General features: G+C 41.4%; 7 protein-coding genes across 9 annotated transcripts; 4 read left to right on the forward strand and 3 right to left on the reverse strand.

Annotated features, from left to right (window-relative positions):
• The first annotated feature begins 3,838 nt into the window (after nucleotides 1-3,838).
• LOC124131723 (A disintegrin and metalloproteinase with thrombospondin motifs 17-like) lies at nucleotides 3,839-11,505 on the forward strand. The gene is made up of 8 exons (XM_046495191.2): nucleotides 3,839-3,888; nucleotides 4,348-4,382; nucleotides 4,778-4,883; nucleotides 5,118-5,282; nucleotides 6,385-6,514; nucleotides 6,898-7,023; nucleotides 8,818-8,869; nucleotides 10,383-11,505. Exons 1-8 carry the CDS (start codon nucleotides 3,857-3,859, stop codon nucleotides 10,559-10,561), a joined length of 825 nt encoding a protein of 274 aa, XP_046351147.2. The 5' UTR covers nucleotides 3,839-3,856; the 3' UTR covers nucleotides 10,562-11,505.
• An 11,289-nt stretch (nucleotides 11,506-22,794) lies between these two features.
• Nucleotides 22,795-40,706, forward strand: LOC124131724 (A disintegrin and metalloproteinase with thrombospondin motifs 20-like). Its single transcript, XM_046495192.2, has 15 exons — nucleotides 22,795-22,963; nucleotides 23,463-23,674; nucleotides 24,151-24,228; nucleotides 24,884-25,121; nucleotides 25,474-25,543; nucleotides 26,035-26,113; nucleotides 26,668-26,751; nucleotides 28,332-28,468; nucleotides 28,844-28,878; nucleotides 29,201-29,306; nucleotides 29,562-29,720; nucleotides 35,074-35,203; nucleotides 35,588-35,713; nucleotides 37,943-37,994; nucleotides 39,400-40,706. The coding sequence occupies exons 1-15, from the start codon at nucleotides 22,876-22,878 to the stop codon at nucleotides 39,576-39,578; spliced, it is 1,773 nt and encodes a 590-aa protein (XP_046351148.2). The 5' UTR covers nucleotides 22,795-22,875; the 3' UTR covers nucleotides 39,579-40,706.
• Nucleotides 40,707-44,209: 3,503 nt separating this feature from the next.
• Nucleotides 44,210-83,225, reverse strand: LOC124131725 (pneumococcal serine-rich repeat protein-like). The gene is made up of 15 exons (XM_046495193.2): nucleotides 83,133-83,225; nucleotides 76,124-76,332; nucleotides 75,724-75,801; nucleotides 74,569-74,737; nucleotides 74,002-74,098; nucleotides 72,289-72,367; nucleotides 70,767-70,844; nucleotides 68,930-69,087; nucleotides 68,071-68,108; nucleotides 66,857-66,971; nucleotides 66,022-66,180; nucleotides 55,037-55,175; nucleotides 49,420-49,545; nucleotides 48,458-48,509; nucleotides 44,210-44,772 (listed from the first exon to the last, which is right to left on the reverse strand). The coding sequence occupies exons 1-15, from the start codon at nucleotides 83,212-83,214 to the stop codon at nucleotides 44,327-44,329; spliced, it is 2,025 nt and encodes a 674-aa protein (XP_046351149.1). The 5' UTR covers nucleotides 83,215-83,225; the 3' UTR covers nucleotides 44,210-44,326.
• A 6,024-nt stretch (nucleotides 83,226-89,249) lies between these two features.
• Nucleotides 89,250-90,549, forward strand: LOC124131747 (ice-structuring glycoprotein-like). The gene is made up of 2 exons (XM_048403927.1): nucleotides 89,250-89,631; nucleotides 89,687-90,549. The coding sequence occupies exons 1-2, from the start codon at nucleotides 89,250-89,252 to the stop codon at nucleotides 90,547-90,549; spliced, it is 1,245 nt and encodes a 414-aa protein (XP_048259884.1).
• A 4,811-nt stretch (nucleotides 90,550-95,360) lies between these two features.
• Nucleotides 95,361-104,687, reverse strand: LOC125372330 (metalloprotease mig-17-like). The gene is made up of 7 exons (XM_048381897.1): nucleotides 104,657-104,687; nucleotides 103,135-103,249; nucleotides 102,734-102,892; nucleotides 100,894-101,032; nucleotides 96,763-96,882; nucleotides 96,408-96,459; nucleotides 95,361-95,914 (listed from the first exon to the last, which is right to left on the reverse strand). The coding sequence occupies exons 1-7, from the start codon at nucleotides 104,661-104,663 to the stop codon at nucleotides 95,643-95,645; spliced, it is 864 nt and encodes a 287-aa protein (XP_048237854.1). The 5' UTR covers nucleotides 104,664-104,687; the 3' UTR covers nucleotides 95,361-95,642.
• A 364-nt stretch (nucleotides 104,688-105,051) lies between these two features.
• LOC125384485 lies at nucleotides 105,052-113,897 on the reverse strand. Its single transcript, XM_048403933.1, has 8 exons — nucleotides 113,797-113,897; nucleotides 112,674-112,882; nucleotides 112,144-112,221; nucleotides 111,521-111,704; nucleotides 111,143-111,239; nucleotides 109,632-109,710; nucleotides 107,983-108,060; nucleotides 105,052-105,219 (listed from the first exon to the last, which is right to left on the reverse strand). The coding sequence occupies exons 1-8, from the start codon at nucleotides 113,885-113,887 to the stop codon at nucleotides 105,052-105,054; spliced, it is 984 nt and encodes a 327-aa protein (XP_048259890.1). The 5' UTR covers nucleotides 113,888-113,897.
• A 5,372-nt stretch (nucleotides 113,898-119,269) lies between these two features.
• On the forward strand, nucleotides 119,270-126,034 carry LOC124131675 (E3 ubiquitin-protein ligase TRIM56-like). Of its 3 annotated transcripts, none has more exons than XM_046495117.2 (4): nucleotides 119,270-119,368; nucleotides 120,606-120,790; nucleotides 122,447-122,827; nucleotides 125,009-126,034. In XM_046495117.2, the coding sequence occupies exons 2-4, from the start codon at nucleotides 120,622-120,624 to the stop codon at nucleotides 125,560-125,562; spliced, it is 1,104 nt and encodes a 367-aa protein (XP_046351073.2). In that variant the 5' UTR covers nucleotides 119,270-119,368; nucleotides 120,606-120,621; the 3' UTR covers nucleotides 125,563-126,034. The 3 variants fall into 3 exon arrangements, with proteins under 3 accessions (XP_046351073.2, XP_046351076.2, XP_046351075.2); XM_046495120.2 differs by having other exon boundaries at nucleotides 120,606-120,745; XM_046495119.2 differs by having other exon boundaries at nucleotides 119,291-119,329.
• The last annotated feature ends 18,145 nt before the right edge of the window (nucleotides 126,035-144,179 follow it).

Consider the following 144,179-nt stretch of genomic DNA (forward strand, 5'->3'; position numbering starts at 1 on the left):
CACTTATATCTCTATCACTATCTGGATAAAGTACATCAACATTGCAACAGTAAGCAAGGGAACACTTATATCTCTATCACTATCTGGATAAAGTACATCAACATTGCAACAGTAAGCAAGGGAACACTTATATCTCTATCACTATCTGGATAAAGTACATCAACATTGCAACAGTAAGCAAGGGAACACTTATATCTCTATCACTATCTGGATAAAGTACATCAACATTGCAACAGTAAGCAAGGGAACACTTATATCTCTATCACTGTCTGGATAAAGTACATCAACATTGCAACAGTAAGCAAGGGAACACTTATATCTCTATCACCTTTTGGGTGGGGAAAGTGGGGTAAACTAGTGGTTACAGCGTTCGCTCGTCGCGCCGAAGACCGGGGTTGGACTCCCCACATGAGTGAAATGTGTAAAGTCCATAACTGGTGTTCCCCGCCGTGATATTGCTAGAATATTACTGAAAACAGCGTAAACCCATTGTTGGGGTAATTCATTGTACGAACGAGGAACATAAACATTACCACAGTAAACAAGGGAACCCTTCTCTCTCTATCACTGTCTGGATAAAGTACATGAACATTGCCATAGTAAGCAAGGGAACCACCTGTCTCTGTCAGTGTCTGGATAAAGTACATGAACATTGCCATAGTAAGCAAGGGAACCACCTGTCTCTGTTACTGTCTGGATAAAGTACATGAACATTGCCATAGTAAGCAAGGGAACCACCTGTCTCTGTCACTGTCTGGATAAAGTACCTGAACATTGCCATAGTAAGCAAGGGAACCACCTGTCTCTGTCACTGTCTGGATAAAGTACCTGAACATTGCCATAGTAAGCAAGGGGACCACCAGTCTCTGTCATTGTTTGGATTATCATGTACATGTATGTATGATCATACACGTGTTCTAAGTTGCTATGTATGTTTCTATCATGTACGTTTTCTACATTTTCTGACTTCAGCATACACGTGTATGTATGCTATACGTTTTCCACAGTTACTGTGTTTATCATATACGTGTTCCACAGTTACTGTGATTACACATAAAGTGTTCCACAGTTACTGTGTTTATCATATACGTGTTCCACAGTTACTGTGTTTATCATATACGTGTTCCACAGTTACTGTGTGTATCATATACGTGTTGCACAGTTACTGTGTTTATCATGTACGTGTTCCACAGTTACTGTGTTTATTATATACTTGTTCCACAGTCACTGTGTTTATCTTGTACGTGTTGCACAGTTACTGTGTTTATCATATACGTGATCCACAGTTACTGTGTTTATCATATACGTGTTCCACAGTTACTGTGTTTATCATATACGTGTTCCACAGTCACTGTGTTTATCATATACGTGTTCCACAGTTACTGTGTTTATCATATACGTGTTCCACAGTCACTGTGTTTATCATATACGTGTTCCACAGTTACTGTGTTTATCATGTACGTGTACCACAGTTACTGTGTTTATCATGTACGTGTTCCACAGTTACTGTGTTTATCATGTACGTCTTCCAACGTTACTGTGTTTATCAAGTACGTGTTCCACAGTTATCGTGTTTATCATATACGTGTTCCACAATTACTGGGTTTATCATATACGTGTTCCACAGTTACTGTGTTTATCATGTACGTGTTCCACAGTTATCGTGTTTATCATGTACGTCTTCCAACGTTACTGTGTTTATCATATACGTGTTCCACAGTTACTGTGTTTATCATGTACGTGTACCACAGTTACTGTGTTTATCATGTACGTGTTCCACAGTCACTGTGTTTATCATGTACGTGTTCCACAGTTACTGTGTTTATCATATACGTGTTCCACAGTTATCGTGTTTATCATATACGTGTTCCACAGTTACTGGGTTTATCATATACGTGTTCCACAGTTACTGGGTTTATCATATACGTGTTCCACAGTTACTGGGTTTATCATATACGTGTTCCACAGTTATCGTGTTTATCATATACGTGTTCCACAGTTACTGTGTTTATCATATACGTGTTCCACAGTTACTGTGTTTATCATATACGTGTTCCACAGTTACTGTGTTTATCATATACGTGTTCCACAGTTACTGGGTTTATCAAGTACGTGTTCGACCGTTACCGTGTTTAACATGTACGTGTTCCACAGTTACTGTGTTTATGGTGTACTTGTTCTGCAATTACTGTCCGATATAGAGTACCAATAATCCTGCCACCAGGTAAGATCAGCTCCAATTTTGGCTTTGGCATATATCAAGAGCAGTGTGAAGAAATGAACCGTACTTCCTTTTTGATCACAAACACGTTGTACACATACTGTATGGTTCATAAACACGTTATACATGCATTGTATGTATTAGTGGTGTAACGATACATCGAACTATCAATTGATTGCGATTGCTTGTCTCACGATAGTACACTATCGATTGCAACTTGAAACAATCGATAGTTTCGATTGTTAATTTGTTTGGAACATTTACTTTCTTAAAAAAACAATTAAAGAGTTTAACAGTTTGTATAGTCAAATACTAGTCATTCAATCACATTCATTCACATTGGTGCTAAAACACTGAAGTAACCTAAGACTTAACCACTTACATGGAGTTAAAGATTTTTTTCATGTTTTTGAAATGTCAATTTGAACTTGTTTTCTTTTCATTTCTTGTTTTCTTTACAAATAGTATCAGAAAGTTATAATTATTTTGATGGTGTCAGTCAAAATGCTGAAATATATGCTGCTAAAGCCTGCTATAATTGCAAGTGAAAACTATCGCAATAGTAGGGCCGCTATCGCAATAGTATCGCAATAGTTCTTTTAACTATCGCAATAGTATCGCAATAGCCAAAAATGCCTCAAGGTTACCTCTAGTACGTATCATAAATTCGTTCTACATATACTGTATGTATCATAAACACTTTCTACATATACTCTATGATATCTATATATATATATATATATATATATATATATATATATATATATATATATATATATATATATATATATGTTTTACAGATATTGCATGTGACATTAAGACGATCTAAAAGTAACTTATCATTCATAAATATGTTCTTCGATACTGTATGTGTCATAAACATGTTACAAGAACATCATAAAACGATCTACATAGTATCGGTGGAATCGATATTTATCATGTATACTTTATGTTTAAGCACAAACATGCTCTACTATCCTTTACTTTATTCACCATACAGGCATTAGTGTTATGCACACTTTGTGTATTCCCTGAATAACAACTATCATTATTGTGATCACACAGCGTGTTTATCTGAAGCTGAGGCAATGGCAGAAACAATGGCAATGCTACTACTTCCACAGTAAACTACGGTTATAACGAACACGCTTATAACGAACTGACGGATATAACGAACTTACCTTTTGGTCCCGACTACTTGCTGTAGTCATGCTGTATATGTACTTATAACGAACTAGGGTTATAACGAACTAAATTTAGTAGTCCCTTTGAGTTCGTTATAACCGTAGTTTACTGTACTACTACTACTACCACTACTACCACTACTACCACTACTACTACTACCACTACTACTACCACTACTACTACTACTACTACTACTACTACTACTACTACTACTACTACTACTACACAACTACTACTACTACTAATACTACTTCGACTACTACTACCACTTGGGGGAGGTTTTATTGTGATAACACTTCTACAACGAAGAAGGTTAGTTAACAATTTGTTCTTTCGTGTCTCAAGTCCGCCGCTGGGTCTCCTTGGACCGAGACCACAAAGAACGGAAGCGTTGTACCCGCTCAATCGGCTCTCGTAAAGCATGTACAATTCCTTTCTGATAACGCCCCTATGTCAGCCGACGCCTATATGATCTTCACAAGGTAAGCTTCATGTAAATGCGTTGTATATGTGTGTTATGCATGTAAAGGACGTGGTGGATGTGACTTCTAGTCCATGTGGCTTTTATCAATGATACGCCATTGGTGAACATGTATCCATCTGAGGGTATCAGCCCAGATCGGTCTTTGGGCGTACTTCCTTAATATTATGTTTCCCTTGAATATTAAGGTCACGTGATAAGCAAACTTGTGTTTAGTATTGAGAGGCCAAGGATAATAAACTGCCGGCTAATCTGGGATTCCTACGCGCGATCTTGGACTCAGGGGCGCCACTCCACAGAAGATTCCCCTGGGACACCCATGCCCCCGAGACAGGAAATGCAACTGAAGTTTGTCGAAGAAACTTTCCACAACTAAAATTTCATGTTGCAGAAGACAATGACGTAAGTTTGTGTAATATTCAAATGTTCCTCATCATTGATTTTACATTTCTTGTTACAGGTATGACTTGACATTTCCTGGAATTTCCGTCATAGGTGAGTCAGTTGGATTCAGGAGCTTGGATTTAGTGAATATTTCTTCTTTTTCTATTTCTTCTTCTCTGTGTTCTTCTCCTTCTCTGTCTTCTTCGTCTTTTTCTTCTGCTGTGATGATAATATATTGAGGAACCGCAAGTGGTGAGACCAGAGTATTGTATTCCGATCTGAACTGTATCCTGAACTGTAACTGATGCTGCATGTGATAGAATCTAAATACTGTGTTCCAGGTGTCTCCTGTGATGAGACTATAATTGTAATACTTATTGGTATCTTATAGATATCGAAAACCCTGGGGATACTCAACGTATCGCGTCAGATGTATTCTAAAAATTATATTCTCCTTGTACAACACAGTGCTAGACGGTGTTTTATGTTTGTTGTTTCTGCTCTAGGTGTTGCCACCCTTGATACTCTGTGCACAAACATCCCTGTGAGCATTACCCAAAACATCCTTGGTGGTTCTGTTGGGGCACTTGCTGCTCATGAACTTGGACACATGTGAGTGTTTCTACCCTAAAAGGAATATCCCCCTACTGTGTGGGAAGTGTTCTTAGAGGGCGAGTAATATGACCTTAATTATTCGTTCGGGAATAAAAAAATACTGTCGGCCTAGCATTGGTATTCAACAGTAAAATATAATCTAACGTCTTACACTTTTATATACATATATCACTTCGACAATTCCTAACAATGGCATATATTTTGACTCTTTTTTGGTTCTTGCTGTTTCAGCTTGGGTTTACGACATGACTCCGACATTGGCTGCAACGACACCGACCGCTTTGTAATGTCAGCTACTAGTGTATTACGACTCCCCTCTCCTCTCGCTCCGTCTAATCTCTGGACCTTCTCGTCATGTTCTGTGGAGACTTTAAAGACTACTCTATCTACTGCTCAGTAAGTAAACTCTTGTCGATTATTGACGAATTTGAAGGCGGGACGTTTTATCCTTGCTCGGTATGATGTAGAGAGGGGGTTTGGGGGTGGGGGATTGAGGGTGGAGAGAGGGGGTTTATGAGGATGGTTAATTCTAGAGGGAAATGATATATGTAAAATGAGAGAACTGAGGAGTTGAGGTGTGGTCAGTGACTTTGATACTTCAAGGTGTTTTAACAAGATCACACATGGTTTCGGAGGGGTGTTTAGCATGCTGCATATAAGCTTTTGAGATAAGGCATAGCAAGTAGGCCATATCCTTCCTCTATGGATATTGTCATGCCTGATAGGTACTGAACAGTATCACTTAAATACAGCCATGTCTGATATATGCATTCATATCACCCATGGGATAACCAATTGCAAAGCATTCATATGTCTTTAAAATGGCGTAAATGCTATCTATTAATTACTCTTTGTTCTGGTATGATAGCACAAAAATGCGAGAAATTCCCCACAGGGTGGGGATAATACGTGCGAAAAGGGGATCGTTTCCTGTCCCATCAGTGGCACCCGTCACAAACACATAAAAAGTCAAGTCAATTATTCAACTGGAAAAACACACGGGAACACATGGTCAAAATAAGAAATTGCATCAGACATAATTTCTGTCACTGATGGGTGAAATTTGGAAATGTACACTTGTCAAGCATAAACAAATGAAAGCTTTACTGGGGCTTTGCATGTTGTAACCTTGATAAAACACCTTTATGGAAGAGGCGTTCTTTGATGGCGTTCTTCGACATCTTCGGAGAAGAGCATGCCTCGTTGACTTTTGGAAAGTTGAAGTCATCTCATTTTGCATACAGTCATGGGAAGAGAGATTTATATGTCACTTTGAATCTTTATGCATAGATCTAAATAGGAAACAAGTCTCACTGGTCTAATGTATATCTAGTCTAGGTTGGTAATTTGTTGAAGAGAATTGGCTATTTGGTCAATATTAAACAACATCAGATCACCGATATACATTGAAGCTAAAGTTTCATATTCACTTGTTTTGACATTGTTTTAACAAATGTAAATGTAACAGTAAATGTGTTTCATTCTGTTTTCCCTCCAGAAGCGCTTGTGCTCTCAACACCTCCATATCCGGTTCTATTCTTTCAACGGACGGACGACGCGCAGGTCAAACGAGTAATAGCGATCAGCAGTGTGTAGCACTACGGGGACCTCAGTCGAGGTTTTGCAGGGTAGGTAAACAGCAAACAGGTGTCACAGCAAACATCGATCACTTTATTATCACAATTGAACAAATGGTGTGAAAATAAACGTCATGAACTATTTCCCAAAGAAGGTAAATGATTTATCACCTTAACTTTTACACCTTGAATATTTTGGTATTTCTTTTGGTTGTAACGAATGGGTGGAATAAAACACCATGGATAACAGATATGGTATATGGATTATTGATGTTTTTAGACTATTCAAGTCACTTCCTAAATAATAAACTAAGTTGTTTCGGCCTTCAGCTCTTGAAACTGGTATAATGCATTTGTGTACATAAACGGTCCGTTTTTACGTTTTGGTTTACATAACCATTCCTTGATGGTTGGTTTGTTCTCTACAATTCCAGGCTGTCTCACCTTACGAAAATGGAAACAATTTTGACTCGATGTGCCGGGTTCAGTACTGTTTTGGAGGTGGAAACCTGTGCTATGGGATGAGTCCCTTAGAACATACATCATGTGGCGATAAGAAGGTGAAACTGTTATCGTATTTAATCAACTATTCAGCTCGATATCAAGGGATTGAAATCGAGATGTGTCCTGTCATGCAATGAAAGTTAACTACAAGCTTATAAATCTGGAACTAAACTTATACGATTCTTGCAATCGCCAAGTGTTTGATGGTGTTTACATTCATATTGATGTTGATAATAGAATATTAAAATTGTGAAAGGAGGATTGCACTAATACATACTTTTGCGGTATATATATCTTACGAAATATGTTTGAACTGAATTAAATACAAATCAAGTATAAAAAACATAAATTTGTTCCGATGGACAAACAATTGACGCACAATGTCTTCAGTCAAATAAATGTTTCCCTAAATTGACGAGCATTCTGCAGTTGACGAAGTAGACCCAATTTATAGATAACAACTTCTTCAATACTGTAAAGGCGATGTTTCGGTATAGATCCTTATACTGTTGTCAAGCAAGACTGAATTAGGACTTACTTACTTACGCTTGGAGATTTAACGTGCGCTTTCCGACTGCAAGCGTATGTCGTACACGGGCCCGGTCAGGCCATTTAATGTGTTTCCGAAAGGGGAAAAGTGAGTATATAGTAATTTTGAAATTTTGAGATTTAGAATGAATGCCAAGAGTGGGTGGAGGACGAACTAAGGGAGCTGTCTGTGTTGGGTAGTTGTTAGATTAGGTAGGTTTGGTTGTAATATTTTATTTGGGGTTTAAATGCGACTAATTAGTCCTGTTTTAATCAGGTTTTAGCCTTAGGCTTTGCATTTTTCTAATTTATTTTGTGGATTTAGGATTGATTCTAGTTTAAGTGCGGTTTTACGATTTAGGGTGGTCTGTAGTGTTGGGAATTAGGAACGTTGTACAGAATATATATAGTAGGTAGCGGATTAACAGTTGAGGATTAACAGTAACAACAATACATACATGAATGGGATAACATGAGTAGGTAATGACAACAGAAGGATAATACTGTCACAACGTGGGTAGAGTGGGGATCTCATAGGTAGCCCGTGTATCTGTTGGTAGTACTCGTCCCCCCCCCCCCCCCCCCCCCCCCCCCAGGTGAAGTAGGTAGAGGAGATACAGGCGGTAGTGAGGGCGATGATAGATTCTGTGGATAGGCTAGTTTCAAGAGGAGTTTCAGTGATGCGACGGCGGAGAATTTGCAATGTGTCATCTATGGTTACGTTGGTGAAGAGGTCAACTACGTCGTAACTGATGATGTGATCTGGGTTGGAGATGTTTTCCATTTTGAAACAGAAGCCCGTGGAGTCAGAGATGAAGGAGTCAGCTGATTTTCCAAAGGGGTCAAGGGTTCTGGTGAGGTGAGGTGAGGCTGTGTTGTAGAAGACAGTGTCTCGCGAAACACATGTAGACGGGCATTAGGAGGGTTCATGTGGATTTTGATGGTGGCTCTGGCATAGGGTAGTTGGGGGTGATTGACGGAGAGTTGGTGGTGAAGTACCTTACTAATTTCAAAGTTGTCTTTTAGTTGTTTGAGGAGGGGTTTATGTTGGAGAAGGAGTTTGGCGGATTGGTACTTCTTGAACTTTACAGTATTAAAGACGTTGTGTCTACTTTGTCATCCGCCAACTCCAAAGTAATGCCTGTAAAACAATTCTGCAGTTAGTATGCAGAGAGTGACTTCTGACATTCTTTCTTGAAGCCCACTGGTAACGGCAATCTGTTTTACCGCAGCTATTATCTGCTCTGCATTTTTCTGATGCGACCTAACGTTAGGGTTGACGTGACACGTTGACTGTTTAAACTTTAAACGTTCTTTTGCAGTGGTGTGAACGTGGGGTGTGTGTCTCCAATGCTGCAGCTCCAGCAAAATCAGGTAATAACTCGATTATGTCTGAGACAAGATACATTTAGTGCACTGTGATAAACATCCATGATAGGAAGATGTCACTTTCCTTGTGTACTGGACTGCATCATGTATGCACTGGAAATTACACCTATAAATAAACTTTAAAATAAAAGCTATCATTTGTCACATATGTCTAACTCAGCTAATATGACCTTACACCTGAATGATTTTTATATGATCTGCGGAAAGCTGAGAAAATGCGGCCATCTGTTTTAACAATAGCTATATTCTGTTCACTTTACAAAATCGGTACAACATATAGTTTATTTATCTAAAGAATGAAAATTGCTTATGTCTTTATTGCTTTCACTGAAGCTTAGCTATCTTATTATCGTACGAACACATTTGTGACCATAGCAAATGGACTAAAATGTCCGCAACACAATATCATAACGAGAGTTAAAGATGTACGTGAATAATTTGTTTGGATATCGATAATTAGTTAATTACTTTAAAACGTTTTTTAACTTATACGTTCTTTTATACTGAATCTAGTTTGGGGGAATCCAAGTCTAGTTATAGCTCCATTGAAATGATATGGTAGTCAATTGAGCCGCTTCCACGCATACAATAGTAGTGTTGAACTGAAAATGAGCTTTTTCTACATTTATTAAACAGATGCATATTGCCAAAATAATCTAAATATTCTTATGTTGGTGGGCGTCCCCTATCCTTACGCGTACTCTGATTAGCTTTTCGCCGTTTCGATGCATGGCGGCCATCGAACGGGTTGTGAGTCTTCTTGTTGGTGAAGGAAAGATGATAGTAGCGACGAATATGAAATAAGTCCCACAGAAACGTCCCGAATATGTCTGTCGTCTCTACTCCCATACGCCTGGCAATGTTATATCACCTTTTGTCGTCTTTAAGGTCGATAACGGCTATTTCCTCCTCTATGGTTTCACCTAGACTGCAAAGACAGGTACTTAGTTTGGAACTGCCCGCAGTTATGCGGAAACGCAGCTCCTTCTATATGCAATGTTGAAAGGACGCCATTTATTGACAATGGAAATCTTATCGCCAGAATGTAAAAATAATGATGATCAATTTTCACCATTCCTAAATCATAAGAGGTCACTGTCTTGGCTGTCACTACACCAGGGTGCTGGTGAGATTTAGATATTATCTTTTGGCACCTTGATTTGTTATTGCATGTAAACGAGACCCAAATCAGCATTAAAACAAGCTATGTCCCTCATGAAGACCCGGGTCAGAATTGGTCTTCAGAAACACATGCTTGTCCTTAGAGTCAACTAGCGAGATCGGGTGGTCAGGCTCGCTGATTTGCTAGATACATGCCATCGCGTGGATCTATGCTCATGATGTCAAACACTGGATTGTCTGCTCAGGCACCATTATTTTAAGACTGCGTGTATCCAGCTGGAATAAAGCAGAATGCGGCGTTAAACAACAAACAAGCCATTATAACCATGTGCATGTTCTCCTATGCTGTATTTTGCCCACACGTTTGTTTCCACAGCCAAGTGTCCTCAAGGGGATCGTCCGGGGTATGGTTGTCAAGCGTCGAAATGCGCGACCTACGCAGCATTCCAGCTGCTGTTGTGTTGTGCCACGTGCGCTGAACAGATTCCTCAGAAAACGACCACAGTGAGATTCGTCGTTTTCCAAACCTTACCCGGCGTCCAATTATTCGGATAGACAAACCAATGAACCGGATGACATATTTCAGTCTACTTGTCGACTGTATTTAGATATTTATCAAGGATGTTTTGAAATTCTGCAATGATGTGTGACACATTTACATATCAACACATTTAACTGTATTTGCAATAATATTAGGTGTTATTATATTCGTATTGTTCTCAGTGACGTAGATAATGCCATGATTCTAACTTTCCCATAATTGTAAAACTATTCTTAATACAGGCTCATCTGTAAATGTCAGATGCAAATGTTTCTGTGACGTACACAGCCACTGTGTTAAAGGATTAATCAAATGTTATCCCTGTTGTGATGAGTCCTTCGTCGGTACAAAATGATGCCAGTGTTACCGTGGTCAGTGTTGAATTTCTTAATCTTCGAATTCATGAGTGGGATTTGTTTGCTTGTTACTTGTCGCCACATTGAGCAATAAAACAGCTATATGATGGTGGTCTGTGAATAGCCGAGTCTGGACCCGAGAATCCAGCGATTGATATTGTGAGCAACAATTCACACCGTTGTGGTACGATGACACACAATCATGAAGTCACCAAACCTAAATAGTCGATCGATTTAGTCATATCTTACAACCAGCATAGGTTGCTGGGGACAAATTCTAACCCGGAATCCCAACGACTGTAACTTAACGTCACTTTGGAAAGTGAGGTCGGCTGTAATTTTCCAGAATACCTTAGGAGAAAATGTTGTCTGTATTTCATGAAAACTGGAAATTCTGACTTGATGTGTGACACATTTATATATCAACACATTTAATATAATATTATTGGTTCAATAGTCTTTTCCTATGTTCGAAGTCAGTGTTTTGGATAGCACGACACACGTACAAGAAGTGATTTTGTCCAAGCTCAATGATTATGACAAAGACATATACTTCAGAATCATTATTGTACATATAAACTCAATATACACGAACGGAAAAAGGAAACTGTATTTCATATGAAGTGCAAAGAAAATAAATTTATTCTGAAATTACAAAATGCATTTTTCAATATTCTTCAAGACATTCATGTTAATGCACGGCGCACAATTTGGAAGTTTGCGTTTTTGATGGGAGCCAGATACTAACATATATGCTTTTTTTCATGTGAACAACACACAATGATTGTTTAGCTATCAGGTGCTCATGAAAAAAACAAACACTTTCGTTTAACCATAAATAATGCTTACGCAATACCACAGCTTGAAGAAAATTCACGTCTACGCGTTGTGGGTACAGCCGAAACGAAGTTGCCAGACATTTGAATGTTCATCGAAACTCAACACTACCTTGGAGACTTCCTTGCCTAGCATGGTGCAGCATCATTTGAGGTTCTGACGATAAGACTGGGACAGTATACTGTTCACATAAGAGTCCAGGATTCATCTGGACAGCTCTCTGGGTCGACATGCATCCAGGAGAACCATTCAGCGACGCTTTCGTAACTCAACGTCGTCAGTTTGGGGGTGGAAGTGTAATGGGGAGGCATCACAACAACACAACTAAACACATCGTTGTTGATAGCAATTTAAATGGCATACAATATCATGTTCTTCCATTTGTGCAAATGCAGGGTATAAAGTTGCAGCAGGATTATGCCCACCCACATGTTGCACGTGTTGTAATAGACTTTTGGAGCGAATTTAACACAACTGTACTGCCATGGCCGGCTGTTTCTCCAGACCCTTCCCACACAGAACATGTCTGGGATGAGAAAGGCCGACGTCTACGACAGGACCAGGACCAGTCCGCAACGCTATCTCAGTTTAGGGTAATCTTTGGTTGACATTTGGAACAACATCCCACAGGCTGTTTTCAATCAGCTGTCGCGCCTTTATCAACGCAAATGCTAGTAATGTACGCAGCTGCTGTTTTAAAGGATTGACATACTTAGCACCTGTTTGCAATCATTTTATGTTTCTTGTGTCGGTACAAAATGATCCGCATGTTACCGTGGTCAGTGGACTTCTAAAGCGTAATGAGTGACGTGGATATAACTCCGCTTTGAATAGATTTGTGTGTTTAAATGATCGTTCAAACGATATTGCTAAAATTCTTCATACGATTCTAAAAAGCCCGAATAGGTTTCAATAACAAAGACAGTTACTGCAGTTGCATGTATTTCGATCAGTTTGAAAGTCAGTGAGTGAGCGAGTGAGTGAAGAGAAAAGCAAATGGTTCAGTGTAGAGCTAGGGTTTACCTGTGTAGCATTAGGTTTTAAATGTTCAATTTAGCAATTTTAAATCTTTAGGAAACCAAGCTCAACAATAAAAAACATGAGGAAATACCACGTTCAGTTATTGATTAAACTTAGAATGGATACGGTGATGTGTTTATATACTTTCTTACCAAATGAAACATGAGTATGTTTGAACAGTAGACTTGGTTATCAATATTTTTTTACACATGTTTATTTACAGACCTGTTGTAGATTATGTAGTAGTCCCATATGAACAGATTCCTTACTGTAAAGACTTTCAGGTTCCAATATTATGAGTAAACACAACATTATGCCTTGCGGTAAGATCTCCGGTCACAGTGCTTTTGAATGGACCATTAGAATTGAGGCTGATATATCGAGCTTCGAGGAAGATCAGACCAGAACAGAAAGGCGGTGTGACACTTCTAAAGTGCCTGGTAACTTTTTTAGTGACTGGGATACTTGTGACAAAGCACAACAATGTTTAGCCCCTTTAGACCGTGCTTTGAATGTAAATGACGTTAATCTGACCTACGCTGCTATTGCGACTTTAGTTGATAGTGAGATGAGTGATAAACTGCTGAGTAAAGCTGGATACATCCGACCATATGCATAGAAGAGCAAGCACAATAGTAAAAATCGTACTGGAACGATAACCTGCAGTGTATGTTTTCAGTTGTGTGCAAGAAAAGAAAGCCTGGTTGAAATGTAAAGGGAATAAATATGAAAAGAGCAAACTTAAACAAGACTTCTGTGAACAATGAAGATAATTCGACAGAGGTTTGAAGAAATCCATGAGAGAATATAAACAGAAGAAGAAGGATAGATTATCAAGTTATTAACTGACGGAAACAAAAACATTTGGAGAGAATTGGGGAAAACAGGAACTGGTAATGTGAGAAAGAGTTTTATGCCAATGGAAATTGTTGATACGGATGGAACGATTCGTGCTGATACAGACACTGTCCTGAGAAAGTTTGAAGATGACCATAGATCGTTATATAATCCCAAGCAGGATAATAGTGATTTTGATGAGGCACATTTAGCCTTTAATCGAAGATTGTGGATGAGGTGGGTTTTATACATGTTCTTAACACCTTTACGAGAGACGAGGTGGAGCATGTCATATGCAGAGCCAAAGTTGGTAAGGCAACTCCTGTACAGAGTTATCTCCCATAGCCTCGAGACGGGAAGTGTGTCGGAATTTAATGAAAGATTTAACCAATCCCTCAGGAAGGTCAGGACAGTGACCCAGTGATCTGCAGGCCCCTTACCAAACACTCCATCCCCTCCATGATATATGCTGACGTCATAAATCAGAGGCTATGCAAATACCTCGAAGCCCAGGGTATTCGTGCTGACGAACAGAGCGGATTCAGAACAGGAAGAAATTGTCTCGACCATGTTCTAACTTTATAGTTGTGTGATCCAGATTGACGACATGCACGTTACCATTCTGCTCTATGCTGATTAAAACGTTTTGCTGAGTAAATGTTGTACATTTCAGGGTGAGAAGCGTGCGTCAACATACAAAGAGGACTTTCCACTGTGACCACATGGTAATCGCCGACGCTGATAGCTACCGTTACCTAGGGCGATGGTTACATGTAATCTGTGATCTACGTTATGCTGCGAGGGAATTGGTTAATTTTGCTTCCCGAACACTGCGTTTTCCCAGCTATAATCATATTCTTTTGGTGATATGCACTTTAACGTGTTTGCAAGACTGTATGACAGTGTTGTGCGACCCGTTTTATCATATCTAATTCTCTCAACAATGATTAACAATAACATCTGAATGTCTCAGATGTTTACAAATCTGAGATGTTTACTGTTTCTTGTGAAACCAAGGAGCACAAATCATGTATGCTGCATGTATAATACATACACCGCGAACTGCGGCGTCCGAGACGACAGGGGCACCTATGCCGCCACGTTTCACACATTGCTAAGACTGTTCATTTGTTCAGGTAAACGAATAATCAGTTGCAAACATCGCTGTAACAGAATCCACAGTGCGTAAGAGGCAAACCAGTAATGAAATATATTATGGGTACCTTACCATCGGATATATTGGGGACTGAAACCTTTAACTAATTTGAAAATTAATCATTGCATTACTGGTCTTTTATGTGAATCGCTCTTTGGTGTAAATCATTTTGTTATAGTTATATTCTTCATTAAAGAATCCTGCATTTTCCTAGTGAGGCACACGTTAACACTTACTGCCTACTTAATTACCCCCTTCCGTCTATTTCTTCATCCCCCTGCCGTCTGTTTAATTATCCTCTACCGTCTATTTCTGTATCCCCCTACTACGTACTTAATTATGCTCTACCGTATATTTCTGTATCCCTCTACTACCTACTTAATTATCCTTTACCGTCTACTTCTGTATCCTCTACTGCATACTTAATTATCCTTTAATGTCTACGTCTGTATCCTCTACAGTTTACTTCTGTATCCCTCTACTGCCTACTTAATTATCCTCTACCGTCTACTTTTGTATCTCTCTAACATCCACTTAATTATCCTCTACCATCTACTTCTGTTTCCCGCTACCGTCTACTTCTATATCCGTCTACTGTCCATGTCTGTATCCCTCTACCGTCTAATTATGCATCCCACTACTGCCTAATTCTGTATCTCACTACCGCCTTCTTCTATATCCCTCTAGCACTTCTCAATTATCGCACTACCGCCCTCTACCGTGATATTGCTGGAATATTGCTTAAAGCGGCGTTAAACCACACTCACTCACTCACAGTCCGGAGTGAGGTACCTAATCGCCAGCACACAAAGTCAGCGATCTATCCCACTCAGCCACCGAGACTTCCACAAAAATTGAAAGCCCAACAACTGGCAGTCTAGATCACGTACTTTGAGTACCCCTCTGACAAGCGTAAATTGGCACGGCTCCCATGGCCGAAAGCTATGAACACATGATGCCATTTGGAAATTGGTCAAATGTAACAAATGTCATATTTGGGATAACTCTTTTTTAGTAAAATACAGATTCTCGTCCTTGTGTGGGATGAGTCCCGTCCCGAACCAACACTGCCAGAGTGAGGCACGTTATCGCCAGCACACACAGACAGCGATCTAACCCACTCAGCAACCGAGGCTTCCACAAAAGTCCAACGTACTTTGAGTACCCCTCTAACAAGTGTAAATTGGCACGGCTCCCACGGCCGATGTGAGGTAAGGTGAAATGGGGTTTAACGTCGCGTCCAAGATTATTGCACTCACACAATGCATGCACGTGTATCTGTGTGTGTGGCTGTATGTACTAATCCGGACTGATGCCGATTTAAAGTGCTAGCTCACTGAGATACCATAACGCATTCAGACACAGCATACTGACTCCGAGCCGACCTGTCCTAGTTTTAGCCCCTTAATGCCGACCGCCAGACCGGGTAACTACAAGTACCATCTTTTTAACGTCTTTTGGTATGACGCGGCCGGGGGTCAAATCCCAGGCCTTCCGCTCTCCGGGCGGACGCTCTACCACTGGCATGTGGATTCGAATCCAGGAAGGGACTCAACCCCAAAAAGTACGAAAATATATACTTTACTAAGAAAGTGTTTTCCCAAATATAACATTTGATACAGAAGAAGACGGTAGAGGATAATTGAGTAGGCAGTAGAGGGACACAGAAGTTGACGGTACAGGGATACAGAATTAGACGGTAGAGGGATGCAGACATAGACGGAGCCGTGCCAATTTACACTTGTTAGAGGGGTGCTCAAAGTACGTGATCTGGACTACCACTTGTCAGACTTTCATTTTTGTGGAAGCCTCGGTGGCTGGGTGGGTTAGATCGCTGACTTTGAGTGCTGGCGATTAAGTGCCTCACTCTGGCAGTGTGGGTTCGAATCCCGGAAGGGACTCAACCCCAAAAAGTACAAGAGTCTGTACTTTACTAAGAAAGTGTTATTCCAACTATGACATTTGTTACATTTGACCATTTGCTTAATGGCATTGTGTGTTCACATTTCTGTATCCCTCTTACATCTACATGTACTTAATAATCCTCTACCATCTACTTTTATATCCCTCTACCGTCTACTTCTTTATCCCTCTACCGTCTATGTCTGTATCCCTCTACCGTCTAATTCTGTATCCCACTACCGTCTAATTCTGTTTCCCTCTACAGTCTACTTTTGTATCCCCCTACTGCCTACTTGATTATCATCTATCGCCTATTTCTGTACCCCTCTGTATCCCATTACTGCCTACTTCCGTATCCCACTACTGCCTTCTTCAATATCCCTCCAGCGACTTCTTAATTATCGCACTACCGCCCTCTTCTGTACACGGGGAGGTCAGGTAGTATAGTGGTTAAATCATTCGCTCGTCACGCCGAAAACCCGGTTCGATTCCCGACATGGGTACAATGTGTGAAGCCAATTTCTGATGTCCCCCGCCCTGATATGGCTGGAATATTGCTAAAAGCGGCATAAAACCTTACTCACTCACTAATTATCCTACTACCGCCCTCTTCTGTATCCGTCTATCGAATACTTATTTGTCGGCCTTCTGCCTACTTATACATCTCCTACTTCAGTACCGTAATATAACCATATTGTGCATTTCACTTGGTGGCAGGAGATATACTCTGATCGGTATGATGTATTCCACTTGGAGGTAGTAGATACACCCTGATCGGTGTGATGTATTTTACTTGGGGATAGCAGAAAAATTCTTGTCAATAGCTAAAATTATTTACCCAAAATGTTTAATCAACGATTAAATAATCATGTGAAAATCACTGTAAACAGTGTTGCTTTTTCATTTATACCTTGTTTTACATCTTACATCACGTGCATGTTTGACTACTATGCGATTATCTCCCTTACCTACTAAATTTGATAAACAATGTCGTTTCACAGTAACCGAGCGCAGGAGCCTATTTAGGATGGAACTAGGTCAAGCCATTTTTCGCTTGTAATGGACCGGGACGTAGGCACCGCCTCCCTCTCATTAAGGCAGTAAACGTACTGACAAATGTCACGCATTTCTGGGTTCAAATAAAACTCAAACTGTGAACTATCAATATATTGGAAATTTGAGAACGAGAATAAGTTGACTAAATACGATATGATGTTAACAATTTGTAAAAATACAAATGCATGTACATTATATTCAGGTACCCATGATTCCCATAGACTTTTCAGAAAGCTGTTACAAATAGACCACTGTCGCCAAGCATCAGCTGAGCATCATTGTTTAAGCACTAGTTATGGAAACGTAGATTGTCTCTCTATGTGTCAGTGCTAGCTGTCGTGTCTGGTATACATTATATTTATAGCCCAGAGTAATATCTTACGAAGTCAAAGCTATGAATATATTATTCAATAAAAACCAACATTCGTTGTACAGCTAAGCTGAGATAAAGCTAGTAAGATTTTGATATGATCCACGCAAACCTGAGAAAATGCGGCCATCTCTTTCCTTAATTACATGTCCACTTGGATGTCTTTTCATTAATCTCAAACAAAGTATGAAAATTACTTCATTGTCTTTACTAGAACATTAGCTGTCTTGATCTGTTACAAACAAATTTGTAAATATTGAATGGAATTTAATGTCGGCAACACCATATCATGTAATGGGAGTTTAACAGGTACGTGAATGTGGAATATGGACTAACGATCTACATTTGTCCACATTGGTTTAAACAAACATGTATTGCCATAGTTACTTTAAATAATGCTATAATCCGCTTTTACGTTTGTTTCCACAGCCATGTGTCCTGAAGGCGATAACCCGCCATCAGAACTGCTGTTGTCTTGATTCCTCAGAAAACGACCACAGTAATCTTCATCGTTTTCCAAACCTGGACAGATCCTATTTGGGTAGACAAGCCAGATAATAGGCCTAGGTTGACATACACCTTACCTCGACAAAAGTACCATGTAAGTAGCAACAATGATTTTATAAATGGGTTACCTTCACACTGACTGTAAATCGTTTACATTGTATAATTAAAGTAAAATTCTTGAATTGTCTCAAGATATCAATGCTGTAATAAATGTAGGTGTTTATTTATTTTGTCTTTCTCGGCATTATGTAGTTTCGATTTCCAACATTTATAAATAGATTCTTCAATTACGTTATAGATTACGTTTAAATCGTTATAGATCTTTTGATAAATCAAAGCAACTATCATAATAGATACACATAAGCCCTAAACAATGCATGGCTTCGCAATATTTTTTTTTCTTTTCTTGTTAATACATAATTCAGATGAACTGTTTGTATTCTACATTTGAAATCAACACTAGGTATAAGACTTTCATAGACTGGCTATTAAAACGATCTTAAACCGAGTGACATCAAGCTACGTTTTAAATTTTATTGAATAAGCTTGTATTACAAATCTGAATTATTGCTAAACACGAAACGAAAACACAATATTTAAGATTAAAGTTAATTAGTTCATCTGAATATGTATGTTTTTTAAATAGGGAGATATGTCGGTTACTTGAAAATATTACCTCAAAATGGATATTTAAGTGAATTGAATTGCGGTCAAGATTATGGCATCGCACGCGTGTGTGGCTGCTAGTACTAGTCTGGGATAATGCCGATGTTATAGTGCTAGCCTACTGAGATACAATGCCGGAGTTTAACACGAATACCCCACTCAGACACAGTTTTCCGAGCCGATTCGTCCTTCTATAAACCCCTTTATGCTGAGCGCGAGGCAGGTTATCAACAAGAACCGTGTTAAAACGTCTTTTGGTATGCCGGGGATCGAACCCGATCCGGGGGAAGCTCTACCACTAGATCACGAAGGCGGTGTCTTGTTTGTCATTTGTGTGACCATTTCTATTTAAGGTGTGTGTACATCCCACTGTTAGATTTCACTCTGCTGGTTTTCATTGCCTTTATATGTGATGTCATCCGTTGAGGAACACAAGCCAGAGGGATAAAGTGAGGTCTTACATTTGTTTGGCTTCCTGATCCACCGACCTTAACAATAAAAAAAAATCAGAGAATATGACATTAGAATGGTGATTTTTTTAACCACAGACGATAAAAAGATCTTTGGACAATAACAATGGAAACTATTCCTCTCAGAGATTTTATCGTTCGTTTGATTGTTAATTGAAAGTATCTTGTGTTAGCAATATTATCTCTGGCGCTTCATCAAGGCTCAAATAATACTTTTACATGTTTAAAAAAGTATTATTTGACTTTCAAAACGTAAAACAACAAAATTCCCATAATACACAACACAACAGTTGGTGGGTATCTTAGACATCCATCTTTGTAAAATAGATAACTTGCTTTTGGGGGCACATACATTACAATATTTCAAACATGGTAGGGGTCGATCAATAGATCAACGTATTACACAGATTATACAATATGCAATAACAGGTAAAGATTATTTGACAAGATAATGCATTACTCTCTGTTATGACTGCAAATGCTCATTAAAATCAAGGGTTTCATCTTCAGAATAAGTGCTAGTTGATATTATCTCACTCACCCCAAGCCTTTTAGTGTGTTGGAAGCTCTTACCAACGATAATGATTTCGGCCATCGAGTCAAGACAGAATTAGCCGCCAGCAAAGCGTGATAGCAATTAAGGCAATGGCTTACGTTGGTTAGCTGTAAATACAATCAGAACTACATGCATGGACATATATGTTCATGGTCAGCCTTTACATTTCTAAAAAACCAACATAACATAACAGTGACCTTTCCAGCTGAATAACACATATGTTCCGTGTACTGGTACAAAAGTAACATATTCACCTCATCTAACTCCGCTGATGATGTTGTTAACTCTGATGTTGTTGGGAATTTCAAAAACAACGTTGCCACTGTAAGCACTGGTTAAGTTTCTTGTTTTGTAGTAAATTAACAGGATTCACATACACAACAACAGAAAAGTCTTTTACTTTTACTTTATTAAAAACTCCTCATACAGGACAATTATATGACTGTGTTTTGCAATACAATGAGCCATGACAGATTAATTATAACCATTGTCATGAAAAGCATACATTTAGATTTTAACCAGATTTATTTTGAGAGTATTGGAATGACACGCCACGCGCTGTCGGCGAGATGGTCCCATACAACTCCTAAACAGAGCCATATATTAATCAATTATTTTTCACGAATAAATAAAGCCCCAGAAATAATCGATTGTAGGATACCGACCATATCATGAACTTGTGTTTATGAATCACTTTCAACTAGTAATGATACCACTTGTTGGCGAAAAGGTGAACGTATCCTGTCCCACTGGTGGCACCCGTCACAAACACATGCAGAGGCAAGTCAAATGTTCACCTTAAAAACACACTGGAACGTTTTGTACAAGTCAACATAGGGACTTGCATAGGACATAATTTGTGTCACTGATGCGTAAAATTTGGAGATGTCCTCCACATGCCTGCCATAACACTGTTTGAAAGCTTTATTGAGGCTGTTAATGCTGTAACCTTGATCAAACAACTTCTGAGCAAGAGGCGCATGACGCTCTTGAAATCTTGGTAGAAATGTCATTTTCGATTTACCTCAAAAGTTGTTAAATATAGACACCAAAGGTTGGAGCCACTGGAAAATTGCTTGACAAAAAAAGGAAAGTTCAATCTTGGAATGTTGCAATTGAAGACTCATTCAACGGATTGGCGACAATATATGCCAAGGTTTTACTGCACACATTGTCAGCATTCGTCAGAGTGAAAAAAAGAAACATGGAGATGACAACGTTGCTGAAGATGATGGTCATGTTGATCAGAATGGTCACCATTACATTAATTTATAGAAAACATGTTATACAGCTAGTAGCTGCTCTTTACAACGGCTGCAGAGATAAACTAACTTAACAATAAACAGTTACTGCTTTAAATAAACAAAACAGGATTAATCACATGCTTAGGTTACCTCAATCTGATTAATCCCGGAAACAAGTTCTCCCTACAGCTGAGGACATCCATTACAGGTCGACAGAACGACCTTTTGTGAGTTTTGTCCTTATGACTTCTGTGAATAAGATTTTAAAACTCTTACATATCACTGTCCATTGCATGTACTGGGCATACAGACTGCCACATGCACGCAATCGGCAGTAGCACATGTACAGATTGGGTGTAACATATACATGCGGGGCATGTATAGATGCCTTTGGATTCAGAGATGTAACTTCCATTTTTTATTGTTTATTTATTTATTTTGGATACATGAATAGAAAATATCTTGTAGAAGAATGTTGTAGAAGGAATGTATTTGTATTTAGAAGTTATATAAATTAAACAGTTTATATTTCTATAATCATATGTACAGTGATATATGGTCGAAGATCAATATCTTCAGTAAAATTTGTATTTCAATATAAAAAAGTTTTAAAGTCATATCCATTCTCATAGACGTATTAGAAGTAACAATTGCATATAATAACTCTAAACTGAGGGCAAAGGAAAGCTAATGTAAAGCATCTTCAAATTGGTGTCCGCGTTAACAGTATCCTGAGTCATCTAAATATCTATCATGTCTAAGGCCTTTCAAATCACTGCACCCCCGGCATATATATCGTCGCCGGCGATAACATGTGACGATTGGTGAGATTATGTGCCGATATATATGTGCCCGGCGACAATATATGCCGTAACAGCAGGTATACTTTCGTTTGCTCGAAAGTTTAATTTAACCTATCAACGTTTTACGTAGATATCGATTATACAATATGCTGTATCAGTTAAAGATAGTTTGAAATGCTCTTTAAAATCAAGTGCTTCATCTTCAGACTTAGTGATAGTTGATATTATCTCACACCCCAAGGCCTTTACTGTGTTGGAAGCTGGTAAAACGATTATCAGCTCGGCCATTGAGTCAAGTCACAGCCGCAAGCAAAGCGTGAAAGCAAGAATTAAAGGTAATGGCGCCGGAAGCCATGTGCATGTGTAACGTTGGTTGGCTGTAAATACAATGACAACATGGACTGCCAGGTCTGCATTCACATTTATAAGAGGGCAACACAATATATCAGAATCAGTCACCGCTCAACTATATCCCTTTCCAGCAGATTAATACGTATGTTCCTTGTGCTGATACGAAAACAACATATTCACCTCATCTTATTCCGCTGATGATGTTGTTAACTCTGATGTTGTTGGGAATATTAACGTCGGCTGATTCACTCGCCTTCATGGACGAATCGCACTACGGTGTTTCTGGTAGGTGGTCTTATATTTCTCCTCAGCATGTTTAGCATATATATTACAATCTGATTGAAAATCTCAAGATAAAAAAGTAAATGGGATTGGGAAATCATTAACTGATATGTGTTATAGACTTGGTCTCTATAATTGTAAATGACTGGAACAGTGCCCATTTTTATAATATGGGTGCCATCTAAATTGATTATTGCATTATATCAATTAATGCTACAAGTTTTATCTACGTGTTTGCATATTGGTAATAGGTCGGAATCGCACCATTTCCCACTTGTATTGAAATACACATGTATAACAGAAAACACCCAGAAACATATACAATGTCCCATACGATAAATAGATAAGTCATGTGGACAAAAACATGAGTTTAAAGGAATTTTTTTACAGAAGAGATCACAGGCAAATTAGAAAAAACCGAAAACATGATTGTATAAAACGTTCACAATCTAATAGATATGTTCTGTTATACATTGATATCAGATTCAACGTTATTTCACAGATGTGGTGGACCCAGTGTTAATCCATTCTGCCCATATACGTCGTGAAAGATCCGCCACGCACATGCCTGATATTCTCCACTTCCGGTTTGAACTCTCTGATACAGAAGTTTCACTAAATTTGACACGGAGTGAACGAGACATAGAGAGTTACCCTGTCTATCTGACCGACGAACGTGGATCAACACTTCAAACCGATTTGCCGCTACATGATGTAAGCAGTGCTGTTTTCGATTCAAACCGTCATCTGAACACAATATAAAATCGTACGTGATCAATAGAAAATCTCCCCCGAGTGTCTTTTCATATTGAATATATCTACACGAGTCGATAAAAGTTTAAAAGACTCGTGGTTGAGATTCTATTTATCATCCAACATCATTCTTCCAACTTTTTCAGTTTAATAATCTAATCAACAATCAGCAGTGCCTCAAGTGTAAAAACACACACACATACACTCACTCGCTCGCTCACTCACTCACTCACTCACTCACTCACTCACTCACTCACTCACTCACTCACTCACTCACTCACTCACTCACTCACTCACTCACTCACACACACACACACATACAGACACGTATGTGGACAGAGCAAATTGCAAATATCAATATTCAGAAATAAACTGATGATTTCATAAAATAAGTATGCATTCATAACATAATGACAAAATGTTGTTGGTTTTGACAGAACACTGCTGTTTATCGTAACTCCCTACAAGGATCAGCCGCCATCATTACGCGAAAGGAGGCGGATGTTTATCAACTGGTAAGAAAGGGCTGCTACGTGATCAAGAATGGGCCCAGAATTACTGAAGATCATGCGGTTTCAATGTGCGACCTGGGTTTAAATGTGTCACCCACGAGGGTCAATTTGTAACTCATGTTTTCAACCACCTCATGTGCCCAAGACTTGTTTTTTTACTCTGTACCGTACTGGGGCATTTGTGACTGCAGAGTAAAACAAACACCTTTAACGGAATACACAACAACCTATCTTAAACATTTCGACTTGGATTGAGGAAATGTAGACGCACGGGTGGCCTATTTGTCTAACGCTTCGCAAGTCACTGTACAGAGTTGCGTTCCTTATATATGTCAGGATCTGCTGTACGTGTATTCGAATATCTATATATCGCTGATTAAATATTTGGTTTGTCAGCATCATACGAGTACTCATTGGTTAAAATCAGAGCTGTAAACGTCTAGGAAGTGCTTCTATTTGTTCTTTCCTCACCCATTAAGATGACACGCCTTGATATAACTAGAATACTATTTCAATCTCGCGTTAATCCAGCAACCATCAATCGTTGATAAATTTATTGGATTGATAGAGACTTCGGCGGTTTAGTCTGTATTTAGACAAAGATATGTTAAATGATATATGTATAACATATTGTCATGTTGACTTTATGCTTCTTGAGGCTGGGACAATCCATCACAACAACCAGACGTACAAGATCTGGCCAAAGAAACATCACGTTTACAAGCGCCAGGCATCCGAAAGCAGAAACCAGCACATGGTGGCCCAGATTGTGTCCTTTGATCTGACAAATGACACAGTGGACCTTCAGCTTGAAACTCCTTTCAGTGTTGGAGGCAATCCGGCAAATGTAGAAGGCACTCCGTCAAGCGTACAAGACAGTCCTTCAAATGTACAAGGTATGTCATCGAACGTTTAGGCATTGCGTCAAATATACAAGACATTCCTTCGAATGTATGCCATCGAACGTTCAAGGCATTCCGTTAAATAGACAATGTACTAGGCATTCCATTAAACATTCAAAACATTGCGTCAAACGAATAAGGTTTTACGTCAAACTCCGACAACGGTCAAGTTTATTATACGACAAGTTAATTCATTGTCACTCATGTACAGGCAATTAAACCGTCCCAACTACCCCATACTTGCGGGAATGCTGGTGATTGGCGAAATCAATATAATCCCACATTCACCTAGGTATTCTTTATCAGGAGATAATAAATACATGTGAATGTTTACATTATGTTACAGGCATTTCAAACGAGCATGTTCAATATACCGTGGAGCTGGCTATCTTCCCGGATTTCACTGACTATACTATGTAAGTCCTACATTCGTGTTCAAAGACGTCTAACACTTAGCTACATACAGGAGGTGGGGTGCACTGGGATTTAACGTCGCGTTCAAGATCATTATACTTATAAAGCGACGTGCATGTGTTTGTGTGTGCATGTGCGTGTGCTTGTGCATGTGCGTGCGTGTGAGTGTGACAGCTGGTTCATGTACCTGTCCATAGTTTTATGGTGATAGCCCGCTGATATAGCGTGCTGCTGTTTAATATGAATATCCCACTCAGACACAGTATACTGACTCCGGGTCGACCAGTCCTTGTGTAATCCCTATATACAAGGCAGGGAAATAACAAGTACAATCTTTTGACGTATTGGTGGATGACGTTGCCGGGGATTGAACGTAAACATTGTCACTGTGCGACTAATGTACAAATTCCATACATACAGTATAAGATAATCTATGTTATGCAGACATGATAGTTTTGTTTCCAAATATCGTAACATGTGTCCATTATTGCAGCTTCCTTGCTTCCGCCGAGGGCAACACGACCGCCACCATCTCCAACATGAGATTGTACTATGCCTTCGTGCAGGAAATGGTAAAACAGTATTGTTACAATATCATGCTACAACACATCATTGTGTCACAATGTACTTAATGAAAAGTCCTGTTTGTCTCCATTATGTCCATGTATCAGCATTTGAAAGTCTCATTAAATATCCAGTTCAGTATTTTGAATACATAAAGACATTAAATATAGTGCTACATTTTAATAGCAAGTTTTATGAAAATCTAGGTTAGACATGTGGAGGACATTTCCAAATTTCAAATAAGCGACAAAAATGATGACCGATTCAATTCCCTATTTTGACTTGTGCCAATTGTTACGGTGTTTTTCAGGTGACTTGCCTTTGTATGTGTTTGTGACGGGTGCCAAAGGTTGGACAACATACGCTCACTCTTTTTGCGAACACCTGCTATCATCACTATTCAAAACTGATTCATATACCCATGCTCATGATGTAGTCGGAATTATACAATCGGCTCTGTTTTTGGCTTAGGTATATGGAAAGGGTTTTGTAGCGTCTTTTTATTCACACTTTTTCTCTAGGTTTCTAACTTAAATTACTTAAACATGGCTTGATATTACAGATGCAGATTCGATATGATACAGTGAACGCACAGGACCCTTCAATCTCCATCACTGTCTGGATAAAGTACATCAACATTGCCACGGTAAGCAAGGGAACCCATCTTTCACTGTAACTGTCTGCATAAAGGACATCAGCATTGCCACAAAAAGCAATGGGACCACCTGTCTCTATCACTGTCTGGATAAAGTACATGAACATTGCCATAGTAAGCAAGGGAACCACATGTCTCTGTCACTGTCTGGATAAAGTACATCACCATTGCCACAGTAAGCAAGGCAACCCTTCTGTCGCTATCACTGTCTGGATAAAGTACATCAACATTGCCACAGTAAGCAAGGGAATTATTCTATCGCTATCACTGTCTGGATAAAGTACAACAACACCATTGCCACAGTAAGCAAGGGAACCGATCTTTCTCGGTCGCTGTCTGCATAAAGTACATCAACATTGTCTCTGTAAGCAAGGGCATCCTACTATCTCTGTCACTATCTGGATTATCATGTATGTATGATCATACTTCCTTAAATCATTACTATTTGATAGCGATTCATAAACATAAGTTCATGATATAGCCGGAATCGGAAATCGACCCTGCTTTATGCATAGAGTTCTACTTAACATGGAAAGGATTTTGCGCTTTATTTTCTACAGTTGATGTATGTTTGATCATAAACCCATTCGAAGTTACTTTGTCATGTACTTTTTCTATGTTTACTGACTTTAGCACAAACGTGTATATGTATGATATACGTTTCTTCAGTTACTGAGTTTATCATGCACGTGTTCCGAAGTTATTGTGTTTATCGTGCACGTGTTCCGAAGTTATTGTGTTTATCGTGTACGTGTTCCGAAGTTATTGTGTTTATCGTGTACGTGTTCCGAAGTTATTGTGTTTATCGTGTACGTGTTCCGAAGTTATTGTGTTTATCATGCACGTGTTCCGAAGTTATTGTGTTTATCGTGCACGTGTTCCGAAGTTATTGTGTTTATCGTGTACGTGTTCCGAAGTTATTGTGTTTATCGTGTACGTGTTCCGAAGTTATTGTGTTTATCGTGTACGTGTTCTGCAATTACTGTCCGCTTTACAGGACCAATAATATTGCCACCAGGTAAGATAAGCTTCTTTTTTCACTGTGGCATATATGAAAAGCAATGTTAAGAAATAAACTTCTGTATTTATTATGTACAGGTTGTACATATGCTGTATGTGTCATGAAAATGTTCTACTTATACTGTATGTGTCATAAACACATTCTACATGTAGAGTGTATCTACATATCTGTTCGAAACATTTTATGTGTGTCAAACATGTTCAATGTATGTAAAAACGTTCTACAGATAACGTGGCATCGGTAGTTTCGGTATATATCATATACTAGTATACGTTATGTTTGAAGCACATACATGCTCTACAATTACGGCTAATTCATTTACTTTATTTGTCATACAGGTGTAAGTGTTATCCACACTTTGTGTATGCCCTGAATAACAGCGTGTTTATCTAAAGCTGAGACAATGACAGAAACAGTGTTACTACTACTACTACTACTACTACTACTACTACTACTACTACTACTACTACTGTCTGGGTAAGTTTATATTGTGATAGCACTTCTACAACGCAGAAGGGTAACTAACAATTTATTTTTTTTGTTTCTCAAGTCCGCCGCTGGATCTCCTTGGACCGAGACCACAAAGAACGGAACCGTTGTACCCGCTGTACCGGCTCTCCTTGATCATGTACAATTCCTCTCTGCTAACGCCCCTATGTCAGCCGACGCCTATATGATCTTCACAAGGTAAGCTACATGCGTTGTATATGTGTGTAATACATGTAAAAGACGTGGTGACCATTAGTCCATGCAGCTTTAAGCAATGGTACGCCATTGATGAACATGTATCCATCTGAGGGTATCAGCCCAGATCGGTCTTTGGGCGTACTTCCTTAATATTATGTTTCCCTTCAATATTTAGGTCACGTGATAGGCGATCATCAGAACCTTGTGTTTAGTGTTGAGAGACCTAGGATAATAAACTGCCGGCTAATCTGGGATTCCTACGCGCGATCTTGGATTTAGTTTTCCACAACTAAAATTTAATATTGCAGAAGGAAATGACGTGATTGTGTATGATCAAATGTTCCTCGTCATTGATATAACATTTCTTATTTGCAGGTATGACTTGACATTAAGGGGATCTCCCGTAATAGGTGAGTCAATTGGATTCAGGAGCTTGGCTTTGGTATTGTGCATATTTTATTTTATTTTATTTTATCTTTTCCAGTATTGTATTCCGATGTGAATTGTTACCATGAACTGTAACTGATGAAGATATGAACTAAATACTGTGTTCTAGGTATCTCCTGTGATGAAATTATAATTTATTACTTATGGGTAATACATGTTAGGAGTTATCAATATCGCAAACCAAGTGGGGATACCCAACGTGTCGCGTCAGGTGTATTCTATTCTCGGTGTTAAATGTACACCACAGTGCCAGACAGTGTTTTATGTTTGTTGTGTCTGTTCTAGGTGTGGCCGCTGTTGATGCTCTGTGCACAGACATCTCTGTAAGCATTACCCAAAACATACCTGGTGGTACTGTCGGGAGTGTTGCAGCTCATGAACTTGGACACATGTAAGTGTTTTTACTCTTATAGGAATGTTCCTCTACTGTTTGGGAAGTTTTCTTAGCAGGGAGGGCGAGTAATATGACCTTTATTATTCTTTCGGGGATGAATAGATACCGTGGGCCTGTATTCAATGAATTCAACTGTATTCAATGGTACAATATAATCTGACGCCCAACACTAAGTCTTATATATATTTGTGTCAGCATTACAATTCCTAGCAATGGAATATAAGTTGACCTGATTGGTTCTTCCTGTTTTAGCTTGGGTTTACAACATGACTCCGACATTGGATGCAACGATACCGACCGCTTTGTAATGGCTGCTTCATTAAGTATCGCCTCTCCACAAGCTCCATCTAATCCCTGGACCTTCTCGTCATGTTCTGTGGAGACTTTAAAGACTACTCTATCTACTCCTCAGTAAGTAAACTCTCATCGGTTATTGACGAATTTGAAGGCAGAACGTTTTAACCTTGCTTAATATGACATAGAGAAGGGGTTTGGTGTGGGGGATTGGGGGTTGAGAGAGGGGGTTTATGAGGATGGATAATTCTAATGGGCAATGATGTGTGTAAAGGAGAGGATTGAGGAGATGAGGTGTGGCCAGTGACCTTGATACTTCAAAGTGTTTTTACAAGATCACACATGGACCCGGAAGGGTGTTTAGCATGCTGCATATAAGCTTTTGTGTCTGATACATCTATTCATATACAGTGCTATATCACGTGATGACATTCTTTGTAAATTTCAGAAACAAGTTCGTTTATGTAAAAGAATGAATAAGACTGGGCTTAAGATAAGACGCAACCTTGACGAACATCACTGGAAGTAGTAAAACAAGGAGTTATCCCCTATTCAGTTTTTAACATGCTTTGACTGAGGAATGCATAGTTTTAGGAAATGTTGACAGTTTTCCACGACATCCTTTTGTGATCAATAGGTACAGGAGGTTTTTTTTCTATCAACGTAATCAAAAGCTTTCCGGAAAATCAACAATAAGAACGACCTCTAGGTTTAGATAAATATTTGGAGCAAAATGACGTTAGAACAAAGATATTGCCAACTGTAGAATACTCAGAGCAAAACCCTGCTTGAGCTTCAGATATCATATCATTTACTTCAAGCCCAATTCTATGTCGTTTTTCAACAATAAATGGAAATAGTTTTCACATGACATTCAAAACAGATATACCTCTGTAATTGTTTAGTTGACTGACATTTCCTGATTTGTATATAGACGTTATCATTCAAATATTCCATTCATCTGGGGAAAATACCTGTATCAAGGATTTTATTGAATAAAAGCAACAAATATGGAATTAGGAAATCTCCTGATATTTTGTGAAATTCTCCTGGGACTCCATCAACGCCTGACGCTTTACCATTTTAAGGCTTTTTAATGCTTCCCTCAATTCTTGTTCTGTGATCTCACCAGATAACATTTCTTCCGTGAAAGGAAGTTCAGTACATTCATCACAGAAATGAGTATTTAAATATCAGATATTGATAGATCAAATTCTGTTTTGCCCATCATACACATCGGATACAATAAATTATGAAAATAGGAAAGCCATACATTAGGAGTTATAGAACTGTCTGCTGATTTTTTGCGTAACGACTTCTTAAGTATTTTCCAAAACGTTTTACAATATCGATAATGCGCTGCTAACTTAATTTCTTCACTCAATTTTTTGTCATACGATTTTTCTAACGTTCAAAAATCTTTCTAAATTCTGATTTTGCAGTTACATATTTGTGCAAGTTCAAATCACACTTATGATTTCTGAAGTTGTTGAGACATAAATACTTTCTAGATTTCATATTCTTACACTCACTGTCAAACCAGGCTGGCTGAGATACACGACATTTTCTGGACCAAGAAACAAACAGCACCAGCACTTGTAGCACAACATATCACAATGTCAGTGAGCTTAGTAAGTGCTATCCTTCAAAATGACTGCAAACTCACTAAACATTTCTCCGTATATCGTATTACCGAGAAGGAGGTGGTAGGAAACAACTTGCTCAGGACTTAACTTGTTGTTTATCATATACTGAACAACAAAAGTTCCTGTGACATTGAATAATATTTAATGCAAAGTTATGTTTTTTACCAAATCTGAAACAATTTCGGTATGCAACAGATAAAAGACTCCTGTAAGTGTTCAAATGGTTTTTAATTTACAGAAAATGCGTTATTTCATAAAAAAACCCATGAAAATGTCAATTTACAAATCAATAGTGTGTGTGTCCACCTCTGGTTGCGATGCAAGCAACATATCCTCGTCTCATGGAATGGACCAGGCGTCGCACAAAGTCCTGTAGGATATCTGTCCATATCTGCTGGAGCATGATTCGAAGTTCCTGGAGTGTCTGTGGAACACGTGGTTGACGTCGAAGGCGCCGAACCATCTCTTTCCACATGCGCTCGATTGGTGAGATATCAGGGGAGTGAGCCGGCCAGGGGATGACATTCACGTTGTTTTGTTGAAGAGAATCCTGAACATGTCGAGCAATATGAGGCCGGCGTTGTCATGTTGAAAAGGTAATGCCTGGGCCATGACGACACAAAAACAGTTAAAGAACAGGGCCGATGTTCTCGTCGCGGTAGCGCTGTCCATTGAGATTTCCCTCTACCACCATCAAACGGGTTCTCTGTCTTGCTGTAATCCCACCCGATACCATAACGCTGCCGCCCCCGAAGCGATCTTCTTCCATGACACAATGATTGACGTAACGTTCACCTCGACGTCGGTACACTCGAATCCGTCCATCGCTGTGGCTGAGGTGAAAACGCAACTCGTCAGTGAATAGAACTGCATGGCCTGTCCAGCGTAGACGCTGTCTGCACCACTGTAGACGTGCTTGACGGTGGTTTCCTGCCAATCCCTGCACATCTGAGGCGATGACGTACGGTTTGTGAAGATATTCGTCGAAGGCCAGGGATGCTTCTTGCAGTCACTGTTACTGGCTGGAATCGATTTCGCATGTGTGTTGTTCGAATCCAGTTGTCGTGTCGACTATTGGTTACGCGTAGCCTGCCACTCTGAGGATGGTCTCTGACTGCATTCGTCTGTTGCCAACGTTACCATAAACACCAAATGGTGTTTCTGTGGACGTTAAATTGTCTTGCAACATCACGTTGACTTGATTCAACTTCAAGCATACCAATGGCTCGCAGACGCTCATTTTCGGACAGGCGTGGCATGTTGAATAATACGTAATTTTATTGTTTTTCAGCACGATTGTTGTCAGCACGATGTTAAACGATGCACATGAAATCCCGTTAATGCACATGATTTTATACCCATTCTTTGGTAGTGAAATGCATGGGGCTTGCATAAACGTCAACTTTTGCATGGAATGCATGCTTTTCTGTAGCAGTTGCGTTTTTGTGACTTGATTCCATACATGTACTACAATATTGAAAACCAAACTTTACTTGTTTGAAAAATACACTAAAATATTGGTGTCACAGGAACTTTTGTTGTTTAGTATACATATCGCATCATCAGTCATATTTTCCAAGAGACAAATAATACCAACAGTTTTACAAACATTCAGCTTTTGATCTCAAGCCGTGTCTAAGTACAGATTCCAGTTGTGATGTCCACATCGTCGGCTTGACCATTCCTGGCTGAAGCACTGGGTTCAGTTTGATAGTCTCTGTTATGAGACTTAGCAGTACTGTCAAGCACTCTATCTGTTGATGCTGCAACTGTCACATTATTAACAGTACCTGATGTATCGATAAAATTTGTAGTAATTTTGGTACACTTGTCAGAAGGACAATGTACCAACAAAACTGTGACCTAGGAATGTAAGGCAAGCGTTTTTCTTATCATGGTGATGTTTACCAGTATTACTCTGATTATGACTGCAACCATGGCCACACCCCTAATCTCCCTCAGCCTGGGTATCACTCGAGCTCGCTGCTGAAGCTAGTTCTGCGATAAATTGTCTGCGTCACACCCAGTGACGTCTTTGTCCATCTTTAAAGAGACCCTCCTGTTTCTTATCCAACACAAACACAGATACCTCGACCACAAGCTTATCATAACTCAGATAGGCAGTTTTACCATCGTCTCTGGCCTGCTTCATAAAGGAAAACAATTCAGATCGTACATTTCGAACTCTCCGTGTAAAATCAACAGGTACTCTAAAGAAATTCTTTAGTTTTAACTCTTTTTTTGCAACACCGAAAACCTCAGAATTATCCCTGTAAAAAGAAAATATCACTATTATGGGCCTGTTTGTTGACTTTGGGTGTAATCTGTGTACCCTTTCAATGTTGATAGAATCAGGAAAGTCAAGATGGAGTGTTGAGGCCATAAAATCGCTAACTGCCTTCTCACTCTCCACCCAAATCTTATCTTTCTTGACGAGTATTCCGTCAAAAATCAAACTATTTCGACGTGTTTGAGCCTCTATATTATCTGTCTTGGTCTCCAAATCAAACACCTTCTTCTTGAGAAAGTCATTTTCTTTTTCCAAATGGCTTAACCTTTTATGATAGACCTGTATGACATCGGCTATTTCCTGATTGAGTTTAGCAATTTGTGACTGTATTGTGGTCAGTGTAATAGCTAAAATCATTAAGGGTAATGGATGCACTGTCAGAATTAGATGGGGTAATTACTTTGACCAGAGACGTTGCGAGAAGATAGTCTAGTCTGTACACCTTCAGGTTGTTTCGGGGGGCCGGGGTTCGACTCGACATCTCCTTCGACAAGTAAAAGGGTAATGGACAGAAGCAACAATCCCAGCCGCGTACCCCCTGGAAGCTTTATACCGGGGTATTCTGACGTCCTATTCTGGCTCTCCAGATACTGATATCTATCCCCATACCTGCTATTTGCGATCACCATATACTTGGACAACATATGCACCTTCGTTTGTTTGGAAGACTTTTCTTCTTTTCCCACAAATTCAGATTTGTTTAGGGGGCAGTGAAACAATCGCCATGCCCAGATCACATGATCTATCGCTAAGCATTCATATGTATTTATAATGGCGTAAATGTTATTTATCTATTAATTACTTTTTGTTCTGGTATGATAGCAGATTAATGCGAGAAAGCCCTTTCCATATTCACAAGTAATATGTGATTAAAGCAGAGTCCATTGTACGATTCCGACAATATCATGATCATGAGTGTTATGAATCACATGGTGAAAAGGGTGCCAAAAGGGGATCGTATCCTATCCCATCAGTGGCACCCGTCACAAACACATACAACGAAAAGTCAATTGTTCAACTGGAAAAACACATGGGAACACATTGTCAAAATAGGACATTGCATCAGACAAAATTTTGGTCACTGACGGGTGTAATTTGGAAATGTACACTTGTCAAGCATAAAAAGGTGAAAGCTTTATTGAGGCTTTGCGTGTTGTAACCTCAATCAAACACCTTTATGGAAGAAGCGTTCTATGATGGCGTTCTTCGACATCTTCGGGGAAAGAGCATACCTCTTTGACTTTTGGAAAGTTGAAGTCATCCCATTTGGCATACAGTCATGGGAAGAGAGATTTAGTTGTCACTTTGAATCGTTAAGCATAAATCTAAATAGGAAACAGGTTTCACTGGTCTACTGTATATCTAGTTTAGGTGGGTCGATAATTGGCTATTTGGTCTATATTGAACAACATCAGACCATCGATATACCTTGAAGCTAAAGTTTCATATTCACTTGTTGTGACATTGTTTTAACAAATGTAATTTCAGCGTGCCCATAACACAGTAAATGTGTATCATTCTGTTTTCCCTCCAGAAGCGCTTGTGCTCTCAACACCTCAATATCCGGTTCTATTCTTTCAACGGACGGACGACGTGCAGGTCAAACGATTAATAGCGATCAGCAGTGCGTAGCAGAACGGGGACCTCAGTCGTGGTTTTGCAGGGTAGGGAAACAGCAAACAGGTGTCACAGCAAACATTGATCACTTTATTATCACAATTCGACTTTTTCAAATGGTGTGAAAATAAAACGTCATGAACTATTTCCCAAAAAGGATAAACGATTTATCACCTTAACTTTTACACCTTGAATATTTTGGTATTTCTTTTAGTTGTAACGAATGGATGGAATAAAACACCATGGATAACAGATATAGTATATGGATTATTGATGTTTTTAGACTATTTTAGATACTTCCTAAATAATAAACTTCGGATGTCATTTCTTGATACTGATAGAATGCATTTGTGTACATAAACGCTCCTGTTTTTCACGTTTTGGTTTACATAACCATTCCTTGAAAGTTGGTTTGTTCTCTACAATTCCAGGCTGTCTCACCTTACGAAAATGGAAACAATTTTGAGTTGATGTGTCGGGTTCAGTACTGTTTTGGAGCAGGAAACCTGTGCTACGGGAGGTTTCCCTCAGAACATACATCATGTGGCGATAAGAAGGTGAACACTGTTATCGTATTTAATCAACTATTCAGCTCGATATCAAGGGATTGAATTTGAGATCTTGTGTCCTGTCATGCAATGGAAGTTAACTAAAAGCTTATAAATCTGGAACTATTATAATTATACGATTCTTGCAATCGCCAAGGGTTTGATGGTGTTTACATTGGCATTCATATTGATGTTGTTAAGAGAATATTAAAATTTAGAAAGGAGGATTGCACTACATACGTTTGCGGTATATATATCTTACGAAATATGTTCGAACTAAATAAAATTCAAATCAAGTGTAATCAACATAAATGTGTTCCAGTGGACAAACAAATGACACATGTCTTCAGTCAAATCACTGTTTCTCTAAGTTTACGATCATTCTGCAGTTGACAAAGCAGACACAATTTATGGATAACTGTAAAGGCGACGTTTCGGTATAGTGTTGTGAAGCAGGAGTGAATTAGGAACATTGTACAAAATATATATAGGAGGCAATGGGATAACATGAATAGGTAATGGCAACAGAAGGATAATACCGTCACAACATATTGGATAGAGTACACATACATGTATGTGGAAGCCAATAAGACATAAAGCCAATTAAACTGGATAATTTTTCATATGGTGTGGTAATTATTGCTTAATGAGTTCATAGTAGGCGGATTGGATGAAATGGCCTTGATCTCTGTTGATTGATGGCTTGTGGACTGCTTCTGTTAGTTTTCTTTTAGTGAAGGAGCGGAGGTTGTTGGAGAGGATTCGACGTTTTCCAAGTTAATGTTGTGATTGGGACAAATGCTGATATGGTCCGAGCTGGCTGATTGACTGTCTTATTTAATGGTCGAGGATTTGTGCTCTTTGATTCTGGTGTTGTTGGGGCGGGATGTTTCACCTGCATAGGACTGTCCTCAGTTGCAGTCAATTTTATAAACTACACTTTTAGGCTGTTGAGGTTGGGTTGAGTTTCTGCCGTTTGCTCTTAGTAGGGTATTGAGGGAAGGTGTTTGCTCTCTGGGGAGGCGGCTGGTGGTGTGGGGGGCTCTTCCTATGAATGGGAGGGCGATGCGGAAAGGCGCTGATTCGCGTTCAGGTTTCGCAGACCAGGGTGTGGGATGGAGTACAGAGGAGATGACTTTGTCGACGAGATTGGATGGATAATTGTTAAGGTGGATGAAGACTTGAAGGAGGTGTTCGATCTCAGGTTTGGGGTCAGTAGAAGAAAGGTTGATGGCTCGTTTCGTGAGGGTAGAGATGATGCCAGTCTTAGTTCTAAGGGAATGGTTGGAGTTGAAGTGGATGTACTGGTCCGTGTGGGTGTGCTTCCGGTAGATACTGGTTTGAATTTTGTTTGTAGGGGTCCTGGAGACAAGGACATCCAGGAAGGGTAGATGGTTGTTCTTTTCTATTTTGATGGTGAACCTTACACGGGGATGTTGTTGGTTTCGATGTTGTAGTAACAAGTTTGGTCTCGGTCTTGTTTTAGGATGACAAAGGTGTCGTCAACTTTTCTGTACCAGCAAAGAGGTTGGATGGGTGATGTGGTGAGGGCTTGCTGTTCGAAGTAGGTCATGTAGATTTAAGTTAGGATAGAAGTGAGTGAGTTGGGTGTAACGCCGCTTTTAACAGTATTCAAGTTATATAAGTGTCATCTGAATGTGGGAGGAAAGCCCGAAGTGATGCAGGTCTCAGACGTTTACCACTTCGGTGAAACCGACGAGCACGGGTATGGTGCTGGCAAACCAAGAAACATAATCGGAGTTAACCGGGATATGAACCCACAATCATAGGTTTCGCAAGGGACGCAACTCTGCACAGCGAATCGCAGCGCCTTAGACGACTGGGCCATCCGTGCCCCCAGTTAGGATAGGAGAGAGTTGGGATCACATCGGTAGGCCTTGTATCTGTTAGTACTAGTGTCTCGCGAACAAACAAGGAGACGGGCTTTAGGGGGGTTCCTGTGGATTTTGATGGTAGCTCTGGCATAGGGTGGATGGTGGTCATTGATGGAGAGTTGGTGGTGAAGTACTTAACTAATTTCAAAGTTGTCTTTCAGTTGTTTGAGGAGGGTTTTATGTTGGCGAAGGAGTTTGGCAGGTTGGTCCTTCTTGAACTTTACAGTATTAAAGAAGTTGTGTCTACTTTGTCATCCGCTCTGCTCTGCATTTTGCTGATGCAACCTAACGTTATGGTTGACGTGACACGTCGACTGTTTAAACTTAAAACGTTCTCTTGCAGTGGTGTGAACGTGGGGTGTGTGTCTCCAATGCTGCAGCTCCAGCAAAATCAGGTAATAACTCGATTATGTCTGAGACAAGATACATTTAGTGCACTGTGATAAACATCCATGATATGAAGAAGTCACTTTCCTTGTGTACTGGATTGCATCATGTATGCACTGGAAATTACACCTATAAATAAACTTTAAAATAAAAGCTATCATATGTGCCACATGTCTAAACGCAGCTAATCTGACATACACCTGCGTGATTTTTATATGATCTGCGGAAATCTGAGAAAATGCGGCCATCTATTTCATCAATAGCTATATTATGTTCACTTTCCAAAATCAGTACAACATATAGTTTATTTATCTAAAGAATGAAAATTGTTTATGTCTTTATTGCCTTCACTGAAGCTTAGCTATCTTGTTATCGTACGAACAAATTTGTAACAATAGCAAATGGACTAAAATGTCCGCAACACAATATCATAACAGGAGTTTAATATGTACGTGAAAAATTTGTTTGGATATCGGTGATTAGTTAATTACTTTCATGCGTTTTTTTAACTTATACATTCTTATTAAACTGAATCTCGTTTGGGGAATCCAAGTCTAGTAAAGGCTCTATTGAAATGATATCGCAGTCAAGTAGCCGCTTCCACGTTTATAATATATAGTAGGGTCGAACTGACAATGAGCTTTTTCCACATTTATTAAACAGATCCATATTGCCAAAATACTCTAAATATTCTTATGTTGGTGGGAGTATCCCTATCCTTACGCGTATTCTGATCGGCTTGCGCCGTTTCGATACAATTTGGCCATCGAACGGGGTGTGAGTCTTCCTGTTGGTGAAGGAAAGATGATAGTAGCGACGAATATGAAATAAGCCCTACAGAAACGTTCCGAATTGATCTGTCGTCTCTACTCCCATACGTCTGACATTGTAATATCACCTTTTGTCGTCTTTAAGGTCGATAACGGTCATTTCTTCCTCTATGGTTTCACCTAGACTGCAAAGACAGGTACTTAGTTTGGAACTACACGCAGTTATGTGGAAACGCAGCTCTTTCAATTTGAAATGTTGAAAGGACGCCATTTATTGACAATGGAAATGAGAATGTAACATATATTGATGATCAATTTTCACCATGCCTAAATCATAAGAGGTCACTACCATGGGTGTCACTACATCAGGATGCTGGTGAGATTAAGATATTATCTTTTGGCACCTTGACTTATTATTACATGTAAACGAGACCCAAGTCTAGCGGGATCGGGTGGTCAGGCGGTCTCGTGGGTCTATGCTCATGATGTCAAACACTGGATTGTCTGCCCAGGCACGATTAGTTTAAGACCGCTTGTATCTAGCTAGAATATTGCAAAATGCGGCGTTAAAAAACAAACAAGCCATTATAACTATGTGCATGTTTTCCTCTGCTGTATTTTGCCTACACGTTTGTTTCCACAGCCAAGTGTCCTCAAGGGGATCGTCCGGGGTATGGTTGTCAAGCGTCTAAATGCGCGACCTACGCAGCATTCCAGCTGCTGTTGTGTTGTGCCACGTGCGCTGCACAGATTCCTCAGAAAACGACCACAGTGAGATTCGTCGTCTTCCAAACCTTGCCAGGGGTCCAATTATTTGGTTAGGCAAACCAATTAATCGGATGACATACTTCAGTCAATCTGTAGACTGTATTTAGATAGTAATCAAGGAAGTTTTGAAATTCTGCCATGATGTGTGACACATTTAACTGTATTTGCAATATTATTAGGTGTTATTATATTGGTATTGCTCTCAGTGGTGTAGATAAAGTCATGAATTTAACTTCCTCATATTTGTGCAACTATTCTTCTGTGTCGTGTAATACAGGCTCCTCATACTTCATATAATTTGTAAATGTCAGATGCAAATGTTTCTGTGACGTACACAAGCACTGTGTTAAAGGATATATCATATGTTATCCCTGTTGTGATGAGTCTTTTATCGGTACAGAATGATGCCAGTGTTACCTTCGAATTCATGACTGAGTGGGACTTGTTTGTTTCTTACTTGTCGCCACGCTCGGCAATAAAACAGCTGTTTGGTGGTGGTATGTGAATAGACAAATATGGATCCGACAATCCAGCGATTGATATTGTGAGCAACAATTCACACCGTTGTGGTACGATGACACACAATCATGAAGTCACCAAACCTAAATAGTCGATCGATTAAGTCATACCTTACAACCAGCATGGGTTGCTGGGGACAAATTCTAACCAAGAAACCAAACGAGGGTAACTTAACGTCACTTTGGAAAGTGAGGTCGGTTGTAATTTTAAAGAACAACTTAACTGATTTATTTATTTCTGTTATTTTGACAGATCAGTTGAGAGTATTGATATAATTCCAAAATCTCTTGATGTGTGACACATTTATATATCAACATATTATTTAATATAATATTATGGGTTCAATCGTCTTTTCGTATGTTTGAAGGTCAGTGTTTTGGATAGTTAGACACAAGTACAAGAAGTGATTTTGTCCAAGCTCAATGATTATGAATAAAGACATATACTTCAGAATCATTATTGTATATACAAATTCAATATGTACTAACGGAAAAAGGAAACTGTGTTTCATATGAAGTTCAATGGAAATAAATTCATTCTGAAATTACATAATGCATTTTGTAATATTCTTCAAGACATCCCGACTTTAAGTTCGTGATAGACAATTTGCACATGCATGTTAATGCACGGCGCACAATTAGGAAGTTTGCGTGTTTGATGGGAGCCAGATACTAACATACGTGTTTTTTTCCATGTGAACAACACACAATGATTGTTTAGCCATCAGGTGCTCATGAAAAGAACAAACACTTTCGTTTAACCGTAAATAACGTTTACGCAATGCCGCGGCTTGACAAAAATTCACGTCTACGCGTTGTGGGTACACTGCAAACAGGATTAGCCGAAACGAAGTTGCCAGACATTTGAATGTTCATCGAAACTCAACACCACCTTGGAGACTTCCACGTCACCGTCAGACACGCCTAGCTTGATGCAGACATCATTGGAGGTTCTGAAGACAAGACTGGGACAGTGTGATGTTCACAGAATTGTCCAGGTTTCATCTGGACAGCTCTCAGGGTCAACATGCGTCCAGGAGAACCTTTTAGCGACGTTTCGTAACTCAACGTCGTCAATTTTGGGGTGGAAGTGTAATGGCATGGGGAGGCATCACAACAACACAACTTAACTCTTCGTTGTTAATAACAATTTGAATGGCGTACGCTACCGGGACAACTTCATTCCAGATCATGTTCTTCCGTTTGTGCAAATGCTGGGTTTAAAATCAAGTTGCAGCAGGATAATGCCCACCCACATATTGCACGTGTTGTAATTGATTATTTACTTATTTATTTATTTAATTTTTTATTTTTTTTTTGGGGGGGGGACATAACAGAACTGTACTGCCATTGCCTTCTATTTCTCCAGACCCTTCCCACAAAGAACATGTCTTGGATGAAATTGACCGACGTCTACGACAGGAACAGAACCAGGCGGTAACGCTAGTTCAGTTTGGGAAATGCTTTGGTTGACATTTGGAACAGCATCCCACAGGTTGTTTTCAATCAACTGGTGTCTCCAATGCGCCGCCGCTGTCGAGCCTGTATCAACGCAGATACGATATTGACATTGTTAGATTGGTTCTTACACCACACCTCTTTAGGTGGTTGTTATTTTCAATAACATCACATTTACACCACTTTATATTAGTCGCAGTTACTTCCTCCCGTGAGTATATGTAGAAATGGCAAAATACATTTCTTCGTAAATGACACACAAGTTACACAGCTACACGCATTGACAACTATGGCAATGAAAGGCCGAGTGTTTCCAGTCAAGAGGCATATGTATGGCAATTGACTTTAATTTATTCCAAACTCTGTCATGTAATCACACATCTCTACAATAACTGTTAGATTGCCATTCTAGAAGTTGGGGAATTAGTAGAAAAACGTACAACTTAATGGATAATAACTTATGAATTATTGCCTGTAGCGACGTTTCGATGTAGAGTCTTACACTTCTTTTCTTATTATTACAATACTGCTTGCCAATTCTACACAGATGAATGAATAGGGATCTACAGTGTGAATCCAAGATGCAAATATTTACATGATCAATGTTCCTATCATGTACGCAGCTGCTATTTTAAAGGATTAACATACTTAGCTCCTGTTTGTGATGTTTCTTTTGTCGGTACAAATTGATCCTCGTGTTACCGTGGTCAGTGTTGGACCACTGAACCGTAATGAGTGACGTGGATTTAACTCCGCTTTGAACAGTTTGGCAGTTTAAATGATCGTTCAAAATATATTGCTATGCTTAAATCCTTCATACGATTATAAAAAAAGTCCGAATATGTTTCAATAGCAAGGACAGTTACTGCAGTTGCATTTCGAACAGTTTGATAGTCAGTGAGTTAGCGAGTGAGATGAACAAACTGTTCAGTGCAGAGCTAGGGGTTACTGTAAAGCGTTAGCTTTCAAATGTTAAATTTAATATTTTTAAATCTTAAGATAACCCAGCTCAACAATGAAAACGCATTTTGTTTATCTCCATTGTACCATGTTAAAACTAAACTAAATGCAAACGCTGAGGCGTAAGTGAAGACAATGCTTGAATCAATTAGAATGGAACATATTCCCAACTCATGGTTGAATTTGGTTCATTGCTGCTTTGAACGGGATCGTTATTGATACATCGGATAGTCACAGCGTGTCATCTTGAGGAAGGCAGCAACAAGTGATAAAGATCTGAGACGTTTACCTTTCTTGTGAAACCATTCTGCATGTATAATACATGCACAGCGAATTGCGGCGAGACAACAGGGGCACCCACGCCGCCAGATTTAGCGTTTGATTGTTAACACATTGCTAAGCGTGTTCATCTGTTCAGGTGAAGAGGATAATTAGTTGCAAGTATCGCCGAAACAGAATCCAGAGTGCGTAAAAGGCAGACCTGTGGTGAAAAATATATGAACGGATCGCTCAATAAATGATGTAAACATTGGTTGTCCTTGGAGTACCTTAACATTGCATATATTGGGGATTGAAACCTTTAACTAATTTGAAAACTAATCATTCCATTGTTAGTCCTTTATGTGTATGACTGTTTTGTGTAAATCATTTTGTTTTAGTTATATTCTACATGTTTGAATCCTGCATTTTGCATAGTGAGGCACGCGTTTAAAATTTACTGCCTACCTCATTATACCCTTCCGTCTATTTCTTTATCCATCTAACGTCTATTTAATTATCCTCTGTCGTCTACATCCGTATCCCGCTACCTTCTACTTCTGTTTCCCTCTGCCGTCTACTTCTGTATCCCTCTGCCGTCTACTTCAGTTTCCCTCTGCCGTCTACTTCTGTATCCCTCTGCCGTCTACTTCTGTATCCCTCTGCCGTCTACTTCTGTATCCCGCTACCGTCTCCTTCTGTATCCCTCTGCCGTCTACTTCCGATAACTCTGTATCCCTCTACCGTCTACTTCTGTACCCCTATACCGTCTACTTCTGTATCCCGCTATCTTCTACTTCTGTATCTCGCTATCTTCTACTTCTGTATCCCGCTATCTTCTACTTCTGTTTCCCTCTATCATTTACTTCTGTATCCCGCTATCTTCTACTTCTGTTTCCCTCTATCATTTACTTCTGTATCCCGCTATCTTCTACTTCTGTTTCCCTCTATCATTTACTTCTGTATCCCTATACCGTCTACCCGTGTATCCTCTACTTCAGCACCGTTATATAACCGTATATTAAAAGTCCGAAAGACTTCAACCAATCATATTCCATTACCCGCTCCTATCCCTTTTACAATTTTGCATGAATAATGTTAGTGGTGAAATATCAGCTATGCACTTTGACAGTCGTAACACCCTGTGTATTCCTCGTTAGGTCTCCAGCATATGCTTGTCCGATCCGTGGTCAGGGTCGATGATGGTATGTAACTGAATGTTTTTGAGTTTGGCGTTGAACAAGAAAACAAAAGACAAAAAGGTCGGAAACCATATAGTCCAAAGAATATATTAGTATTTTCTAGCTTCAGCAAGATTTACCATGAAAGTATGATATACCTGCAAACCCCAAGCGCGACGGTGATGTTAGCCGTTGCTGTTACTGCCGTACGTGGTGTTAATACTCTTGTTTATGTGCACACGCATCCAGTCTGTATTTATAAATAAACAAAGTGTCTGGCCGCCTAATCACTTGATTAATGATACACATATGCAGTTCCAGATATGTCTTTATTTATAATTTTTTAAAAATCAAGTCTCAAAATCATTAAGCCTATCGGTTCAATATGTCGGAGTGCCCAAAAATATAGATCAGCAATACTTCAAACCTAGCATGAAAGAATGAACAAATTTCGAACGGAAAGTACTGTCCCCGCCGCGACAGTGGTGCCAGTTGTTGTCGCTGCTGTTGTAGATGTTGCTGTAGAAGTCGTAATAACAGTTGTTGCAGTTGCTGTCGCAGTGGTTGTTGTCGCAGTGGCAGTTGTCACAGTGGTTGTTGTCGCAGTGGTAGATGTCGCAGTGGTTGTTGTCGCAGTGGTAGCTGTCGCAGTGGTTGTTGTCGCAGTGGCAGTTGTCACAGTGGTTGTTGTCGCAGTGGTAGATGTCGCAGTGGTTGTTGTCGCAGTGGTAGCTGTCGCAGTGGTTGTTGTCGCAGTGGTAGCTGTCGCAGTGGTTGGCACGACTCCGCATGTTTGACAGCACCTCACTGGTTCCGTTACACAAAGGGCTGGAGTGCAGGCGACACCTGGATCATCACCCTGAGGGCAATTGACTGGAAAGCGTGACATGAAGATAAGATTATTTGTTTTGTTTGAAAAACTAGAACGTGATAGAGGGGAGTATTGTTAGATCTAAAAGTTAATTCATAAATATAACGAGTTCTCCATTTAAGATGGCGGCGCCCAGCGAGTAATCGCATTCGATGTCGCCAGGGTATCAGATAACTGATAAGTAATGTTCTATGCGATAGCTTATGTGAGGTAAGGGAAGTACATGTAGGTTCCTGGGGAAATTGCCGCCTCCGTGGTCTTGTGGTAGAGCGTCCGCCCGGAGAGCGGAAGGTCCGGGGTTCGATCCCCGGCCGCGTCATACCAAAAGACGTTAAAAGATGGTACTTGTTGTTACCCTGTCTGGCGCTCGACATTAAGGGGCTAAAACAAGGACAGGTCGGCTCGGAGTCAGTATACTGTGTCTGAGTTGGGTATTCATGTTAAACCCCGCCATGGTATCTCAGTGAGCTAGCACTATAAATCGGCATCAGTCCGGACTAGTACAAGCAGCCACACACACACACGTGCATGCACGTCGCTTTATAAGTGCAATAATCTTGGACGCGACGTTAAACCCAATTTCACCTCACCTCACCTCCTGGGGAAATGACGGTTTGAGGTCAGTCTGGTTGAGAGTGCTACAGTAACTGTGTGCGTATGTCTTGTTATCACATATGTAACTGAATAAACAACCTTGGCTCAAGATATCACCGTTGTGTATCACATTCATAAAAGCCTCTATGCATTTAGTCAGGAAACACATCGCCCCAACCCCAACCCCCAAACCCAAACCCAAACCCCACCCCCCAAACCCAAACCCAAACCCCAACCCCACCCCCCAAACCCAAACCCCAAACCCAACCATATCATGGGCAGTTGTGTGTTGATGTAGACTAATTACTCTAGATAGAAATAGGCTACCTCGCTCGTGATGATTCTGTCAGAGTTACATGGGCTACACACATCAAACACTCTATTTCAATTTGGGTTTGGTTTTGTGTGGATAAGCCAGGATGCTGGGAATAATCACATTTTTATCAGAGTGTTTAAAATATGACTGAGATTCTACATGAAACACTTCTCATAAATGTTCCAACAACATTTTATACAATGTACTTCCGCAAATGGAATAATATCCCTGCATTGCTATTTCTTTACATTTCAGAACGTGTTTCACAATAGTCAGATGTGGTAATTTTAGACTTATGACAGATACACTGAAGAACATACCACTGAAGATTATGTCCTCACTGTTAGACTTAATGACAAAATGTACACAGGAGATGAAATTCATGTTTTACTTGTACAGTAAACTACGGTTATAACGAACTCAAAGGGACTACTAATTTTAGTTCGGTATAACCGTAGTTCGTTATAAGCATATATACAGCATAGCTACAGCATATAGTCGGGACTAAAAAGTTAGTTCGTTATATCCGTTAGTTCGTTATAAGCGTGTTCGTTATAACCGTAGTTTACTGTATCTACAAAGGTAAAGGACGTACAGATGACCCTGGAAACTTTCGGCCCATAAGTCTTATAAGTTGCCTCGGAAAATTGTTTACGTCAGTTATTAATAAAAGATTAGACGATTATGTTGAAAGTAATAACATTCTATCAGAATCACAATCGGGTTTTAGACTAAGCTACTCCACAAATAATCATATTTTTACCCTGTATGCAATTATTGATTTACTAAAAAATAGAAAGAAAAACTGTATTGTGGTTTCGTTGATTTCAAAAAAGCCTTTGACAATGTTTGGCGTATAGGTTTATGGAAAAACATATTAGCACAAGGTAGTGATGGAAAACTTATTCGTATTATTGTTAATATGTACGATGGTATGAAATCACGTGTGTGTTCAAACGGTGTATATTCAGAACAATTCACTTGTCTTATTGGTGTCCGTCAAGGAGAAAATCTGTCCCCAATATTGTTTTCATTGTTTCTAAATGATCTGGAACCGTTGTTATATTCTCAAAACTACCCTAGTGTTTCTATTCAACCTCAGTCACTCGATGGTCTGTTGGATCTCTCCGTTGTTTTGTTCGCATTACTATATGCAGATGCAGTTTTATTAGCTTTTAATCATTAAAATTTACAAAATATGTTTGATATTTTTTCACTTTACTGCAAAAATGGAGATTGCATCTCAATACTAGTAAAACAAAAAATATAGTTTTGGGTGGTACAAAAAGTGACAAGAGTAGACATATATTGTTAAATGGCTCACCAATCGAATATATCACTGATTATAAATATCTTGGAATTCACTTTACAAATAAAAACTTTTTCAAAACTACTATAAAATCAAATTGTGAATCTGCCACTAAGGATATGTACTTTGTATTACGTAAAATTAAAACATTTAATCTATCCATAAAAAGTCAATTATATTTCTTCGATGCAATGGGAAAACCAATTCTATTTCTTGGTTGCAAAATGTTTTTGGGCTTAAGTCTGATCTGGCAAAGAACAAAAGCTACCAAGAATACAATATCACATTATATAATGAAGTTTGTACAAACAATAGGCGTCATAAATGGATAAAATGTTTGGTAAGTATTTTCAATGTAACTGGCTTCAGTTTCTATTGGCTAAGCCAACAAGCAGTTCCTCCTCATGTCCTTAAATCTATCATGTCGTTAAGATTATCTGACATAGCAACTTAAACGTGGAATGCAGAGATTACACATTCTTCTAAAAGTAACACATATCGCATATGTAAAACTGAACACGTCCATGAAAAGTATTTATTAGTTATCCCTTGGCTGCAAAATTCATTCTGTTTAGAACCTCATACCACATTTATCTACTGAACTAGGTAGGTGGCCCAAAATCCCTGTCAATGAACGAACGTGTAAACTCTGCGACATGAGCGATGTTGGTGATGAATTCCATTATATGTTTGTTTGTCCTTTCTTTTAAACACCAACGGAAGATATATGTTCCAATTTCATATGCTTAAACCCCTAATATGTTAAAATTTAAAGACCTTTTCAAATCTAAAAAAATAAATGTTATTAAGAAACTCTGTACATTCTGTAACGTCATTATGAAAACTGTAAAATCTTCCATGTAAACCACCCCGCCATCTTGTGTATTTACTGTTTGCAAATTTGTACCTCAAATGCCGAGGATCCCGGCCTGAACGTAAATATAGTTCTGTTTTGTTCTGATGCATATACTTCCAGTAAAAACGTGTGTTAGTAAATATATCTAAAATGACACATGCAATAAACACATTTAATATTAGAATGAACCCTAAAGATACACAAACAATACATGATTTATGTTACGTTAGACCCATTTAATGTGCAAAACTAAGAAATAAGTAGAATTCCACTTAATATGCTTACAATATTACTACAAAAGATATAGTGTCTGTGCTATATGTATGTATATGTCTGTGTATGTATTTGTATACCTCATTCAAAGAAAATTACTAATTACACCCTAAGAACTTTCTCCTGGTATCTATTATTATATTAATTGCAGCGCTTGGAAATGTGACGTGTATATGTCTGTATATCGGGCCAGTGGCCTCTATAGTGAAATAATCGTCTTGTCTTATCTTGCCTATTGACCTCAAGTGTTGAGGTATGATTGACATAACATGGACAAACCACTTTATTTTGTTACACTTTTGGGAACTTTGTTTGCCTTGTTCAAGGGAAAGGACTTACCTGCTCTGGCAGGGGCTGCGTTGTCTGTCACACACTGGCCTTGTACACACCACTGCAGATACACGACAGACATGGTCATGCATAGCACAACGAACACAGTATCCATTATTGTTTTCATGTGTATTGTTGAAATTGATAATTAAAGAGATTTTCACTATATTCGCTCAGGGGATAGACATTATAGAGTTTTAGATTTCGGGATGCATTTGAGTATTTGATGTCTGGCAATTTCATTTTGGAACCGACGGCGAAATATCATACAAATATTATCAATAATTATCTGAATCTCTCCATCATACGCTGCATATAGCTGAACCTGGTCCAGTCAAAACAGCTCAGTCCAGTCCGTTGTATATATCTCAGCCTTCAGCAACCCATTCTTGCCATATAAGGCGACTATATATGCTCGTCGTAAGAGGCGACTAACGGGATCGGGTGGTCAGGCGCGCTGACTTGGTTGATGCATGTCACAGTATTCCATTTGCGTGGATCGATGCTCATGATGTCAATCTCTGGATTTTCCGGTCCAGATTCGATTATTTACAGACCGCGGTCATAAAGCTTGGATATTGCTGAGTGCGGCGTTAAACAACAAACAAACGAACAAACAATCAGATTGTATTACCCACTACATTCATTTTGCAAAATTTCGTTTCATTAAGTAAATGCGTTCAAGAAGAATTCAATGTGTGGTCCAGTGTTGTAATTCCAGATTCCAACTGATATGATCCACGCTTTGCTGGCACTATGTGTAGGTTTCACGCAAGTGTCACATTGCGTCACCCCGGTGTTTCCTCCATAATTGAGCCGACACGCTATGGTGTCTTTCTAACTTGAAATCAAAGCAGTGGCAAGAATATGTTATGTATAACGCGGAACTTGCTACTAACCATGTCCCATCGTGCTGTGGTAGTGACTGTACCTGGTGATGTTAATTAGATCTTATGTGAAATTATACATACCCTCTGGTTACCACAACTGGTTCTATCAAGGGGCACCATGAACTGGCATATGCCACCAGGAGCAGTATTCGCACCACAAGCAATCCTTTGACAAATGGCATCTATTCCTAGAAAGGCAGCTGTTAACTGAAATGACAAAATAAAACCGCTTGATGGTTGTTACTATTGTGATTGCCTATATATCAGGAAATGAACGTAACGCCACAACAAGCAACATTATAACAGATGACCACGTCCCTTGCCATACGTGACGGGTACGGTTCAGTCCGCCCAAAATATATATTCCCTGAAAACCAAAGGCACCGAATAACATCTGGTATACACACGCTGCTTTATAACATGCCCAAGAAACTATAGCGAGTAAAGAGTTTGTACAGAGACATGGAGCATGAGAATAGAACTTTTCTCCGACCCACTAGGCACACAACAGATCAGCCATGTTGGAGTGTATACCCATGGCCCAAATGGCATCGGGGTACAGAGGTGAGATATCAACGCATTGTGATATGTATAGTGCTGTACTGTATAGCGAGTCTTGAGTACAGCTGTTCTTGACACGCAATGTTGTTATCTAGTGACATAGAGCTTAACCAGGAACCGAGAACTACAAGCCAACCCAAAATCAATTATTTTAATCTGTAAATAATAATAATAATAATAATAATAATAATAATAATAATAATAATAATAATAATGATAAATATAGCTGCGGGCAGCGATGTCGGGCTCTATGATATCGAGAATTACTGAGTCATATGGTTTCAGCCTACTCGAATCCGCTTTATAATACAGTGCATAAGAGTATTGTATAATGTAATTAATAATTTGATATTTCACTGACTTCTTCTTTGATAGGCATTTAGAAGTTGGAGTACTAAGTGAGGATAAGAATTTATGGATGAACAACTTCTTTATTACAATTAAGAGTGACGTTTCGGTTTAGGTTCTATCACAGTTATCAAGCAAGTGATATACAGAGTGTGGTTTTGCTGCTATAGAGTGTTGTTGACAAGTATCTATACAAGTAGGAGGCAATGTTTATGCAGTAGAGTAGATATTGTTATACTGGAGTAGAGAAGCCTGTTATGTACACAACAGGGTAGTGATGACAATCGTCGGTGAAGTCAGTGACAGAAACAAAGGATGAAGCCAGTAATATAAACAACGGGATTATGGCTGATTGGGGCCTTTGATGAGTTGATGGAACGCCGGGGGGTATGAAAATCAAAATCAAATATGGCCGCAACTAATAACTATCCAATCAAATATATCAATGTTTGATATGTTGTGTACGGAGACAAATCTCAGAAAGTTTGGTAGCATTTCATGTGGTGGATTCAGAGTCGTATGCTTTTGAAGACCTGTGTACCTAAAAGACACTGTGAAAACCCTGAATCCAAAATGGCTGCCAAACCACGTGGCCAATGGCCAAAGTTAAAGAACAAAAGATGTCAAGCACCTAAAGCAGCAGGCACATGTAGAGTGTGAAAGTAATCGGAGTAGCGGTTTCAGAGCAGCGGGACAAAATACATCTCATGCCATTAGTGAGTTAGTGAGTAATCCCCAATTGGTTTGGTTGTACCGATGCCGTCTAAAGTAAGGAAACGCTTGTGAGACATCGCCTCTACGACATTGACGTGTCCCAGAACGTCCCGGGATGTCCTGAACCCATTCTACACGCCGTCCATGTTTGAATCTGCATATGGTTTGCATGTACCAACGCCTTCAAAAGTAAGGAAACGCTTGCGAGACATTGCCTCTACGACAGTGATGTGTCCCAGAACGTCCCGGGATGTTCTACACCAATTTCTGACGCCGTCCATGTTCGAAGACACTGTGAAAACCCTGAATCCAAAATGGCTGCCAAACCACGTGGCCAGTGGCCAAAGTTAAAGAACAAAAGATGTCAAGCATCTAAAGCAGCAGGCACACGTAGAGTGTGAATGTAATCGGAGTAACGGTTTCAGAGCAGCGGGACAAAATACATCTCACGCCACTAGTAAGTGAGTGAGTATGGTTTTACGCCGCTTTTAGCAATATTCCAGCAATATCACGGCGGTGAACCTGAAATTGGTTTCACACATTGTACCCATGTCAGGAATTGACAGGTTTTCGGCGTGACGAGCGAACGCTTTAACCACAAGGCTACCCGGCCGCCCCTCATAATACCAATAAATCATTTAGTTCCAGTCATTTGAATCCACTGTATAATGCAGTGCACATGAGTATGTTATAGTGTAATTTATTACTTCATATGTCATCAGTCCGTTTTGACAAAATTGGCGGGAGCCAGAGCATTCTTGGGTGTTCTGAACCCATTCCAGTCCTTGTTCATATTCGAATCCTCAAATGGATTCTTTGTACCAATGCCGTCAAATATAGACGCCGCTACGTAATTGACGTGTACAAGGGTGTCCCAGGGCATAGAGCCCTAATAATAAATCGAACGATTACAATAGGACAATATGAACACAATAATAATCTAGACGATCCCAATCTATATACACACACGAAATTTGGTCAAAATCGGACCAGTAGTTTCAGAGTTACAAGTGTTCAAAGGTCTGCTATTCAGAGGTCTGCTGTACGGCAGCTTGGGGCCGGGTGGCAGGCCGGGTGGCAGGCCGGGTGGCAGGGGATCAAATAGTCCGGGAGCCTAGCTCCCTTGTCCATTGAGCTACAGTCAAACGAATTAGTGTTCTGACTTCGCCAGGACCCCGGGTTTCTGTCGCATTGCTTAGATAAAGTGCTGAATCTGTTTCCGGCCTCGTCCAAGTTCGAATCCCCAATTGGTTTGGTTGTACCGACGCCGTCAAAAGTAAGGAAACGCTTGCAAGACATCGCCTCTATGATTCCACTCTACATACACACACAAAATTTGGTCAAAATCGGACCAGTAGTTTCCGAGTTACAAGTGTTTAAAGGTCTGCTATTCAGAGGTCTGTTGTACGGCAGGGTGACAGGCAGGGTGACAGGCAAATAGTCCGGGAGCGTAGCTCCCTTGTCCATTGAGCTACAGTCAAACGGATTAGTGTTCTGACTTCGCCAGGACCCCGGGTTTCTGTCGCATTGCTTAGATAAGGTGCTGAACCTGTTTCCGACCTCGTCCATGTTCGAATCCCCAATTGGTTTGGTTGTACCGATGCCGTCTAAAGTAAGGAAACGCTTGCAAGACATAGCCTCTACGACATTGACGTGCCCCAGAACGTCCCGGGATGTTCTACACCCATTTCAGACGCCGTCCATGTTCGAATCCGCATATGGTTTGCTTGTACCAATGCCGTCACATGCAAGGAACCGCTTGCGAGACATCACCACAGGTGTCCAAGTGAGTTTTGAACTCACGTTTGACTTTGACCATGTTCGAATCCTCAAATGGTTTGCTTGTAACAACGCCGTCAAATGTAAGGAACTGCTTGTGAGACATCACCACAACGAAATTGACATGTGCCTGGATGTCCCATAGTGTTTTAACCAATTTCCTACATCGACCATGTTCGAATCCTCAAATGGTTTGCTTGTACCAACGCCGTCAAAAGACAGACACCGCTTGAAGAACATTGCCGCTACGAAATTGGCGTGTGCTGGAGTGTCAGAGGGCTACTTAACTCATTTCCGACCTCGACCTTGTTTGAATCCTTATATGGTTTGCTTGTACCATCGCGTCTAATTTAAGCAGCGCTTGCGGGACATCGCCGCTACGAAATTGATGGCTCTGGGGTATACCCTTTATCTTCTAAACCCATTTCTGACTTCGACCATGTTTAAATCCTAAACTGGTTTGCTTGTACCAACTCCGTCAAATGTAGGCAGCGGTTGCGGACATTGCCGCTATGACATTCGCATGTGCCGGGTGTCAAAGGCTGTTCTAAATCTATCTACGACCTCGAATCCTCATGTTCGAATCCACAAGAGGTTTGCTTGTACCAACTCAGTCAAAAGATAGTCACCATTTGCAGGACGTCACCGTTCCAAAATTGAGCGTGCCAGAGTGAATCAGAGTGTTCTAAATCCATTTCAGACCTAGACCATGTTCGAATCCTCAAATGGTTTGTTTGTACCAACGTCGTAAAACATAGTAACTGCAGGCAGGTTGGACATGGACGCAAGAAATTGGCCTGTTCTGGGGGTGTCGGGGGGCACGGGTGGCCCAGCCGTCAAAAGTAAGCATTTGGCAATTGGGAAATAAATTAGCAAGTCAGGGAGCCTGACCACCCAATCCTGATAATCGCCTATCAAGACAAGCATGGGCTGCTGAAGACCAATTCTAACCCTCATCTTCAAGAGTAGTCTACAGTCAAAGGGAAATAATCCTACCTAGATTTTACGAGGCTTCATTCTTAGTATTTTTGAAATAAATAATCACATATTACCACCAAGCAGTGTTACTTTTAGCATGCAACCAAGAACACAAAATGAAGTACATATGTGAAACTAACTTCATGCAAACTTTCAATAGTTTCTTTAAAGAACCTTACAAGATATGATCTTTAAAGTAAAATTTCGGTGATGAAAATCAAAATCAAATTTGGCCGCAACTATCAAAGATGGCCAATGACAGCTATTAAAATAGTGATTTGTTGTGTATGGAGACAATTCTCAGAACGTTTGGAAGCATTTCATTAAGCGGATTCAGAGATCCATGCTTTTGAAGACATGTACCCCCAAAACACTGGTAAAACCTTGAATTCAATATGGCTGCCAAACCACGTGACCAATGGCCAAAGTCAAAGAACAAAAAATGGCAGGCACCTAAAGCAGCAGACACATTCCAATTTTGAAGGTAATCGGACAAGCGGTTTGGGTGCAATAGGCCAACATAAATGTTAAAAAAAATCTTGTTTTTTGGTTATCTGCCCTTGGTCTTTGGGCCTACGGCATTGGGATTTTTGTGGTATCTGCTTTAGGACATTGGAAATCTTGGTGCCAATTTTGAAGAAATTCTGAGCTGTAGTTCTTGAGTTATGATTGGAACAAAAAACGCCGGAATAATAATAATAATAAAGAATAATAATAATAATAATAATAATAATAATAATAATAATAAATCGAACGATTACAATAGGTCTCTTGCCTTTCAGGCATAGAGCCCTAATTATAATAATAATAATAATTGTTCTCGGTGCCTTAGGTTTGGTACCTCCCAATCTGTTAACTGACATAGGGAGAGTATCCGGGTTTGCTGCGAGGAATACAGCCCTTCTGATAATCTGGGTACTGCAGAAGGCTGCAGTGTTGGGGAGTCTTCACATTCTCCGAAACGTTCTGAGTGGGTTTGACTGAGCAGCGCTTCCCTGGAGAAGTCCCATTCGCTGTCTGGGCTGCGTGTAGAGGGGGACAAGGGCACTGAGCTGATGATGAGCCTAACCAGCCTGACTGTGCCAGGATCACCCAAACACTCTGTGCTGCATTTTTTTCATTTTAATCTGTACATAATGTTGTTTTATCATATATGTTAAAATGGAGTTTAACGTCACGTGTGTGTGTGTGTGTGGCTGCTTGTACTAGTCCGGATTTATAGTGTTAGCCCAGTGAGATACCATGCCGCAGTTTCACATGAGCACCCCACTCAGACACAGTATAACTTCAGGTATGTTATACCAGATTTGCTTCATACCCGACAGAAACGCGTTCCAGGCATAAACCTTGCACACTGTGCGTCAGCATCGGTGAGCTGCCCAGCAATCGATCCATTGTTGGTAAGAACTGGCCCTCCAGGAACATTTGCTACCAAGGCGCAGTTGGTATTCCGGGTGCTGGAACAAAGTGTAAGCAGAACTATTGTTGTATGGGTGAGTGAGGTAGTTTGGTTTAGCACCGCTTTGAAAAGTATTCCAGTTATGTCACGGCGTGTCAGCTTTATGTTGGAGGAAAGCGGGTATTAGACGTTTACCACTTTGGTGAACCCACTAGCACGGGTAAGGTGCTGACGAACCTTAAAACATAATCAAGGTGACCCTGGATTAGAACCCACAATCATAGTGTGTCGTAGAAAGCGGTAAAGGAGGCGGGTTTACTTCAGTGTGTTGTAGAAGGCGGTGAAGGAGGCGGACTTACTTCAGTGTGTTGTAGAAGGCGGTAAAGGAGGCGGGCTTACTTCAGTGTGTTGAAGAATGCGGTAAAGGAGGCGGACTTACTTCAGTGTGGTTAACTTCCTTCAGTGTGATGTTGAAGGCGGTAAAGGAGGCGGACTTAATTCAGTGTGTTGTAGAAGACGGTTAAGGAGGCGGACTTACTTCAATGTGTTGAAGAAGGCGGTAAAGGTGATGAACTTACTTCAGTGTGATGTAGGAGGCGGTAAAGGAGGCGGGCTTACTTCGGTGTGTTGTAGAAGGCGGTAAAGGGGGCGGACTTACTTCAGTGTGTTGAAGAATGCGGTAAAGGAGGCGGGCTTACTTCAGTGTGTTGAAGAAGGCGGTAAAGGTGATGAACTTACTTCAGTGTGATGTAGGAGGCGGTAAAGGAGGCGGGCTTACTTCAGTGTGATGTAGAAGGCGGTAAAGGTGGCGGACTTACTTCAGTGTGTTGAAGAATGCGGTGAAGGAGGCGGGCTTACTTCAGTGTGATATAGAAGGCGGTAAATGTGGTGAACTTACTTCCGTGTGTTGAAGAAGGCGGTAAATGTGATGAACTTACTTCATTGTGATGTAGGAGGCGGTAAAGGTGATGAACTTACTTCAGTGTGATGTAGAAGGCGGTAAAGGAGGCGGACTTACTTCCGTGTGTTGAAGAAGGCGGTAAAGGTGATGAACTTACTTCATTGTGATGTAGGAGGCGGTAAAGGTGATGAACTTACTTCAGTGTGTTGTAGAAGGCGGTAAAGGTGATGAACTTACTTCAGTGTGATGTAGAAGGCGGTAAAGGAGGCGGACTTACTTCCGTGTGTTGAAGAAGGCGGTAAAGGTGATGAACTTACTTCATTGTGATGTAGGAGGCGGTAAAGGTGATGAACTTACTTCCGTGTGTTGAAGAAGGCGGTAAAGGTGATGAACTTACTTCATTGTGATGTAGGAGGCGGTAAAGATGATGAACTTACTTCAGTGTGATGTAGAAGGTTGGAAGGGTGGTGAACTTACTTCAGTGTGATGTAGAAGGTGGTAAAGGAGGCGGACTTACTTCCGTGTGTTGAAGAAGGCGGTAAAGGTGATGAACTTACTTCATTGTGATGTAGGAGGCGGTAAAGGTGATGAACTTACTTCAGTGTGATGTAGAAGGCGGTAAAGGAGGCGGACTTACTTCCGTGTGTTGAAGAAGGCGGTAAAGGTGATGAACTTACTTCATTGTGATGTAGGAGGCGGTAAAGGTGATGAACTTACTTCAGTGTGATGTAGAAGGCGGTAAAGGAGGCGGACTTACTTCCGTGTGTTGAAGAAGGCGGTAAAGGTGATGAACTTACTTCATTGTGATGTAGGAGGCGGTAAAGATGATGAACTTACTTCAGTGTGATGTAGAAGGTTGGAAGGGTGTTGAACTTACTTCAGTGTGATGTAGAAGGCGGTAAAGGAGGCGGACTTACTTCCGTGTGTTGAAGAAGGCGGTAAAGGTGATGAACTTACTTCATTGTGATGTAGGAGGCGGTAAAGGTGATGAACTTACTTCAGTGTGATGTAGAAGGCGGTAAAGGAGGCGGGCTTACTTCGGTGTGTTGTAGAAGGCGGTAAAGGGGGCGGACTTACTTCAGTGTGTTGAAGAATGCGGTAAAGGAGGCGGGCTTACTTCAGTGTGTTGAAGAAGGCGGTAAAGGTGATGAACTTACTTCAGTGTGATGTAGGAGGCGGTAAAGGAGGCGGGCTTACTTCAGTGTGATGTAGAAGGCGGTAAAGGTGGCGGACTTACTTCAGTGTGTTGAAGAATGCGGTGAAGGAGGCGGGCTTACTTCAGTGTGATGTAGAAGGCGGTAAATGTGGTGAACTTACTTCCGTGTGTTGAAGAAGGCGGTAAATGTGATGAACTTACTTCATTGTGATGTAGGAGGCGGTAAAGGTGATGAACTTACTTCAGTGTGATGTAGAAGGCGGTAAAGGAGGCGGACTTACTTCCGTGTGTTGAAGAAGGCGGTAAAGGTGATGAACTTACTTCATTGTGATGTAGGAGGCGGTAAAGGTGATGAACTTACTTCAGTGTGTTGTAGAAGGCGGTAAAGGAGGCGGACTTACTTCCGTGTGTTGAAGAAGGCGGTAAAGGTGATGAACTTACTTCATTGTGATGTAGGAGGCGGTAAAGATGATGAACTTACTTCAGTGTGATGTAGAAGGTTGGAAGGGTGGTGAACTTACTTCAGTGTGATGTAGAAGGCGGTAAAGGAGGCGGACTTACTTCCGTGTGTTGAAGAAGGCGGTAAAGGTGATGAACTTACTTCATTGTGATGTAGGAGGCGGTAAAGGTGATGAACTTACTTCAGTGTGTTGTAGAAGGCGGTAAAGGTGATGAACTTACTTCAGTGTGATGTAGAAGGCGGTAAAGGAGGCGGACTTACTTCCGTGTGTTGAAGAAGGCGGTAAAGGTGATGAACTTACTTCATTGTGATGTAGGAGGCGGTAAAGGTGATGAACTTACTTCCGTGTGTTGAAGAAGGCGGTAAAGGTGATGAACTTACTTCATTGTGATGTAGGAGGCGGTAAAGATGATGAACTTACTTCAGTGTGATGTAGAAGGTTGGAAGGGTGGTGAACTTACTTCAGTGTGATGTAGAAGGCGGTAAAGGAGGCGGACTTACTTCCGTGTGTTGAAGAAGGCGGTAAAGGTGATGAACTTACTTCATTGTGATGTAGGAGGCGGTAAAGATGATGAACTTACTTCAGTGTGATGTAGAAGGTTGGAAGGGTGGTGAACTTACTTCAGTGTGATGTAGAAGGCGGTAAAGGAGGCGGACTTACTTCCGTGTGTTGAAGAAGGCGGTAAAGGTGATGAACTTACTTCATTGTGATGTAGGAGGCGGTAAAGGTGATGAACTTACTTCAGTGTGATGTAGAAGGCGGTAAAGGAGGCGGGCTTACTTCGGTGTGTTGTAGAAGGCGGTAAAGGGGGCGGACTTACTTCAGTGTGTTGAAGAATGCGGTAAAGGAGGCGGGCTTACTTCAGTGTGTTGAAGAAGGCGGTAAAGGTGATGAACTTACTTCAGTGTGATGTAGGAGGCGGTAAAGGAGGCGGGCTTACTTCAGTGTGATGTAGAAGGCGGTAAAGGTGGCGGACTTACTTCAGTGTGTTGAAGAATGCGGTGAAGGAGGCGGGCTTACTTCAGTGTGATATAGAAGGCGGTAAATGTGGTGAACTTACTTCCGTGTGTTGAAGAAGGCGGTAAATGTGATGAACTTACTTCATTGTGATGTAGGAGGCGGTAAAGGTGATGAACTTACTTCAGTGTGATGTAGAAGGCGGTAAAGGAGGCGGACTTACTTCCGTGTGTTGAAGAAGGCGGTAAAGGTGATGAACTTACTTCATTGTGATGTAGGAGGCGGTAAAGGTGATGAACTTACTTCAGTGTGATGTAGAAGGCGGTAAAGGAGGCGGACTTACTTCCGTGTGTTGAAGAAGGCGGTAAAGGTGATGAACTTACTTCATTGTGATGTAGGAGGCGGTAAAGGTGATGAACTTACTTCAGTGTGATGTAGAAGGCGGTAAAGGAGGCGGACTTACTTCCGTGTGTTGAAGAAGGCGGTAAAGGTGATGAACTTACTTCATTGTGATGTAGGAGGCGGTAAAGATGATGAACTTACTTCAGTGTGATGTAGAAGGTTGGAAGGGTGGTGAACTTACTTCAGTGTGATGTAGAAGGCGGTAAAGGAGGCGGACTTACTTCCGTGTGTTGAAGAAGGCGGTAAAGGTGATGAACTTACTTCATTGTGATGTAGGAGGCGGTAAAGGTGATGAACTTACTTCAGTGTGATGTAGAAGGCGGTAAAGGAGGCGGGCTTACTTCGGTGTGTTGTAGAAGGCGGTAAAGGGGGCGGACTTACTTCAGTGTGTTGAAGAATGCGGTAAAGGAGGCGGGCTTACTTCAGTGTGTTGAAGAAGGCGGTAAAGGTGATGAACTTACTTCAGTGTGATGTAGGAGGCGGTAAAGGAGGCGGGCTTACTTCAGTGTGATGTAGAAGGCGGTAAAGGTGGCGGACTTACTTCAGTGTGTTGAAGAATGCGGTGAAGGAGGCGGGCTTACTTCAGTGTGATATAGAAGGCGGTAAATGTGGTGAACTTACTTCCGTGTGTTGAAGAAGGCGGTAAATGTGATGAACTTACTTCATTGTGATGTAGGAGGCGGTAAAGGTGATGAACTTACTTCAGTGTGATGTAGAAGGCGGTAAAGGAGGCGGACTTACTTCCGTGTGTTGAAGAAGGCGGTAAAGGTGATGAACTTACTTCATTGTGATGTAGGAGGCGGTAAAGGTGATGAACTTACTTCAGTGTGTTGTAGAAGGCGGTAAAGGAGGCGGACTTACTTCCGTGTGTTGAAGAAGGCGGTAAAGGTGATGAACTTACTTCATTGTGATGTAGGAGGCGGTAAAGATGATGAACTTACTTCAGTGTGATGTAGAAGGTTGGAAGGGTGGTGAACTTACTTCAGTGTGATGTAGAAGGCGGTAAAGGAGGCGGACTTACTTCCGTGTGTTGAAGAAGGCGGTAAAGGTGATGAACTTACTTCATTGTGATGTAGGAGGCGGTAAAGGTGATGAACTTACTTCAGTGTGTTGTAGAAGGCGGTAAAGGTGATGAACTTACTTCAGTGTGATGTAGAAGGCGGTAAAGGAGGCGGACTTACTTCCGTGTGTTGAAGAAGGCGGTAAAGGTGATGAACTTACTTCATTGTGATGTAGGAGGCGGTAAAGGTGATGAACTTACTTCCGTGTGTTGAAGAAGGCGGTAAAGGTGATGAACTTACTTCATTGTGATGTAGGAGGCGGTAAAGATGATGAACTTACTTCAGTGTGATGTAGAAGGTTGGAAGGGTGGTGAACTTACTTCAGTGTGATGTAGAAGGCGGTAAAGGAGGCGGACTTACTTCCGTGTGTTGAAGAAGGCGGTAAAGGTGATGAACTTACTTCATTGTGATGTAGGAGGCGGTAAAGGTGATGAACTTACTTCAGTGTGATGTAGAAGGCGGTAAAGGAGGCGGACTTACTTCCGTGTGTTGAAGAAGGCGGTAAAGGTGATGAACTTACTTCATTGTGATGTAGGAGGCGGTAAAGGTGATGAACTTACTTCAGTGTGATGTAGAAGGCGGTAAAGGAGGCGGACTTACTTCCGTGTGTTGAAGAAGGCGGTAAAGGTGATGAACTTACTTCATTGTGATGTAGGAGGCGGTAAAGATGATGAACTTACTTCAGTGTGATGTAGAAGGTTGGAAGGGTGGTGAACTTACTTCAGTGTGATGTAGAAGGCGGTAAAGGAGGCGGACTTACTTCCGTGTGTTGAAGAAGGCGGTAAAGGTGGCGGACTTACTTCATTGTGATGTAGGAGGCGGTAAAGGTGATGAACTTACTTCAGTGTGATGTAGAAGGCGGTAAAGGAGGCGGGCTTACTTCGGTGTGTTGTAGAAGGCGGTAAAGGGGGCGGACTTACTTCAGTGTGTTGAAGAATGCGGTAAAGGAGGCGGGCTTACTTCAGTGTGTTGAAGAAGGCGGTAAAGGTGATGAACTTACTTCAGTGTGATGTAGGAGGCGGTAAAGGAGGCGGGCTTACTTCAGTGTGATGTAGAAGGCGGTAAAGGTGGCGGACTTACTTCAGTGTGTTGAAGAATGCGGTGAAGGAGGCGGGCTTACTTCAGTGTGATATAGAAGGCGGTAAATGTGGTGAACTTACTTCCGTGTGTTGAAGAAGGCGGTAAATGTGATGAACTTACTTCATTGTGATGTAGGAGGCGGTAAAGGTGATGAACTTACTTCAGTGTGATGTAGAAGGCGGTAAAGGAGGCGGACTTACTTCCGTGTGTTGAAGAAGGCGGTAAAGGTGATGAACTTACTTCATTGTGATGTAGGAGGCGGTAAAGGTGATGAACTTACTTCAGTGTGTTGTAGAAGGCGGTAAAGGAGGCGGACTTACTTCCGTGTGTTGAAGAAGGCGGTAAAGGTGATGAACTTACTTCATTGTGATGTAGGAGGCGGTAAAGATGATGAACTTACTTCAGTGTGATGTAGAAGGTTGGAAGGGTGGTGAACTTACTTCAGTGTGATGTAGAAGGCGGTAAAGGAGGCGGACTTACTTCCGTGTGTTGAAGAAGGCGGTAAAGGTGATGAACTTACTTCATTGTGATGTAGGAGGCGGTAAAGGTGATGAACTTACTTCAGTGTGATGTAGAAGGCGGTAAAGGAGGCGGACTTACTTCCGTGTGTTGAAGAAGGCGGTAAAGGTGATGAACTTACTTCAGTGTGATGTAGGAGGCGGTAAAGGTGATGAACTTACTTCAGTGTGATGTAGAAGGCGGTAAAGGAGGCGGACTTACTTCCGTGTGTTGAAGAAGGCGGTAAAGGTGATGAACTTACTTCATTGTAATGTAGGAGGCGGTAAAGATGATGAACTTACTTCAGTGTGATGTAGAAGGTTGGAAGGGTGGTGAACTTACTTCAGTGTGATGTAGAAGGCGGTAAAGGAGGCGGACTTACTTCCGTGTGTTGAAGAAGGCGGTAAAGGTGATGAACTTACTTCATTGTGATGTAGGAGGCGGTAAAGGTGATGAACTTACTTCAGTGTGATGTAGAAGGCGGTAAAGGAGGCGGGCTTACTTCGGTGTGTTGTAGAAGGCGGTAAAGGGGGCGGACTTACTTCAGTGTGTTGAAGAATGCGGTAAAGGAGGCGGGCTTACTTCAGTGTGTTGAAGAAGGCGGTAAAGGTGATGAACTTACTTCAGTGTGATGTAGGAGGCGGTAAAGGAGGCGGGCTTACTTCAGTGTGATGTAGAAGGCGGTAAAGGTGGCGGACTTACTTCAGTGTGTTGAAGAATGCGGTGAAGGAGGCGGGCTTACTTCAGTGTGATATAGAAGGCGGTAAATGTGGTGAACTTACTTCCGTGTGTTGAAGAAGGCGGTAAATGTGATGAACTTACTTCATTGTGATGTAGGAGGCGGTAAAGGTGATGAACTTACTTCAGTGTGATGTAGAAGGCGGTAAAGGAGGCGGACTTACTTCCGTGTGTTGAAGAAGGCGGTAAAGGTGATGAACTTACTTCATTGTGATGTAGGAGGCGGTAAAGATGATGAACTTACTTCAGTGTGATGTAGAAGGTTGGAAGGGTGGTGAACTTACTTCAGTGTGATGTAGAAGGCGGTAAAGGAGGCGGACTTACTTCCGTGTGTTGAAGAAGGCGGTAAAGGTGATGAACTTACTTCATTGTGATGTAGGAGGCGGTAAAGGTGATGAACTTACTTCAGTGTGTTGTAGAAGGCGGTAAAGGAGGCGGACTTACTTCCGTGTGTTGAAGAAGGCGGTAAAGGTGATGAACTTACTTCATTGTGATGTAGGAGGCGGTAAAGATGATGAACTTACTTCAGTGTGATGTAGAAGGTTGGAAGGGTGGTGAACTTACTTCAGTGTGATGTAGAAGGCGGTAAAGGAGGCGGACTTACTTCCGTGTGTTGAAGAAGGCGGTAAAGGTGATGAACTTACTTCATTGTGATGTAGGAGGCGGTAAAGGTGATGAACTTACTTCAGTGTGATGTAGAAGGCGGTAAAGGAGGCGGACTTACTTCCGTGTGTTGAAGAAGGCGGTAAAGGTGATGAACTTACTTCAGTGTGATGTAGGAGGCGGTAAAGGTGATGAACTTACTTCAGTGTGATGTAGAAGGCGGTAAAGGAGGCGGACTTACTTCCGTGTGTTGAAGAAGGCGGTAAAGGTGATGAACTTACTTCATTGTAATGTAGGAGGCGGTAAAGATGATGAACTTACTTCAGTGTGATGTAGAAGGTTGGAAGGGTGGTGAACTTACTTCAGTGTGATGTAGAAGGCGGTAAAGGAGGCGGACTTACTTCCGTGTGTTGAAGAAGGCGGTAAAGGTGATGAACTTACTTCATTGTGATGTAGGAGGCGGTAAAGGTGATGAACTTACTTCAGTGTGATGTAGAAGGCGGTAAAGGAGGCGGGCTTACTTCGGTGTGTTGTAGAAGGCGGTAAAGGGGGCGGACTTACTTCAGTGTGTTGAAGAATGCGGTAAAGGAGGCGGGCTTACTTCAGTGTGTTGAAGAAGGCGGTAAAGGTGATGAACTTACTTCAGTGTGATGTAGGAGGCGGTAAAGGAGGCGGGCTTACTTCAGTGTGATGTAGAAGGCGGTAAAGGTGGCGGACTTACTTCAGTGTGTTGAAGAATGCGGTGAAGGAGGCGGGCTTACTTCAGTGTGATATAGAAGGCGGTAAATGTGGTGAACTTACTTCCGTGTGTTGAAGAAGGCGGTAAATGTGATGAACTTACTTCATTGTGATGTAGGAGGCGGTAAAGGTGATGAACTTACTTCAGTGTGATGTAGAAGGCGGTAAAGGAGGCGGACTTACTTCCGTGTGTTGAAGAAGGCGGTAAAGGTGATGAACTTACTTCATTGTGATGTAGGAGGCGGTAAAGGTGATGAACTTACTTCAGTGTGTTGTAGAAGGCGGTAAAGGAGGCGGACTTACTTCCGTGTGTTGAAGAAGGCGGTAAAGGTGATGAACTTACTTCATTGTGATGTAGGAGGCGGTAAAGATGATGAACTTACTTCAGTGTGATGTAGAAGGTTGGAAGGGTGGTGAACTTACTTCAGTGTGATGTAGAAGGCGGTAAAGGAGGCGGACTTACTTCCGTGTGTTGAAGAAGGCGGTAAAGGTGATGAACTTACTTCATTGTGATGTAGGAGGCGGTAAAGGTGATGAACTTACTTCAGTGTGATGTAGAAGGCGGTAAAGGAGGCGGACTTACTTCCGTGTGTTGAAGAAGGCGGTAAAGGTGATGAACTTACTTCATTGTGATGTAGGAGGCGGTAAAGGTGATGAACTTACTTCAGTGTGATGTAGAAGGCGGTAAAGGAGGCGGACTTACTTCCGTGTGTTGAAGAAGGCGGTAAAGGTGATGAACTTACTTCATTGTGATGTAGGAGGCGGTAAAGATGATGAACTTACTTCAGTGTGATGTAGAAGGTTGGAAGGGTGGTGAACTTACTTCAGTGTGTTGCAGAATGCGGTAAAGGTGGTGGACTGACTTCAGTTGGTTGTAGAAGGCGGTAAAGGTGGTGAACTTACTGCCGTGTATTGAAGAAGGCGGTAAAGGTGGCTGACTTACTTCCGTGTAATGTAGAAGTCGGTGAATATGGTGAACTTGTAGAAGGCGGTAAATGTAGTTGTCTTACTTTCGTGTGATGTAGAAGGCGGTAAAGGTGCCGGACTTACTTTAATGTGTTGAAGAAGGCGGTAAAGGTGGTTAACTTACTTTCGTTTGATGTAGAAGGCGGTAAAGGAGGCGGGCTTACTTCAGTGTGATGTAGAAGGCGGTAAATGTGGCGGAGTGACTTCTGTGTGATGCAGAAGGCGGTAATATGATGAACTTATTTCAGTGTGACGTAGAAGGCGCTAAAGGTGGTGAACTTACTTCAGTGTGATGTAGAAGGCGGTAAAGGAGGCGGACTTACTTCAGTGTGTTGAAGAAGGAGGTAACGATGATGAACTTACTTCCGTGTGTTGAAGAAGGCGCTAAAGGTGATGAACTTAATTCAGTGTGATGTAGAAGGCGGTAAAGGAGGCGGACTTATTTCAGTGTGTTGAAGAAGGCGGTAAAGATGATGAACTTACTTCCGTGTGTTGAAGAAGGCGGTAAAGGTGATGAAGTTACTTCAGTGTGATGTAGAAGGCGGTAAAGGTGATGAAGTTACTTCAGTGTGATGTAGGAGGCGGTAAATGTGGTGAACTTACTTCAGTGTGATGTAGGAGGCGGTTAAGGTGGTGAACTTACTTCAGTGTGATGTAGAAGGCGGTTAAGGTGGTGAACTTACTTCAGTGTGTTGTAGAAGGCGGTAAATGTGGTTGTCTCACTTCCGCGTGATGTAGAAGGCGGTACAGGTGTCTGTCTTACTTCAGTGTGTTGTAGGGGCGGTCGGGTAGCCTAGTGGTTAAAGCGTTCGCTCGTCACTCCGAAGACCTGGGTTCGATTCCCGAAATGGGTACAATGTGTGAAGTCCATTTCTGGTGTCCCCCCGCCGTGATATTGCTGGAATATTGCTAAAAGCGGCGTAAATCCATACTCACTCACTCACTCAGTGTGTTGTAGAAGGCGGTAAAGATGGCTGACTTTCTTCAGTGTGTTGTAGAAGGCGGTAAATGTGGTTGTCTCACTTCCGTGTGATGTAGAAGGCGGTAAAGGTGGCTGACTTACTTGAATGTGTTGAAGAAGGCGGTAAATGAAGTTGTCTTACTTCCGTGTGATGTAGAAGGCGGTACAGGTGGCTGACTTACTTGAATGTGTTGAAGAAGGCGGTCAATGTGATGAACTTACTTCAGTGTGTTGTAGAAGGCGGTAAAGGTGGTTGTCTCACTTCCGTGTGATGTAGAATGCGGTAAAGGTGGCTGACTTACTTGAATGTGTTGAAGAAGGCGGTAAAGGTGGTGAACTTACTTCAGTGTGTTGCAGAAGGCGGTAAAGGTGGTGAACTTACTTCAGTGAATTGAAGAAGGCGGTAAAGGTGACAGCGGAGCAAGTGGAGAATCTGAAGAAGTTGCCCGGATTTGGAACAGCGGGGGCACTAAAACGTGTTGCCATGATGAAGCCATCCGCATCGTTACAGCCAGCGTCAATATCGTGTTCAGCATTTAGACTGTAACATGGATTTCCAGGCTTAGCTCTTATTTGACAATACCCGTGAAACATTTATTTGGCAGAAGTCGTTGAAACAGTTTTAAGTCATACTTTTCGCAGTAGTTGCTCGAGCTATATATGAGTAAGTAAAAAGTGTATTATGTGAACACAATTCAAGATACAACACGATTATCAAGATGAAAAACAATATGATACATGATCTTAATTTCATGGTCTACCTTTAGAATTCAGTACAACAAACTTTACAATCACGACACAATATGCTGACACAGTTTTCTGTCATCTCAGCAAACATGTCATTGAATATGGGTAGCGAAGTTTTGAGTTTTCAATAATTTGTGTACTTAAGATCCGGGGTAGAATAAGTCTTTAGCAACCCATGCTTGCCTTAAAAGGCGACTATGCTTGTCGTAAGAGGCGATTAGCGGGATCGGATGGTCAGGATCGCTGACATGGTTGATGCATGTCATCGTATCCCAATTGCCTGGATCGATGATCATGATGTCAATCACCGGATTGTCTGGTCCAGACTCGATTATTTACAAACCGCCGTCATACAGCTTGAATATTGCTGAGTGCCGGGGTTAAACAACTAAAAACAATACCAAGACTCATGCATCAGGCAATGTGAGGAAAGGTACATAAAAAGCATTATGGGAGACAATTTTACTCACGAGTGGCCGAGCTCATGGGAAGCTACAAGACAAACTGATCCGTCTTTGTCATTTTCTATCATCGACACACTTAAACGTGAACACGCTGCGCCCTGCAGGGCAAGACCATTTATATCTGTAACAAAGTCCTCATCTTACAAAGTATATATGTATGTGTAAAATGTACGGAGAAAACATGCAGCCTGAAGTAGGACAACATGACCTATTTGTAACGAACAGTACAGATAATATCATTTATCATATAATGGGCAGATTTCTCGATCAGAATGGGTGGGTGACTGTGTTGTGTTTTACGCCGCTTTTAGCTGCCTTCTATTTATATCAAGGCGGGGGACACCTGAAATTGGCTTCAAACATTGTATCCATCTGGGGATCGAACCCAGGCCACCCCAACAGCCCTTCGTGGCAAGATAAAGTCAACGGATTCAAACGTTATCCCTTAGGGTTATATAAGATAAACGTGCAAAAAAAAAAGGTCAGGTAGGTACCTATTTAGTGTTACAAACAAACATGGCGCCACTCTGGTCTATCGGCGATCGAGTCAGAATTAACAATCGGGCGTCTGGACAAATACTGGGATAATTGATATCATACAGGTTTTGGCAACTTTGGAGAAATATATCTGCTAGTTGGTTCTTTTTCCCCAATTTGCAACAGTTGGATTTGACTGAAATATCATATATCTGGTCCTTATCAGAGAGGGGTATGCTCCACATATATATGTAGATGGTGATGTGTTTTCTATTTCTAAGAAAGTACCGTTCCATACACCAGTGATGTCAATTACGTGACAATGTCTTGACGAATCCAAACATGGGTGTACGTGTATACGATTATATCATTATTGGACACACAAGGATCGAGGGTTCGTTAATACATTATTTTAATTTAGTTGTTATTATTTCAAAATATTTATAAATGTAACAAATATAGGAGGGTCTGATTTCAGTTATATAGCAAGACTTTTAACGTTTTAAACAAAATGTTTAGTTCACCGCATGCTTCTCCGGTTTGTGAAATATGGAGTGTTATTATCTTATTTTCACGTGTCCGAATTGTATATTCTTCATTACATTGAAATGCTCAAAATCTACCACATCCACAGCACGTTGAAGGAGGAACCGGTCAAACGACTGTAACACGTGTAGGTGTGAATTCAATTTTCAGGGAAATGTGCTAACATCTTTTTCAACGGTTCATATCTGACCACTTACCAATCAGCGTGCCAGTGTTATTACCAAACAGGTTTCGTCTGAAAAGAAATGTAAACAAAGATACTTATTTGATTACAGAAAGAAAGTTAGCAATGAATCCACGGACAGAGAATATGTATGTATGTATGTATGTATGTATGTATGTATGTATGTATGTATGTATGTATGTATGTACTATGTATGTATGTATGTATGTATGTATGTATGTATGTATGTATGTGTGTGTGTGTATGTGTGTGTGTGTGTGTGTATGTATGTATGCATGTATGTACTATGTATGTATGTATGTTTGTATGTATGTATGTATGTATGTATGTATGTATGTATGTATGTTTGTATGTATGTATGTATGTATGTTTGTATGTATGTATGTATGTATGTATGTATGTATGTACTATGTATGTATGTATGTATGTATGTATGTATGTATGTATGTATGTATGTATGTGTGTGTGTGTATGTGTGTGTGTGTGTGTATGTATGTATGCATGTATGTACTATGTATGTATGTATGTATGTATGTATGTATGTATGTATGTATGTATGTATGTATGTATGTATGTATGTACTATGTATGTATGTATGTATGTACTATGTATGTATGTATGTATGTATGTATGTATGTATGTATGTACTATGTATGTATGTGTGTATGTGTATGTATGTATGTATGTATGTATGTATGTATGTATGTATGTATGTATGTATGTATGTATGTATGTATGTATGTATGTATGTATGTATGCAGTATGTATGTATGTATGTATGTATGTATGTGGAGGAAGTGCCAGTGCTGCTAACACACCCACTTCGGATTAACGACTGAACACTACCACTGTACCTGCTACATATTACATACCCAGAGAAAAGCATAAAATGGTCACACGCCGTTCCCTGATCTGCTGCCGCTCCTGTTGTCCCCGGCGTCTCCCCCGACATCTCACGTATGCCACCGGAAACATCTATGTTACCTCCTGCGTTGACGAAGTTGAAAACCCAGGATGGTGTATTTGCCGTCTTGAACGAATTTTTAACAGTGGCTCAAATACAGTTTCACAATTCATGTACTGTAACTCTGTTACGTTTGTATTGCGACTAAACATGACTAGACCTCCTAAAGTATATATACACAAAATAACTTTGATCCAGAGGATCAACACGGCGTAAGGAAATTTTGTAGCATACCTATCTATTGATGCAAGTACCTATACTGTTATGAAGCGCACATGTGTAACCAGAAGGTAAAATAAATTGTAATTTGCATGTGGTACTTTTAGAATAATAAATGAGAACATGACACATTTCAGTTTAAATATTTAAGTAATATTAAAGTAGAACACATAAATATTATGAAAACAAAACTGGTAATATGTTTTCAGAACAATGACTTCGTGAAACATTTGTTTTCAAGGGGTATTAAGTTGACACAATCATAGCGGTATACGTGGTACTGCTGACATTGATATATCTATACTCTGGTAAAATTATAATTGTTTTTTTTTAAATTTATTTTTTAAAAGTTATAGTTATATTATTGTAACATTATTTTATAATGAACTAGATCGTGGAGACATGCAGATATTGTTCAAATTGAAACCCACAACGTCACGAGAGCGTATTTGTTTTTAACCATGAACCATGCTCCTATATGAGAGTTACCTCCCTTAGGCTAATTTGTTTACTCCTGTTGCCGGACACGTCAGTTTTTCACCCTTTCCAAAAGTGCTAATACCATGCTACACGGTAACTGAGTCAACGTTTCCCGCATATCTATTGTTGTAGGCCTCTCCCCGTCGCTCTCGACAGATAGACCCGCGATACGGAAATGGGTCAACTTTCCACGGCAGCGAAATGGGTCGGAGAGAGCTAGACTGGTACCCTGGCCTTCGTCTCAAAGCTGTTGTAGGCGAGAAGCGCAAGTGCTCTAGCGCAGGCAAACCAGTCTAGGACAGAGCTTGACTCCCTCTGATGATCCATCCCAGAAAAACACTTGCGTGTTTAGTGTAATAATTTACAGTTAGGAATGTTTCACATATATTTTCATAATTATGTATGTATGTATGTATGTATGTATGTATGTATGTATGTATGTATGTATGTATGTATGTATGTATGTATGTATGTATGTATGTATGTATTTCAAAGATAAAGTTTGTTTACTATTACTCATCCCCATGTAACTTTCTCAAACCAAAACAAATATAGAACAGCGCGTGTCGCCCTGTAATGAATATATCCATAAGGGTAGAATGATCGCACGTAATAACCCCGATATTTGCACATGTGGACTTTAGCTATTCTCAATGTTGATTGGCCAATGGAAGCCATATGACGTCACAGTGCTTTATTGGTGAGAAATAAGATATGATGTCATCATTTGTTAATGACGTCACAAATTCATCCCTTTATATTTAGGAGTGTTTTGAAATTTGATTTAGTCCCACTGTAGAGTAAAAACCTCTTAGTTTAATTTGGAACCGTACGCTCTAGCGCGAGGTTCCAAGTTTATAAATAAGAGGTATCTCTCCAGGCGTACGCTCTCCCACAATACCACGGAGGTGGTCTAGGTAATCAGTGATTCCTTATAGCTCGTTGGTCAATGCTCTAAACAACTGTTTGAGGTGAATGTTAATGCGGCAACCCCTCCAGGCATACCAAACAGTTTGTTCGTGATCATCAAAAATTGAAGCACCTACCATAAATATTGTGATCCCTTTCACCTGCACCTGTACGCACACCTGATTAGGGGGCAGATTCGCATACCTCACATTCATCTGAAGACAAAACAACAATGGTAAAAAATGTAAGGTTTTCGATCTGTTTCATAATAAGATATTTGAAAGCTGACATATACTCCTAAAAACAGAGGCTTAACCAGAAGTTATATACATTTTGCTGATTGAGTGAGTGAGTTAGGGTTACAGTTGTGTCAGCTTAATGTGGGAGGAAAGCCCAAAGTGATGATGCAGGTTTCAGACGTATATGGCCTTTTGGTGAACCCAATGTGCATGGGTAAGGTGCCGACAAACCTAGAAACATAATCGGGGCGAACCGTAATTCGAACCCTCAATCATAGATTTCTGGGGTGCACAAGGAACGCAACTCTGCACAGCGAATTGCGGATGAACACTTGATGGATGATGACATATTGCAAACAGTGGACACGAGTCCAGTATGACGGCATTACACGGTTCAGGATGACGTTGTCGTACAGGGCGAGCCAACTCGTCCCATAGGTGTTATATCGGTTCACTTCTGGCGATTTATCTGGTCATGAGAGGACCTTTGCCTTTCTTATACACAGGTAGGAATATTTCTATTACACGTGCTGCATGCAGGCTAGCATTTTCGTGTTGAAAGCTGATGGTAGCATGGTTTATAATGGGAATAACGTGTTGTTTGTACCGATTCCGAAGTCTTGAGACTAATTGATCATGAATACACCAGCTACATGTACAGCTGATAGCGAGTCTTCTGCTTCCAATCCTAGTTCCATTGTGCTTCAGTTAGTCGTGGCATGGCTTCTCAATATTAAATAGTTGTTTAAAGACACGTTTTGGCATAGTGAACCCCCACTGTTGTAGACCTAGTCATGATTTTACAAGTGCATCGATCTCATTCTACTTTTTTATTGTCATGTTGCTGCGTTGCTGTGGTGCTGCGTTTTTATGATTCCAAAAAACAACATACATCTATATGACATATGAGTTTGTTTTCGAAGAGTGGTCGAATCGGATAGGCCTACAATGCAAGATTTGTTTGTTTCGACATTGGAATGACTTGTATTTCCCCACTCAGAGATATGAATTACTTTTCTTCATTTATACAGGTTTGTTATAGAGTCGACCTGGTTTATCCGGACACTTGTGTTTTCTCAAATATTGTCCGGATAAACGAGTTTCCGGATATCTGAATCACCCGTACCGAAATTCTACCGAGGCATACACAACTATATCACGTAGTGCATAATATCTTGATCCAAGGCATTGTATATCACAAATCAATAATTGAACAAGGCTAAATTGCATGTTCGATACAAATAACCATTTAACACAGTGGTCTCATGACACCCGACCCTTTGATGACATGGTTGCTGGGTGTATACTACTTATATTGAAATTGAAATTCATTAAAAAACCAGCCAATACAATGAAACCTCTGAATTAATTTACGGCATGTTTGGAGATAAAACTTACAACGTAGAGTAGACAGACTTACGGCTTGCTCTATGAAGAAATAATACAGTCGAAGGTCGGCCTCAGCTTGAACAGCGTTACCACCAGCGTTAGTAAGAAACCTACAGATAACATCACATGTATTAGGGAATGCGTAAATTTTAAACTTTGCTGTCGACAGATTCTAGATACCATTCGTTTATATGGTCGGTTCTGGAACAGGCAAACCAAGAGATGGCCGCAAGACAAAGGTCTATGACAACGGGGCTGATAAATCACACTTTCGCCAACATTTGCAACCAATATTGTTCAAACAAAAGTCACGGTGACACACAGGTAGAAAAATCACACTTCCGTCATCACTTATAACCAGTATTGTTCAAGACAAAGCTCTATGAAAATGGGGCACGGTGACACACAAGTAGATAAATCACACTTTCGTCAACATTTGCAACCAGTATTGTTCAAGTCAAAGGTGTATGGCAATGGGGCACGGTGACACACAGGTAGATAAATCACACTTCCGTCATCATTTATAACCAGTCTTGGTCAAGACAAAGGTCTATGGCAACTGGGCACGGTGACACACAAGTTGATAAATCACACTTTCGTCAACATTTGCAACCAGTATTGTTCAAGATAAAGGTCTTTGACTACGGGACACGGTGGCACGCAAGTAGATGAATGACACTTTGGTCATCATTTACAACCAGTATTGCACAAGACAAAGATCTATGACAACTGGGCACGATGACAAAGAAATAGTTGATAAATCACACTTTCGTCATCATTTACAACCAGTATTGGTCAAGACAAAGGTCGATAACAACGGGGCACGATGCCACACAAGAAGATAAATCACACTTTTGTCATCATTTACCACCAGTATTGTTCAAGACAAAGGTCTATGACATGCAGATAAATCACACTTTGATTATCATAGTAAAACAGTGTAAGTGGTATTTGGATCTTGGTCTGACGATGAATTCCGGGACATGCAGTGTTAACAAATCCCTATCGTGTACCTCATTGTAGTTATGATTCCAAATGACTTTTTGATTTAGCTATTGTATAATTCGTACTGGACATCTATATACAACCAGGTGTAGAATAAATAAGAGAAAATCGTTTCCATAATGATAACAAATCTCTGCTGCAAGCTGGGTCAGATGTACGATTCCGACTATATCAAGAACATGAGTTCATGAATCAATCTCAGTTTGTGATGATGCCAGGTGTTGGCGAAAAGATGAGAATCCCGTCCCATCGGTGGCACCCGTCACAAACACATGCGTAGACAAGTACAGTGTTCTTCTGAACAAACAAGGAAACATTATAGTACAAGTCAAATTAGGTATTTGCATCAGACATCATTTTTCTAACTGATGCTTCACATTTCCAATGTCCTCCACATGTCTACTATAAAATGTTTTGAAACCCTTTCTAAGTGTTTTCAGTGAATGCTGTAATCCTGATTAAACACATTTTGGGGAAAAGGTCGTGTGACGCGTTCAGAAATCTTCGAAGAAAGATCATGCACGATTGTAGCTGAGAAGTTCTGAAATGTAGACAGGAAAGGCTGGAGCTGTTGGAATATTGCTCGACAAAAAGGAAAGCGGACTTTTAGAAGGTTGCAGTCATCCATTATCCCCGTTTGCGAATGGGACGTCGACATTAATCACAAGGTCACGGGTTGGTTGCGAACCATATATGGGTACAGTTTTCTATTTTGATAAGGGTCGCAAAATATTCTTACATGTTCCAGTCAGCACTGTCAGAGAAAAAGCACAGTTCGAGAATATGCTGCTGGACGTTGGATCTCTTCTGGCGTCCTTGGGAGCTTTTCAGGAGCTCTGCAGAGAAACAAATAATTCAAGCTTACCGTTCCAACAATTTCCTTTAATCACTACTGCAAATCATCTGATATTCCCTGTGACCTACCTTCATTTAGGTGTTCTTGTGCAGGTCCTTTGAACTCAAACATATTTCACTAACACACATTAGTGGTTCTCATCAACAGAACAATATACACAATCATATTTGTATTTGATTATCTCTTCTCATATTTATTTATTTCTAACATTTCCTGATCTAATGTGAGCTTTTCTCAAGGATGCGATTACATCTATATTCAGGTTCTAATGTTTAACACAAGGACAAATTTCGGCCATGTATCTTAATCAGACGTATGCTATTTGTGCTGGGTATTTCTTTAATTCAACTTTATATTCATATCATTTTTAGAATTTAAATGTAACTCTAATACCACCTTATGGCCACGGAGAGCATGGCATCCAGGTTTCTGACTGTGTAAGTATCTCACCCATCTGCCTGTCGAATTCAGGCTTCCTCTTCCAGTAGACGTCATTGCGGACAGAATCGGCTGTAAAATCTATGTTTAAAACGGCGCTGACAACGCTTCGAACGCTTCTCTTGTGTCGGTGTTCAGGCCAGATGTCGTAGGGCGTCTCTCCGATGTGGAACAACCCCGCCTGAGTGTATACAGAGCGAATATACTCACCGCCATAAGAAACGCGAACCCTCGAAACATATACAGTAAACTATGTTTATCACAAACACGCTTATAACGAACTGATGGATATAGCGAACGTATGTTTAGGCCCCGACCTGTTGCTGTTTATATGCTTATAACGAACTACGGTCATAACAAACTAAAGCTAGTGGACGAGACAAATGGTGCATCTCGAGTCATGGATCTGTGACGTCACATGTGATGAGCATCGGTTCTCACAACATACAAGCATGTTGGTATGTGCATCGAACCAATCTAATAACTCTTGAATATGAGTACAGTAAACTACGGTTATAACGAACACGCTTATAACGAACTGACGGATATAACAAACTTAGTTTTTTGGTCCCGACTATTTGCTGTAGTTATGCTGTATATATGCTTATAACGGACTACGATTATAACGAACTAAAATTAGTAGTCCCTTTGAATTCGTTATAACCGTCTTTATACATTAACCGACATGTATGGTATTCGCGTTTCCTTTGGTGGTGAGTATAGACACCTCGCTCAGATCATTGCGTTTTTAAAGCTGGCACGAATATGTATGTCATGAATAGTAGATAATCGTATAATTAATAACAATACATCGTATAGGAAGTACCTCACAAAGAATCCCCAGACTGCAAGTTGAGCATTCCTGATGACTGTTAACTTTGCCTAAAGGTCATATGAATTCTTCATCTAATGGCAGAGTGTCCGCCAGGAGAGCGGAAGGTCCGGGGCTCAATCATACCAAATGACGTAAACAGATGGTACTTGTTGTTACCCTGTCTGGTGCTCGACACACACACACACACACACACACACACACACACACACACACACACACACACACACACACACACACACACACTTACACGCGCATGGACGTCGCTGTATAGGTACAATAACCTTGGACGCGACGTTAAACTCTATTTCACCTCACTTCACCTTCATACTTACAACTTTGTAATCACCCGTTGCAATCTTCTCAACCATGAGCGCAGCATTTTGACTTTGGTCTTTATAGATGGCTTGATCCTACCCAAAATTAAGGGAAAACGGTTATCTTGTATTCAGACATTCTTGATAGCAATCGGCGGATATAACATTAATTTACTCATATTCAATTTACTCATATTTAGAATAGAAATTAAATTAGTCAATAGCAACGAACGTAATGATTGTTCATTGAACTAAAATCGAAAATTCTGTAATTAGTTTTGACAAATCATACACATATTTTACAAAATATACACTCATTGACATCATTGAGAAATACCGAGAGAAAAATAATATTTTATGATGCTTCATTGGTGCCATAATGTATTGTACGGTTTGATGGAAGTATCAATGTACACACATAGTTCTTTTGGACATCCCTGTTAAAAGCCATCTCTCCCCGTCGAACTACAACTGGAATATCGTGATGGTCACGTTCCGATTTCGTCAGATTAAAGACCATACTTCCAGTGCTGAGTTCAAAGCTCAGCACAATACGGTCAGGCATTCCGGATGTGTCTCTCTTGGTTCTGTCATGTTCAGAGTGAAGATGTCGAATGGTCACAAACTCTAAAAAATGAAATGCTTTTGATTACAAAGTCAGAAAATCTGAATTATACAGTAATTATACAGCGCTGGTGATGTGTCTGCGGGACAAGAGCACTATAGTTTCAATCTCATTAAAATGAGATCTTAGTTCTCGCTATCGCTAAACAAAGATCTGAGGACATCCCATTACGGGTCACGTCAGAACGACCTTTCATCCGACCAATCAAAGCGTCGCTTACCTGATCATGAAAGTGACAGTCGGAGTGTATTTTCTAATCATGCAACCTTGGAAACGTTGACACGGGGTATTCCGAACGACAATTACTGTACGTAGGAAGCACTGCCATACACTCTCAACCATATATTAGACATTCCGAAATGTTCGTTTGTTCAGTTTTCAAAATATTAATCGAGAACTGTGTCAATATATTTTTCAAGCGTAGACAGAAATGGAATTCGCCAAGTCGAAACGAGTGCCGTAAAGCTCGAGAAAGGTGCTTTCTAATTGGCTGATGTCGACTTCTTGTTAGTCATTTCAGTCGTCGGTCAAAGTTCGCTAAAGGTCGTCCTGACGTGACCCGTAATGGGATGTCCTCAGATCTTTGTTTAGCGGCAGCGAGAACTTAGATCTGATTTTAATGAGATTGCTATAGTTATGGAGGGTTATTGCGAGACTATTGTTGGTCATCCCAACGTCTACATCCTCACTCACCCGGAACGCTGTGGGGATTAACAATGTTGTTTTTACGTGCAATTGTATGTCAGTGTATAAGGGCGCCGTAACGAACAATCATACATGAGTGTGAGTTAAATATAAGTGTATAGTTAAATATGTTAATGACAGAAAACAAGAACAATCATAAAACACGATCTCTAAATATCACAATCCAAATATGATAATTCAGCTTCAGTCGATTTTCAGTTCACTCAGCCAACCCTAAGAAGGCCCTGTCAGGAAAGCCTTAACACACTGTTTCAACCAACTGTCTCTTATTATCGTATCTATCTATACTCAGGTGTTCTATAACCCTTGGGGAACGTTGCGTCCAGATCATGGAATCACTGATGTGACTGATGTGTGCAATCTCACTTGGATTGCCCCTTTGAGACATCATTGACAATCTTTCTTCTTTAGCTACAGGCAGTAGGACTAAGACCTCATCTCTGTAATCTTAGCAACTCAATAACAGGATTTACGCCTCCTTTTGTTACTTCTGCCAATGTTTCAAGGAAACTTATGACAAGGCATATCTGCATGAGCACCTTCCCATTTTTCAACATGTGTAAACGTTAAAATGAGGGAGTTGTCTTTTACGGCTCTTTGAACAGTATTTCTGTTATATCCAGGCGGGTCAGTTTTATCTGGGATGCCAGCAGGACGCAGTGTTAATTGCGGCTCCTTCGTCGACGATGTGGATGCTACATCATGTATAAAGAAGTTTCACCTTCATACCAACAGGTGTAATAAAATAGAGTCGATTGTAGCTATAGAAATATCGAGTCCGATCTTAGCTGCTGTTTCTTATGATTATTGGAGAGGTTTGTCGCTTTTATTAAAATGTTACCTAACATAATGAATATTGAATTTTGTGACCTACTAATTATTAACTTACGAATAACCTTTCATTTGAATTCACACGCCTGTAATTTACACTAACACTCGCTGTAGTTACTGGTCCCTCTATCAACAGCAAGATGAGATTAATATTAGCATGTTTCATGGTATTGATTGTAAGACGGATAGGTTTTTTAAATATACCGAGTATACGTCAACACATTGAAATCTGGAGACATGAAATAACGATTATACACTTAGCATCAAAATATTTGAAATCGAATCTGGAGATATGAAATACAATGCAACTTCAGATGTGATCTGGTTTCATTGTCAAACAAATGGTTGAGCAAATTAATTATCAAGTCACAGCTACTTGTATATACTTGAGTTGAAACCATAAAAAGGGTAATTTCACTGTTCTTATATTGGAGTGATCTGCGTACACAAGTTATTGCGGTATTCGTTGTTGTACAGGGGCGGTCGGGTAGCCTAGTGGTTAAAGTGTTCGCTCGTCACGCCGAAGACCCGGGTGCGATTCACGACATGGGAACAATGTGTGAAGTCCATTTCTGGTGACCCCGCCGTGATATTGCAGGATGTTGCTAAAAGCGGAGTAAAACCATACTCGCTTGTTGTTGCACCTGTCTTCAATGCATACCTTTGCATGTTCACACAAAAGGATTGGTAATTATCGATTGTGGATAGAGGTGGAATGAAAAGATTATTCCCATTTTCCGAAAACATGCGACACGATAACAAAAATAACATTATTGTAATAGCTATTAACGTTCTAGGCGTAAAGGAAGTGTAGGGTACTGGTCATCAGTGTACATACCCAGAGTAAGTTAAAAAATATGTTAACTTGAAATATTGGTATTTCATTCCCTGAAAGTTTACTAAGAAATGTTAGTGATCTTTCGCACTGAACTTTCTTTGAGACATCTCATGTTAAAATCATTCAATTTTGATATGTGTTTCTGAAGCCGGGAATGTCAAAACATTTCAAATGGTTGACATTTTTGTTTGCAAGATACAATGTATGTCTTATTGTAAAACAACGTACGTCATAAGTTATGGTTTAAGGTAATTGTAGATGTGTACTGCTGTGTATATTTCTGCATGTTTATTAATTCTGTGAGTCCTAATCAGTGATGCTCGGTTAGAGGATATCGAGAGAATGTTCCAAAATTTTAACTTTGGCAACCATGGTGTTAGGAACTGAGAAAAGTAGGTAAGATTGGAGTCTGTGGGTATGAATGTGTATAACATAATCAGTGTGTACTGAATGGATGCTGTTTTAGCTGTCGATGAGACACTCTTGACAATATGTATGGTAATCGTCAACGCCAGAGAATATCCAGTACAGTCGCAACTATCCGCCCAAATTTATCCCTTCGACTGTAAAAGACAAAACAGAAATAAAGGCATATGTGTTTGTTTGTTGCCGACAAATGTTTCACTGCAAATTCTCTAACTCTCATAATATCAACCAATTTGGTCTTTTTGATATAAAATGTTACACCATCGATGTAGCTCTCAATGTTCTGTATATGAATTTAGAAGGTGAATGCAATTTGAGACAATTTGAACAGCAAAAATTAAATCCAGATATGTAAATCATGCATTAAACATGTAGATCCATTTACATCCATCATTTGATATCTTTGGTAAATCCAAATTCATTACAATGGAACAATATTTGTGTTTTTGGCTGCTCAACTAATGCTGGTAGTATTTCACCTTATTGAAGGCATACTACAAGGAGGAATACGGTTATTTTGAGTATGCAAATGCTGAACGTATCTTTCATTTACAAGGACTATTTTCGCAATACCACTGGTCATTTAACTGATTCAATGTGCACATCAGGTCACGCGTTCCAAAATAAGATCCGAAGAAAATCATTAAGATTTGACTTTCACTTTCTGTGATTTCACTGGATATCATCCATACAGAGTGAGAATTTCTTGGGTTTTTTTGTGTGTGTTTTTTATCTTGTGAACACTTTTTTTCAGTTGAGCCTTTCCGCAAGTTTGGGAGCGTACATAAACTGGATCGAAGGGGTATCAAACAGAGATTCTGACCAATGCTAAGTTTGTTCATTTTGTCGTTCACAATCAATACATTTGTGAAGGGTGCCACCTTTTGGGAAGGGTACGCTCACCTTTTCGAGAACGATGGTATTATCACTCATTGCAAATGATACATAATATATGTATTACACTTACGATGTTGTCGGAATAGTAAAGTGAACAGTGCTTAAAAAATGCAGAAATATCTTTTGATTATGGGTAGGTTTTGTCGCTTTGATTTACCATGAAGAAAATATTCTATTTTTGATGATATTATATTATGATCTTTAAGAAAGGTAAGCCTTCTTCATTACTCGAACGTTGCTCTCAACAATTACCGTTATATTTGACATCCTTATTTGATTACTACTAATTGGTGATTTCCTGTAAAATTCATAGGCATGTCTACTCGTATTCATTTCATAACACATTTTAGCAGCACCATCACAAGGTTATGGGATCGGTTTCAACCGCATGGGTCAACATGTGATCGGCCAAGGTCATGACGACCAAGAGTAACCATCCCTGCCCAAGATCGCTACATCTGACTGCGCCACCTATCTGAAAGGACGACCACAGCTACCCCAACCGCATCCAAAATACACGGACTGCGCAGCGCAGAAACCCCGATCAGACCGTACGAAACCGTTTAAGAGCAGCAGGTCTACGAGCAAGACGTCCTGTTCGACGCCTACTATTGCGTCGACAACATCGTCAACAACGACAGTATTGGTGTCATCAACGCAGGGTATGGCGTCAACTCCGTCGAGGGGAAGGAAGAGCACGGGTCTACATACGTCGGGGAGAACGTTACGCCGGACACTGCGTACAGAAAGTGGACAGGTTTGGTGGGGGTAGCGTTATGATGTGGGCGGCTATCTCTCATCATGACAGGACAGGTTTGGTCCATATCCAGGGCAATCTTACGACGATACATCAACGGAATTCTCCTACAAAACGTCCTCCCAATTGCAGCTAACGGCAACGGTGTATTCCAACAGGACAACGCTCGATCGCATTCAGCATGGATCACAAGAGTATGTCTTCACAAGAACAACGTTGATGTTTTCCCCTGGCCCTCCCGATCCCCAGATTTGAATCCGATAGAGCACCCGTGGGATGAATTGGATAGACGGATACGCCGTCAGTTGGCTTTTGCGTTGCAGGCCGAGTGGGCAACCATTTCCCAGGATGTGAATCGCAAGGAGATGTCTGGCCGCTTTCGATTCAAACGGGGGACATGCGCGTTATTGCTGGTAGCTGTCCATCATCTTTTCCTGTCTACCGATACCTGAGATGACTACAATCACCAAGTGTTCACTCCACAACATTTTGGCTCCTCGTATAAATGTATTTTCCTACCTCACACAAATCTGGCTTTGCGTTTCTGGCTTTGAGTATATGTTGTTTACATAATGGAGATTGAAAATGTTGAGTGTCACATTGCAACTGGCTTGTCAAATGCAAACGGAAACATACAAGACAAACATGATACAAGCGACGAAAATGAAGACACACTCGAAACAGATACTAAAGGGGACATTGGAGAAATATCCTACCAAAGGGTTCATCGTAGCTTCATATATGAATCAATTACATGAAGTCTAAAATAAACCCGCCGCTACGTGGCTGTAATAGTGCCGATGCGGCGTTAAACTCACCCCCCTTAGTACCTCAACTCATATAAAAGGCACGGGTTTCTGAAAAGCAAAGGGAATCAGTTTACTATTTGGCGGAAAGACGTGCGGAATTATTAATCGGAGTTCTGCTTCAGAAACTATGCCATACTTGGGATTCTTTTCTCCCTGGAATTTGCAATCGGGTAAAGTGATGCCACATGAATAGCTTAAGCTAATCACGTTTCATTATATTTTTAAAACAAGATAAGCTAGCATCAGCTGAGGGATCAACCATTTTATATTCTGGTCTGGCATTTTATCGAAAAAAAATATTAATTGTCTCGAAAATTCTTGAAATAGGTAATTATGCTTCAGACTGTTAAAAAATAGAAATTGTCTGGCACTGAATTTCATTGTTGTAAGGTGCAAAAAACATGCAGCTGCAGCTGAAACAATATGTATACTCCATACAAAATCCTAGCACCATCAGAATATCAAACACGATAAACTATTCGCATTACAAACAATATATACGTAACAAAAGACTGCAATAAACGTCAGAAAAGGTTTTACAAATGTGAGAGCTTAAGTAAAACTCAAACGTAAGGCTCACCCAAATTAATCTACACCTTTTTGTTTATCTTTATCTAGATCTGCACATGATTTTCCTTAGATTGATATAAGAGATTGAGTGAGTGAATTGGGTTTAACGCCGCTTTTAACAGAATTCCAGTTATATCACGGCGTGTCAGCTTAATGTGGGAGGAAAGCCCGAAGTGATGCAGCTCTTAGACGTTTACCACTTCGGTGAAAGTCACATGGATATGGTGCTGACAAACCCAGAAACATAATCGAGGCGAACCGGGATTCGAACCCACAATCATAGGTTTCTGGCGTGGCCAAGGGACGCAAGTCTGCACAGCGAATCGCGGCGCCTTAGACGACGGGGCCACCCGTGCCCCCCCTCCCCACGATTAGAGGTTGAGTCGAACTCAACTGGTAGTATATCTTTATGTTGGAAATGTCATATGTTTATGCCATTATTAATCCAAACAACTAAAGATTATTTTCAGTAAATGTGGCTAGAAAAACTAAGAAATAGCAAATGTACATATACCTATTCTCTCTTCAAACAACAATTTATACTGGAACCATCTGTTACCATTAAAAAACTTCGAGTATCGCTAGCGCAGTTCAGAGCAGGTTACTATAATTTAAAGATATATAAAGGTATATTTTTAAAGTCTAACAATATCTGTACATCTTGTAACCTTAATGTTGTAGAAAATGAGTATCGTTTATGCTTGTGTGTAAATTCAATCTACAATTAAGAAACAATTATATTCCAAGGATGTTTACATCTTATCCCAATATCAATTTGTTCAATACTCATGTTAACCTCAAATATTACTTTCTTACAAAACATTGTATTGTACATACACCGTGCATTGTTAGTTAGAAGAAACACGCATACCTTGTAAATACGTTGAACTATGGGCCTATGGCCTTTCAGTTTGCAATGAATAAACAATTTGAGTACTTTTATGGCAATGATAAAGTGGAATTGGTTACCGGTATCGGATCGGATGTTTCCATTGTAATGCGGCAGACCAACAACTGACGACACTAAGACGCAAAAAGCTAGAGCGTACATGATCGCAGATGGAAGAGGAGTGACGGGAGAAAAGACTTAAATTTTCTTTTTATGTGGCCCCCAACCTACTGATAAGATTAGTTATATTTTAAGTATCATCCTCTGGCAACAGATTAACCGATGACTGATGAACCGAGTAACTGAAGATACCGCTTGTCATCTTTGCAAAAAATGCTTCTTCTTTCAGTAACAATTCACCTGTCATGTATATGTGTTTAATGTGAAAGTAGAATGTGAATTCAAAGTTGACGATAATGACTAACCTGTTTGCCGTGAATGCGTCTGTTCGGCAATGACGCATCTCGCATAATGTTTCCATTTAAATTTTATTTTAGAGATTTCTCGAGTTTTATGGGTATATCGTTATAAGTATGGACAGATTATTCGCGACTCACATGAGTTGCATAGGACAGTATGCACACACTTTAGTGACATCATAAGTTTATGGACTTCAAGATTATATCATGTTTTTAACAAGAAACTTACATCAAATAATATTTTTATTGACAAAGTAACATGGAGAATATGTGAAACAATTATTAAGGCAACAATCATTGCATTATCAAAGGAAATTAATGTCACCTTTACATTTTTTTCTGCTGCTCTCTGTCATTTTTAATCGTGACTGCAAAATACAGTTAGTATTGCTAGTAGTTGTACGCAGTACCCTGGAACCGCTCCTGGCTTCTGATTGGTCGAGATGATCTGTGACGTCACTTCCGGTTTCGGTTTGGTCACGTGACTGGGCATGCGCACAGGGCATGATGGGACTTGCGTGCGCACATAAGATGGCGGCACATCCGTTTCCGGTGGCGCGCATCCAAGATGGTGGCACATCCGTTTCCGGTGGCGTGCGCATCCAAGATGGCGTCGCATCCGTGTCCGGTGGCGCGCGCCTCCAAGATGGCGTCGCATCCGTTTCCGGGGAGGAGGGATGGGGGAAAAACCCAGAGAAACGGTCGTACAAGGTGAACAAGATCGACATGGTTGTTGTTCTTTTGTTGTTCTAAGAATAGAAATAGAAAAGGTGGTGGTGGTGCAGGGAGGGAGGAGGAGGAGGGAGGGAGGAGGGATTCAGGGAGGGAGGAAGGCGGGAAGGGAGTCGGGTTCTTTGTTTTGTTTTGTTTTGGTGGATGGGTGGGTGGCGATGGCATGTGGAGATGATCGCTCACTGAGACGAGCTTATCATACACAGTCGACGACTCTGCCACTTTGTTGCTAGGTTGACGTCATATCGGCGAAGGATCTTGCAACAACATGTCACAAATCATGTCATCGGGTATGGTGATGTGTTTGTCAACTTTGAGGTGTAAGGTTTCGTTCCACAAGGCGATCGTGTATTGTAGCCCATGATGACAGCCGTTCGTCTAAGTTAAAAGTCGGGGAGTGGCGAATTTAAAGGGGCTCAAGGTGTTGGCTGAATTCTAACGGTGAATCGACAGGCACAGACATGAACGTGTTGTAGGTATATGCCTACGTGAAGAACTTCGTGTCACCCCCATGCAAACGTGGTGCCACGCGTGACGACAAACAGACGTTGACGTTGATCCATAGGATGATTATTATCATTTATTTATTCATGATACCGAGGTGCTGGCACTCGTGTAGGTTGACAGGTGTACTGTCATTCGTGTTGCCAGGCACCCGTAGTGTTTCACGCGTGTTGCCAGGCAAAACGTGGTGTCCTCTGTGTGTGTGTGTGTGTGTGTGTGTGTGTGTTTAAACAGACGTTGACGTTGATCCATAGGATGAACATTATTATGAATGACGCCGAGGAGTCGGTACTCGCGTAGGTCGACAGGCGTACTGTCATTCGTGTCTCCATGCACACGTCATGTACGTCGTGTGTTGTCATGCAAAACGTCATGTACTTCATGTTGCCATGCAATCGTGATGTCATGCGTGTGTGTCTTCAAACACACGTTGATCCACAGGATTATTGATCCTATTTTGTATTTTATAAGGAGAGAGAGAGAGAGAGAGATCGATAGACATACGTGGTGTTTGACTCGTGTCTCCAGGCACACGTGGTGTTTCACGCATCTCTATTTCTATATATTTATTTTATCATTTGGAGACGTACCATGGTGGTGTCAGGCGTAGGCGTGTGCCTCCAAGAGGACGAGGGGGAGGGTGGGGGTTCTTTTGGATGGTTGTTGTTTGGGTTGGCAAAGCAAGCAGGGTGGGTGTCGATGGCGTGTGGAAATGATAGATCACTGAGACGAGTTTATCAAAGTTATCATACACAGTCGACGACTCTGCCACTCTGTTGCTAGGTTGACACCACATCGGTGAAAGATCTTGCTACAACATGCCACAAATGACGTCATCGACTATGATGATGTGATTGTAAACTTTGAGATGTAAGGTTTTGTTCCACAAGGCGGGCGTATTGTAGCACAAGGACAATCGTTCGTTTAAGCAACAGGGAATGAGTGGCGAAAAGGTGCTCAAGGTGTTGCCTGAATTTCTAAAGGTGAATCGACAGGCACAGACATGTAGGAATGCAGGGAGCGATCGAAATGGTGCCTGTTTTGATTGGTCCAACACGCTGCGCGCTGATTGGTCCGTTCCGGCGCCTGACTTTCACCTCGGTTTTCCAAACTGGCCCGGCCCTTGTGTTTCTTGTTCATAGGAAAAGTGATGACCAGAGAGTGTCTATCTTATTTAAGACACTGTCGACCTGTTTCCTGATTGAACGACAACCCAAGCTTCTGATGGGTAACCATTTTTTATCCTGTTTTTCTCCCTGGGGTGAGCATGCTGATTTCTCCATCCTAAAAAACACAACACAATTCATTTTTTCAACTTTTAGAGTGGATCGAAAGGGCTCCTGTTTTGATGGCTCCAAAACGCGACACGCCGATGGATCCGTTTCGATGCCTGGACTGAGCCTCAGTTTTTCAAATGGGTCCGACTGTTGTGTTTGTTTTTTTTCATAGGAAAAAAATGTATTTTCCATGGGAGAGAAAGCACAACTCGGCTTGGGTGCTGTCTTCTGATTGGTCGGTGCTGTCTTCTGATTGGTCAGATTTTCGACCAATCAGAGACCTTCTATAAATAGATCCTCTTTTCTGTGTATATAAAGGAAGGGCTGACGTTCATCAGACACTCATCGCCACCATGACGGACACGCAGAGTTCACCCTATCGTTTGGAGAGGAAAGACATCACCCGCTCCAGACGATTAATAACCGCTAACCATACCTATCGTTTGACTTTCAACCCAGACTACTTGGACACCGTACCACCGGAACGCGTTCCCATGGAACTGCCAGTTTTATTTGACAGAGTCATCGATGACTTTTATGAACAGATGTCAGGCCAGAAGGGAGATCGTATTGGTCTAGATATCGATCATCCCGCTTTGAACATCCCCATACGGATTCCCTTTCGTCGCTTTGAAGATCTCCATGGGCTCGATATTTTGCATGCCGTGGAAAAAGTCCAACAGTCCAACAAAGACCTGAACATCGATGCCACCATGGTTATGACTTTAGTACACGTCGCAGATCCCGACAGGCTAGGATCGGGCAGTGGCCGTCATCAAATGAAACACGTGATTGGACTCGAAGCCTTTTTAACACGCAAAAGGGGCATTGTACGGATCAAGAACGAAGATCAATCCTGTTTGGCACGGGCCCTGGTGGTGGCACAGCATTATGCCCAGAAGCCTCACCCTCTGACCCCAGAATGGAAAACCCAGCGAGTGAGACTGACGAGAACGGATCGCGTCGTCGTTCAAGGCATACGGGCACGGGACTTGTTTCGGCGTCTTGGCCTGCCTGAAGGCCCCTGTCAGGGCCTGGGCGACCTCGCACGCGTGGGACGCGCCTTGGTCGCCCTGAATTATCAACTGAAAGTCTACAGTCAAGAGGTGGACCAGAGACTGTTGTACAAGTGTGATGAGGCTCCACCCCACGCCACCGTGCTGCATGTCTATCATCATGATCAGCACTACGATGTCATCACTTCCATGCCCGCTTTTTATAGCTCTAACCATTACTGCGAACGCTGCGACCAACGTTACGACCATCCCGAAAACCATCCCTGCACCAAGGAATACCGCTGTCACCGCTGCCTCCACTCTAGCTATTGCAAGCCCCAGGAAGAGCACGGGATCCCTTGCTTGACATGTCAACGTTGGTTCCCCAATCAATCGTGTTATACTCAACATCTCCAGTCACCGTCAGAGGGAAAACCCAGCGTCTGTCAATCGATTCACAGGTGCCCGACCTGTTTTCATCTGGTCCGCGTCTTGGAGACCCCCATGGTTCACCACGAGTGCTTCGACGAAGAACATCCCAGCTTGGTGTGCCGAGAACCCATGACCCCAGACCATCGCTGTTACATGACGCCTCTCCGTGAAGAAAACGAGGAGGGGGAGGAGGGGGAGGGAGAGGAAGCGGAGGAGGAGGGGGAAGAGGAACAACATCACGTACGAGACAATGTCCAATACGCCTTCTACGATTTTGAATGCATGCAAGACACGGGGGAACACATTCCAAATTTGTGCGTGGTGCAACTGGGATGTGGACGGTGCATCAGTGAAGTCAGCAAGGACTTGTGCGAACACAGACTCCCCCTGCCAGCAAACGGACGAAGAGAGGTCATGGGTGGGGACGTACGCCACCGTAGAACTTCAGGAAGCCGTGAAGAAGTATGACTACCGGGTGCTTCAGATCTACGACGTTAGGCATTTTGACACTTTTGCACAGCATGACCCCGACACCCAGCAAGTGGGACTCTTTGACACTTACATCGATCGGCATTTCCAGGAGAAGCTCGAAGCCAGCGGATACCCCGAGGGATGTACGGATCACGACGCTTACATCCAGGAAATCTACGACAAAGAAGGCATTGGGTTGGACAAGGATCGCATCGAAAAAAATCCAGGACGTCGCACGATTGCCAAGATGCAACTGAATTCGCTCTGGGGCAAGTTTGGACAACGGGTAGACTACAGTCAGAACGTCTATATCAGCGATCCTGTGCAGTACTTTGCCTTGTGGAGGGATGAACGCAATACCATCGAGGATGTGACCGTTGTCAACGAACACATGGTGGAAGTGACCTATACCCATCGGAAAGAATACCAAACCCCTCATTCTCATTTCAACGTCGCCATCGCCGCTTGGGTCACCACCCAAACACGTCTCAAGCTGTACGAGACCCTTGCCCTGGTGGGCCGCAGGGTCTTGTATTTTGACACGGACAGCGTCATTTACATTCATCGACCCCACGACGCGAATCCAGAGCTGGGCCATTCGTTGGGTGAGTTTACGGATGAACTGGACGGAAACACCATCAAGACGTTTGTGTCGGGAGGTCCCAAAAACTATGGCTACGAGTTAATGAACCCCAGACCCGATGGAACGCGCACGACCTGCAAAGTGCGAGGGTTCACTTTGAATTACCGAAACCAACACCATCTCAACTTTGACACCATGAAAGGACTGATACTGGGACAACGGCCTGGGAAAGAGGGGGAGAAAATCAGTTTGGATTACCCGCATCAGATCATTCGAAAAGGACCTCGGCACGAAAACGCACTTGTGACCCGACCCTCCCGAAAAGACTATCGTACCATGTACGACAAGCGACGTCTCGTCTACGACGAAACCACAGGGCTGCCTGTAGACACGCTTCCCTTTGGGTACAGAGACGACTTTCTATAATTTTTTCATGACAGCGGATCGAAACTGAATCGACATGGACCCCCTACAGAAAAAACGGATCGACATCGGACCAATCCGAAGCCTGGGTTGTCGACCCATCAGAGGCCGCGCTCGGGCCATGGTGGGCTCTGATGGGTCGAACCAAGGTTGTGCTTTCTCTCTCACGCTACAAGCCTAACCCTATGGAAAAGAAACACTAAGGACGTACCACACTGGTGGGTGGCGTGTGGGACAGAAACCATCCAATCAGAAGGTCGGATTTTCCACCAATCAGAAAGCAGAGTGTCAGTGTCTTTAAATACGCCCAACGTTCCCTGGCCATCACTTTTCACTGAACGGTCCAAGCAACAACACCATCATGTTCCGACTACTACTACCGTATGACAACAATGGCCACTACCGCATCATCATCAAACAGAAGAAGAAGAAGGAGAAGGGAGACAAGTACGAGGACGTTCTCAATAGCGAACATTTCCGTCGTGCCATGGCGGACATCCTGGGGGAGCAGCTAGTTCTACATTGGGAGATGATGAGAACAAGTGCCTTGTACAAAGCTTCCCATGACTGCATGCATGAGAAGTTAAAGAGTATTGTGGACACATTTCTGCCTCCGGAGTATGGCATCTGCATCCCCAGCATGGAACTCTACGTGGAAAAGTCAACCCCAACACCTGAAGCAGCAGCACTCACAGCATCCATACTCAAAGCAGCCCAAAAAGCAGCAGCACCATACCACAGTGGTAGCAGAGGGGACGTTAAAAGAAACAGACGTACTCACCTCAGCACTCATTGCAGCGTCAGCAGCAGCAGAAGCAGCACCCATACTAACAACAACACCCTCAGAAGCAGTGAAAGCAGCACAACAACTCGACTCAGCACTATGGACAGCGATACTAGCATCAGCCGCAGCAACACCTGCAGCCATAGAAGCAGCAGCAGTAGCACTCGTTGAAATAGTAACCTCACATGCACCCTTGCTGCAGCAGTACTCATCGCAGACAACACCATCAACAACACCCGTAGCAGCAGCAGAAGCAGCCACCACACAGGAAGAAGAAGATGCAGCTGCAGACGCAGCAACAACACCCTCACTAAAAGTATTCATCAATGCACTACAAATGGCGCAATGCGTGGCAGGTGTGAGGGCATCGAAGGGGACACCCCGAGAAGCAGCAGCAACAAAAAAATTCGCCTCAGCACTATCCTGGGCGGCAGCAACAGCCACAGCCGCCACACCCACAGCAGTAGAAGCAGCAACAGCTGCACTCGTCGCCGTAGTAACAGGAGTAACTTCAGCGCAGTCATCATCACCACCACCTTCACCATCACCGATGGACACCTCAGATGCTGCAGCATCCACACCAAAACCAGTGGCAGCAGCAATGGTAGCAGCAGTGGCACCAGCAGTGGCAGACACCACCCCCACAGCCATAGAAGCACCAGTAGCAACACCCTCACCAACAGAACTCTTCGATGCGCTCCACGCAGCAGCAGAAGCAGCCGCAGCAGCAACAACACCCTCACCAACAGCAGCAGCACCAGAACTCATCTCAGCACTATACAGAGCGGCAGTAGCAGCCGCAGCAGCAACACCTTCACCAACAGAAGCAGCAGCCACAGAAGCACTCGTTGCAACATTGAGCAGGCTACCTGTGTGATGACGATGACGAAGGTTGTCATCCACTTTTTCGCATTATTCGCATTATTTCACCTTGTTTGTCTGTATCTAAGTTGTTGTTCATTATTAAACAGGGATAAATTGAACTGACTCTTTGTGTCTTGATTGATCTCAACTCCAGTAGAATGCCGAACCGAGGGTAGAGGTTGAGTTGAGATGTCGTCTACGTTGTCTGTCCGTGCGTCTGTCATGTCAGTGCACATGCTCGTTGTAATATTATATTATATAGTATAAATAGATAAAAGAGAAGGGCCATGTTTGAAAAATCAGCTGCCTGGTAAGACATGATGGAATCCACATGGTGTTCTGACTAATCGACACCCACCCTGCTTGCTTTGCCAACCCAAACAACAACCATCCAAAAGAACCCACACCCTCCCCCTCGTCCTCTTGGAGGCACACGCCTACGCCTGACACCACCATGGTACGTCTCCAAATGATAAAATAAATATATAGAAATAGAGACGCGTGAAACACCACGTGTGCCTGGAGACACGAGTCAAACACCACGTATGTCTATCGATCTCTCTCTCTCTCTCTCCTTATAAAATACAAAATAGGATCAATAATCCTGTGGATCAACGTGTGTTTGAAGACACACACGCATGACATCACGATTGCATGGCAACATGAAGTACATGACGTTTTGCATGACAACACACGACGTACATGACGTGTGCATGGAGACACGAATGACAGTACGCCTGTCGACCTACACGAGTACCGACTCCTCGGCGTCATTCATAATAATGTTCATCCTATGGATCAACGTCAACGTCTGTTTAAACACACACACACACACACACACACACACACACACACACACACACACACACACACAGAGGACACCACGTTTTGCCTGGCAACACGCGTGAAACACTACGGGTGCCTGGCAACACGAATGACAGTACACCTGTCAACCTACACGAGTGCCAGCACCTCGGTATCATGAATAAATAAATGATAATAATCATCCTATGGATCAACGTCAACGTCTGTTTGTCGTCACGCGTGGCACCACGTTTGCATGGGGGTGACACGAAGTTCTTCACGTAGGCATATACCTACAACACGTTCATGTCTGTGCCTGTCGATTCACCGTTAGAATTCAGCCAACACCTTGAGCCCCTTTAAATTCGCCACTCCCCGACTTTTAACTTAGACGAACGGCTGTCATCATGGGCTACAATACACGATCGCCTTGTGGAACGAAACCTTACACCTCAAAGTTGACAAACACATCACCATACCCGATGACATGATTTGTGACATGTTGTTGCAAGATCCTTCGCCGATATGACGTCAACCTAGCAACAAAGTGGCAGAGTCGTCGACTGTGTATGATAAGCTCGTCTCAGTGAGCGATCATCTCCACATGCCATCGCCACCCACCCATCCACCAAAACAAAACAAAACAAAGAACCCGACTCCCTTCCCGCCTTCCTCCCTCCCTGAATCCCTCCTCCCTCCCTCCTCCTCCCTCCCTGCACCACCACCACCTTTTCTATTTCTATTTTTAGAACAACAAAAGAACAACAACCATGTCGATCTTGTTCACCTTGTACGACCGTTTCTCTGGGTTTTTCCCCATCCCTCCTCCCCGGAAACGGATGCGACGCCATCTTGGAGGCGCGCGCCACCGGACACGGATGCGACGCCATCTTGGGTGCGCACGCCACCGGAAACGGATGTGCCGCCATCTTGGATGCGCGCGCCCCCGGAAACGGATGTGCCGCCATCTTGGATGCGCACGCAAGTCCCATCATGCCCTGTGCGCATGCCCAGTCACGTGACCAAACCGAAACCGGAAGTGACGTCACAGATCCTCTCGACCAATCAGAAACCAGGAGCGGTTCCAGGGTACTGCGTACAACTACTATTGCTACTATATTTGTTTCATGGGACATGAAATGAATTAGCGAGTTTTCTTGTGGGGTGGGAATGGCATTAGATGGTAGAAACCCATTGAGTTCGACTTGTGTACAGCAATCATGTCATGTGGATGTAATGACGAAATTAAAGACGTTGGACGTTTTTCTAACCGACGAACGTTCCAAAGACGACTGGAAACATGACTAATTTCCATTTCTCTTTTGAACTAGATTCCTATGCTACAATAAAAACCCGTACAAAGAAACATTTCGTAAGGTTTCGCCAATGTACCTCCAAAACCATGTCTCAAAGATTAAACGTAATCCTTAAAGAGCAGGTCTTATTGGTATATACAACTTTGTAGAGTTTGATAGATCGTTACATCGTTTATGCAAATATCGTATTTATAAATACGAAAGCGTCGCGTAAATAAGGTTTATTTGCGCTTTAGTCATGTCTATCAATTTCAAAGGCTGAAACGAAAATACAGCGGAGGCGGATATAGAGGCCCAATATATGGACATGTTGAGGTTGATGTCCTCCAAGGTTACACGCATGGTCGCACAACAAGCCTGCCCCTCCGTTCCCACCCAAACAAACAAGCCGCGGTTCATGGTCCGCTGCCCACTTTCTCGCAACGCCAAAACTATTCTTCGCCCTATTATATCCATAGCCATTCTCCTATCCGCAATTAAACACTGACCATTTGTACACTGTACTTTCTTCCTATGAGTTGGATGAAACGATTAAAATTGCTCCGTTTTCTGTCAACAACGGAAATGTGACAATAGCCATTTATATCAGAAACTGAGTTCACTATTCGGTTAGAAAACGGTGTGCGAAACATGCCATTTCTTCATTTGCATTTATTGTTATTTCCCTTAAGGGGCGACTATCGGGACACACAAACAAGCACAACGTGAGTACAATTGTATACTCCGCGTCGCTGAAAGAAATCAAACGACTTTAGGAACCTTTGCTGACTGATGTGCCTACTAATAGTAAGAACACACAATATCAACTAGAGAGCACAGTTCTTGATATTACTTGATATTACTTTGAAACGTTTGTCAAAATCAGAAAGATACTCCAATAAATCAGCAAAAGAGCGCACGGTCTGAATTTGTAATCTGCAAGCAAGTGCATTGATGCTTTAAACTGTATTTATATTCTCTAATAAATATCAGTTTCCCTAAATTTCAAGTTTCAGGAACCACCTATCGTTTCATTTCCCTATGAGAACAATATATCATAAATGTTTTTCAATTATACGAACAATATCACAACGTCAAATTAGTCATGCATGCTGTTGTATGAAGCTTCTGCCAAGGAAGAGAACCTGCTGATTTGTATTTCGGGTTACGTCAGTGCGTGATGTTTGCATTGGTAGAATGCACGTACAAGGAAAACAGGAAACAGAAGTGCAATAAACCGAGCCAGCTGTCATCTAAAGTGTAGATATGGATTCTCAAATCCCCAAAAGGATTTACTCGAATTTTTGTAATCTCAGAAAAGAACCAATTTCAAATTTGACAAAACATTTGATTTAACAACTTTTGACTTTACATCACTATCTCACATAACAAACGCAAGAGACACTTCATTCATTGGTGCATATTGATGATATAGTAACATCTCAAAGTTTAAGGCCAATTGGTAAGCAAATGTCATCAGAAGTTTACAGAGATATCAATATGTGAAATGCTAGGCTTCCTTATCTGGGAATTTTGAGGATAGGGCATTTAGGCACGTCGTAGGCATCCCCATGGGCACAAATTGTGCTCCCCTTCTTGCTGACCTGAGTCGGAATTTCTACTCGGATTGACAAGATCAAAACAATTGAATTTAGGCAAAACGTTTAACTTTAATTTCTGATCGACGATTTAATTTCGTTCAACATTAGTCAAATGTAAATTACAGGATATTAAACGAGGTTCCGAATTCATATCAAGTTTTATATCCCAGGTGATATTAACCAGAGCAGAGCTTTAGCGATGAACAGAGAGACAAATTGGTTCGCGAAGGACATTCATTAATATGAAATGAATCGTGTTTTGCATCCGATGTATTATCAGTGATGATTTATCAACAAAATTATGCAAAATGCGAAAGGTATGCCAAATGTAAATATAGTGTCGCTTCCCGCATGCTTATCATAACTTTCCTGTGAATAAAATATGAAAACCGCTGAATAGTTTTGGAAAATCAAACCCGATGGCAAGCTTTTTCTCAACATAGTCATCTTTCATAACGTTTATGTTATAGTTTTACGTTGGCATGACTGACATAACTGATTTGCCGGCGCGACTACACACAGGTAGGGAAGCCGCTTCTGTCGTACAGGTGAGTCAGACTCACGACATGATTGTGTGCTAAAAGAGTTAAAGCAAATTCAAGGAACACTCACAATCTGGCTGATTGACTTTAAAGCCAGCGGCAACCTTTGACATCGACTCTGCATTTAGCAGAGAGTTCTTATGAATATGGAAAGGCTTTTGTTTCTTTGATTGTAAACAGTTTAAGTACTTTGACAGATTGGGGAAAAGTTCTGTGTGACATTAAAAATCCCGCTTACGTAAGATGCTCATTTGAAGCTTCAATTACCAAAAAACATGTGTCAATGAATAAATGTTTAGAAACATCATCATCTGATGTGATCTTTTAAGGAACCAATTGGTTTTCGTATTCTGGAAACCCTGAAAATCGGAAAGTGGAAAACAAAGCGAAAAAGGAATAACACCATTTTCTTTATTTTTCCTAATGCACACTTGCATGACAACTACAAACACATCGTGCATAGATAGGGTAGGCTGCCAGACAATAGAATCAAACAGGTGAAACAACATGACGATCTTATGTGTTTTAAATCTTCATTTAACGTTTTAAAGAACAAACAAATAATTATCTAGAATGGTTTTCTTATTCAATTTTCCGCATCTGCAGACCAGGACTTTTTTACACACAAAATATGTAAAACAGAATGTCTTACGATATGAAAAAGTTGTGATTTACGGTATGACGAGAGGGTTATTGTCAGCAATCTATAACTCAACAAAGAGTTTCTTTGGATAAAGACTCAATCTTCTTTTCTTTTACCAAAATACATTTCACATATATAGATAAAAATAGGCAGGGAATTAAAATACGGATAAGCAGATTCTCCTTCACTTCTGTGAAATTTAAGCAATATTCCAAGACACTTCAGCATAAAATAATATTAAATCGGACAACAGAAAGTGCCACCCCTGAAGTGACACTTGTTCCACTTGTGGTTGCAGTACTTGCACCACTTGGGGTTGCAGTACTTGCACCACTTGCAGTTACAGTATTGGTTGTTGTAGTTGTCCCTGTGGTCGTGGGGAATGCTACAGTCGGTGGCACGACGCCACATGTTTCACAGCATACTACTGGGCTGAACGGACAGCGAGCCTGGTTGCAGGAACGATTCGGATCATCTCCTTGTGGGCAATTCGCTGGAAAGAGTCAACATTGCCTGAGTTACATGGGCTTGTTCTAATAAAGGTCAACTCAGATTCGCCCGGATTATGATTGGTGGTTTGAAAGCACCATCCCCATTCCCTGTTGGTCTAATACACAAAAGCAATAAACGTCTTTGACCTGTCTCACTTCCGCCCTGATGCAGATGAGGCGCTGCCGATACAAACGTATTTATCATCCCCCTTAAAAGCAGCAATTCGCTGTACAGAGCTGTATCCCTTTGGCAAGCCAGAAACCTTTAATCGTGGGTTTGAATCCCAGTTCGCCCTTATTAGTTTTTTTAAGGTTTGTCAGCACCATACCCCTGCTCGTGGAATTCACCAAAGTGGTAAACATCCTCCCACAGTATGCTGACACGCCGTAATATAACTGGAATATTGTTCAAAGCGGTGTTAAACCCAACTCACTCACTATACGACTATGGGCCTTTTATACCGTAACTCAGTGGTGACAGAGATAGGAACTTACGTGCTCTAGCAGGAGCTCCATTAGCCTGAATACACTGGCCTTGAACACACCACTGAAAACAAGAAAGACACACGAGCCATGTTACGATGAAGAAGACAAACCAAATCTGGCGTGTGGAGTAGTGTAGATATTCACAATGAACAATGTACAATATGTTAAAACTAACTTTTGGATATTATACATCACGATTCAAACTGAGACAATAGTTCTTTTTCTAACATTACACTCATGTCAATTAGTCACATAACAGAGAATGATATAATAAACACTGAATTAAAAATAGTGGTGTTCAAAGTGATGATGTTTAAAGTTCACTCATTCACATTTATGTGTGGCCAAATAAAGTGCTACATACCCTCTGATTACCACAGCTCGTCCTGTCTAAGGGGACAATGGAGTTAGGACAGTCTTCCCCAGTTCCTGCATCCACTCCGCACAGAATCGTTTGACACATGTCATCTAAAATTGTAGTTCTCTGAAATGAAAACAATTCAATTAAACACCCTCTTCAAGATGTTTGTGAAAAACATTACATGTGATCAGAAGTTGAAAGGTTAATTAAAGTCATTTGAATTTTATATCTACCTGTAAATCAGAAACTACTAAGAACGTTCTCACTTAAGACCTTGTGATCCTTCTGAAACACTTCTGTTTTCTCTACGATGTCACATCCTTCTACAACACTTCTGCTTTCCTACGGCCTCTGATCCTTCTACAACACTTCTGTTTTCTCTACGGCCTCTGTTCCTTCTACAACACGTCTGTTTTCTCTACGGCCTCTGTTACTTCTACAACACGTTTGTTTTCTCTCTGGTCGTTGCTCCTTCTACAACACTTCTGTTTTCGCTATGGTCTTTTCTCATTTTCCAACACTTCTGTTTTCTCTACGGCCTCTGTTCCTTCTACAACACGTCTGTTTTCTTTATGGTCTTGATCCTTCTACATCCAATCTGTTTTCTCTACGGCCTCAGATCCTTCTACAACACGTCTGTTTGCTCTAAGGTCTCTGATGCTTCCAAAACACTTCTGTTTTCTCCATGGTCTCTGATCCTTCTACAACACTTCTGTTTTCTCTACGGTCTCCGATCCTTCAACAACACATGTTTTCTCCACGGTCTCTGATGCTTCTATAACACATATGTTTTCTCCACAGTCTCTGATCCTTCTACACCACATCTGTTTTCTCTACGATCTCCGACCCTTCAACAACACTCCTGTTTTCTGCCGGTCTCTGATCCTTCTACAACACTCCTGATTTCGCTATGGTCTTTGCTCATTTTACAGCACTTCTGTTTTCTCTTCGGGCTATGATCCTTCTAAAACACTTCTGTTTTCTATACGGTGTCTCATCCTTCTACACCCCATCTGTTTTCTCTACGGTCTCTGTTCCTTCTACAACACCCCTTTTTTTCTAAGGTCTCTGTTCCTTCTACAACACGTCTGTTTTCCTAAGGTCTCTGTTCCTTCTACAACACTTCCGTTTTCCTAAGGTCTCTGTTCCTTCGACAACACGTCTGTTTTCTGTCTGGTCCCTGTTCCTTCTACAACACGTCTGTTTTCTCTACGATCTCTGATCCTTCAACAACACTCCTGTTTTCTGTCTGTTCTCTGATCCTTCAACAACACTTCTGTTTTCTGTCTGGTCCCTGTTCCTTCTACAACACGTCTGTTTTCTCTACGGTCTCTGATCCTTCAACAACACTCCTGTTTTCTGTCTGTTCTCTGATCCTTCAACAACACTTCTGATTTCCTACGGCCTCTGATCCTTCTGCAACACGACTGCTTTCTCTCTGGTCGTTGCTCTTTCTACAACACTTCTGTTTTCGCTATGGTCTTTTTTCAATTTCCAGCACTTCTGTTTTCTCTCTCGTCTCTGATCCTTCTACAACACGTCTGTTTTCTCTCTCGACTCTGATCCTTCTACAACACGTCTGTTTGCTCTACGGTCTCTTATGCTTCAACAGCACTTCTGCTTTCCTACGGACTGTGATCCTTCTAAAACACTTCTGTTTTCTCTCCGGTGTCTCATCCTTCTACAACACTTCTGCTCTCTCCACGGTCTCTGATCCTTCAACAACACTTCTGCTTTCTCCACGGCCTCTGATCCTTCTACAACACTTCTGTTTTCTCTACGGCCTCAGATCCTTCTACAACACTTCTGTTTTCCTACGGCCTCTGTTCCTTCTACAACACGTTTGTTTGCTCCATGGTCTCTGATCCTTCTACAACACTTCTGTTTTCTCTACGGTCTCCGATCCTTCAACAACACATGTTTTCTCCACGGTCTCTGATGCTTCTATAACACATATGTTTTCTCCACAGTCTCTGATCCTTCTACACCACATCTGTTTTCTCTACGATCTCCGACCCTTCAACAACACTCCTGTTTTCTGCCGGTCTCTGATCCTTCTACAACACTCCTGATTTCGCTATGGTCTTTGCTCATTTTACAGCACTTCTGTTTTCTCTTCGGGCTATGATCCTTCTAAAACACTTCTGTTTTCTATACGGTGTCTCATCCTTCTACACCCCATCTGTTTTCTCTACGGTCTCTGTTCCTTCTACAACACTTCTGTTTTCCTAAGGTCTCTGTTCCTTCGACAACACGTCTGTTTTCCTACGGCCTCTGTTCCTTCTACACGGCATCTGTTTTCCTACGGTCTCTGATCCTTCAACAACACTCCTGTTTTCTGTCTGGTCCCTGTTCCTTCTACAACACGTCTGTTTTCTCTACGATCTCTGATCCTTCAACAACACTCCTGTTTTCTGTCTGTTCTCTGATCCTTCAACAACACTTCTGTTTTCTGTCTGGTCCCTGTTCCTTCTACAACACGTCTGTTTTCTCTACGGTCTCTGATCCTTCAACAACACTCCTGTTTTCTGTCTGTTCTCTGATCCTTCAACAACACTTCTGATTTCCTACGGCCTCTGATCCTTCTACAACACGACTGCTTTCTCTCTGGTCGTTGCTCTTTCTACAACACTTCTGTTTTCACTATGGTCTTTTTTCAATTTCCAGCACTTCTGTTTTCTCTCTCGTCTCTGATCCTTCTACAACACGTCTGTTTTCTCTCTCGACTCTGATCCTTCTACAACACGTCTGTTTGCTCTACGGTCTCTTATGCTTCAACAGCACTTCTGTTTTCCTACGGACTGTGATCCTTCTAAAACACTTCTGTTTTCTCTCCGGTGTCTCATCCTTCTACAACACTTCTGCTTTCTCCACGGTCTCTGATCCTTCAACAACACTTCTGCTTTCTCCACGGCCTCTGATCCTTCTACAACACTTCTGTTTTCCTACGGCCTCAGATCCTTCTACAACACTTCTGTTTTCCTACGGCCTCTGTTCCTTCTACAACACGTTTGTTTGCTCTACGGTCTTTGATGCTTCTACAACACTTATGGTTTCTCTACGGGCAATGTATCTGAGTGGTTCGGTCGCTTTATAAGTGCAATGATCTTGAAGGCGACGTTAAACCCCATTTCACCTCACATATCTTGTCTGAAGGCAGTTTTGCCTCTGACATTCCCTGACTAATTAAGCTGAACTGGCCTAATTTGGTCGCATACCAGTTCATTCACATCGTATTGATCATTTCATTGTGACTTTGTTAGATAATTTTGAAATTTATTTTATTTTATTAGAACCGTAAACCTTAAGCTTAGAACCCTGAAACTTTATTTGAATGACAATGGCCATACATTCGCAAATATAAGTAGTTCCAAGGTTGTTCAGCCTTGAAATTCGTCGTAAAAAGTAAATTGCTGTAAAATTAACATTTTCACCCCATTTAACAGATTACGTTGCACCAAAATATCTACATATATGTTTTCGTCGTAATAATATGAATTTTTATAAAGCCAACAAAATCACTTACAGTAAACTACGGTTATAACGAATTCAAAGGGACCACTTATTTTAGTTCGTTATAACCGTAGTTCGTTATCAGCATATATACAGCATATATACAACATATGGCCGGGACTAAAAAATAAGTTCGTTATTTCAGCTTATCGTTATAAGCGTGTTCGTTATAACCGTAGTTTACTGTATTTATTTTGGGTATTGAAATTAAAGGACAATATGTTGATACTTCATTTCAATGTTTGAGAAAGGTTTATGTTTTCCTTGGTGAATCATTTTTTAAAAATATGTAAAGAATTAATAAAACATCCCCCTGGAAGCAAGAAGGATATCGGTGGAAGCCATGTGCAAAGTAATGTAACTTGTTGTGCGGATTGTTACCATATTGTGAAATATTACATGACATGCAGATTCAGAAATATTCCTTTCATTTAGTTACGTTTTGTAAAATAATAGATTATTTTTTGTCGGATAGCCCTCAATATAAATAAAGAAACCATTGTTACATTGTTACACGGGTGACATTATTAACATTGTTAACTGTTGATCTCACATTAAGGTAAGCTACAGAATCTTATTGCTAGTTTTTAAAGGGTCCATACGCCGGCCTTAAATGTATACCCGACAGAAACGTGTTCCAGGGAAGGCCCTTGCACACTGTGCGTCAGCATCTGTAACCTGCCCAGCAATCATCCCATTGGTAGCAAGAACTGACCCACCAGGAACATTTTCTACCAAGGCGCAGTTGTCATTCTGGGTGCTGGAAAATAGTAGAAGCATAACTATTGTAGGTGAGACAACAAGATTGCATTTGGAATTTATTTAAATTATGATCTCGCATGTACTGGGGTATCACTTCTGAAAAACTGGTCACAGGATTCATGATAATGGTTCTTGTGCATACAAATCAAAATATTTTTCTAGGTGTTGATTCACAAGAAATATACGTCGAAAATGTATTCATATCTGGAATTATACACAAATATAAACCGTCAGCGGCAAAGAATAACCGGTCTCAATTATCCAATGAACAGATTCCATTGGGCGTGAAAGTTATATGACTTAAAGGAGATAATAACATGAAAGGATCACTGAAAATCCATGATGTTACCAGCTTTTCGCGAAATGGCCGGTCATTTCATGCATTTCCTTATGCATCTGAAACGTGTACAACTTGGGTTTTGTAGACAGGAAGTGTGTAGTTCAGCTAATTCAGCGAGTCAGCTTGAGGCGGACTTACTGAACAAGGCGTTAAAGGAGGCGGACTTGCTTCAGTGGGTTGAAGACGGGAGTTAAGGAGGCGGACTTACTGAACAACGCGTTAAAGGAGGCGGACTTGCTTCAGTGGGTTGAAGACGGGAGTTAAGGGGGCGGACTTACTTCAGTGGGTTAAAGACGGGAGCAAAGGAGACGGACTTACTTCAGTGGGTTGAAGACGGCAGTAAAGGAGGCGGACTTACTTGAGTGTGTTGAAGACGGGAGTAAAGAGGGCGGACTTACTTCAGTGGGTTGAAGACGGGATCAAAGGAGACGGACTTACTTCAGTGTGTTGAAGACGGCAGTAAAGGAGGCTGACTTACTTGAGTGTGTTGAAGACGGGAGTAAAGAGGGCGGACTTACTTCAGTGGGTTGAAGACGGTACTCAAAGAGGCGGACTTACTTGAGTGTGTTGAAGACGGCGGGAAAGGAGGCTGACTTACTTGAGTGTGTTGAAGACGGCAGTAAAGAAGGCGGACTTACTTGAGTGTGTTGAAGACTGCAGGAAAGGAGGCGGACTTACTTCAGTGTGTTGTAGGCGGCAGTAAAGGAGGCGGACTTACTTTAGTGTGTTGTAGGCGGCAGTAAAGGAGGCGGACTTACTTTAGTGTGTTGTAGGCGGCAGTAAAGGAGGCGGACTTACTTTAGTGTGTTGTAGGCGGCAGTAAAGGAGGCGGACTTACTTTAGTGTGTTGTAGGCGGCAGTAAAGGAGGCGGACTTACTTTAGTGTGTTGTAGGCGGCAGTAAAGGAGGCGGACTTACTTTAGTGTGTTTTTAGGCGGCAGTAAAGGAGGCGGACTTACTTTAGTGTGTTGTAGGCGGCAGTAAAGGAGGCGGACTTACTTTAGTGTGTTGTAGGCGGCAGTAAAGAAGGCGGACTTACTTGAGTGTGTTGAAGACTGCAGGAAAGGAGGCGGACTTACTTCAGTGTGTTGTAGGCGGCAGTAAAGGAGGCGGACTTACTTTAGTGTGTTGGAGACGGCAGGAAAGGAGGCGGACTTACTTGAGTGTGTTGAAGACTGCAGGAAAGAAGGCGGACTTACTTCAGTGTGTTGTAGGCGGCAGTAAAGGAGGCGGACTTACTTTAGTGTGTTGGAGACGGCAGGAAAGGAGGCGGACTTATTTGAGTGTGTTGAAGACTGCAGGAAAGGAGGCGGACTTACTTTAGTGTGTTGTAGGCGGCAGTAAAGGAGGCGGACTTACTTGAGTGTGTTGTAGAAGGCGATAAAGGTATTTATGGAGCATGTGGAGAAGCTGAAGAAGTTGCCCGGATTGACGGTCATGGGTCGAGTAAAAGCCGTTGCCATGATGAAACCATCTGCATCGTTACAGCCAGCGTCAACATCGTGTTCCGCATTTTGACTGTAACAGCATTTTGTCATAAATTACAGTTTCTAGCAGTTTTGCTATATCTTGACAACATATTCTGGCAAAAACACAAGATTAATATTGACAGCAATTATACATATAATCGTACATTAAACTTTCACGTCATTACAGTTTCAGTAAAATTAAATCAACAATTCATTTCATTTAAAATAACATTGGTTCTTTTGCGATGACGCAGGATATGCAGGGACAGATATGAGGTCCGTTTTACTCACGAGTGGCCGAGCTCATGGGCAGCTACATGACATACGGCACCGTTTCTGTCATTTTCTACAATCGACACACTTCGACTGTCACAGAGTGCACCTCTGAAGGCAATGCCATTGATATCTGGAACAGAATCAATGTCTTACTAAGTGTGTACAAAATACAACACCGCCTTTACAATGAAAATCGACAAATTTTATAAGCCATTTGTGTTGCACCATAAGTCCTCAGTGATGGAATATATATAAGACAATGGGATAAATCAAACATCGATATAAGACAATTGGACATTGTATATAAGAGTGAATGAGAGCGTGAGAGAGTAGGGTTTTATGCCGCTTTACGCAAAATTCCAGCAATATCACGGCGGGCAACACCAGAAATAGGCTTCACACATTGTATCCATGTCGGAATTCGTACCCGGGTCTTCGGCGTGACGAGCGAACGCTTTAACCACTAGGCTATATAAACATGACTATACGACAGAGGGATATATCAAACATGGCTATACGACAATTGGACATTGTATATTAGAGTGAATGAGAGAGTGAGAGAGTAGGGTTTTATGCCGCTTTACGCAAAATTCCAGCAATATCACGGCGGGCAACACCAGAAATAGGCTTCACACATTGTATCCATGTCGGAATTCGTACCCGGGTCTTCGGCGTGACGAGCGAACGCTTTAACCACTAGGCTATATAAACATGACTATACGACAGAGGGATATATCAATCATGGCTATACGAAAAGGGATATATCGAACATTGCTATACGACAGAGGGATATATCAAACATGACTATACGATAAAGGGATATATCAATCATGACTATACGACAGAGGGATATATCAAACATGGTTATACGACAGAGGGATATAAATCCTGACTGAAGAGTGAGAGATGAGAGAGTAGGCTTTCATGCCGCTTTACGCAATATTCCAGCAATATCACGGCGGGGAACACCAGAAATAGGCTTCACACATTGTACCCATGTCGGAATTCGAACCCGGGTCTTCGGCGTGACGAGCGAACGCTTTAACCACTAGGCTATATAAACATGACTATACGGCAGAGGGATATATCAAACATGGCTATACGACAAGGGATATATCAAACATGGCTATACGACAGAGGGATATATCAAACATGGCTATACGACAGGGGATATATCAAACATGGCTATACGACAGGGGATATATCAAACATGGCTATACGACAGAGGGATATATCAAACATGGCTATACGACAAGGGATATATCAAACATTGCTATACGACAGAGGGATATATCAAACATGGCTATACGACAAGGGATATATCAAACATGGCTATACGACAGGGGGATATATCAAACATGGCTATACGACAGGGGGATATATCAAACATGGCTATACGACAGGGGGATATATCAAACATGGCTATACGACAAGAGATATACAAAAGACATAGCTGTTGAGTAAAACAAACCCTTAAGGTTAAAGGCGATGTCTTTTCAACTCTGTGTAAAGTCAACTTTAAAGTGTGTGTACGTACCAATCATAGCACCATTATCGATGGCAGACAGTTCCCGCCTAGAAGAAAATATATACTGTGTGCAAATATGACAAGAAACATGACTATTAATACTGTTCTCAATCCTTCACAGCCGCGAAGACAACAAAAATGGTATTTCTACAGGTGAACAGACCTGCAGGTGTGCCACCAATGGGGCAGGATACGCCCGTCTTTTCGCAAACACCTGGTATGGTCACTATTTGCTAGTGATTCATAAACACATGCTCATCATATAGTCGAATCATACACACAACTCTGCTTTTCTTATGATTATGGAACGGTTTGTGTTGCTTTTATTCAGTTTCATATGGTCTAACCTGAAAATCAGTGCTGTTGTTTAATGCAATCGGATGCAAACTGGAATAGATGGCACTTCAAACATACCCGGAGAATAGCATGAAATGGTCACAGGCTGTTCCTTGACTTGCTGCTGACCCTGTGGTGCCCGTCGTGTCCCCTGCCATCTCATCTATGCCGTCGGAGGCGTTAATGGTGCCGTCGGTTTTGATGTGGTTGAAAATCCAGGATGGGGTGTTAAGAGTCTTAAAATGTAGAAATGTACAGTCAAATGATGTTTTCTCGCTATATTCAAACTAGAAATGTGTACTGTATACTGAATATCGTAGAGCAGCCAAAAACGCTAAAATTGTTTTCACAGTGTGCATTAACTGTATAAATGTCGGATTAAAAAAATCTCTCGCTACATGTCGAGCAAACAACATGATTGTTTAATCAGCAATCCGACGTGACACAAAAACAGTCATGAAGTGAGACCATGTTGGATGAAGTCATATTCATCGATGTTATACAGGTCAACTTACAGGGAAGTGTTGATCGTTTTAAGGATATTATCTGTACATTCCATATATTAAAGACAAAAAAAATGGAGAAACACAGAGATGTGCGCAGAACATCCAATATGGTCACGCCTGATGAGGAAAAAAAATATTATCACACCTTGCCTTGCATCTTACTCACTCACTGGTCTTTTCATTATGCAATAAAGTTGGCACTAACCCTGTGTGAAGTGAGATATAAGATATATACTCAACAACAAAAGTTCCTGTGACACCAATATTTTATTGTATTTTTCAAACAAGTTAAGTTTTGGTTTCAGTATTGTAGTACATGTATGGAATCAAGTCACAAAAACGCAACTGCTACAGAAAAGCATGCATTACATGCAAAAGTTGACTTTTATGCAAGCCCCATGCATTTCACTACCCAAGAATGGGTATAAAAACATGTGCGTTAACCGGATTCCATATGCATTGTTTAGCATCGTGCTGACAACAACCACTCAGAAAAACAAGAAAATTACACAATTATTCAACATTACGAAATGCCACGCCTGTCCGAAAATGAGGGTCTGCGAGCCATTGGTATGCATGAAGCAGGATCGAGTCAACGTGATGTTGCAAGACAATTTAACGCCCACAGAAACACCATTTGGTATTTATGGCAACTTTGGCAACAGACGAATGCAGTCAGAGACCATTCTCAGAGTGGCAGGCCACGCGTAACCAATTATCGATAAGACAACTGGATTCGAACAACACACCTACGAAATCAATTCCAGCCAGCAACAGTGACTGCGAGAAGCATCCCTGGCCTTCGACGAATATCTTCACAAACCGTACGTCGCCGCCTCAGATGTGCAGGGATTGTCACCAGAAGACCCGCCAGACGTCCCATTTTGACAGGAAACCACCGCCAAGCACGTCTACAGTGGTGCAGACAGCGTCTACCCTGGACGGCCATGCAATGAGGACAAGTTCTATTCACTAACGAGTCTCGTTTTCACCTCAGCCACAGCGATGGACGGATTCGAGTGTACCGACGTCGAGGTGAACGTTACGTCAATCATTGTGTCATGGAAGAAGATCGGTTCGGGGGAGGCAGCGTTATGGTATGGGCTGGGATTACAGCAAGACAGAGGACCCGTTTGATAGTGGTAGAGGGAAATCTCAATGGACAGCGCTACCGCGACGAGATCATCGGCCCTGTTGTTTCACCGTTTTTGCGTCGTCAGGGTCACCCCCCTGGCCGGCTCGCTCCCCTGATCTCTCACCAATCGAGCACATGTGGGATGAGATGGATCGGCGCCTTCGACGTCAACAACGTGCTCCACAGACACTTCAAGAACTTCGAAACATGCTCCAGCAGATATGGACAGATATCCCACAGGACTTGCAACGCCTGGTCCATTCCATGAGACGAAGATGTGTTGTTTGCATCGCAACCAGAGGTGGACACACACGCTATTGATTTGTAAATTGACATTTTGGCATGTTCATGTTTTTTGATGAAATCACGCATTTTCTGAAGTCAGTATGGCAAACTAAACCATTTGAACACTTACAAACTGTTGCAAACCGAAATTGTTTCAGATTTGGTAAAAAACATAACTTTGCGTTAAATCTTATTCAATGTCACAGAAACTTTCGACACATCTAAATTCTCCGTAAATGCAATATGTCAGTCCAGAAGTATCTATATACACATTAACCTAATGTATATATGAGTGACTAATTCCAAATGTCTCCAGAGTGCTGGGGGCGTTATTATATGCGCTCTGGTGATATCAATATATTTAAGTTTGCTTTTCTTTCTAACTGCACACTTCATTAAGCCCGGATGGCCTCAAGTGTACAATGGGAGCAATATAACGACCACCTGAATGAAATAGTTCCCCAGAGAGAGCAGGGTGTCAGAGGAATCATTGAGGGTGACACAAAACATCTGACAGTCTCTTAAGGAGGGTCATATTAAATAATACACATATTTGGGGAGGGTCATGAAAAATTGACATTTGATTATAGCATGTAAAGGGCTTTTGCATTTTCTCTTTTCAAGGAAGGTCATGATAAAAAATGTACAAGGACATGGGGAGGGTTAGCCAAAAACATGACAATCATTGGGGGAGGATCCCGCATGATAACTTTATTACCCATGGCAATCTTTGTCAATAAATATCTAAAACAAACACGTCAACTGCTTGGAGTGAGTGAGTGTGGTTTTACGCCGCTTTGAGCAATATTCCAGTAAGGGGGGCACCACATATGGGCTTCACACATTGTACCCATGTCGGGATTCGAACCCGGGTCTTCAGCGTGACGAGCGAACGGTTTTAACCGCTAGGTTACCCGACCGACCCCAACTGCTAGGAGATGTTATGGAAGCTAGATTACATTGGATTTTATTGTTCGCCACAAATTAAATCATAAGTTATGTTTGATCATCTTGGGTTCTTTACGATCACAGAGTGAGTCCCCATGACGTCGACAAATACGCTATGCACCTACCATAAATATTGTGATTGCCTTCACCTGCACCCGTACGCAGACCTGATTAGGGGGCAGGTTCGCATACCTCACATTCATCTGAAGACGAAACAACAATAGTGCACAATTGGAAGGAATACGGTAATATCTTGCAGATATAGACTTTGTTATTGGATAAAGAAACTCGTAGCCTAATTCATTTCAGGTACTGGTTAAGGTGTCCAATAAACCTACCATGCAAGAACGTTTGTTTTAATCAGAGAGAATGAATTAGGTGAGACATTGTTGTTCCATGCAGAAGTGTCAGTTACAAACTTAATATGCTTCCACAAGAGTGAGTGAGTATGGTTTTACGCCGCTTTTAGCAATATTCCAGTAATATCACGGCGGGGGACACCAGAAATGGGCTTCACACATTGTACCCATGTCGGGAATCGAACCCGGTTCAACGCTTTAACCACTAGGCTACCCGACCGCCCCGCTCCCACAAGAAAACAATTGCAGTCCCGGATAAACATTTAGAACCTACGGAATGGCAGAGTTGGTGGAAATGTTTTTCCCTGTTGGTGATTCAAGGTGAAGTCCGAGTTGACTTAAAAAGAGAGTGGCTTAAGGTGAAGTCAGTGATGAATAAATTAAAGCAGTTGTCCAAAGTGAAGACAAAGTGTCTTAACGATAGTGGTTTAAGATGAACACAGAGTTGACATAAAGACAGTGGTTCGTGGTACGGACAACATTGACTTATTAATAGTGGTTTAAGAATAACACAGAGTTGACATAAAGGCAGTGGTTCGTGGTATAGACAGCGTTGACTTATTAATAGTGGTTTAAGATGAACACAGAGTTGACATAAAGACAGTGGTTCGTGGTACGGACAACATTGACTTATTAATAGTGGTTTAAGATGAACACAGAGTTGACATAAAGGCAGTGGTTCGTTGTACAGACAGCGTTGACTTATTAATAGTTGTTTAAGATGAACACAGAGTTGACATAAAGACAGTGGTTCGTGGTACAGACAGCATTGACTTATTAATAGTGGTTTAAGATGAACACAGAGTTGACATAAAGGCAGTGGTTCGTGGTATAGACAGCGTTGACTTATTAATAGTGGTTTAAGATGAACACAGAGTTGACATAAAGACAGTGGTTCGTGGTACAGACAGCATTGACTTATTAATAGTTGTTTAAGATGAACACAGAGTTGACATAAAGGCAGTGGTTCGTGGTATAGACAGCGTTGACTCATTAATAATGGTTTAAGATGAACACAGAGTTGACATAAAGACAGTGGTTCGTGGCACGGACAACATTGACTTATTAATAGTGGTTTAAGAATAACACAGAGTTGACATAAAGGCAGTGGTTCGTGGTATAGACAGCGTTGACTTATTAATAGTGGTTTAAGATGAACACAGAGTTGACATAAAGACAGTGGTTCGTGGTACGGACAACATTGACTTATTAATAGTGGTTTAAGATGAACACAGAGTTGACATAAAGGCAGTGGTTCGTTGTACAGACAACATTGACTTATTAATAGTGGTTTAAGATGAACACAGAGTTGACATAAAGACAGTGGTTCGTTGTACAGACAGCGTTGACTTATTAATAGTGGTTTAAGAAGTAAACTGTGTGTGGAGGTCAGGCTTACAACAAGTCAGACTTACGGCTTGCTCTATGAAGGCGTAGAACAGACGAAGGTCGGCTTCAGCCTGTACAGCATTTCCACCAGCATCAACAAGAAATCTATAATTAGATCGTATTCAACCTTGTTACCTTGACGATGATCATCCTCAAATAATACCAAATATGATATATTTCCCCTTTCTTTCTATTCACAAATTACACGCATGCGATGGTTATTCATCTTCTTCGTGAATTGGTAAGTCCGCGATGCGTAGAGCTTAAGTGTTATCATATCGCAGTTTTCTAGACCAACATTTAGTCTATGAAATCTTATATTACACAATATCCTTTTTCACTCTAAAAAAATAAAAAATTCCCCTATGCTGACTTCATATATGTGTGAAACAGAGCTAACTAGAGCTGGCTAGACTTGTTTTTGTATGCGTTTCTACATTGTTTTGTTTTCATGAAATAAATATATTCCACAGTCATGGTGCAGGACTAGGCAGTTTTCCTTATCACACCCCATATTAGGGATGGGACTAGTCAAAATTTACTACCCGGGAACCCTCCACCCTATTACCCGACCCTACCCGTGTACCCGGTGTAGATATTAAGAGATGGGTACAAACTGTCCGATTTGGAAAGGTTTGACCGTAGCCCTGGCAAAATATATTCAGATACATATGTAAAACGATCTGGTCATGCACACACTGAAGTTTACTGCATGGAGTTTTATCTTTATTCAAGCATATAAAAATCAGAAGGAATGGGTGCATTGAACAGGGAACATTAGTGACTTGCATTGTATCCATCGAGTTTTATATATTTTTTGTCATTAAACAATATATCCGGGTAGTCCTGTGGGTACCCGAGTCCTACTCAGGACCCACCCAATCCGAGTACCCGAGTTTCCCGTCCCAGCCCTACCCAATATTAACCCGAGAACCCAATATCAGCCTGAGTCCCCCATATCAGCTAGAGGGTTAATATGGGGAATGATATGAAAACTGTCATATAATAATTAACCTTTTTACGACGTTTCATGACATTAAATTGTAAAATGTCTCTTGTTGTAAGTATTTTACCTTGTTTGAAAGCCATTGTAACGGGAAGGCTAACCGAGCAGACCAGCTCAAAATTCTTACCACCCGTGCTGATATCAATCGCCCATTCAAAATGCATTAAGAAACCATATCAGTCTTGTTTATTACACCCCCTGTGATATGACTGTGTCCATGTTGGCGCTATCACACATACAACATGCCTCATGTCATTGATAGGTATATGAAGGGATATGTTATGTGTTCCTTTAACGAGCGGGGGTTAAGGCTCAATACAGTACAGTAAACTACGGTTATAACGAACTCAAAGGGACTACTAATTTTAGTTCGTTATAACCGTAATTCGTTATAAGCATATATACAGCATAACTACAGCATATAGTCGGGACTAAAAAGTTAGTTCGTTATATCCGTTAGTTCGTTATAAGCGTGTTCGTTATAACCGTAGTTTACTGTATGTCTTTGTGACCTATATGCAGAGTACGCACCTGTTCCAATCGGCATTGTCAGAGAAAAAGCAAAGCTCGATTGTGTGTTGTTGTACATTGGATCTTTTTTGACGTTGGTGTTTGTCTTTCAGAAGTTCTGCAATGAAATAAATAATCAAAGTACTTCATACAAGTCAAAACACATTGACAATTATCGTTAAAGTTAATATTTCTTAAGACATACATACGTGTGTTAATGAGCCTTCAACATCCATTAGAAAAATTAATCAGAGAGAGCAATTGCGTTGATACAAATAAATGAGTTTCCCGTAAGAGGGGGGTGGGGGTTGGTTTTTGGATGGGCGTTTTCATAAACCATAACTGTGTAAGGATACATGTACACCTGTTTCAAATATGACGCTGATGTAAGTGTCTCACTCAGTTGCCTATCGAATTCCGGCTTCCTCTTCCAATAGACGTCATTGAGGACAGCATCCCCTGTAAAGTTAATGTTGAAGACAGCGCTGACCACGTGGACATCTCCGGTGTCTCGAGTGCGTCTCCTGCGTCCGTGTTCAGGCCAGATGTCGTGGGGTGTCTCTCCGATGTGGAACAACCCCGCCTACATACAAACAGTTCCATTACAAAAATGATTTTGAGGCTTTTGTATATTTGTGACTGTCATGAACTTATGACTCTTATGAATTGTTATTATTCGCTTAACGAACAGCATTTCACCGGAGTACTGCATATAATTATGTTTATTCACAATGTTATTGCGGCTAATGTTTGATCATGAATTGGCAATGCCATAACCATTTCCCGACCGCCCTGTGTAGTGAACAGACCATATGGTGGAGCTTGTTACCCTGCCTTGCGCTCGGTATTAATGGGATAAACCACTGGTCAGTATACTGTATCTGAGTTGGGTAAATGCATTAAAACTGAGGAATGGTATCATATGAACGAATCTTGAGCGCGACGATAAACCCCATTTCACTTCAACTCACTTCCTAACCCTTACCCTAACCCTAACCCTAATCTTGAATCCCCATACATACAACATTATATTCATCCGTTGCAGTCTTTTCCACCATGAGAGCAGCATTTTGATTTTTGTCATTATAAACAGCTTGGTCCTACAAAGATGAAAAAGAAAACGGTACTTATTAATATTTTCCGAATAGCAATATCAACTGAAACAATTACAATACTATGTTTTTGAGGACTGATACATTGAATTTGCGATATAATGTCACAGAAAATATCAGTTATATATTTTGATAGATAAGTAACTCTGTAAAATATGCATATTTCCATTAAGAGTAATTCCCTAATACAGTTGGGAGGGAAAAAAATATGAATTCAGTATCCAACATCTATGTATACGAATAAAATACATTAATTTATAAGCGACAAAGTCCTTTCCATAATCATAATAAACATTAGCGAATAGCTTAATCTATTGTACGATTTCCGATGATATCCTGAGCATGTAAATGAGTCGCAATCAAATGGTATCGTGGGGAAACATATTGGACCTTACAATGTCACAGTATAAGACAGTCGGTGAAAGTATTAATGTACATACATAGTTCTTCTTGACATCTTTAATAAAAGCCCTATCTCCGTGGCGAAGTACAATTGGAATATCGTGATGGTCTCGTTCCGATCTCGTCAGATTAAAGACTACTCTTCCAGTGCTGAGTTCCAGGTCCAATACAAGGCGCTCAGGCATGATGGAGGCGTCTCTTCTGGTTCTGCCATGTTCGGAGTGTAGATGTCGAATGCTCACAAACTCTAGGGGGAAGTATGCAGGTACATGTATATATAAATTGTAAAAGTATGGGATTAACCAGTCTACATTATCAACCGGAACAGAATCATTAAAATTTGGCTTGAAGGGCAACATAGCGGTGAAATTTCTATGAATAAACCACTGAAGATAAATGTGACACCAGATGTTCTCGAAAAGGGTAAGCATGTCGTGCCTGCCGGTAGCACCCGCCATTCAAACAATTGCATAGAAAAGTAAGTATTTATTGCCCGATGCCGTATAACAGTGCTTCTGCCATTCGACGGCGGCCTGTAAACACACCAGACAGAACAGCGTGTATAAGCATCGTGCAGAAAGCCATGATGTTCACGAGGCCTGGAATAAGAACAGAGTGAGACGGATTGCTCATGGGTTTCATCTAAGTTGTAAACGAACTTTGCCACTCTGTGCTGGCCACAAACAGATCCGCAGGGATTCCGGGTAATAAAGATCATTAGAAACATATGCTTGTGGCAAGAGGCGACTAAATAGATCGGTTGGCTTGATTGATTGCATCACATCCATCCCAATTGCTTGGGTCGATGCTTGTGATGGCAATCACTGGACATTGCTGATCCAGACTCGATTATTTACAAACCCCTGCCGTAGCTTTAAATAAAATATAACATTGGCCACCACAAATTCCGGAGCAGCCACACTGAGACAGATGCAGACAGTATGGTGTTCTTACGCACCAATCAGCAATATTTCAGTTATGTTTATAATCGAATCTGGGCCAAACGAAGCCGTGGTTGATCCTCTGAACAACGTCCCACACCATCGGGTCCGATGACCAACCCAGTCACCGAGCTATTCGCTCGGATCCACTTCATGAGAGGCGTATGGGATAATAATACGCATGCACAATGTATGATGCTTGAGACATATATGAAATTACCCGTATCGGATCTGATGTTTCCACCGTAATTAAGGTGTCCAATAGCTGACGAAGGTAAGATGCAAAAGAGAATGACGCTGGCTATCATCATGTTACCTGCTTACCGCCGAGTCTGTTCTGTATCTATATGCATATACGTTTGGGTAATTATGACGGATGTACCTCCAGCAAATTGAGGAATAGATGCACAATAAAACTGATGATGCATAACCATAGATAACGATTTTCAAAAGAAAGATAATAATTTTTCAAATATATGCACCTAATATCGACTAATGCAAACGTAGCATAGTGCTTAATCAACTTTCAACGAAATGAATCATAGCTGCATGTGATTATATATTGATTCTTTGACTATTAAAGTCATAAACAATTTCCTTTGTTTTATGTTTTATATATATGTGTGTGTGTGTGTTGTTAAACGCCGCACTCAGCAATATTCCAGCTATATGACGACTGTAAATTATCGCGTCTGGACCAGACAATCCAGTGATTGACAACATGAGCATCGACCCACGCAATTGGGATCGATGACATGCATCAACCAAGTAAGCGAGACTGACCATCCGATCACATTAGTTGCCTCTTACGACAAGCATAGTCGCCCTTAATGGCAAGCATGGGTTCCTAAAGACCTATTCTACCCCGGACCTTCACGGTGGATAGAGAAATAAGATTCAATATGATTGATAGACACAATGGTCCACAGCGATTATTCGACCTTTCTTAAAAGTGTCAAATCAGTAATAACACCCTGTGCACATCCCTACCGCCTGAGGCATGTGACAACTATAGCATGTGTTTTGGTGTTACGGGGCCGCCTCCGTGGTCGAGTGGTAGAGCGTCTTCCCGGAGAGCGGAAGGTAGGGGTTCAATCCCCGGCCGCATCATACCAAAAGACGTTAAAACATTGTACTTGTTACCCTGCCTGGCTTTCGACATTTAGGGGCTAAAACAAGAATTGGTCGGCTCGGAGTCCGTATACTGTGTCTGAGTGGGGTATTCATGTTAAACTGTGGCATGGTATCTCAGTGGGCTGGCACTTATCGGCATTTGTCCGGGCTAGTAGTCACATATATGAACGTACATGCAAGTTGCTATATAAGTGCAATAATCTTGGACGCAGCGTAAAACACCATTTCACCTCACCTCACCTTTGGTGTTAGGTTTTAAAGGTTTTTGAACAGGCCGTTTGTCGTCAACGCTTGCCTATGTTCTAATACTTGATATTAAATTCATATTTCATTATCCCCTAGTTTTAAGACTTTATAATAAAAAAGAATTGTGACCTCTAGTTCATAACTAAGTCTAAAAACTTAAATTACTAAAGGCCTAGTATCAACATGTTCAGAAATGTGTATTGCTTAAAACATTATAAGATGCAACGAAAGTTATAAAAAAATGTGATATAACTGTTATTTGCTATTATGCGGTTGTAGGATGGGTGTTTTGTTGATATGTGGTTGTAGGATGGGTGTTCTGTTAATATACGGTCGTAGGAGGTTGTTTTGCTGAATTACGGATGTAGGACGGGCATTTTTCTAATATATGGTTATAGGATGGTGTTTTGCTGATATATGGTTGTAGGATGGATGTTTTGCTTATATACGGTTGTAGGATGGGTGTTCTGTTGATATATGGTTGTAGGATGGATGTTTTGCTGGTATATGGTTGTAGGACGGGTGTTCTGTTGATATATGGTTGTAGGACGGGTGTTCTGTTGATATATGGTTGTAGGACGGGTGTTCTGTTGATATATGGTTGTTGGATGGGTGTTTTGCTGATATATGGTTGTAGGACGGGTGTTCTGTTGATATATGGTTGTTGGATGGGTGTTTTGCTGATATATGGTTGTAGGATGGGTGTTTTGCTGATATATGGTTGTAGGATGGGTGTTTTGCTGATATGTGGTTGTATGATGTGTGTTTTAGTGAGTTTTCCTGAGCTATAAAATAATCACTATTGATAAAATAAATTTGTTCTTGCCACAGGTTTCTTTGATGTGATGATAAGATAACTCCGCACGTAATCGTTCAGCCAGAAAGGTTGGATTACGTCCATGTTTTATGTACAGATACCCGCAGGTACAACGGGCAGCAGGTCCCTACTCCCTCCTTACCTGCAATCAGAGCCTTTGGAATGGCAATAATGTGGCTCATTAATTAAAATTGTGTCCCAACTCACGCATGCGCACTATATGATAAAACAAATGTGGAATATATTATGCATCTCAAATTATGAGAAACATTCAACACTGAAAAACCAATACATCATCCTCGATAGAATGTTAATACTTGCCACATCGTCTTACCGTTCTAAATGTCACATTAGAGATCGTTTTCATTATAATTGCAATACAATTTCAAACTTAAGAACCATGAAATATTTGATTCGCGAGTGAGTGAGTGAGTGAGTGAGTGAGTGAGTGTCAACGCCAAGTGCCAGGTACATGTTTGAGGAAACCTGGAAGTGATGCCGGTAGTACATGTTTTAGACTGTAAGGTCCTGACAAATCTAGAAACATAATTAGGGAGAGGGTAGAAACCCACGAGCATATAGGACATAATGTTGGAGTAATGTTTACATGGAAAAGTAAAGGTCATTAGACATAGTATCCATACAAACGTCGCTGACGCGAGACATGTGGAAATGATATATTTGAGTGCTCTAAACCAAAGCTGTATTTATATTTCCGAAACCTGTCGATAATTCCAAGTAAGCAAAATAACCAAGTACATTCATCGAAAATAATTAGTCTACATAACCTTACGTTGTAGAATCATGTACTAAAAAGTGAGTACTGTGTAGGGGGGCGATATGATATAATTTAAACTGTGTTCAACAACAATGTCACCTGGAAATAGGTTGTTTGTTATCCGCTGTGCATCTATCTAATAACATATAAATTACTAGACTATTACCTGCCTCAAGGTAAAAACGTATGGTCTGTTAAGGAATGTGTTAAATAGCTTATTTTGGATTAAGCCTTAAGCTCGTTCAGATCCTGTTCGCACCGGAATGAACGTGTCAGTGCACACGGTAGGGTCAGTACGTGCGATCTGTTATCAAACGTTGTGTGACGTGAGTCAAACGAGGTTACCACATTTCTGGCAACCAGGTTTGACTAGATTCAAATGTGTTAACCAGTGTTAATCATGGATACTTTAGGGCAGTACCCGAAATATAACGCATAAAATGCAACTTTAGATGTAATACAGAATGGCTGCCAGACGACGGCGAAACATAACAACCATTTGTTTTGAAAAACGCACAAGTGTTTTGTGAGAGACACATCTGCATTTCTATGCCATTTCTAATGCGTATAAACCGTCAAGAAAGTTCAGCAGGACGCGACCAGAACATCAAACAGAGATGCAGAATTATAAACAAAGTTACATTCTTGATTCTTAAATATTTATATCACCAATCAAAAATTAATTTCAAGCTGCTGCCATCCACAGGAAGTCCGTTCCATAGAGCAGCGCCAGTTCTGCTAAAGGTTCTGCTTCTTTACGTTGTTGTCCGGGGTGCCGTTGTACAAAACAACCTTAGCCCTACGACTGTCGAACGTCTATGTGTAGGTATGGGAGCAAAGACCGCTTTGTACAACGGCACGAACATCTGTTGTTGGCATGCAATTCGTAATGCCTTTCCAGGTTGGTTTAAACCGTCTACGTTCTTGTAGGTACACTGAAGCCAGACTATGGAGTGATTTGTAGATACCAACAGCTTGAACATGATTTTCTGTCTTTCTGGTAGCCTACGCAGTTCTTTGAGGACCGGTGTTATATGGTATCGTATGACATCGAATGATGGGAGTGGCAGCTGTCCTGATGCCACACTGTTGCAATGGTCTAACCTTGAAGAGACAAATGCATGGACTGAGCATTTGAGTCTTTGTCCACATATCTACTTATTTTTCTGATAGTCCTTATCTGATGTTACGCTTTGTTGCACATGTTATTAACACGACTTCTCACACTGAATGTTGAATCAATGATAACGCCTATATTTCTTTGTGCAGCATCAGTTCTGAACGGCCAATGACGATTTCAGTTTTTTCATTCCCTTTGAGAAGGGTTCCATTTTTTATGTCAAAGATGCAGGCTGTATGACGCGAATGAGTTAACTTGTGCTAATTAACATTGGTTAGACCATGGTCAACACGGGTTAACCTGGGTCGTCGAGGGTTTCGAAATGGAACGCCATTCCAGCAAGATAGTCTTATCTGATTTAGCAATTAACTGGAAAAGCGGGTAAATGATAAATCTTCGTAAATATGATAAAAGTAGAGAACGAAGATATATTAAGATTGTTTTCAAAACTGAGAGAAGCACTAGTCGAATCGAACTCATCTTAGTATGTGCGGTGTCTTCATTATTTGCACATACGAGACCAACTTCTCCCTGGCAGCTCGCAAATATTTCTTTCAACAAAACCAAAGCCAATTTGTATATCTTTAAGTCATACAATGCAACCGTATCGATTGATGACCATTTACAAAACAAAATAACATTAAAAGTATTACATATATATACAACTTCTAATCAGTTGACGGAATTTTCGAAAGGTTAATATATGCTATGGTTTGTATAACCCATGAGAAGACGAAAGTTGAGAACGAAGTCCGGCCAGGCGGCCTCGTGAGATTCGATTTGTATGACATCTTCACCACTTTCTGGTTGATGGTATGATATCGTTGTTCTCCGGAATGCGGAGGGCGACTCAGATTCATATCGGTGCGAATTTACCGTTTATTAATCGCCTACCGACCCCGGGCGAAACAGTGTACCTTCAACCCTGTGGCATACGTCAAACGTGCCTACGAAAGGGTCCCCATTCCCCTTACCCTGAACTCGGCCATTTTGTTTTTAAGCGACCTCGTTTTTTCTCTCCGGTTCGAATCTCTGGAACAAGTCAGTACGTTACAAAATATGGTGGTACGCACTCTGACGGTATTTCTGGTCCGAATAGGTCCCAAGTACCTCAGCTCATGTTTATCGTAAGAGCTGACCAAAATGGGGATCGGAAGGTCAGACTTTGTAACTTGGCTGGTTGTATAACAACGTCCTCCGATGGCTTCAGACGTTGGCCTTGCTATCAACATTTGTTTGTTTGTTTAGAAAGGCTTTTTCAGCGCAATTACTCACAAGTCAACTTAAACATCGTTCATAAGTCAAGTGCTATATCACAATATGATAGCATTAAACAATATCAGAGTAACGGTATTGGTCAGTGTTTCTTTGTACAACCTCTGCTTTGCACCTCATTCGTAGCCTCTTGTGTATGCATAGAACACAATGGAAGCCTACATTGAGTTCATGTTGCAGATAATTCTCCTTTCTCGCAACACAAATTAATTTTCCAGGTCAATAATGTTGTTTGGAAAAAGTACGTGAATCTACAGTGGTTCGATCTGCTTCACGCGATGTGCATGTGACTGTATCTGAAACGTTCACCGTTTTAAAGAAATACTAAACCAGCTGCAGTTACCTCCCTTCCACAAGCACGCCCACCGCGAACAAGGAAGTGAGTGAGTGTAGCAGGATAGACGAACATTATTGGTGCAAGGGTGAGGCCCTTAGTCAGTAGTATTTGTGAACCACATGTTTAACAATATTGGAGAGAATTTCTACTTCAATGGTCGCATTTTCAGCCAAATGATGTGCAATGTTAAATCTCAAAAGACATGCTTGAACGAACACATGGCTGTACAGCTCAGTGATTCAGCCCACCTTGCACGAAATGAACTAAACCGTTATCTGATGTGAAGGCCATCTATTTTATCACTTTGTTTATGAAAAACACATTCTTGTCACGATCGAAGAAAAAATATAATTGAAACTTTAAAAGACGTTTTGGGGACAACAAACTTTCTTTTTAAAGTAAGGTCAATGGATTACTTTCCTTCCTAATATTGATCCACTTTGAAGTGTTGTCGTTTGTTTGTTTGTTTGTTGTTTAACGCCGCACTAAGCAATATTCCTGCTATATGACGGCGGTCTGTAAATAATCGAGTCTGGACCAGTGGTGACTGGCATCATGAAGCATCGATCCACGCTATTCGGATCAATGTGAAGTGTTTTCCACACCGAGGATTGTTTGACCCATCAGGAAGAAGACTTTGACATAGTTTAAATTGTATTTCTCCAAATTATGAAACGTCTATAAAACTGACGACTAATCATTGCGGCGTGGGTCGATGCTCATGGTTCCAAAAGTGACTGGCTTTGCCCAGATCTACGTATTTACAGATCGTCGAGATATTGCTCGAATATTACTCGCCGACTGTTACTATCTGTGCGAATTTGCCGAAAGTGTCCATGTTGTGACATGAATTTAGTATGTAACTCAACGAGGGAGTCTCTAACCGTCGTTAAGCAGGCAACGTCCGCCCGGAGAGCGGAAGGTCCGGGGTTCGATCCCCAGCCGCTTCATACCAAAAGACGTTAAAAGATGGTACTTGTTGTTACCCTGTCTGGCGCTCGGCATTAAGGGGCTAAAACAAGGACTGGTCGGCTCGGAAACAGTATACTGTGTCTGTATACTGTATACTGGGTATTCATGTTAAACTGCGGCATTGTGTCTCGTGTGCTAGCACTATAAATCGGCATCAGTCCGGACTAGTACAATCAGCCACACACACATACACGTGCCTGCACGTCGCTATATAAGTGCAATAATCTTGGACGCGACGTTAAACCCCATTTCACCTCACCTCACCTCACCGTTAAGCAGGCACACTGTATTGTAATAACATGTTGTGCAAGTCGGCGCTAAAACTCACTAACTCAATATATGATTTACAGAGGAAGGAATACAAACATGTCAGGAAGGCGCACATCTAGCAGGCTGAAGATCATGACAAGGTCCTCGTCAAAGTCCTTGGAAAAGTCCCCACCAAAACCGACTCCATACTCACGAAATGGAAGGAAATGCGCATCAAAAGGTATTATATCATGTTCACGAAATGGAAGGAAATGCGCATCAAAAGGTATTATATCATGTGATAAAACAACTGTCTCCATGTCGAGTTAACAAAAACTAAAATGATTTTATCATCAAACATGTTATGGGGTCTCGACCCTGCAGGATTTGAGAAGGCGGCCAACAAGGCTCTTGCTCAAAAGTAGATTGATCAGGTTTACAACATCGAAGGTCTCAGTAAAACTTTTGCAATGTTTTATGGGAGAATGTGGATGACCCATCCGAATTTGATGCATCTGTGTCCATGATAATGTCTGATACAATTCCATATTTTGACTGACCGCTTTCCCTTTTTGGGTTCAGGTTATCACTTGACTTGCCTTTGCATGTGTTTGTGACAGGGTCACCTTTACGCGAACACCTGGTATGATCACTATTTAAAGTGATTCAAAAAACACTTGCTTACTCTATTGCCGGAATTGTATAAAGGACTCTGCTTTAAGCAGCGATTTCACATTCAGGGTTATGGCAAGGGGTTTGTCGTTTTAATTGAGCAAGTGGCGGCCACAACGAGGTGAGGTGAAATTGGGTTGTGTGTGTGTGTGTGTGTGTGTGTGTGTGTGTGTGTGTGTGTGGCTGATTGTACTTGTCTGGACTGATGCCGATTTATAGTGCGGGCCCACTGAGATGCTATGCCGCAGTTTAACATGAATAGCCCACTCAGACACAATATACTGACTCCGAGCCGACCAGTCCTTGTTTTAGCCCTTAATGTCGAGTGCCAGACAGGGTAACAACAAGTACCATCTTTTAACGTCTTTTGGTATGACGCGGCCGGGGATCGAAGCCCGGACCTTCGTCTCCCATGACCATGGAGGAAAGTGAATGATTTATTCTACCTACCTTGACCAATTAAGCATTTATTTCATGTTTATGGAGTGTGCTTCCGTGATTATATCACAAATTAGATGATGATTTCACCCATCCTTGAACTTGAGTGTAAGTATTTTATAAAAAGTTAAATGCATTACTCTTGAAAAAATCTGAAAACAGAAACAAAATAATTTTATAATCATATTTTATAATTTTACAGAACGGAACTGACAGCCAATGTATTGTGTATAGTTCTAATATTGACGTTGATTGCGATGAGGATTGTTGCTCTCAATATCAGTCACTGGTTTGCTAGTGGTCCAGATTATTTTCAGGCCGTTGTCATGGATCAGTAATATTTCCATGTACGTGGGGGCACGGGTGGCCCAGTTGTATAAGGCGCCGCGATTCGCTGTGCAGAGTTGCGTCCCTTGGGCACGCCATGGCCAGAAACCTATGATTGTGTATTCGAATTCCGGTTCGCCCCAATTATATTTCTAGGTTTGTCAGCACTATACCCGTGCTCGTGGGTTTCCCCGAAGTGGTAAACGTCAGAGACCTGCGTCACTTCGGGTTTTCCTCCCACATTAAGCTGACACGCAGCGATATAACTGGAATACTGTTAAGAGCGGCGTTAAACCCAACTCACTCACTCACTATTTCCATGTATGGCTTTAAACGACATTAAGCAGTTAACCTTGCAAGGAGCTGTAGGAATCAGAACGATGCTTTGTTTTCAGCACCATAGCAGTGCTCGAATGTTTCAACTGATCAGTACACGTCAACAACATGCAAAGCGTTGGCTGAGATACTGTACACGGCATTAATCATGATTCACTCTCACCCACAGATCCAAATGGACAGGTCCATAACAGACCAGCTGACGCAGAACATCCGAATGATACATCGAAGACCTCGAACTCGACTAAAGGTAAACCTTCCAGTAAAGAATCACCTGCTGGACCACCTAATCAACCAAACATTGCACCAGGAAGATGCGAACTTGTAGAAGTGATTGAAAACACACAAGGCTGCCGCACCGGTAGCTTGGTAACTATGGATGTCTTGGTGATAACGCACGAGGACGCCACTGTTATACTGACAACGGACAGAGACAACAGTTCTGTAAACGCTTTGTTCAGAGAGGGCGTGGAGGAGAGGACGAGTTCACTCCCCCTGAGTCATTGTCTGACGAACTTCACTGTCATCGAGGACAATCTGGTGGCTGCTGGTAGGTGGTAATAATAAAATACGATAATAAATCCATTTATAATGCAACATCATGCAGCCACGTTATTCGTACACTGGTAATTGGACCTGTATGTACTCATATGGCCCAGCTGTCTAAGGCGCCTGTGCAGAGTTGCGTCCCTTGGGCACCTATGATTGTGGGTTCGAATCCCGATTCACCCCGATTATGATTCTAGGTTTGTCAGCTCCATACCCGCGCTCGTGGGTTTCACCGAAATGGTAAACGTATAAGACCTGCATCACTTCGGGCTTTCCTCCCACATTAAGCTGACACGCCGTGATATACCTGGAATACTGTTAAAAGCGGCGTTAAACCCAACGCACTCACTGTTATCCGAGAATGTAATTTCTCTAGGTTAACACATATTTTCATACTTGAACATCTTTTGAAACAATTAGGCTACCATATGAAAAAAATCGGTATTATCTATTTTTTTTATAAGTTAGAAGGTATATATAGGTCGAATCTTTAATTATAATAATTATGTATTTTATTATTGTGATTTCCCAATCATCCCGCTAACATAAATAATTGTTTCAAAACGCCTACCCGTGATTTGTCACGACATCATTGCGGGTTGTCAGGACGGGTTGCCTCCAAAGGTGCAACTCCGGATTAAATAGTAATCCTGAAAATGCTGATCCGGTACCGAAACAAGAAATATGTCTTTTGCGGTCTTAACGGAAATTAGGGGGAAATGTTGGAAACAGTAATTATTATTCTTTCTGTCACAACTTGAGGGCATACCATTCTTATTATCATTGGGTGAATAATTTTTTTATTTCCATATGTTATACTATCATTGATTTCGGGGAGGAATGACATACCTTTCCTTTCGTATTTATACCGTTACTACGAATAAATGAGTGACTGAGTGAGTTGGGTTTAACGCCGCTTTTAAGAGTATTCCAGTTATATCACGGCGTGTTAGCTTAATGTGGGAGGAAAGCCCGAAGTGATGCAGGTCTCAGACGTTAACTAGTTCGGTGAAACCCACGAGCACGGGTATGGTGCTGACAAACCTAGAAACATAATCGGGGCGAACTGGGATTCGAACACACAATCATAGGTTTCTGGCGTGCCCAAGGGACGCAACTCTGCATAGCGAATCGCGGCACCTTAGACGACTGGGCCACCCGTGGCCCCTACTGCGAATAAAAGATTGTACCCGTCGTGGTATCACACCTACAGCACGACCAGTCATTTAAAGATCCCAGATACGCAATGATACAGATCCTCGGTTTGTCCGAGACATGCCCGTGAAATGGAGGACTTTGACTTGTGTCACTTTAGGCTTTTCTGTCGCATTAAGCTGACTCGCCACTGCATAACTTAACTAGGTTAAGTCGAATTTTCTCACTTGCTCATTTATAAGGACCGATCTCATGACATGATCCATCAAATTTCTTGTCCGTCCACCATCTACAGTAATCTACGTTTATAATGAACACGCTTATAACGAACTAAGGGATATAACGAACTTTATTTTGATCCCGACCATTTGCTGTATATATTTTGTATACGTGTATATGTTTGGGTTTTTTTAACGAACAACGATTATAACGAACTAAGATTGGTGGTCCCTTTTGGTTCGCTGTAACCGTAGTTTACTGTATTTCAATATTTGCGTACATGATGCCTTTTACCCCAAACACCTTATACGCTTATAACGAACTAAGGGATATAACGAACTTTATTTTAATCACGGCCATTTGCTGTATATATTTTGTATACGTGTATATGGTGTGTTTTTTTATTATAACAAATTGTAATTAGTGGTCCCTTTTAGTTCGTTAAAACCGTAGTTTACTGTATTTCAGTATTTGCGTACATGATGCCTTTTACCCGAAACACCTTTAGGCATAATTAATAATCATATTCTATCCTACTCATTGATGTAATAATACCCAACAGAGTGGAACCAAGAGAGTGAAAAATGGCATGCCCACAGAAAAATTGCAATCAACGTGAATAAATACACATTACAGTAAACTGTAACGGTTATAACGAACTCAAAGGGACCACTAATTTAAGTTCGTTATAACCGTAGTTCGTTATAAGCAGATATACAGCATATATGCAACAAATGGTCGGGACTATAAAATAAGTTCGTTACTGTAGTTAATACTTGATCACTGCGTTTGATATTTTATGTTTCAGGTGTGTGGTGCCTTGCCAAAATAATAGTTTTCAAAGTATTCCCTGATCTGGATCTTCAGCGCACCATTGAAACAAGTACACGATACTCCTGTATTGCATTCCTCTCTCCTGGAACAATGGTTGGAAGTTATGTCCAAAAAGCCGGAGTGGAAATCTTTGATATGTCTGGAAATGTCCTCAGGAAATTTGACGTTATCCATATTGACGAACCCTACAGCCTGTGCACTTTCAATGGCAACTGTATAGTGGGAGATACGAAGAAACGAGCAATCATGAGTTTCAATGATATGGGTAATATGCAGTTTAAGTACCCACCAAGAGGGGGGAAGAAATTTGTTGGGCTGTTGACAGTGACGGCTCACAGAGGCTACATCTATGCTGCTGACAGAAAGGGCAACAGAGTAGTTCAGTTGACCGTAGATGGGAAGTTCGTGAGAGATGTCCTGACTGCAGAGGATGGTATCGAGGAGCCACAAGGTATCTGTATCACTGATGACAACCTCCTATATGTCTCAGTGATCTACAGCTACATTAAGGTGTTTCGTATTGGATGACATTGTTTATGTACATTTCCACTTTCTCGTTGTGCACGGATTTTATAATAGGCTCCAGCAATACCAGGGCGCATCCTACTTAGCTGTATTCTTCATGCAAGCGTACTCTTTCTTATTGTGTCCTTTTTAGTTACGGCTTCAAATTATGATATTCGAAATATTATTGTCTATACAGAAATCGGGTGCTACATTGCAAGTAGCTGTGCGTACATACACTGAACTTGAAATGGGTACCTGTGATCATATACATGTACATATATCGGTAACTGAAAGAGTGTGATGATTAAGATGATATGGACCATAGTTTTACATATATGTCACTGTTCTGTGGTCACAGCAAACCATGATGGCTTGACGCCACGCCTCACATGTTCTTTCCGTTGCAAGCTTTTGTACATCTGCAAGAAATATAACCAGATATTTCACCTTACCTGTGTGAGTGTTTTTAATAAAAAAATGTTTTAAAAACTTATACACTTGTATCGGGTCCATTTTCAGGCCGGTTAGTAAAACCTAAAAACAATATAATTATTCATTATCATAAGAAATCGTATAGACTTGTACGATCCTGACTATATCATAAATTTATTTCCAAACAGCTTAGCAAGAAGGGGGAGCACAAATGGAGCCCTTTGGAATGTCTATATTTAGCATAAATGGCTCATATCTAAATTTCACATATCTTATAGGTGTGCCTTTCAGGAAGGCCGACATTTCAGTATAGTTTTCTTGCTCTCATTTTTTACACAGTGTCCTGAAGCTCTTAAGATAGAGATGGTCACCACGTTTAGGAACAAATGCCCCAAGGATCAAGGAATGGAGTTTTTCATTAAGTTTGTCATGTGGGATAGGGGGTACAATGTTGAAAAATTTATGTTTTGACAGTACTGAACTTGGTTCTAATTAGAGATTTTATACGTTCAAGCAAATCCTTAGAGTAATTGAGGATCGATATTGTATAAATTCTACAGCAAGAGGATGTGCAGTGTCAAAACTCAGACACCCTTGAACGAACACATCCTTCATTTCAACTGGCTTTGCACGAACCAAACCGCGTTTTCTCGTCATAAGGCCATCTGGTTTATTACGTTGTTTCTCAAAAAACATTTTAGTCACAATAAAAGAAAAATGAAATTATAAATTGGCGAGGTAAAGGAACAAATCGAAGGGGTCTTGAATGGTTCTTGTTTATTCAAGTCTGAAGCAGTGAAGACACAAGCATGATAAAATAAACTTCCTGTCCATACAGCGCCGAATAAGGCGTACTTATCTGCTACATACATGTATGAATGAACGCTAACTGTAATGAGTCATCATCAATAATGATTTACATCAGCTGTAACTTACAAATATTCCCCTTCAACAGCAAAAGAAAACCGGCATTATGCCCACCACGCAAGTACGGTTATCGCGCTTGCTCACAAAGAACCGTAACTCTAATTGACTGTTAATTAATGACGTCGTGAATGTCAACATGCGCGCAACACTGGTTCGAGTCGCACCCATACAACGCAACCTAAACATACTTTTCTTTTCCCTTTTTTTCACATGTTTTACATGCATAACAAACATCAAAATATTCAACACCTCTAGCATAAGAAAGTACTTCCTTAAGTACATGAAAATCAACACAGCATCAACTCAGAAGCCCATACAAAGTAAATACGTGTACATTAATGTTGTAAGTGCAACATAAATTATGAACAAAAAAAGTTTATTATAATATGTATTACTTCCCTTCCTAATATTGATAAACTTTGACGATATTCGACATTGTTAAGTGTGCCCCGTGATAACAGACCAGATGAGTGTCTGTCGTCGATTGTCAATATCTCGTAGATTTCGTCTCGTCTAGAACTAATGGATCTTAAATTCTGGTATGTACCCAGAAATATAAAATTCGGTCCAGGGACAGAGCTCTCAGTAAATGGATAACTTTATACATTGCAGGGTGATATGCGTTTGTTTGTTGGTTAACAAACTATATCCTGTTGGTCTGTAAACACTCGAATGTGGATCAGGCAATCTACTGATAGATAGCATGAGCAACGTTCCACACCGTCCGAACGCGAGCCTGGGCTACCGAGCTTGTCTCCTACGACAAACGTAGGTTACCGGGATCTCCACAGGCAGGGGGCCTTTAATGCACAGAGGATATATGCAAAAACGTCCCTCAGTGCGGAAACAACACTGCACTGTAGAACCAGTCACTTTTCCCCAATCTCTCGCCCCTGTTTTCTCGGTGTCGAAGCATGTCAAATACATGTTAATACAATACTTTTTAAAAGCTAATAGTCTTCAAAGGAAATAACATATGAGTTCTCATAGTGAAAACAAAAACTTTACTGCAAAGCCTTTTGGAATATATAATCATGTAAATTGCGTGGGGATTCCGGGTCATAAAAGGCAAACAGTCCCCTGTGCTTGTCGTAAGCACCAACGAAAATGTAATACTGGTTTTGTCAATGTATGACAAGTGATTGCCTTTCATTTGTACCAAGACACACGTATTCACAGATCGTGGTGATGTTGTCTGGGATATGTTTGCATAATTGTCGTACCGAAGTCAAAGTGTCTACATATCCTGGGCAAGAGCAAGGCCAACGATGTATGTACCAAACTCAACGAGCTAGTTTGCCACCTACATTATGGAGCCAGGGAATACGATCATGGCAGGAGAGCGCACATCTAGCAGGCTGAAGATCCTGACAAGGTCCTCATTAAAGTCCTCGAAAAGATCCTCGGCAAAGTCCCCGGCAAAATTCACCCCATTCTCACGCCCTGGGAGGAAATGCGCCTTCAATGGATATTTTTGACAATGAAGCGTCAAACCTGTTGATGAAAATATTAAACAAATGTCTCCATGTCGAGTTAACAAAAACTGAAAATTATTTTGATATCAAACACCCAGCAGGACCTGGACCTTACAGGATTTGAGAATACAGCGAACAAGGCTTCAACGTTCTATTCTTACAGATGCTGACTTTCGACTTTTGAAGATGCCCATCAAAGGTTTGTGATCAGTGATTATCTTGAAGTTTTAAACATAAGTGTACAGGTGAAGATTGCCTGCAGCCCATACAACAACCAACTCCTCAAACTCAGTTTGTGAATACCTGGTGTCGGTGTCAGATCACGCACACCTGCAGGACTGGCGTCAACAAATAATTCAATATTTTTCTTGGATAAAAGTGGATCTGACTTTCGTGGAACTGAGTGCATCTTTGAGACGCCGTGTGAATGCTTGGATTTCAGGTTTCTTCAACTTCCATGTTATATTTTGACGTGTTATCTTTTGTTGGGGTTCAAGGATAGTGGCAAAGTCAGGGGCGAATCTAGGCAAATTCTGTGGCATACCAAGCAATGATTTAACTTCACTCGGTGTTGATGGTGCTGGTTTATTTATGATTGACTTTATCTTTTCAGGATCTGGAGACATGCCACTCTTTCCGAATACATGACCAAATCTTGTGACCTCCGACTTCGAAAACTCACATTTTGATTTGTTCAGAGTAACGACATTTTCTTCGCGTCGCTAGTGAACTGTCCACTGAGTGTCATCATGCTGTTTCTCTATTTTGCCATGAACAATACTATCACCAGCGATATTCCGACTTCCAGGAATATCTTGTGTGTCATCAGCTCTCACATTCTGAAATATTTCTGAGGCCGTGTTGATTCCAAAAGACAACATCAGTATTGAAAGTAGTGATAAATCTGCTATCTGGGTGCAGCTCTTACTGGTGATATCCAGCATTAAGGCCAATCTTAAATACAGTGGAACCATTTAAGTCAGAAATCAGATCATTTGTGGTCGGTGTGATATTTCTCTCTTCTGATTGCGACGGTTGTCTCTCTCATGTCAACACAGGTAGTTTAACAACACCAATTACTGGCAATGGTGTGTCTGACCCATACGAGTACAACCTGTGTCTGGTATCGGCCCTTGAAGATCCGGGGTAGAATAGGTATTCAGCAACCTGTCGTAAGAGGCGACTATGCTTGTCGTAAGAGGCGACTAACGGAATCGGGTGGTCAGGCTCGCTGACTTGGTTGATGCATGTCATCGATCCCAATTGCGTGGATCGACGTTCATGATATAAATCACTGGATTGTCTGGTCCAGACTCGATTATTTACAGACCGCCGTCATATAGCTGGAATATTGCTGAGTGCGGCGTTAAGCAAGCAACCAACCAACCCTTAAAGCAGATCCATCTCGCTTGAGCACATCCCAAATATTTTGGGCCATAATGTCACATGATGCTCCAGAGTCAAGAATGACAGGTTTTTCCTCCAGCAATGTCAACAGACTTCACAGGCATGTTTGTCCGATTGTTGTCTGCAGGTGAATTGATTAAGCGTTTATAGTATACAAATGTCACTTCATTAAAATTCTTTCTCAGATGAAATCAGACCTATATCACCCAGATCGACAATAGCATACAAATAGTCTTCTTTTTTTCTATCAGCATCTGACCGCCTCCGTGGTCTAGTGGTAGAACGGAAGGTTCGGGGTTCGATCCCCGCCTGGGCTAAAACAAGGCCTGGTCGGTTCGGAGTCTGTAAACTGTGTCTAAATGGGGTAATCATGGTATCTCAGTGGGCTAGCACTATAAAATCGGCCTTAGTCCGGTCTAATACAAGCAGCAACACACACACGCGTTCATGCACGTCGCTATATAAGTGCAATAATCTTGGACGGATCGTTGAACCCCATTTCACCTAACCACCCTCTGTAGCATCAGAATGCGAAGCATTCATAAAATCATTATAAAAAAACTACTTGGTCACGCCATTAAGACTTGAAACGTGAACGACACACACGTGAGAAATGATTTAGAATTTAACATTCACTACATGTCTTTGTGCAGGACATTTAACATAATGAAAGTCGGTATTGAAAGCCGCAAAGAAAATCATAGATTGTCCATTTTGTGTTGGTTTTGTGACCGTCGTTGATTTCGTGACGCTTGTGGTTGTCATTTTGGTCTTGTCATTGACTGAGTCCTCTTTTTGCAGCATTTTCCTTATCAACGTTATCAAAGTTACACGATTTCGCAATCTGCTGAAGACGTGTACAACATGCATCAATGTTTTCTCCATCACGCTGTTTTGCATTTCGAAAATTATGAAGTTCAAATGCAGTATTGACAACCGTTGTGAAATATTCAGTCATTTTAGCTTTGGCAGTTTCATAATCGTCATCATTACCTGTCCATCTATTGTGTCAAATATTTCATCCAAATTTTGTCCAGCCATTTTGTCCGGCGCGATCCCGCGTTAGCATCCGCATGCACATCCAAACTTGAGAAAGACGAGAGATTTGTAGCCATTTCAAATACTCCACCAATATCCTCGGCATAAAGACATCTGTGTTGCTTGTAACACTCTGTGATATTTTGATACACTGCTTTGGACTTACAAGATGGCGGCCACGCGTCTCGTGTATGACGGCAAATTATGACATCACATTCCGACCGCGATAATGATGACGTATTACGGGATCGTACATTGGCCTATGACCTGCGAGCTGTGACATAACATCAATACTATTGTAAACACAACAGCATCAAGAAGCCACAATGTATCTGTATCACTGATGAGTGAGTGAGTGAGTGAGTTGGGTTTAACGCCGCTTTTAACGCTATTCCAGTTATATCGCGGCGTGTCAGCTTAATGTTGGAGGAAAGCCCGAAGTGATGCAGGTCTCAGACGTTTACCACTTCGGTGAAACCAACGAGCGCGTATGGTGCTGACAAACCTAGAAACATAATTGGGGCGAACCGGGATTCGAACCCATAATAATAGGTTTCTGGCGTGCCCAAGGGACGCAACTCTGCACAGCGAATCGCGGCGCCTTAGACGACTGGGCCACCCGTGCCCCCGTATCACTGATGACAACCTCGACAATGTCTCAGTGATCTACAGCTACACGAGGGCGTCTCGTGTTGGATGAAATTGTGCATACATGTATACCCTTCCTCAACATGTCCCTTGCGACACACAGCAACATCAGGGTGTACCGTATTGAATGACATTTTGCACACATGCCACGAGTCATACAGCTAGAATAGCTATACATACGGACAACAGTCAATATCACATCACTCTGTGTTGACTAATGAACTCATATAAACTGACGGCCAAAAGAAACGTTACCAACGATATTTCTAGGATAAAATATGACCAACACAATTTGAAGCAGCAATAACAATTGTATTGTAGAAATTCATCATTCAGAACAGTAAAATGCGAATTTACTTATTCAACAACAAAGTCCTTGACCTCCATCAGGGACATTTCTTGACAAGGGGTCATTCGTCCAGTATTCGATCAACAACATTGGTTACAACTTTAAGGTGACGACGGCCCAGACCGTTCTATACGGGATATGACCGCCAACAGCGGCAATGCATCTTCGATTGCGGCGTCGAACTGAGTAGACAAGCGTCCTCACATCGACTGCAGGTATCAGATTCCATTCCTCACGGAGGGCAACGATCAACGCTTGTCTCGTGAAGGGAGGACGTTGGCGTTTCCGAAGACGACGCCCCAGCTGGTCCCAGAGATGTTCTATGGGTGAAAGATCTGGTGATCGAGCTGGCCACGGCAGGACAGTCACGTTGATGGCGTTGAGGAAGTCTCTGGTCATACGGGATTTATGGGATGTGGCGTTATCTTGTTGGAACACCGTCCGTTGTTGACGCTGGATGAAAGGAAGAACCACTGGCCGTAAGATATTGTCAATGTAGCGTTGTGCTGTCAGATTGCCTTCGATGATGACAAGTTCCGTCTTTTCGTCCCCGCGAAATGCCGCCCCAGACCATCACACTTCCGCCCCCGTAAGGTTCCACCTGGACACAACAAGGAGCTGTACGTTCACCACGTCGTCGATAAACTCGCGTCCGCCCATCAGGTTTGAAGAGTTGGAACCTGCTCTCGTCACTAAACAGCACTCGCCGCCATTCCCTTTGTTGCCATCGCTTTGTTTGCCTGCACCACGTCAATCAGGCACGTCGATGTTGACGGGTCAAGGTCATGCCCTTGAAAGGGTGATAAGCCCGGAGACCATAATGTCGTAGTCGTCTGGTAACTGTTTGTCTGCTGACCGGATGACCGGATGTCCTAAGCTGTTGGCAGCTGATGACGTCACAATAAGAAATCTGTTCCTCAGATGAAGAACCCGTAAAAAGCGGTCATCCTGCGGGGTCGTGACCTTTGATCTGCCAATCCGTGGTCTGTCTGCGGTTCTGCCAGTCTGTCGGAGACGTGCGACCAGTCTGGTAATGGTCATCTTGGAGCAGTTCATGTTAAGGGGGGGGGGGGGGGGGGGGCACGGGTGGCCCAGTCGTCTAAGGTGCCGCGATTCGCTGTGCAGAGCTGGGCACGCCAGAAACCTATGATTGTGGGTTCGAATCCCGGTTCGCCCCGATTATGTTTCTAGGTTTGTCAGCACCATGCCCGTGCTCGTGGGTTTCACCGAAGTAATAAGTGTCTGAGACCTGCATCACTTCGGGCTTTCCTCCCACATTAAGCTGGCACGCCGGAATACTGTTAAAAGCAGCGTTAAACCCAACTCACTCACTCACTCATGTTAATGGCAACCGCTCTCTGTGTCGCTCCCATCAGGAGCAAACCTATGGCTGTCTTGGCATGTCTTGGCATGTTCGTTGGTGTTCATCATCGCAACCAATGATAGGGAACAGATCCGTGCGTAATTTATACCCGGAAATTGCACGATAATTTGGGAAAGAATGTTTTAAAAAATTGCTGACAAACACCAATATCTCCCAAAATCCGCAAAGCACGTGCAAAGAACGACAGAGAACATGAAGGTAGTATTCGTGAGATGTGTTCTTTACTGTTTTTGAACAGGTTGGCATCTTTGTTTCAAAGTGGCAAATCAGTTAATGTTGGTAACGTTTCTTTTGGCCCTCAGTTTATATTCACTCAGGTATAAACAACGCGGTACTATCCTAATCATTACAATACAAATTGCCAATGCAAGACAACAGCCAGTCTGGCTTATCTGCCGAAACAAATTCGTAGCTGTGAAAGCTGTGTAAATGGACCACTAAAAATCAGTGTAACTTTACAAACTGGGCCCTAATTTATATTGTACATTTCGGCAATATTGATACACCCATACTCGGTAAAGTAACATGAGGTGACTATGCTTGTCGTAAGAGACTAACGGGATCGGGTGGTTGACTGATGAATGTAATCTGATCCCGATTACGTAGATCATGATGTTAATCACTGGATTGTCTGGTCCAGACTCGATTATTATTATGTGTGCGTGTGTTGCAGTAGTAGTAGTAGTAGTAGTAGTAGAGCGTCACCGTGGAGAGCGATAGGTCCGGGGCTTGATCCAGGGCTTGATCGTCATACCCAAAGACGTTAAAAGATGGTACAAGTCGTACCTTGCTCGGCATTAAGAAGCTAAAACAAGGACTGGCCGGCTCTGAGGCAGTATACTGTGTCTGAGTGTGGTATTCATGCTAAACTTCGGCATGGTATCTCATTGGGCTAGCACTATAAAATCGGCATCAGTCCGGACTAGTACAAACGTGCGCGCGTGCATGTACGTCGCTGTATGAGTGCAATAATCATGGGTCTTCACATCACATCTGTGTGTGTATGTGTGTGACGTGTGTGTTTTTTCTGAATGTGTCTCTACGTGTGTGTACGTGCCTGCACGTGCGTGTGTGAGTGCGCGCGATATCATCACCACCAACCTCACTCACACCACTCCTCATGAGCTACAGATTCTGCCCTTGCAACATCTCTCCCCTAGTTCTGGGGCACTGTGTCAGGCTTGTCATAACAACCCTGATTTACTGCTGGTTATATATGAGAAATGTGAGAAATTCGTTGGCCCGTGTGACCGTGCCCCACATGCACCCATTACACTGACAGACAAACATACTATTGTAATCGTAAAACTGGTTTATGTTTATGTCTGGTGCTTCTGTCCTCATTCTACCTGATACAAATGTCATGAGAACCATGTCATTTAATACTATCAAAATAGCGTTGGGAATAAACCGTTGTTACAAATTAGCTATAGGACGACCGAACGTTATATATCTCTTTTATTTTTTTTATAAATACCCTGTGATACAATCGCTACCAGTACTCGTTTTGTTCCCAATTTGAATACCACAACGCTAAAACGCCGTCCAAATGAATTATTTGTTGATTTACGCTGCACTCGAGTCTGGACCAGGCAATACAGTGATTGACATCATGAGCATCGATCCACGCCAATTGGATACGATGACGTGCATCAACCAAGTCAGCGAGCCTGATCAGCCGATCCCGTTTGTCGCCTCTTACGACATGCATAGTCGCCTTTTACGGCAAGCATGGGTTGATGAAGACCTATTCTACGTCCAAATCAAATTAACTGAAAGAGAGATGGATATGGTGAGTGGGCCCAATGTATTTATGGTGATAAAATGGAGATATTATAATGCACTCTACTGGAGAGATTATACAATGAGTGGGGAAATGCAATGCAATACGTATCACTGAAGCGCCTGGAATATCTAAAAAAGACGCATCTCAAGACGCAAAGGGAGCTAACTAAGGACACTCTAGTTGTATCACTTATCTTGAAGGCGAGAGTCCACCAGATGAAACGTGTATGGCCTGACCATATAACTATTCAGTCAGGTTGTCTGCGTGAAATAGATTTAGAGATCTTCCAAGATCAGGGAGACCCCGCGTCACCACAGCAGCCCAGGATCGCTACATCCACCAGGTCTGTCTCCTTCACGGGAGGCTCGCGGCAACATGCACTGCAATACACATTCCTTGAAGAAGAGAAGCACCAAGACCCCTTCCATACTTATAAGAAATCTCTGCCAACGTCGATTGTACGATTCCGACTATATCATAAACATGTGTTCATGTGTTCCCTATCGAATTGTGATAATGCCAGGTGTTCGCGAAAAGATGAGCGTGTCCTGCCCTACCCGAGGCATCCGTCACAAACACATGCAAGGACAAGTCAATTGTTCACCTGACAAAAACAATGGAACATATGGTACAAGTCAGAATAGGTAATTGCATCGCGACATCATTCTTGTTACTGATGCATCAGATTTGGAATTGTCCTCCACATGTCTACCATAAACCTTTTTGAAAACTACACTAGGGCCTTGAATGTTGTAACCTTCATCAAACAACTTCAGAGCAAGAGTAATATGACGCTCTTTGAAATCTTAGTAGAAACAGCATGTTCGATTGTACCTCAAAAGTTGTGAACTGTAGACATCAAGGTCCGGGGCTGCTGGAATAGTGTTCGACATAAAGGGAAAATTGACGTCATCCCTCTTGTCTTGTGGAGATTATTTTGACGCTCCTAATGTTTATGCAGAGATCTAAATATGAAAAAGTTGAAGCGGTCTCACTGGTCTCCTTTATTACTAGCTCAGGTGGGTAAACCAGTGGAAGGGAACTGGCTATATGATGGTGATTGAACGGTATCAGATCATCGATATACCTGAAGCTTAAGTTAAACTTCTTGGCCAAATAACCTTGTTTTGACTTTGCCATTCCGAGCAGACATTCTGATTCATATGCATGAAAAACAGATCAACACGAAGGTTAGCGCAGTTGGTGCCCATGGTGATTTCCACTTCTTGCCTAAATGTCTTACCCCCAAGACCAGCATTTCAATTATTGTTTTCTCAGTAAACTTCATATGACATTTGCTTTCATTTTTTGACAAATTGACTTGAACCTCTGAAGATAGATATGTAATTATCTGTGGTCACCCAATCTCATTAAAATCAGATATTAGTTCTCGCTACCGCTAACCAAAGATCTGAGAACACCCCATTACGGGTCACGTCAGACCGACCTTGCGCGATCTTTGACCGACCAATGGAATGACTGACAAGAAGTCGGCATTAGCCAATCAGAAGGCAGCTTTCTCGTGCTTTACGGTACAAATTTCAAATTGGCGACTATGCTTCGAAACATATTTTGGCAAATTATCGATTAAAAATTGGAAACCTGAACAAAAGAACATTCTGGAAAGGCTAATAGAAGGTCTAGAATGTATGAATTCAGTCGTTAAGCATGTAACTATCGTTCGGAATAACCACTGTTAAGGTTTTCGATGTCACTTTCATGATCTGATGATCTGGTAAGCGACGCTCTGATTGGTCGGATGAAAGGTCGTTCTAAAATGACCCCTAACGGGATGTCCTCAGATCTTTGTTAAGCGGTAGCGAGAACTAAGATCTGATTTTAATGAGATTGGTGGTCACCACGTTTTACGCCCCATATCTTACGCCCCATATTTGCACAAAATGTCTCTAACTTTTTACGAGCTGCCGGAATTCGAGCAAGAAGGCTCTACGTTGGCATTATTTAACCTCCATGTACTTGACTTCATCGACTGCAGTAGAGTTGATTACATCATCCGTGGTTCCCGAATGTCGGCGTAGCGTTTGGTGTAGTGACACATCCGTTTCCTTCTTCAAAGGAGAGATGGGTGGATCCGTGGCTAACCGGATACCGGATGTTGGCTAACAAGAAGTCGACAGATTCGTTGGAGGAAGTGTCATGGTTTGGGGAGCTATCTCAGAACAGATCTTGTTATTGAGTCTTTGCATGACGATTTTCAAAATTCACTTGATTAATTGACATGTAGATGAGACTAGTCTCCGATCGGTCTCAACCATTTGCAAACATTTCGCCGTTTGTGCGGTGAACAGTTGCCGATCAATTACTGACAAGTTGCAAAACCTATCGCTGATTGATCGGCAGTCATACCCTAATTCCAAATATGGGCAGAAGTAGTTGCACCGGTCTCAGCGATCGCCAGTCGGTCGCAAAGGAAATCAGTCGCCAAGGGGTTGCATCGCGGTCGCAGTGTCTTAACTTTCCCAAGGTGGAGTGAAACGCTCGTCTGCTCAAAGGTAACTGTGTGTTTCCCCACTCCGAGTGACGGAATCAAACGTATTTTGAACGTGGACAACTGACAAACTACATGTATATTGTTGCAAGCTGTTTTCTTAGAAAATATTTAGGCTCATAGTTTTATGAACGCACAATGCCATTTAGAAAGTGGGCAAATGTAACAAATGTTATATTTGGGATAACACTTTGTCAGTAAAGTACAGATTCTCGAACTGTTTTGGGTTGATCCCGTTCGGAATTCGAACCCACACTGCCAGAGTGAGGCATCTAATCGCCAGCACACAAAGTCAGCGATCTAACCCACTCAGGCACCGACGCTTCCACAAAAATGTAAGTTCGGCAACTGGTAGTCTAGATCACGTACTTTGAGTACCCCACTGTCAAGTGTAAATTGGCACGGCTCCAATAGCCGAAAGCTATGAACACACAATGCCATTTAGAAAGTGGTCAAGTGTATCAAATGTTATATTTTGTATAGCACTAAAATACAGATTCTCGGTTTTTGGGGGGGGTTGAGACCCGTCCGGGAATCGAACCCCCACTGCAAGAGTGAGGCACCAACCAGTTGTCGGACTTTCAATTTTGTGGAAGCGTCGGTGGCTGAGTGGGTTAGATCGCTGACTTTGTGTGTGGCGATTAGGTACCTGCCTCTGGCAGTGTGGGTTCGACTCAACCCAAAAAGTACGAGGATCTGTACTTTACTCACAATGTGTTATCCAAAATATATACCCTTTGTTACTTATGGTTTTAATTTAATAATATATGGTTTGCAGCTGTAGCTGACAAATATCTTTTCTCCAGACAAAATTTGTCATAAGATCGGCTGTGCTTTGATAACATGTATTAATTTGTTCGGCATTCATATATTTATACACATTGAAAATAAGTATCTGAACAAATGCAAAATATCTTCTTATGTATTTATTGCAGACAAAACTGTTGTCATGGTTCGTTGGAATTCTCATAAACTTGAGAAACGTATAATCCGAATCATAAAGTTTTATATATCATATCATATAGCTTCAACCATTTATCAACTGCAAAGTTTATATATACGCTATCACATTTTATAGTTAGTGAGTGAGTGAATGAGTTGAAAACTGCATGTGTTTGTGACGGGCGTCACCGATGAACAGGATACGCTTACCTTTATCGCAAACACCTGATATCATCGTTATTCGATAGTATTTCCTTTGTTTGTTAAACGTCACACTCAGCAATTTTTCAGCTATATGATAGCGGTTTGTAAATAATCGAGTCTGGACCATACAAACCAGTGATTGACACCATGGGTATCAAACTACGCAATTGACATACGATAACATGGACCTGACTACCCCATCCCGTTAATGCCCTGTTACGACAAGAGTGAGTGAGTTGGGTTTAACGCCGCTTCTAACAGTATTCCAGTTATATCGCGGCGTGCCAGTTTTATGTGGGAGGAAAGCCCGAAGTGATGCAGGACTCAGACGTTTACCACTTCGGTGAAACCCACGAGCACGGGTATGGTGCTGACAAACCTAGAAACATAATCGGGGTGAACCGGGATTCGAACCCACAAGGGACGCAACTCTGCATTGCGAATCGCGGCGCCTTAGACGACTGGGCCACCCATGCCCCCTGTTACGACAAGAACAGGTTGTCATAGAGGTTCCGAAACACATTTTTATGATGTAGTAGGAATCTTACAATGGACTTTGCTTTATGGGGGCGGTCGGGTAGCCTACTGGTTAAAGCGTTCGCTAGTCACGCCGAAGACCCGGGTTCGATTCCCGACATGGGTACAGTGTGTGAAGCCCTTTTCTGGTGTCCCCCGCCGTGATATTGCTTGAATATTGCTAAAAGCGGCGTAAAACCATACTCACTCACTCACTTTGCTTTATGCAGATTCTTCGTATGATTACTGAAGGGTTTTGTCGGTTTGTGTGTGAGCAGTACCCCATACCCACGAGCACGGGTATGAGGTACTGAGAAACATCAAATCGGGGCGAATAACGGCTCGCTGCACGCACGGAGGCACGCACGTAAGCCTCAAAACCAAGGACACCGATCGAGGTGAACGATCAGAATGTTATTTTGATGATCGTTAAAAACACTGATACACATCACTTGAAGTTAGAACCACGCCATATATACGTCACAAGTCTCCTTTCTTATAAGACAGCCTGAATAAAAATGACATAATGCAAATTAACACGTGACTAGCTCAGGGGTATTCTTCTCATCATAAAGGAGTTCAGGCAAAAGATGAGGCATAAAAAACACAATCACGTTCAACAGGTGTTGCGAAATGAGTAATCCCTGGTTGCACCTGGCGTACACGGTGAGGGTGAAGGTCACCAGATGGATTCAGACAATCGTTATTTATAAAATTCGTTTTATTTAAAATATTATATTGTATGTAGTGAGGGTGGTGGGGTAAGATGTGCTTTAATATAAACGGGCCAAAACTAACTGGTTCGGAAAACGCCGTGAAAACAACGTGTTTGAAGCAACCTACATGTACATGTATATCCTAAAGTAGACGGCAGTATGTCACCATATGTTTAGCGACCAGCATATATCCGATAGAGAAGGTTGAATATTATACAAATAATTACTCTTGATGGGGTCAATATGCGAAAAGAAGGACCCTGGGACCCGACCCCTGAGGTGCTCTTTTTGTTATACCGAAATTCACTTTTTAGTTTACGAATCATTTAAACCATCCTCTGTTTCCTTACAGTAAATAAGGGGCGGGCTGGTAGCCTAGTGGTTAAAGCGTTCGCTCGCCACGCCGAAGACCCGGGTTCGATTCCCGACATGGGTACAATGTGTGAAGCCCATTTCTGGTGTCCCCCGCCGTGATATTGCTGGAATATTGCTAAAAGCGGCGTAAAACCATACTCATTCACTCACTCACTACAGTAAATTAGCTGCGAACCGTAACATTTTAGTATACATGTACCAGACGCCATCTTGTTTTCTAGCAGACGGGTCAATAGTCATCACGTGACAGGTCAATACTGACCACGTGACGAGTCATCAATATCAATCAGTATTCTAGGTCAGTGTCAGTCACATGATTTGGGTGTCAAAATTGAAATGTATAGTTTCGTCACGTGGTACGGATTAACCAATGGAATTGCAATATTCTTAATAGGGGTATCACAATTCATCATATGTTTAGCGACCAGCATATGTCCGATGGTAAAGGGTCCATATTTCACCATCTGTTTAGCTACCAATATATGTCTGATATATGCCCCTCATAGTTTATTCTCCCTGAAGTGTTTTATTGTACGATAAACAACTCCCACTCGTCGTGTATTTCCTATATGCGATATCAACATTACGTACAGCCTCTTCAAGGATGTTTTTAAAAAGTACACGCTACTTATCCGTATTCAAAAAATGATCACTCCCTGAATAGAATCCGACCTCGGCAATATCGGACAAGTCCATTTTATGAACAGGGTTTGGTTTTTCCTGCATATTCTCACAATTTTCACGTCGATTATCTGTACCTCCCAATACTGATTTGCCTATTTCTCGCACTTTTGGATGCGATCGTTCGGCCATTGCGTTTATCTACGTTGACCGGCTACATCTATAGGGAACAAATCACTCGACACTTCCCTCTCAAACTTACGACGTCATCAATTTGCGAGCGGATGTTAGAATCTCCAGAAATGACGTCATGATAAACAGTGTTTTATCGTGAAATATACCACGCTTCGTTCCTTAATGTTCTTTGCGATTTATCGCGTAGCTATCTGATATCAGTTTATACATATTTCAACAACTTTATACGATAGCATGACATTATGTGGAGTTTTGATTGCCGAGGTATGAATATTAACTTAAACGATTTTTGTATATCCATATGACTAACGCTAAGATCTTTGTTTCTATCCTTTGTTTCGTGTTTTGGTGGATAGAGCGTCTGCCCGAGAGCGGAGGGTCGGTGGTTCGATCCCTTGTCCGCCCCATACAATGCGACTTTTATTTCGTGGTACTTGCTGCTACCCTGCCTGGCGTTCGACATTTAGGGGCTAAAACAAGGATTGGTCGGCTCGGAGTCGGTGTACTGTGTCCGAGTGGGGTATTCATGTTAAACTGTGGCATGGTATCTCAGTGGGTTAACGCTTTATAAAAGCGGGAAAAGTCATACCAAAGGACACACACACACGTACATACACGTCGCTCTGTGTATTCACCGCACTCCGTTTATATTTATTTCCCTGAAGTACAATAATTACCCATAGTATAGAAACTTTCCGTAATATCATGCGCATTCAAGTTATTCAATATGATATTGGTAATGATGCGACAACCACCTCTTTATATTGACTGAACGTGCGCGCCATTTTGGATCCGGTATTTACCAAGTAGTCATGACGAAGACGTCGCATAGTGAGTGAGTGAGTTTGTGAGTGAGTGAGTGAGTTGGGTTTACACTGCTTTCAGCAATATCACAGCGGGGGAAACCAGATATAGGCTTCACACATTGTAACGAAGTGGGGAATCGAACCGGGGTCTTCGGCGTGACGAGCGAACGCTTTAACCACTGGGCTACCCCACCGCCCCTATCCACAGATGATGTACATGCAGGTGGACACTTTGTGTAGCAAGAGACAGTAATTTACCTTACTTAACTTGCTATCAAGCGAATATTTGTATCATTGTTATGATTAGAAATTTTGGAAATAAACAAACTAAAATGACAGACGGATCGAATTTGATCGAATACCTACAACCTCATTCAGGCAAACAAAAATAATATTATGTCCCCGCTTCCGTAAGTGTTCCATGTCGTACATTTTCATTTTCCTGACGTATAACCAAGGGCAGGTAACTCTAACCTGCTTTCCCGCCAAAATGAACACATCGCACGATGCTGCTTTTGCAGGTTGTGTTCGAGAAGATAATTCGGGCTTTTGGGCGTGTCGAAAGCAGTTTAGTCGTCACGCTCTTGAACTTAAAATAATAATATGAATCACTGCGAAAAACTACGTTTCCCTCCACGCCAAACTAAAAGACCTGAAACATATTACTTTTTTCTGGCCTAACACTGACTGTTAAGATCAGCTGCTAATTTTGAGATTGGCCTTCGAAACGGTCACAGTGATACAAAACAGGGGACATTATTTCAAGGCAAGATACATGTAGGTTAAGTACCATCTGAAACAGGTCAAGAAAACAACCCGTCAATCATTTATAGCCACAGCGAGATGACACTTCCATGGTATAAATTTCCACTGACACGGAGGAAGCTCAGGGTATCAAGTTAATCATTATGCAGTCGCAAGCGTGACGTTGAATTTATCCACTCAATCCTCGAATGATTTGTGATATATTAGAGTGAAACCCCATTATACCGGACGGAACCGTTGCCAGTGATCGTCCGGATTTTCAAACAACTTGTAGGTTTTGTTCGCATATGCATATGTAGAGGGGTACATGACAACTGTCCGGAGCGCGGGGTTTCCGGAAGAGAAGGGGTCCTGATTTCGGAGAGTTTGGAAGCTATTACATTTGCACTCAAAATCAATTTGAAAATTAAAAAACTGTAACATTGAAGACTCAAGACTCTATTGACTTATTAACATTCCATTTAGTTTGCGGATCCTGGTAGCAGATGTTTGGTGTCATCATGGAAAGGGTTTTGTCGCTTTATTTCGTTATTTCGTCGTTTTTCTTCATCACTCTTCTCCCACATCTTCCTTGAAATGCTCGTCAAAACGGCGTTGAACCGAAGTCCCTCACTCTAGGTTAAGACACTTCATATATTAATTTTCTCTGTATAGCCCAGCTATTTCGTGGAACTGCCTTGGGATAAGTATATTAAGCACTAACATGATTTCACCGACGTAAGTTTTTGACTTTATTCGTGATGAATACTGCACTATATCATAAAAGAAGATATCAACATGGATTATTTGATTCGTATATTTGTTATATAAGTTGTAACGACAAACAGCATATCAGGTTATTCAGTGTATCTAAATGTTCAGGTCGCCGATCAAGCGTATAAGTGATAGGAATAGGCGGGAGACAGTGTTGCTGTTTACCTGTGATCCGGGTAACGCGAGCAGGTAGATGGCCATACGCCTGGCCTTGAAGGTTAAATTAAGAACGAGGCGTCATGTTCTTGCTGTATATACCTTCCAAGTAAGTCAATGTGACGTCATAGTATTTTTCTCTCCGCAAATAGCCCTCCGGTGTTTGTCAACAACAGAATGAATTAAAGTTGCAAGCAGTAATGGCGGGCTCCAAGTAACAGTTCGTACAAACGTCAGTGTTCGAATCCTCAAATGGTTTCCTTGTACCAAATCCGTCAAATGTAGACACCACTTGCAGGGTATCGCCGCTACGAAATTGGCGTGTGCTGGAGTGTCCAAGTCTGTTCGAAACCCATTCCCGACCTGGAACATGTTCGAATCCTCAAAGGGTTTACTTGAACCAACTCCGTCAAGAGATAGTCACCGTTTGCAGGACATCGCCGCTACGAAATTGTCGTGTTCCAAGTGTGTCCCAAATATACTGAGTCAAATTTAAAACTTCACATCCCATATATGATATACAACGGACAAATGTATCAGAGAAGGTAATTTTTAATCATTAATGTCCAAAGAAGGATATTAATTAACGGTGGTAACCATAATTTGTTCAAAGCACCTGCGGTATTCGGTAATA

The sequence above is a fragment of the Haliotis rufescens genome, unplaced genomic scaffold, assembly GCF_023055435.1.
Source record: "Haliotis rufescens isolate VD_foot unplaced genomic scaffold, xgHalRufe1.0.p SCAF_1, whole genome shotgun sequence".
Lineage (NCBI taxonomy): Eukaryota > Metazoa > Mollusca > Gastropoda > Lepetellida > Haliotidae > Haliotis > Haliotis rufescens.

Coding starts and splice junctions, on each gene's coding strand:
- LOC124131723 (XM_046495191.2), top strand. CDS start 3,857: ATGTCAGCCGACGCCTATATGATCTTCACAAG. Junction 3,889..4,347: donor GCCTATATGATCTTCACAAG/GTAAGCTTCATG, acceptor TTCTTGTTACAG/GTATGACTTGACATTTCCTG. Junction 5,283..6,384: donor ACTACTCTATCTACTGCTCA/GTAAGTAAACTC, acceptor TTTTCCCTCCAG/AAGCGCTTGTGCTCTCAACA.
- LOC124131724 (XM_046495192.2), top strand. CDS start 22,876: ATGATGTTGTTAACTCTGATGTTGTTGGGAATATTAACGTCGGCTGAT. Junction 24,229..24,883: donor AGGCGGATGTTTATCAACTG/GTAAGAAAGGGC, acceptor ATGCTTCTTGAG/GCTGGGACAATCCATCACAA. Junction 25,122..25,473: donor CAGTCCTTCAAATGTACAAG/GTATGTCATCGA, acceptor ATTATGTTACAG/GCATTTCAAACGAGCATGTT.
- LOC124131725 (XM_046495193.2), bottom strand. CDS start 83,214: ATGTACGCTCTAGCTTTTTGCGTCTTAGTGTCGTCAGTTGTTGGTCTG. Junction 74,099..74,568: donor TGAATTCGACAGGCAGATGG/GTGAGATACTTA, acceptor GTTTCTCTGCAG/AGCTCCTGAAAAGCTCCCAA. Junction 49,546..55,036: donor CTGGAACGCGTTTCTGTCGG/GTATGAAGCAAA, acceptor TTGTCATTTCAG/TTAACAGCTGCCTTTCTAGG.
- LOC124131747 (XM_048403927.1), top strand. CDS start 89,250: ATGTTCCGACTACTACTACCGTATGACAACAATGGCCACTACCGCATC. Junction 89,632..89,686: donor AGCAGCACCATACCACAGTG/GTAGCAGAGGGG, acceptor CACTCATTGCAG/CGTCAGCAGCAGCAGAAGCA.
- LOC125372330 (XM_048381897.1), bottom strand. Junction 102,893..103,134: donor GCCCATGAGCTCGGCCACTC/GTGAGTAAAACG, acceptor ATGCTGTTACAG/TCAAAATGCGGAACACGATG. Junction 96,883..100,893: donor CTGGAACACGTTTCTGTCGG/GTATACATTTAA, acceptor TTTTCATTTCAG/AGAACTACAATTTTAGATGA.
- LOC125384485 (XM_048403933.1), bottom strand. CDS start 113,887: ATGATGATAGCCAGCGTCATTCTCTTTTGCATCTTACCTTCGTCAGCT. Junction 111,705..112,143: donor CAACGGATGAATATAATGTT/GTATGTATGGGG, acceptor GTTTGTATGTAG/GCGGGGTTGTTCCACATCGG. Junction 105,220..107,982: donor AGGCAATCACAATATTTATG/GTAGGTGCATAG, acceptor CTACATTTTAAG/ACTCTTAACACCCCATCCTG.
- LOC124131675 (XM_046495117.2), top strand. CDS start 120,622: ATGTCAGGAAGGCGCACATCTAGCAGGCTGAAGATCATGACAAGGTCC. Junction 120,791..122,446: donor AAGGAAATGCGCATCAAAAG/GTATTATATCAT, acceptor TCTCACCCACAG/ATCCAAATGGACAGGTCCAT. Junction 122,828..125,008: donor GGACAATCTGGTGGCTGCTG/GTAGGTGGTAAT, acceptor TTTATGTTTCAG/GTGTGTGGTGCCTTGCCAAA.